Raw genomic sequence first — 125,020 nt, 5'->3', positions numbered from 1 at the left:
TCCTCTGCCCTTACATTATATAATCAAGCCAAAATCGGTGTGATCAGATACTTTCCCAATTTACAAATGGTGCTGTTTATATCCTGCGAAACTGAAGTGATGAAATGCTCGTAGCTTCCAAATTCTTAGACTATAGGGATGATTGGCACCACTCTGGTCTCCAATCAGTTCTATGGTCAGCTGGCAGAAACACTGGCTGCATTCTCAGGTTCCCCTGATGGCACGGGACTGCCCAAGAAGGCCGTGGAAGGCAGCGGGGGAGGGGGGCATCATATCCCGCTGCTTGTAAAAGCAATCCTGCAGCTAATTAGCCACTAGGATTTCTTTTACATGAAAGCCGATTGCCGCCTGATGCCTGCAGCTGTAGGCATCATCCTGGTATAACCATTCAAAGTCCAGTGATGTACCAGTACGTCACTGGTCCTTGTTGGGTATACATGCTATTGTTCTTTTTTTTGTATGCAGCCTGTGGACTGAATGAAAAAATAAGAAGAAATCTCTGCCAGAAAGTGTGTGGTATGCCCACCATTAGAATATACCGCCCTGCATCCACCCACTTCTAATGGTTGGCACACATTAGGTCACACTTTTCCACATGAGCCAGTTTCAAGATTGTACAAATGTCTAAATAGTGTCATGCTTGAATAAAAATTGTCCACGTATAAGTAGAACCCCATATGGAAAAGGATGACACCAAGTCCCAAACTCTTGTCACTGCTCTCCATGTAGTCTGGGCATCCGGGCGGGCTCCACGTGACTATCTTTTCCCTCGTAAATCCAAAACTTATAAGTATAGCCTGTTGCTCTCTCACAGGTCTTCTACATCTTGACCCCATATCTGGCACGCTTGCTGGGGAGAAATTGTTTGAATGGAAGGCGGCCAGAAAAATTAATGAGGGACTCATCAATGCAGATGTTTTGCTGGGGAGAATAGACATCTGCAAATTTTTGGTTAAGGTGATTTGTGAGGGGCTGAATTTTGTGGAGTCGGTCAAATTCAGGGTCACCCCAAGGATGACAGAGTGTATTTATTGTCCTTGAAATGCATAAAACACATTATACTCTCATATCTATGCCTGGCCATGGCAGCAGAGAACACGGGCATATGATGAATCGGGTCTGCGGACTAATACAACCGCAATTCATTTTTTTTTAAGTAACGCCCATGTCAAGGGTTAGGCCCCAAAAAACTTTAAATTCAGAAACTGTAATGAGTTTCCATGCAAGTGGTCTGGCAAGGTTTGAATATAGGTTGGTGGCAATATACTGTTGTGCATATAAATTACTGGAGCACGGCATATGATGAATCGGGTCTGTGGACCAATACAACCGCAATTCATTTCTTTTAGTAATGCCAATGTTGAGGGTTAGGCACCAATAAAAATGTAAACTCGAAAACCGTAATGAGTTTCCATGCGACTGGTCTGGCAAGGTTTGAATTTGGGTTGGTGGCGATAAATTGTTGTGCATATAAACTGATTTGATCCACAATCAATGCATACAGATCTTCCATGAAAAACCGCTCCCAAAAATCAAGCTAAGGAGTTAAATTTGCTATTTTCACCTGAATTTCGGGTTGGGCAGTGAATGGGGGAAGTACAGGTGCTGCAGAATTTGTGGAATGTCAATCAGGATTTGCAAGCACATCCGGAAGGATTCCAGGAGCTCTATGGGCCTGTGTGCAAATTCTTGGTGGCTGCGGGACAGTACTTGTGCTCGCCACCGCACCGACTTGTACTGGACTTATGGGACTCACCATGTCACTAAGTCATACTGCGGTGCTGGTATTATTATTATTATTATACAGGATTTATATAGCACCAACAGTTTGCTCAGCGCTTTACAGTATAACGGGAGACAATACAGCAACAATACAGTTCAATACAAGAGGGTTAGGAGGGCCTGATCCTGGGAGCTTACAATCTAAGAGATATGTGAAAGATGTACTAAGCCACTAGTACTCGCCAGTTCACCAATACGTAGGCTGATCCCACTAACACTGCATTTTTGAGGATGCTATATTAATGTGAACGCTGGTATAGTGCTGATCTGATCAAAGATATTGATCCGTTCAGACACTATACTAGAAATGGAGGTTTATTGTGTATGAGCGTCTTCTTGGCAGTCAAGGGGTTAAGTGTGATGCCCGGTGTACTGATGGGCAATCTGAAGCTATCTGGGAGGGGCGTGAAAACCATGGGAGCGCAAAATATATGTGCATATGTATATGTGATTTTGTGCACCCATGCCACCCTGTAGCAGTATTTCTGCTTTAGGGCAGTCAGGAAGCGGTTACAGAAGCGGTTTGTGTTACGTTGCTGCGTTACTTTAACTGACTGATGCGCGGTCATGCAACACTGCACCCAAATTAAATTTACATCCTTTTTTTCTTATGAATTGTGCTTTCTTTTGGTGGTATTTGATTGCCTGTGCGGTTTTTATTTTTTGCGCTATAAAAAAAAGGCTGACAATTTTGAGAGAAAAAAACAATATTTTGGACTTTTTGCCATAAAACATGTCCAGTAAAAAAATGTAAAAATCAAATTTTGGCCAAAATGTATTCTGCGACATGTCTTTGCTAAAAAAAATCCCAATACGTGTAAATTAATTGGTTTGCCTGAAAGTTATAACATCTACAAATGGCGGGAAAGATACTGGGATTTTTTTTCTATATACTAATAATGGTGGCGATCAGCGACTTATGGCGGTGATCAGCGATTTATGACAGTGATCACTTATGGCGGGACTGTGGCGGACATTTTGACACTGGGGGGAACTGACTTGGGGTCTCTGACATCCCCAGTGACACCAATACAGTGATCAGTGCAAAAAAAACAGACACTGTACTAATGGCACTGGGGAGGAAGGGGTTAACATTTTTAGGTAATCAAAGGGTTAACTGTGTGTGGGGAGTGTTTTACTAGTGGGCGGGGGTGTGTACTTCACAGGAACACACTGATCCCAAGAGCTAAACTCCGCTCTCAGAAACAGTGTGTTGGGAACTGACAGGGAGCAGAGCTGCTTTATAAACAATGCAGCTGTGCTCTGTGTCACTGTTTGCCGGCAATCGCTCGGACTCAGCAGGTAATGACCGGCTGGGACCGGGTGATTGACACCCGCAGCTGCGATCAGCGGTGTGGGTAGGGCGGGTGTGCCCCCTACCTGACTTGCAAAATGATGTTTTAAAATGTGATTTTGCTTAGCGGTGCCGCCCTGTGGCCGTTTTTATACAGCGGCTGGTGGGCAAGTGGTTAAACACAATAATAATAATATAATTCCAACATTTAAACCCCACATTGTTGGAGACTGAAGAATTGAAGTGGTATAATTGTGGCATAAATAATAGAATTGTACATTGTAAAAGATTTTTTGGTGCAATTGTTAAAAAAAGTAATATTTTTATATCTTTGCTGAGCTTTCCATAAAATGTATCTTAGAAAAAAGTGTTCATTCTTATCAAAGAGCAAAAGTAGATACAGATGAAGAATCTTATTCAGAACAATGAGAAATCTATTACACTGAAATGTATAAAGAGAGAGGAGAGATGATGACATTGTCAGTAACTTACTGAGGGCATGTCACTGATCAATGTTCAGTATCATCTCCATATCCATGATATTGATACCAGAGATCGCTTTATGTTCTATGAAGATCAGAATCTTAGTTTCATGTAATCTCTATAAAGGTCTGCTTTTCTGGATTGTCCTGTGGATGACATTATTTATCACCAAGATTCACAATTTACCACCATTCTTTAAAGTCCAGTTGGGGTATGAGGAAGATGAGACTGGATATTATCAAGATGGTGACCTTATTATTGGAGGAGTGTTAACAATATCTACAGGGTCTAAACCAATGGTGGAAAACAATACACTAATCATTTACACTACTGAGTAAGTAGCATTTTACAGAATTGTTTTACATTGTTCTCTTTTTTTTTTGTCGAATGCAGTTGATGAAACGTCCAGGAATTACCATAACCAGTGAAACAAATTAAAGGGATTCTGTGAAGATAGAAATATAGGAGTTTCATCTGATGACTTGATTGAAAACCTGTACTGAAGTGTATGAGACTGTCTGTGGTGACCTTCCTAAAAAAAATTAGTTCTTTGGCCAACATGCTGATCCTTCAGGTTCAGTCCTTCCTTGGTCACAGACCTGGGACAAAATGAGGCTCCAGAATTCTGACTTTCCTAATCTGAAGGATTGTTTTTGTCTCAGGATGTATTGGACCAGAGGAATACAGTTTTCCTTTAGGGCAGAAGTTTCGTAATTTTGATATTGATCTTCTATTGATTGGCTAGACGGTCCTTGACTTCGATTAATTATGCAGGATGCACATAGTAATATTACGCAGCTCTTTCTATATCCACTTCAACTTTGGAAGGTTTTACCCCCTTCATGACCAGGCCATTTTTTCCTATTCAGCAAAAAGCTACTTTTTTGGTAATTGCACGGTCATGCAACACTTTAGGGGGCATGTTTACTAAGCAAAAAAGGCATTTGGCCCCTAGAAGAATACACTAACGTGGCAGGGGACAGATGATGGGGACTAAGTGAGACACTGCCTGAGCTCTGCCATGGGATCCGAGAGAGGCTGCGGGTTTCTGGAGGGTGTAGATAGAGACCAACTCTCATTCCCACACAAGGGCGACACTGGGGATGGCTGGCTGCTTTCATTCTGGAGAGGTGCAGCTGAGTGCTGGAAGAATGCTTCTCTCTGTCTGTGGCCCCGGGGATGGCTAGCTGTTTTTTCTTTCTCTCCCTTTTTTTATTTGGGGGGCGCATGATTTTTGTGTTGCCTAGAGCAGCACTATAGCAAAATAGACCACTGAACAATGTACCCAAACTAAATGTATATACATTTTTTCACATAAACATAGCTTTCTTTTGGTGGCATTTGACCAACACTGGGTTTTTATTTTTTATTATATGAATTAAAAAAGGCTACAAATTTTGAAAATATAATATATTCTATTTTCTGCTATAGAACATACCCAATAAAAAAAAATGAGAAAAATCAAATTTCTTCAGAAATGTAGGCCAAAATGTATTTGCTACATGTCTTTGGCAAAAATTCCCAATACGTGTATATTGATTGCTTTGCATGAAAGTCACAGTGTCTACAAACTATGGTATATATACTGGATTTTTCCTTTTTTTATACTGCTAATGGCGGTCATCAACGACATATAGTGGAACTGTGATACTACTGAGGGAAATCTGACACTAACTGATACTGACATCTCCAGTGACACTAATACAGTGATCAGTGATAATACTATACTATACACTGTCACTGTACTAATGACACCGGCTTTGAAGGAGTTAGCATCTTGGATAATCAAGAGGTAAAGTGTGTGCCTAATACATGTTAATTTGTGTAATGTGTGCTGCTTTTTACAAACAATTTCTTTGATTCTCCTCCCTGCTTTGTAGGGAGTAGAAACAGAGAGATCGTTCCCTCTGTACAGAGCCCTGTGTTGATTGTCAAGCAGGTCCCACCTATGAATCATTGTCTGGGACCTGCTGACAAACTTCCACTGTGTACAATCGGTGGGCGGGGGTGCGCACATTCACCTTGTAGGTGGAAGAGTCCAGCGGTGTACAGGTACGTTGCATTGCCTGTATGGGCCGCCCATCCGCAGTACATTGCTGGTGATCCGCAAGTGGATATAAATCCAAAGACATGCTGGGAGGTGAATTGGCTTCTGTCTAAATTGTCCCTAGTATGTATGAATGTGAGTTAGGGACCTTAGATTGTACGCCCCTTGAGGGTTAGGGACTGATGTGAATGTACAATATATATGTAAAGTGCTGCATAAATTGACAGCGCTATATAAGTACCTGAAATAAATAAATACAATTAGTACCAACCACCCAGTTTTAAACAATCACTTATAAAATGAATTATAAAGTAAAGAATCATTAATGACAAAACAAGCCTGTATCCTAATCCTTCACATACATAATCTGGGAAATAGAGGAATAAAAGTTCTTCTTTCAAGTGTTTTTTCAGCAGCCTGAGATATATCAATAGAGCAAACCCAAAAGCTCCGTCTTTCTCTTTTAAACCACTGATGGCACGACCAGGAGCCTGAGAAGAAGAGCTCACCTGAGATATATCTCAGACTCCTGGTTGTATCATCAGTGGTTTCTAAGAGTCAGAGACGGAGGTTCCGGGTATATTGTATCACAAACTGATACCCAGCAAGCCTTCTGGTGAGGAGCAAAGTGGTGGAGGATTCCGCACAGAAGAGTTTCACTTTTTGGATTAAGCACTGATATTCTTTCTTGAACTGTCACATGAAGGACTTTGACTATATTATTGCACGGGCACCTTAACCGTGGCACATCCACAGCCGCAGCTGTCAATCACTGGATTACTCGCTGGTACCCAGTGATTGCGGAGCATCTCCAGCGGGGGGGAGGCGGGAAAAACTGTTTATAAGCAAACAGTTCTACACAGCCATGAACAGCAGTGTGAAGCGCTAACACACAGCCCCACAGTAGAACAGCATACAGTTAACCCTTTTATCACTCCACATGTTAACTCAGTCCTGCCCAATGCCATTAGTACAGTGTCAGTGCTTTTTATTAGCACTGATCACTGTATTGGTGTCACTGGGGATGTCAGTGACACCAAGTCAGTTCCACCCAGTGTCAGAATGCCCACCGCAGTGCCGCTATAAGTCGCTGATCACCGCCATTACTAGTAAAAACAAAAAAAAATTCCTGTATATATATACCGCCATTTGTAAATGCTATAACTTTCACATAAACCAATTAACCACTTGAGCTTCTGAGGATTTACCCCCCCTTAATGACCAGGCCTCTTTTTGCTACTCGGCGCTGCACTAATTCAACTGATAATTGCGCGGTCATGCAATGCTGCACCCAAACAAAATTTACGTCCTTTTTTTCACACAAATAGAGCTTTCTTTCGGTGTAATTTGATCACCTGTGCGCTTTTTATTTTTCACGCTATAAACAAAAAAACGCCAAAAATTTTGAAGAAAAACAATATTTTTTATTTTCAGCTATAAAAATATATAGTAAACTCAAAGTTGGTTATAAATTTAGGCCAAAATGTATTCTGCTCCATGATTTTGGTAAAAAAAATCCCAATAAGTGTATATTGATTGCTTTTTGTGAAAGTTATAGCGTCTACAAACTATGGTATAAATAGTGCAATTCACTCCATTTTTCTGCTATGTAGCGCTGCGCTAGTTTAACGGACAATTGCGCGGTCAATATGGTACATAAATGAAATTTACATCCTTTTTTTCCCTACAAATTGAGCTTTCTTTTGGTGGTATTTGATCGCCTGTGTGGTTTTTATTTTTTGCGCTATAAAAAAAAAGGCTGACAATTTTGAGGGAAAAAAAACTATATTTTGGGCTTTTTGCTATAAAACATGACCAGTAAAAAAAAATGCAAAAATAAAATTTAGTCATAAATTTCTGCCAAAATGCATTCTGCGACATGTCTTTGCTAAAAAAAAAACCCCAATACGTGTAAATTAATTAGTTTACGTGAAAGTTATAGCGTTTACAAATGGCGGGAAAGATACTGGGATTTTTAGGGTTTTTTTTATACTAATAATGGCGGCAATCAGGGACTTATGGCAGCGACCAGCGACTTATGGCGGGACTGCGGCGGACATTCTGACATTGGGGGGTACTGACTTGGGGTCACTGACATCCCCAAAAACACTAATACAGTGATCAGTGCAAAAAAAAAAAAAACTGACACTGTACTAATGGCAATGGGGAGGAAGGGGTTAACTTTATTTAGCAGGGAAGGGTTATAGGAGTGAGGGGAGTGTTTTACTAGGGGGTGGGGTGTGTACTGGACGGGACAAGGCTGATCGAGAAACTGAAACTATTCTTTCTCGATCAGCTCATCCTCGAGCTGTCAGGGAAGTGACAGACAGCACAGCTACTGCAGCTGTGCTCTCTGTCACCGTTTACCGCCGATCGCTGGGACATAGCCGCTAATGAGCGGCTGTAACCCGGCAACTGACATCTGCGGCGGTGATCCACAGGACAAATATGGCGGCAGCGCGCCTCGTGCGCGCCCCCTATTTGTTTACAAAACATACGTTTTAAAACGTGGTTTTGCCTGTGAGTGCCGCCCTGCCGCCGTATATGTACAGTGGCTGGGCGGCATGCGGTTAATTTACACGTATTGGGATTTTTGTTTAGCAAAGACATGGCGCCAAATACATTTTGGCCTAAATTTGTAACCAAATTTGATATTTAAATTTTTTTACTGGACATGTTTAATAGAAAAAAGTCAAAAATATTGTTTTTTTTTCTCAAAATTATCGGTCTTTCTTTTTTATAACACAAAAAATAAAAAAACCCACAGGTGATCAAATACCACCAAAAGAAAGCTCAATGCATGGGAAAAAAGGACATAAATTCCATTTGGGTGCAGCGTTCCATGATCGTGCAATCGTCAGTTAAAATAACACAGCGCAGTATCACAAAAAAATGGCCTCGTCAGGAAGGAGAGGAAGGGGGGGGGGATCCTCTGGAGGGCAAGTGGTTAATAAGCACTGTTTTATATATATATATAGCACTGCACCATCTTGATTTATTTGTTCTCTGGGTATTGTCACTTACCTTTGTTGCAAGCAGCTCCAAGACTCTAGCGCTCGCCATTTTTATTTGATTGCTATCAATGACCACTGATTGATCAGATCTCTGTCTTTAGTGAGCAGACAGTAGGTGACTGTCAGTCACTGGCTCTCTGCTCTTCCCGTCCAGCACTCCCTGGAATGCCAGGCCATGCAGGGGGCTGGAGTAGTTGGCTCAGGATATCATCAGCATGCTGAGAATCTGAACCAGCTGTCAATCCAGGCATCTGGGTGGATCTCAGCACTAACGTGGGGGATCTCTCCAGAGTCTGGATCAGCTGAATGATGCCAGCCAATAGTAGACTTTAGCCCTGGGCACAACAAAGTGAACTCCTGTGATCTGTAGGGAAAGAAAGGCCAAATGAACTTTGGTCCTACTTCTCCTTTAAAGCAGAACTTGTAAAAAAAACTCTGCACATTTTTGCTGTTTACTTTTTCTGTGGATAAAGTACTATATTCCCAATACTCATTTACATTAGAAGTGGTATATGAGACCACCTTATTGTTGAAGGAATTTCCAAATTTCAATAGCACCCCTGCCTGCAGACCTCAAAAACCACTGGGCCATGGTTGTGGAAACAAGGTCCTTGTCCTCATCAATACGGGACTAGGTGCTCCCTCCTTTATGGTAAGGGCATGTGGCCTGATATGGTTCAGGATCAGGAGGGGGGTACATATTCCTGGCCAATATTTATATCAGGCATATAAGATGCGGGTCTGGTATAGGTGAATGGAATCTTTAGCTGTTTGTTTACAGACAGACAAATCAGCTGAGAGCTGTCATTTCTTTGGCAGTTGACAGCCATCAGCCCTCTATGTAGGTGTTGCTATTGTAGGTTGATACCTCACAATGATATGCCATTTCAGAGGCAGGGTCAGGATATCTCCAAGCCATGGTATTTAATGGAGTTTTGCAATTTTAATATTTCACTTTATGTATTGCTACAATTGATGTTGTCTACTAAAGAGAATTTATTATTATTTATTAATTATTATTTTTTTAAATACCCTCAAGGGCAGTGTCCAGTCCCCCATGCCATTTTTTTGATAATTTATTGTCTATTAGTCTAGTCTGTTTTTAACATTCAGCACATATTGACTTCAATGGGGTTTCAGATTTAGCACACAAACTTTATTTATGTTCATTAAACCCAGATGTGTTCTGCACATTACAATAAAGAAATTAACTGTTTCCCAGCACTGTAGGCCATTGTATCAGGAGTACTGGGACAGACACTAAGAGGCCTGTTGTCCTTTCCTCTCAAAGATTTGTGAGAGCTCAGATTCCAATACTTCTACGGAAGATGGCTTAATTGAGAAGAGATTGTTGTTGATGATACGGTAGAAAAAAGGAGATGTCCTTGCGTTTGTGAGATGCATTGTACATGTACAAGATTCGCTGGGATGGACCAGAGGCTAATATTTGTAGAAGGTGGTGATTGTTGCCCTTATGGTGAACTAATGAAAATCGACGAGGTCATAGGCCTAGTAATATAGCACTTAATGTGCCCTGCGAGGATGATCCCAATAATGAACGCTCAATGAAAGTGAAAATATGGTCTGCAGTCGGTGACCACCAATATTGGAGTTGATCTAGGATCACTGCTTTGTGATAAGCCTTGAGATCCAGGAGCTTTTTTAAAAATCAACCAGATATCAGCAGCTTTTTTAATCTTTATAGAATCATGGATTTAAATCTGTTTTTTTTTTTTTTACCAGTTCTGAATAGATATAATATGGTAGGTAGAAGAGACATCTAAAGATGAAACAATCACTTCAAAGCCATTATGTGAAATAATAAAATAAAATGTAAAAAAAATAAAAAAAATTCAATGTTTAATAGAACTAATGCACTTACAGACAAACAGTAGAAAGAGCATATGGGTTTTCTACTGTTTCCAGCTGACAAAATGGCCGCAGTACATGGCGTGATGACATCAGAAGACATAGCTCCACCCTACACGTTTCATCATAGATGGCGTCATCAGAGCGTCTACAGCATCCCTCACTCCATATTGAAAGGAACCGCCTGGCGGCACCTCTAGCAGCCCACTGGTTAGGCTTCCCCAGAGCGCTTGAGTCTAAGTCCCGGTACGCTTGTTCACCAGGGCCCCTGATGGTGGAGATGGATTTGGAGCGAACCAAGACCAGGTTGCGGCTCCTGAGTACACCCTCCCATGGTAGAGGGATCCGCCAGAGGTTTCTGCAGGGGGAGAGCCTGATATGAGACGGATATGCCAGAGTGAGGTGGATGGATGGATGAGCAGGAGCATGGTCAGACAAGCCAAGTCTGTAGCCGTGGGAGCAGTGTGGTACAAAGCAGCGGGCAGAGAATGGTTGGGTCACACGCCAGGTCAGCAACAGAATATCAGGTCCAATAGGGGGCATCCAGGAGGGAGGTCAGGCAAGGGGTCAGAGCAGGAGAATACAGCAAGGTCAGGAACAATCCGGGTCAGCAACAATCAGGAATCACGAACAGCAAATCAGGAACACAGGGAGACCAAACAGAAACTCCTGTCAGCGCAGGGCGGTTTAAATACCGCGCCCTGTGCTGTCATTGGTGCCAGGCGCGCACCCGCGGCTTCGTGCGCTCATGCGCTGATTCCGTCTCCGCCGCAGACGGCCAGGACCTAGTGCCCGTACACTAGCATGAACGGGCACAGTACGCATGCGTCAAGCCGCGGATCGTGGCGGCTCCTGACATTGCCCCCCCCCTACTGGCAACCTCCGGGTGCCCAACTGAACTCTCCACTGTGGGTGACTACGATAGAACTCCCGGATAAGCCTGGGGGCGTGAACATTTTGAGCCAGTTCCCATGAGTTTTCCTCGGGACCATAACCCTTCCACTTGATCAAGAACTGGGTCTGACCTCCCCTTTTCCGGCAGTTCAGGATTGCTTCCACCTCAAATTCCTCATGCTCCTCAATGGTTATAGCCTCTGGAGGTCTGGACTCCCGATCTGGAAATGGATCTGGCACAGTTGGCTTCAGAAGTGATACATGGAAAACTGGGTGGATTTTAAAAGTCTCCGGAAGAACGAGTTCATACGCCACTTTGTTAATCATTCGCTTCACTCGGAATGGACCCACAAACTTTGGTCCCAGTTTCTGCGAAGGACACAACATCTTCAGTTTGTTGTTGCCAACTAGACGTGATCCCACGGCTGCAACACTAGTTCTCCCCTTCGCTTCCTATCGAAGGCTTTTTTGTTGTCTTCTTGAGCTCTTGAAATAGCTTCCTGAAGCAACTTGTTATTGGTAGAAAAAAAAAGTGAGTGTGCTTTGAGTGGCAGGAACTGAACTTTTGGCAACCAGATCGGGTAGGAATGTGGGATGGAACCCATAGTTTGCAAAAAACGGAGATTGCCCCGTGGCTGAATGGTTCACGTTATTGTAGGCTAATTCTGCCAGTGGTAGGAATGCCAGCCAATCATCCCGCAGGAAGGACATGTAGCATTTCAAATACTGTTCCAGTGTTTGGTTTGTCCTCTCCGTCTGCCCATTGGTCTGTGGGTGGTAAGAGGAGGAGAGGGACAATTTGATACCCAATGCTTCGCATAAGGCTCTCCAGAACTTGGAGGTAAACTGGACTCCTTGATCCTTGACGATGTCTTCCGGGACTCCGTGCAGCCTCACTACTTCTCGTATGAAGATTTGTGCAGTCTCAAGAGCTGATGGCGTATTCTTCAAGGGTAGGAAGTGAGCCATTTTTGACAAACGGTCCACGATCACGAAGATCGCGGTGTGGCCCTGGGACGGAGGAAGCTTGACTATAAAGTCAATCGCAATCATTTGCCACGGTCGATCGGGTATAGGCAGTGGGCGTAGCAAACCCCAGGCCTTGCTTCTGGATGGTTTGTTCCTCTGACAAATGGCACAGGATTTAATGTAGCGTTCGCAGTCCTTGGTCATGCTTGGCCACCAGAACGTGCGCTGGAGCAATTCGAGAGTCTTCGCCAGCCCGAAATGACCTGCCATCGGGTGATCGTGGCAGTGTCACAGGACCAATGTTCGGACTTCTTCTGGTACCATGATTAGTCCCTCCTTGCATACGAGTCCTCCCTTGCTCTGGAAGGACACCCCAGGTAGGGTTGGCATACCCAGGGATGCATCTTGCAGCCTAGAACATAGTTCCATCTGGAGAGCAAGGAAGTTCCCTGAGGACAAGATGGTATCTGGCCTGGGCACTTCCTCAGGATCCTCAAACATGCGTGAGAGGGCTTCGTGTTTTTGGAGCCTGGTCGGTACATATGGAAGGAGAATCGAGAGAAGTAGAATGCCCGCCTCGCTTGGCGGGGTCGTAAGCGCTTTGCTGTTCTCAAATACTCTAGGTTTTTATGGTCGGTAAAGATCAGAATGGGATGCGTGGCTCCTTCCAGCAAATATCTCCACTCCTCTAATGCGGTCTTTATAGCCAACAGTTCTCGATCTCCACTGTCATAGTTTCTTTCTGCCGGAGAACGTTTCCTCGAAAAAAACGCAACTGGGTGCAGAAGTTCCTTAGTGCCCTTTCGCTGGGACAGGATGGCCCCTACTGCATTTTCTGAGGCATCTACTTTGAGGACATAAGGCAGAGAGGAATCAGGATGACTGAGGATGGGAGCGGTGGTAAATAACTTCTTTAAAGACTCGAATGCTGCCTGAGCCTCGGGCATCCATTTGAAGTGGACCCCTTGTTTGGTCAACTGGGTAATGGGGGAGTCCAGACCAGAGAAGTTCCTGATAAACTTTCTATAAAAGTTAGCAAACCCAATAAAGCATTGTATGCCTTTCTTATCCATGGGTACTGGCCAATCCAAGATCGCCGAGACCTTCTGAGGATCCATCGCAATCCCCGTGGTGGAGATGATCAGCCCCAGAAATGCAATACTGTGTTGCTCGAAGCTGCACTTGTCAGCTTTGGCATACAGACCGTGTTGGCGCAAACATTCCAATACACTTGTCACATGACACCTATGAGCTTCGAGTGAGGAAGAGAATATTAGTATGTCGTCCAAATAGACAATCACAAAAATATCAAGATAGGGGCGGACGTGCAGCAGAGAGCTCCTGCTCCCCTGGCCCCAATCCGCTGCCATCTGGGTGGCAGCGGACCCTGATGGGGGCCCACGACTCTCCGGTCCCTGCTCATCATCCAGGAAAGGCTACTGGACCTTTTCCCAGAGCTCCCGGACTTGCAGCCTACCCCGTACCCAAAGCCGTGGCCTCGATTTTTGCCCACGGCTGACCCAGATCGCCGGGCATCGGCCCAGACCACCGCCGCTCCATTCCCCGGTCCCTGCCGATCTGCCAGCCTCCCCAGGGCCCTCCCCTCCGGACCTGGGTCCATCACTGACCACCGGGAACCAGCTCTGGCCCACTGTGAATCGCTGCTCCACCACCCAGCCCGTTGGCCTGCCTGTCTCCCCAGAGCCCTCCCCATCGGCTCTGGGTCCACCTCAGGCCACCCTGCACCCAGCTACCGGCATCCTACCACCACCCTCGGACACCCTGCACCCGGCTACCACCTCTGGACACCCAGCCACCGGGCACCCAGCTACCTGCACCCGGCACCTAGGGGCTGCCTCAGACCACCCAGCGCCCTGCATCAGCCGACACCCAGCCTCAGAACAGGGACCTCTCCAGGCCACCCAGCGAACTGAGATGTCGCCGCACCTCCACCACCCGCACCGAGAGGGTAAGCCCCCACCACCACCGAAAAGGTCAGCCTCCTCCACCAGCAGCCTCCCTGCAAACCACTAGGGACCCCAGGCTACTATCCCACTGGGGACCGCAAGCCCACCACCCCACCAGGGACCGCCACTATCCCTCCAGGGATCGCAAGCCCGCCATCCCACCAGGGACTCAAACAGGGGCACCCACTACCCACCAGGAACTGCAAACCACCAAGGACCCTAGGCTACTATCCCACCTGGGATTGCAAGCCCACCACCCCACCAGGGACCACCATCCCACCATCCCACCGGGGACTCAAACAGGGGCACCCACTACCCACCAGGGACTGCAAACCTCCACCCCGCCCTCTGGCACGCTGGCCCTCTGTCGAAACTCTGGCGACCCAACACCTCCCGTTGCCGGGCCCTCACCACCTCCTGACGCCGGGCCCTCATCACCTCCCGAAGCTGTGCACTCAACGGCTCTCGATGCCGGGCCTCCAGCAACCCTGACGCCGGGCCTACGACACCTCCAATCACCGCGTCCCACGGCTCGTCCTCGATTGGACACTGATGAACTCCGCCATGGCATAACGGACTCTCCCCATCCTCACGTCCTGACTGCAACCTCCCCCCTCTCCGACCCGATCAGCATTCTGCCCACCCTAGCATGCCACCTGCACTCCTCCTCTTCGTTCTCCTCTCTTCCATCCCTAAACTTGCCTCCCTCTACCCCCCTACTCCCCTGAAACAGCTCTACATCGCACCCTCACTTCTTCCCTACCCCCTCTACGGCTCTCACCACATCCTCCTAATATTCCACGCCCCTGCCGACCCACATGCCACCACCAACAGACCCACGCACTCCTGCACCTCCCGTTCCCATGCCACCTTCCTGACCCTCCTCCTTCTCCTAACCGCCGGCCAATCCCTCCGAACCCTGGCCCTCCATCTCCCCACTCCCCCTCCGGCACCCCCCTACTCACGCCAACCACCGCAACCCCCTCAATCTCATATCTGTCCCCCTCCTCCCCACATCCACCCCTCCCCTCTTTGTTGCACTCCTGAACGCCCGTTCGGTTTGCAACAAGCTCACTGCCATCCGCGACCTCTTTGTCTCCCACTCCCTCAACCTCCTAGCGGTCACTGAAACCTGGATCCAAGCCACTGACTCCACCTCCCCTGCTGCCCTCTCCTATGGAGGCCTCGTCTGGACCCATTCACCCAGACCAAGCGGACGCAGAGGCGGAGGAGTCGATATGCTCCTACCACCGCTGAGCACCTTCCAGGTCCTCCCTAACCCCCCCTATCCTTTTTCTCCTTCGAGGCCCACTGCATCCGGCTCTTCTCTCCCACCCCCCTAAGGATTGCGGTAATCTATTGGCATCCTGGTTCCGCATCCCCCTTCCTCTCCACCTGTCCTCGTCGGCTCTTCTCCACTTTCAAATCCCTGCTCTGTCCCCCACCTCCACCCAGCACCTCATTCACCGCCCACGAGATTGCAACCACTTCCATCATTCGCTCCCTCACCCACATCTTCAATCTGTCCTCTCCACTGGCACCTTCCCCTCCCCTCTAAAGCACGCACACATCACCCCCATACTCAAAAACCCTCCCTTGACCCCACCAACCTTAACAACCTTAGACCCATCTCCTTGTTGCCCTTCACTTCCAAGCTCCTTGAGCGCCTGGCCTACAATCGCCTGAGCGCCCACCTCACTGATAACAACCTCCTTGACCCCCTACAGTCTAGCTTCCATCCCCTGCACTCCACCGAAACCGCCCTACTTAAAATCACCAACGACCTGCTAACCGCCAAAGCCAATGGCCACTATTCTATCCTCCTGCTCCTCGACCTCTCCGCGGCCTTCGACACTGTTGACCACCCTCTCCTCCTTGCCAAACTGAAGTCCCTTCGCATCAAGGACGCTGCTCTCTCCTTGTTCTCCTCCTACCTTTCCCAATGCTCCTTCAGCGTACCTACAACACTGCCGCCTCCCCCCCTCCCCCTCTCTGTCGGGGTCCCCCAAAGGCTCTGTCCTCGGGCCCCTCCTCTTCTCCATCTATACCTCCTCCCTTGGCAAACTTATTCACTCCCACGGCTTCAATTACCACCTCGATGCCGACGACACACAAATTTACCTCTCCACCCCCCACCTCACCCCCTCATTCTCTGCTCGCATCACCCACCTCCTAAACGACATATCAGACTGGATTTCGCTCCATTTCCTTAAACTAAACCTGTCCAAAACCGAGCTCCTTGCCTTCCCCCCAAACCGCGCCCCCCCCTCCCATCCTCTCCATCACTACTAACAACGCCACCATCTCTCCCACCCCACACGCCCTGGACTCACCCTGGACTCCCACCTCTCTTTCCTACCCCACATCCAACTGCTATCTAGATCTTGCAGGCCCCACCTCCGCAACATCTCCAAGATACACACATTCCTCACCCCAGACACCACCAAACAACTCATACACTCCCTCATCATCTCATGCCTGGACTATTGCAATTCCCTTCTCACTGGCCTACCCAAACGACCGCTATCCCCACTCCAGTCGATCCTAAACTCAGCGGCTAGACTCATCCACCTCACCAACCGCTCCACATCTGCCTCCCCCCTCTGCCAATCCCTTTATTGGCTCCCGATTGCCCAACGCATCAAATTAAAAATGCTAACTCTGACCTACAAAGCCATTCACAATGCTGCCCCAAACTACATAACTGACCTGATACCCAAATACTACCCTACCCGTGCCCTCTGCTTCTCACAGGACCTCCTACTCTCTAGCTCCCTGGTATTCCTCCTCCCACGCCCGATTGCAGGACTTCTCCAGGATTTCCCCCATCCTCTAGAACTCCCTACCCCAATCCATCAGACTGTCGCCTACCCTCCTCACCTTCAGGCGCACCCTGAAAACCCTCTTCTTCAGGGATGCCTACTCCAACCTCACCTAACACCCGACCTCACCTAACAACTAACCTCCTCCACTCCTCCCACCACTCCAACCCCCACAACCATCTCCTCCTGTGCAACCTTCCCCTCCATCCTAGATTGTAAGCTCGAAAGAGCAGGGCCCTCGAACCCCTCGTGTAATGTATTGTTACTGTCTTGTCTCATGTTCTGTCCCCCTTGCTACTGTACAGCGCTGAGCATACTCTTTGGCGCTATATAAATACTGTATAATAATAATAATAATACATCGTTAATGAAATGTTGGAACGAGGCCGGGGCATTGCAGAGTCCGAATGGCATGACCAAATACTCGAAATGGTCAAATCGAGTACAAAATGTCATTATCCATTCATCCCCCTCCCTTATACGGACCAGATTATACGCACCCCTCAAATCTAGTTTTGTAAAAATGGCTGCAGATTTAAGTCTCTGGAAGAGTTTGGGGACCAGGGGCAATGGATAACGATTCTTTATCGTGACTTTGTTTAGTTCACGATAGTCAATGCAGGGTCTTAGGGACTTTTCCTTCTTTTCTACAAAGAAGATTCCGGCACCTGCTGGAGAAGTGGAGGGGCGGATGAACTTCTTTTGGAGATTCTCGTCAATGTACTCCTTGAGAGCTCCTAATTCTAACTCGGACAGGGGAAAAGTTTGACCGAACAGGATCTCTGAGCCCGGTAGAAGATCAGTGGGGCAGTCATATGTTCGGTGTGGAGGTAGGACGTCTGCCCCTCGTTTGCTGAAGACGTCCAAGAAACTGTGGTAGGCCGAAGGGACGACCTGCCTTAGATTGGAGTCTCCATCCGAGCATAGGAGGAATTGGGGAGCTGCGGGGCCCGAGGCATGGCAGTGTTCCTGACAATATGGGGATAAGAACTGAACGGAACCGGTTTCCCAATCAATCTGGGAGTTATGGGCCCGCAACCAAGGAAACCCCAGAATGACTGGGAAAAGAGGGGAGGCTATGAGGTCTAGTTGGAGAAACTCCTGATGAAGACCGTAGTGGAAATAGGAGGAGTCTCCTGATCCACCAACCCCGACTTAATTCGTGATCCGTCGGCCAAAAATATATTAAGGCCTTGTTCTCTAGTCTGGAGGGAAATTTTTTGCTGATGGGCAAAGTTTAGGTCCACAAAGAAACTGCATGCTCCGAAGTCAATTATGGTCGTCACCTCCACGGTTCTTCCTGGGAGCTGGAAGGAAATAGGTAAGGCTAAGTAATTGGACTGTTTACTTTTTTCAGCAGACATAGAAGAAAAAATAGAGGCAGACTTACTCACTTTCAGTGGACAGGAAGGCACCATGTGGCCGGCTTCTCCACAATACAGGCAGAGGTTCTTTGACCGTCTCCTCTGGCGCTCCTCGGGCGATAGAGAAGGCCGAGCCAGTCCCAGCTGCATGGGCTCGTGGGTATCCATAGGTTCTGGAGTCTGGTTCCCCTCTAGCGTAGGTTGGACTGTTTCCCGGAAGGGTGCCTATGTTGTTCTCTGACCCTGGCTGGTTCTTTCAAACCTGCGTTCCCGCAGCCTGTGGTCTATCTGAATGGCCAAGACAATGAGCTCCTCCAAAGACTCGGGTAGACCTACTCGGGCTAGTTCATCCTTAAGAGCTTCGGAGAGCCCTACGCAAAATTGGTGGCGTAGGGCATCGTCGTTCCACCTGGTATCCCCCATCCACCGTCTGAATTCTGACACATATTCCTCTGCTGCCCGGCGGCCCTGTCTAAGGGAGTATAGGGCTGATTCTGCGGAGGCTGCCTGCTGCAGGTCATCATAAAGTATGGCCATCGACTCAAAAAAATCTGTGACTGTTTCCAGGTGGGGGTCGTGGTTCTCCATCAATCGATGAGCCCAATCTTGGGGTTCATCCTGGAGCAGGGATATTATGAATCCCACTTTGACTGATTCCGTGGAGAACATGCGTGGCTGCAATTTGAAATAGTGGAGGCATGCGTTCCGGAAGGCCCTGAAACGTGCTCGGTGCCCGCGGAAGCGTTCTGGTAATGGAACACAGGGTTCAGAAGTAGGCAGTGTGGCTGGAGCCCCTGTGGATGGTCCTGGATATTCCCCAGAAGGGGCAGGGGAGGCTGGGCCCTGGGAGGTGGCGACAGGTGCAGACAATGTCTGGATACGGTTTTCCAGATGGGTATATCCATCTTGCAGCATCTTGACGGCTTGGGTCAGGGCCGCCAGGTGCTGGTATATATCTTCCAATGGGGATGGTCCTCTTCCAGACTCAGTCAAGGAACCGCCTGACGGCACCTCTAGCAGCCCACTGGTTAGGTTTCCCCAGAGCGCGGAGTCTAAGTTCCGGTATGCTTGTTCACCAGGGCCCCTGATGGTGGGGATGGACTTGGAGCGAAGACCAGGTGGCGGCTCCTGAGTACACCCTCCTGTGGTAGAGGGATCCGCCAGAGGTTTCTGCAGGGGGAGAGTCTGATGTGAAGAGGCAGATATGCCAGAGTGAGGTGGATGGATGAGCAGGAGCGTGGTCAGACAAGCCGAGTCGGTAACCGTGGGAGCAGTGCGGTACAAAGCAGTGGGCAGAGAATGGTTGGGTCACACACCAGGTCAGCAACAGAATATCAGGTCCAATAGGGGGCATCCAGGAGGGAGGTCAGGCAAGCCAGGGGTCAGAGCAGGAGAATACAGCAAGGTCAGGAACAATCCGGGTCAGCAACAATCAGGAATCACGAACAGCAAATCAGGAACACAGGGAGACCAAACGGCAACTCCTGTCAGCGCAGGGCGGTTTAAATACTGCACCCTGCGCTGTCATTGGTGCCAGACACGCACCCGTGGCTTCGAGTGCGCATTCGTGGATTTCGTCTCCGCCGCGGCTGGCCAGGACCTAGTGCCCGTACACTAGTGTGAACGAGCACAGTGCGCCTGCACCGAGCCGCGGATCGTGGCGGCTCCTGACACATATATATATATAGCACATATAACAGCAGAGAGGAAATTATCATCTCACAATTGTGCGCCACGGACCGGAACTACAAGCTGGGAAACAAAACCGGAAGCAGCGATAGCCGCACAGGAACCTATGCAGCTTGCGCTCCACCAACAGAACCACAGAAATAAAAAAGAGAGCCAGAAAGAAAATCAAACTGATATTGTAAAAATCCATAACAAGGCGAAGATTATAGACAAAAAGCTGCAATGATAAAAATGCCTTAAATATATAAAATAAAATGAGATAAATATGCACTAAATGTCTTTGTGGAGAAACAAAATTATATAGCAGCTAACAAAAAATTGATGGCAACAATGATAAAATTAAATATAAAACAAAATGTAGCACTTGTTCTCTCACAATTAGCATAAATATTAGAACATTAAATATAAAAATTCCTTAACCCCTAGACGCCGAGCGCACACAAATATGCGTCCTCTCGGCGTCTGGGCCTTGTTGCTGAGCGGCCGCATATTTGCATACCATTTGAAAATACATATGTGCTGAGAGCACGCGCCCTGCACGCTCCCAGCACATATGTCTGTGACTCACTGAAAGGTTCCGATCTCCCCTTGCGATCTGGACCTTTTCTGATCATGTGACCGCTGTGACAGTGAAGCACGGTGGTCACATGACCCTATAACCCCGTCCCATCTTTCGGCTTCTGAAACCTCTTAAAGGGCCAGGAGGCACTGGCACAAAGGGGTTAAAGAAAAAGTCCTTCAATTGTGACTCAATCTTCCGTAAAAAGGGTGATGAATTGCCCAAAATTGGGAAAGAAGAGACCCTCCACCAACACCATATACAGCCTCTTACCAGAGGATAAGACCACAGGTATATCTTCTCCTCCTAGAGGTACCTCCACAGCTCACACCACAGAAGTTATACTCCAAAATAATAGCCACAGAATGGTGATGGAAATGTAAGACCATAAGGCTTCTCCTCAAAAAAGCAACACATAGGTTTATAACTCAAACGTTATAATTCAATAAACCACCTCAGGATGTTAAGTTGCATGAAAAAGAGAAAACAAGCTACTCATGGCATAGAGTGGAAAAGATCATGGACATAGGCAGGTAGTTTGTCCCATTGAGTTGTCTCAGGAATGCCTCTTATTTTAAATTGACTGTAGTGGGATCATTCCTTCAGATCCACCACTTTAGATCGTAACCAGGACAATTTGTCAGCATGTTCATTATGGAAGTCTAGGAGATTGATGAAGGATGAGGCAGACTCCCTCACAAAGCATTCAGTCCGACCCACTCTCTCTCCTAGATCGCTGATATCCTCCTTAAATTGTTGCATACATGTCAAAATGTCTGTCTGCAGAGAGGATCTAATGGATAATAACCTATTCTTCAATGTGGTGTACAGAATGGGTTAGGTGGACAAAGGGAACTCAGAAATAGGATCTGGAATAGTAACACTGCCCATGTGTTCTTGTCTGTCATTCAACCCCATAGATGCAGAGTTGCAGGCAGCACTTATGTCCTGTGACAACTGAGCCTTAGTTTTCACTGGGCTCTGGATTGAAGTAGTGGAGGAGTCAGAAAATGATAGAACTGGAAGGGACTGAGGGTTGTTAGCACTGCCTGGGAAGTGCCCAGGAGAAGCTGCAGCTGCAGCATGTGTGCCCTGTGTGCGGCCACCTATACCATTTTGTTTTGGGAAGAAAGTGGACAGTTTCTGAGGCTGAGGACACTCTTTTTGCTGAGAAGACATCCTGGAGTGTGTTGGGGGACATACAGTTGTCAGTGGCTGTGTGAGCGGTGGGGAGGGAACCCTTCCTTCTGTTATAGTGTGCAGCCATGAGCTAGAGCCGTCACCACTCCCCTCAAAGCATCTCCATGTTAATGTGTTGAATAACAATAACAAAATGTTTCATTTTTGAGATAGAACTTTCCTCCACAACATGGATCACTTATATGGCCTATTAAGGCCTTTTTTTACATTAAGGGATGTAATTTTAAAGCACATATTGAAATCACATTAGAAGCTTGGAACAACTCAAAAGGGGAGATAGCAATCAACCAGTCATATAGATGTACAGTATAGTCAGTTGTATGGCATCAGAGATAGTAATAACCATAGAGGTAGAACTCCAGTAAATAACAATTCTAGTGTACTCTGTCTTCATAAAAGAAACATAAAAGTAGATAAACAAAAGAAAAATAATCAGCAGGAAATATCCACAAATAAGAACTTTAAATGGTTGCAGAGTGCAAGGATAATGTGAATTGTGCAACTCATAGAAGTGGGGGATATGGAATTCAGTAGAGCTCAGCTTATTGGGATCATGGTTATAAGTAAGATGGGCCATAAGAAACTTAAGAAGCCATGAATGATATTAGGATTGTGTAGTGCAGGAAACACATTACATGGATCCAACAGGGGACCAATCTCTTGAGAATCTTGAGAATTTAGGAGGTATAGAGTGACTGGGTTTGCATATGTTATTGATGATAAGACCTCATTGAGACAGTAATTTTGCTTCATCTTCTGGAGAATGCAGGACGCATGTTTGGCCCTGGTGTGTAATGGTTATTTTGGTAGGAAATCCCCACTGATAGGAAATGTTGCGTTCCTGCAGGTGACCAGTTAAGGAAGTGAATTTTTTACGTTGCTGCATAGTTGCGGCAGACAGGTCAGCAAAGACCTGAAATTTCAAAAAGGAGTCTGGGAGTTTCCCATTTCCTGGCAGCTATAAAGGCCCTTTCTTTAGTATGGAAGAAATGAATTCTGGCAATTACGTCTCTAGGAATCAAGTCAGGTAACACAGCAGGTTTAGCCAATCTATGGTCTCTGTCAATAGCAAAATCTTTAAGATTTTCACAGCAAAGGCTTTTAGCAACTGCTGCAGACATGGAATGAGTTTTGAAGATGTGACAGATTCCTCAGAATTTCAAATTATTTAGTTTTTTAGCCATTGGATATCCATGATGTAATCACGAAAGTCATCTACTAAGCTGTTGTGTGTATCTGCAAATCCCCCTAATTTCCTTTCAACAATATCAACTCTTTCTTCCACTTGATCAGTTTGTGAATTTGTGGAGATCCGTCTGGAGGTTACTTTTTAAGGAGGGCAGCATTTCTTTAATTGTGGATTATGAAGCGGTTTGGTCTGTGGCAGGAAACTCTGCCAAAGGTTGTTGTGCTGTGTGATGTGTGTCTGTAATTGTGTCATCAGCTGAGGTCATCTGTTCTTTACTCACTGGCCCTCTGGAGTCGGGAGAAGCAGCAAGAGAGGCAGCGGGTGCTTTTATCTTCTGTCTACAGAATTTGCAGAGGTATCGATGCTCTGGGTGCTAGGAGTGCACTATGTCAACCTCCTCTCCTCCATCTTGAGCCGCCATCATGTCTTTCCCCTGAAAGAAGTCAGGGAGCCGCTTCAGGTGTTCTGGTCCCTCTGGCTGGTGGGTCAATGTGCCTGTAGACATCCTGCTGCTCGGGAGTGATGTGTGGGCTGAATCTGGAGCTATTAACAGTGTTGCAGATCCCCACTGAAGCTTCTAGATCATGAAACCATGAAGTCCCATGGTCATGCTCCACCCCCCTCCTACCATCTTGACAGGAAATACTGTAAATTAGAAAATACCAAACATGCCTGAAATTATTTTCCTCAAAGTATATATAAACCCTTTCTATGAATGTCTATTGTTGGACACATAGATTATTGAAAGTATTTTGCGTTCAATAAGTGTTTTTATATATATATATAGTGTGTATGTGTGTGTATGTATACACAGTAGTGTATATATATATATGATCTGTGGTCTAGGGGGCTTAGCTGGATCAAACACTTCTTGTCAGGGAGATCACTAAAGGTCATTGCAGGGATACACTCATCTCTGTCACCATTATTGTTTGCCATATATGTGATCTCACTGGGAAATACCATTCAATACCATAGTCTTAGCTACCATTGCTTAATATATGGCACACAAATAAAACTAGACTGGGGGACCCTGTGATCATGTCATCGTAGAGGTCAGGCCCATGATCAGGTGAAATAGATTAGTGGGGTGTGGCTTGGGAGGAGGCAAAACTGAAGGCTAGTTGGTATACTTGGAACCAGGAGGCTTTCTGGTGAGTGCTTCTATTTCATTTATAGATAGTAAGACTGCTAAGCCACCAACCCCATCATTGTCACATCACTTCACTTTTTCACTCTCTAAATCTTGTAAGTCAAAATCTATTTTGAAGTGGTTATTCATCCCATACTGAACATAAAAAATAATCTGAATTTAAATCCAGTTATACTTAAAAGTGTTAGACAACATTTAGTGAACATGTGTGTAGTGGCCTACAATTTCTCCTCCCCACCAGCACCTTTGACAAGCCAGACACTTAAGCTGGGTATACACAAGTAGAATTTTGTTTGAAAATTTTTATTGTAATCCTTTTTTTTATTTTTAATCATTAATGGAGTCAAATCGATGTTTGTTTTTAACCACAATGATGCCTATGTGGTTTTCTTTGGTAAAGTCTATTTGTTCCAAAATAGAATGCTAAAAGCAAAGGAAATTTTGAACTACTTTCGAACAACATTCACCAAGTCAATGAATGTGCTGAGAATTTTTGAACACATTTTTGTTTTCAAACATTGCTTGAAAATCTACTAGCGTATAGCTTAATGTGTCTCTGTGCCACCAAGACGAGTGTTTGTTTTGTCAGAGATGTAGGAGAGGCCATCAGAGGCCGGTTGGTGTACGTCCATTGTAAAATGTATGCTTATTCAATACAAATATGTTTTTCTTTACAGATTTGATAGTGATACAATTATAAATGTTTTTGCTTTTCTTTCTGCTATACGCGATGTTAATGAGAATCCAACAATTTTGCCCAATATTACACTTGGATTTCGTGTGCTAGATTCATTTTTGCATCCTATTTTTGCTGTAAGGAATGTTCTAAGGATTTTATCTGGACCACGGAAGACAGTCCCTAATTATTCATGTTCTAAAGAAGCTGAACTGGTGGGTTTCATTGGAGATCTTTGTTCAGTGACAACAATTCCAATGGCAGAGATACTGGGAATCTATGGATATACACAGGTAGATGCTAAGCCTTTTATCTTTTCATCATCTGCAAAATTCTAATCAAATAAAGCCAATGAGAAAATGCATTTTATTCAATGCAACTGAAATGATTGTGAAAATAACTGCTTCGTACATGGAACTCCTCCTGATATTAAATTTTAAAGAACAATTATATTTAATATCTTGTCGTTAATTAAACCCCCATCCCCCTGATTGCATCCTGCTTGATACAATGCTCCTCCTTGTTCACAGGTTTCACTGTGAGGCCCTGCCCAGAATAGCAAAGCCTTTGCAAGTGTAGCACCTTCCTAGTTAGTACAGGATGTTAGGAAAATGTAGTACAGCTCTTTTGTAATCAGTGGAGCCGGGGGTCATTATTCTGGCTTGCTCAGTGTTTCACAAATTGCTGCTATGGATACTTTCCTCTGTATTCTAGAGGATTCTCTAATTATAGTGGGAGGAAGGATAAGAGAGCAGTCTGAATATTTATGGTGATCCTGCTAATCCCTGGGGAGGTGTGTCCAGTAGGTGGCTGGAGAACCCATAAATAGTCTAAGGCATGGGGCAGGAGTAAGGAGTTCCTGGGCCCAGTCCTGCTGGAGGAGACCTTTGTGCAGAGTCTCTGCCCCTGGGGAAGGATTGCTTGAGGTGCTATTTATAAGACATTGGGGTCCAAGGTGGAGGTTAAGCTGGGGGTCTATTTGCTAAGTCTAGACTTGGAGTTGTTTTGGCTTTCACTGGAGAGTACCAGGAGGAAGTTGAAAGAAAGAGTGTCCAGGTGTCCAGTGATATTGTGAGTCAGTGTTTCCCTCACTGAAAAGTGCCTAGTGGATAACGGAAGGAGGCAACCAACGATCCTGTGAGTAAACGACTTGAGTGCAGGGCCTTAGTCACTCTGTGTAGCTCTTGTTTTCATTTTTGGAAAGAAGACCTAGTCACCTGTTACAAGTACAGAGTTATGTGGGACTTTTTGTGCAGCTTAAAGAGAGAGAAAGAGGGAGAGAGAAGAGTTCTCAAAGAGGTAAGTTCTGCAATTTGGGGTATCCCATGCTCCCTTCACCTCATTCAAGGTTAGATCTTCAATAAAGTAACAAAAGGACACCCCTAGACTGTTCTATTCTATGAAAGTGCAGAACATGCTGTGTTCACTAATCTGGGGAAAAGCATTTGTTTCACCAGTGGCTCCTAGGGGTGTGCTATACAAGTAAAACATCCTGGCCAAAGTTTTTCTACTGTGCACATGCAGCACAACCCCCTGAGCCATAGCCTGCTGTACAGACACTAAGAATACAGTTTAAAGTGGAAATGTATCCATAACAGCTTGAAAAAATAAAGTTCTTTAGCAATGAGCATACATTTAACATTAATACTTATGCTACCAAAATTAGTGTGTGCTCTAAATTGCCTCCAACATTGTTCCTGTTTCTTCTTGCTGGAGACTTACATTTTGCTGAAATCCCTGAGCAGCATTACATTTTTAGGCTGTCAGCAGATCGGCCTCTAGATCTTTGGCAGTGCCAACAAATAGAGCGCGACTAAGCATGTGTAGAGCAGGAGGATAAGAAACCACAGCGGAGTAGGGACAAATGGACGCGCACACCTTAAAAAATCAGTTCACTTTAGTAAAAAGGCAAATACAACAGTCATATTCCAATTCACTGTTGTGATACTAAAACCAAGAACAGTCCCATAAAAGCATCCACTAGTGCAGGCTAATCCTTGGAGCAAGAAGCAAACTAATGATGAAAATAAAAGGAACAGGAGAAGTGCCTCTAAGTGCAGACTTAAGGACACATTTATTATTTAAATCACAAAAATGGCCACTCACATTTTGAAAAAGACAAGAAGGCTCATCACTAAATGCACTTGGACACAATCATTCATCTCTCAAAGGAGAAACGCCACAGGATCTGGTATATCCAGCCACGTGGATGAGGAAGTCAACCACGAATCATGGATGGCCAGCTAATGTTCTGTAACTCTGGGGAGAAAAGGTTAGTCAATTGGGAAGTGGTGGCCAGGATTCAGACAGTGGCTGGGGAATGAGCAGTGTTGGGTGCTCAGTGCTGGTCAGGGGGAGGGGTTGATGGGACAGATGGTCTGTGATTCCCCTCCTCTCCTGGTCCCCCTACCGCCCCAGCTTCCAGCTCAATATCCTCACAAATAATTGATGGACGATGTCTATTGTATTGGAGACCATGACCCTTCATCTCTGCTCAGCTCAGGTGTGTCACTGCCTGCCCCCACCCCATCACAGTGGGCTCTTCCACCCAGAGCGGAGACTGTGGGGGGAGAAGTAGAATGGGGATCGGTGGTGATGACAGGGGAGCAATGTTAGAGGGAGGGTAATGATGATGGACTGGCTTCTTGTTGCAGTGTGGTGAGTGTAGGACAGCCATCGATGGATGCACATGCCAGGGTCCTGTCTGTGTGATGAGTGACATGTGAGGTCAGACCTCGGCTCTAGCAGTGTGTGTGATCCTCCAGTCCTTTGCAATGACCATTCCTTGTCTGTGAGATCACATGACAGTGTATGTGCGCATCAAAGTGAATGTAAAAATCTCACAACTGGTCCAGTGTGAACAGTCTGTGGTGGAGGCTGGATGTCCCACCAGAGGCTCTATGGCCCCTCCTCCAGTACCACTGAATGCAGACTGAAGGGGGAATAGTTCAGTTGGTTCTCTTCTTCCTCCATTAGCTGCTTCCTTTTGGGAATCCCCCAAATTCCTCCTACTAGGGGAGCACTAGGAAGGATGATACAGATTTCCTGGCAGAGGACATTTGATCTGATCCAGTAGTGATCACACTTAGGGGGTGGAATGGCTGTGACCTGTATACTGTGAATAGATCCCATAGACTGGAGGAGCCCAGGGTGACCACTCTATATGCTCTTATGTCCAGCATTCTATGTACTGGGAGGTAAGGCAGACTTCATACACCCCCAGTGCCATCTAGCTGGACGAGATCTGATCACACACTACTATTTCATTCACTGCTCATCCATAGAATACCTAGACTTCCACCTGTCCAGGATTCACCCTGACAGTCTGAGTTTTGAATCATGTGTCCAGATTTCAGTCTGCCTGAACCACGGACACATTAGTCAGATCAGACTGTGGCTCCCCAAGTAACCAAAATATTCACACACAAATGTGTTGCTATTCCAGGAGCTATGGGTGGCTGTGGGCAGTTTTGGCATCACTGGAGGAACGGGGCGATGATGTCAACAAGAGCAATTTGGCCACACTTACTGTTCACCATGGCACGCTATGTACCCTGCATTACGACTTTCCTTGGGACACCCAAAGGTATCCCAGGTCTTTGTGCAGGGAAAAAAAAATTGCTCTGCACCGCTACAGTGTTCAGGTTTGGCTTAAAGAAACGGTGCAACCCTAGGCCAGGGGGCCATGGTTGCAGAGGTCTGTGGTGGCAGAAGGTGATGGTGCTGGGAGGGAGGGGGGTTGGTTCTGTGTTGGCTAGGGCAGCACAAGAACTAAATACACCGCTGAACACATCATGGACCGCAGCGTAGCACAACTTCATAACTCCAGCGCTGCAGTCCTTGGTGCGTTCCAGCTCTCGCTCCAGATGTTTGATTGGTGACCAATTATATAGGGCTACACCGATAGGGCCAGACTGAAAAGTAGGTAAAGTAATAAGATTTATTAGGAATGCACACTTTTTTTTTAAATACAAACACCAACAAAACACAAAACCCCCTATCTAACCTGACAATTAAAGTGACATTAAAGTTTATTTTTTTTTAAATAAACAACAAACATATCATACTTACATGCTCTGTGTAATGGTTTTGCACAGAGAAACCCCAATCCTCCCATTCTCAGGTCCCCTTCCAGCGTTCCCAGCTCCTCCCTCCTCCTTATTGCCCACCATAGGAAGCCGCTTCCTATGGTGGTCACATGTGCATGCTTGCTTCAAAGCTGAGCTTCATGTGTCTATACAGACATACAGCCTGGCTTGGCCTGGCCCCCGCTCTCTACTCACTGGTTTTGAGCCAATGGCTCCCGATGCTGTGGGAGCTGGGAGAGGGAAGAAGAGCTGCTGGAGACGTGCACAGTGCTGGACCAAGATCGAGCTCAGCTGACTATATAGGGGGGCTGTGGGGAGAGCTGCTTCTTTAAAGATTTTTTACAGAGAATGCATTAAGGTCAAATACATTTTACCTTTTCTACCACTTTAATTAAATATGCTATAAACCAATGCAAATTTCCTAAGATATGTACAAGTGTAAACTACCTAAACTAAATGCAAAGCAGCAGGAGGAGTCAGCTAAAGCAGTGTAAGTCAGGAGGTACAAGGAACAGTGGATATGATGGGTCAGGAACAGGACTGGAACAGGAATCACATACACAGGAATCACATACACAGGAATCACATACACAGGAAGCAGGTACAGACAGTAGGAACAGGAGGATGGGGATAAAGGTTCATAGGAAGCAGGATCAGGATAACTGGCAAGGAGAAGCAAGTAAGACAGGTAAGGAACTGGACCAGGACAAGGTTCAGGATCACAGAAAGCAGCAACAGGATGAAAGATAGCAGGGATGAAGTTTGGGATTGGAGGGAGTACCAAGACAAATGTCCCATAATGCATTGCAGTGCCTGGGAAATCTGGTGAGGTACAGAGGTTGCATATCCACATTTAAACATTCTTGTTCTCATCAACATGGGGACAAGGTGCTTTGCCAGGGTTGTCCTTCAAGGCAAGGCCCATATTGAGGCCATGTGGCCTGGTATGGTTCAGGAGAGGGAAAAAGCACCGTCCCCCTATTCCTGGCCATCTAGGCCGCATGCTTGGATAAGGGCCTGGTAGGGATATTGGAGAGAATGATTTTTTTTTTCACTTCTGTGTGGGATTACACCTTAAACTCCACACAAGACTCAACTGGTCAAGTGTAAAATTGAAGAGAATCCATATTGTTCTTTCTGGCAAGTCGCCATAACAATTTTGGGGTTGTCTCCCTGTTTATTTTGGGGGTCACCTCATGCTGTTTACTATCCCCACCATTTTGTTCACATTCACCTTTCAGCTGAATTTCCAATGAAATGGGTTAGGTGGAGATTACTCACTATTAGAAATACTGTTGCACTTCCCACTCCAGCAGGAGGTTTGACTCATTCGCTGAACCTCCAAACAAGCAAAACTCAGTCAGAGCATGGGTTGACGCTGAACTAGAAGCTCATCCCTACTGATAGCCACTGGACCAGCTCTTTCCTGTTGTGTTTTGATTCACTTTCCCCCAGAGATAAACAGACTTTCACATGACTATAATCTTCTTTTGGTGGATCCTCCTAAAGCAAATATTACGGACATGCAGGAACAATTCTACAACTTCTCATGCCCAGTTTTTAGAGTACTTTTGGATTGGCAGAGAAGAAAGAGAGCACATCAGCAACACTGGCGAATAATACTGGCTTCTCTGTGCCTCGTAGGGAGAATATGAGCTTTTTGAGCCAGTCAATCATCATGTGTGCTGTGGATGGATAGGTCTGTCACTCTTCCCAAACAAATGGAGGCATGCCTCTTTTACCCCTTTACTCTGCAAGACTTACTTGTTGAGTCAATTACCCACTACTACCTACATTCCAAGCACACCTACTCCTGCCTTCAGACCAGCCTGGCAATGTTTTTTCAGGTCTATACCTTGCTTTATTTACTATGGGAATAAGGGGTACCATGAATGTGGGTAATAGTGTGAAGTGGTTCTGGTGCACATTGCTTTTGCACTTTTTTGTATTTTTTGCATTTTGTATTTGTTTGACTAACAGCATGCTGTAAACAACAGGCACCTACCACAGCAGATTGCCAGGATATTGAAGGCATGTGCTTTTTTAAAATAAAGAGAAAACAGGTGGCGCACACACCTAGTGCATTATCCAAGGTTTATTGAAAGGAGTGAAAAATAAAAACATACTCACAGACGAAGCCTGTATCTAAAACGCATTGAAAAATGACGATGGCCACAAAGGCAGGCAAGATATTCTCACTATTAGTGCGGTCAAATGGCTGACGTGTTTCAGGGACGAATCCCTTTCCTCAGAGCTAATGACCAGCCTCTGATGCAGATGTGTAATGAATGGATAACCAGCAAGGCTCCCATTATCCATTCATTACACATCTGCATCAGAGGCTGGTCATTAGCTCTGAGGAAAGGGATTCATCCCCGAAACGCGTCAGCATTTGACCGCACTGACAGTGAGAACACCTTGCCTGCCGTTGTGGCCATCATCATTTTTCAATGCTTTTTAGATACAGGCTTCGTCTGTGAGTATGTTTTTATTTTTCACTCCTTTAATAAACCTTGGATAATGCACTAGGTGTGTGCACCACCTGTTTTCTCTTTATCTAGTGGCTGAACTCCCCGTCTGAGGAGGGCTGCACCCCTGAAGCATTTCCTTTGGTTGTCGCTGTCCTTGAACCCCTGGCTTCCCTTTTGGCTGTGCATATCCTGAGGCGCTGGAGAGTACATATGATATCATGTGCTTTTTTTACCCCAAACTCAAAGTCAACACAAAAAAAATTATGATACCCCAGAAAATTAAAACACAAAAAATAGCTCACTTAAAAAAGTTGCTGCAAAAAAAATATTAAAACATTAAGAATGAGTACACAAAATGAAAGAAGGCAGCAAGAGCTAGCAATCGAACATGTTGTTATTACAGATAGTAGTCCTAACAAACAATTTTGGGTTGTGAAGAACTGTGAACATGGTGGTGCTGGAGGTGGGGGTGGGGGGGACAAGAAAATAGATCTTACCACTGCAATTTAGCAAAGTAAAGCACAGTTTTCTTACTGATCCTAACCTTTCTCTATGTAATCAATGATCTCTCCTTATCTCCTCTCTACAGCAATTCATACATGCTGACACTATGGCCTCTCAGAGCATCCCTTTAGAGTGAGGGACCGGGCTATCCAGTCCCTGCCCTCACATTGATTGTTTTGAGTCTGCTGTCTAATTACACTGTTCAACAAATTTTTATTTTTTGCCAGTTTTGGAAACAAAAGGATTCATTTCTTAATGAATTTCACATTCTGAGTTCAAATATAACAATGAAATTTGTCAATTGGCTCTAGTTTTTCTGTAAACGGAAAGTTTTCTACTATAGGCGTAATGACTACATAATGCACAATAATTATATAGATAGATGTCTTTCCACAAATATAAAGCAAGTGATATTGACTACATAAAGCCTAAATGGCATAATATATTGCATAGGATTACCAAGAAAAATTATAGCCATAAGCTAAGTTGAATCATTTTAATACTTAGGATTCTCACTAGTTTTGTCTTCAGTTTGTGTCGGTTTTGCTTCTCTTGGCTTTTCTCTTGTATTCGAGGAAAGGGCTATCTCTTACAACTGCACGTGACTACAGCTTCAGGTTCTTCCTCACTTGACTCAACCACGAAGGATTCTGGTGCTTTAGGAATTGGTAGCCCCTCTCCATGAGGAACTGGACGTATTGCCGATGGAATATTTGGATAGTGCACAGATAACTTTTTCTTCTTATTTAGCCCTTTTACAATTGGAGGCACCATACAAAAGTAACAATTACTAACATGATCTGTTGGCTCTCTCCAAATCATTGGCACAGCGAAAGGCATAGATGCCTTTTTTCCATTCAACCATTGCTCCAGTGCCGTCCCACAAGAATTGCAGCATATATGTGGTGCCCAGCTCTTGTCCTGGTCTCCTATCTTGCAGCCAAAATACAAGTTGTAGGCTTTCCTAATCATTCCTGTTATCCTCCTTTTTTGTGAGATTAAAGTTATTTCACCGCAGATATAGCAGAAATTATCTGCTTTATTCACACAAGTTCGAGGCATTACTGAGTAGCCTATATAAGCATAAAATGAAATGTAAAGACGCTGCGAACTCCAATCAGCTACAGATACTGCAGCTTTTATGCAGTGAAGTGATGCAATTAAAGGCTAATATTGCATCATCTCAGTATACATGCAATTTTCTATTGGTCACCAGTATCAATTGCGCAATATGCAGCTGAAGTTGCATCATAATTTTGAATGGCTTACGTCATTAATGGGTGAATATATCATGGAAACTAGAGCCAATCAACATTTTTTAGGGTCATTTTCGTTTTCAGCACCTCAAAATTATGTAAGATTAGCTAATTTTATGCCCAAAACTTTTTACCTGTTGAACAGTGTTATAAAAGGTTCATAGTAAGGACACACTGATACCGGTCTGAGTATTTTCATGAGTAATTGTACTCGTGAAAATGCTCCTGATACTGGAAACCGATACTTTGCGGTGCAATATGCGTAAATATAAATTGCACCACAAAGATTAGCATGCGATTTGCACAGGAATGTGATTCCTGTCAAAATCACATGTGGTTTCCTCACTGCTCCTGTGTGAACCCAGGATTTTTATAGCTTGAGTTCACACAGATGCGGTGTGGGAAAAATTCTTGTACTCATCCCATGCTGAGCGGAGAGTGGGCGATTGTGGATGCAGACTATGGAAGCAGATGCTCCATATTCTCAGTGGTAGGAGAGGAGAGGAAGTGATGGGGATTTGAAATCGCAGCGATGACAGTATGGGCTACACAGCATCTGACTGGTTAGCACTGTCCATGTGACAGTGCTGACCAATCAAAAGCCCTCTAGCCCAAACTGTCATCTCTGCAAGGAGAGGAGAGAAAGCAATGTGGATTTCAAATCCTCACCACTTCCTCTCCTCTCCCACCACTGAAAATATGGAGCATCTGCCACCATAGTAGATATCCCCACACGCCCACACTCTGCTGCGGGAAACCTCCCTGCACTACTTCTGTATGAACTCAGACTATGACAAGCCTGGATTCACACAGAAGCCATGGGGAAACCACATGTGATTTTGGACAGGAATCACATTCTATTCTTTGCAGTACAATTTGCTTCCATACATTTTGTATAGACGCAAATCGCACCACAAAGTATTGGTAATCGGCATAGGCAAGCACTTGACAGAAAGTATCCATACTTGTCGATAAAGAAAAGGGTATCAGTGCATCCCTAGTTCAGAACGCATTATGGGTGGAAGCCAGAATTCATCCAGTGCAAACTTTACCCAAAATGTACCAGTTTGAGGAGAATTTGAATCCTGGAAAATCATTTCAAATTCATCATCAGGCAAATCTAAATCTCATTCCTATAGTGCACTTGTTGAAGCCATGATATGTGTATGATAGAGGCATCGGCTTATGCGGCTCTTGCTCCTTACTACAGATCCAGCTTTATAAGTAGCATTGCTCTCTGTTTGATGCTCAGGGATGGGGGGGTCAGCAATCCCAGACCACCATCTACCAGTCACCTGGCTGCGATCTACTGGTAGATCACAATCTACAGGTTGCTGCCCCCGGTCTAGACTATAGTAGACTGATTTAATTCCTTTTATCTTGTGGATATATTTCATAAAATCGACTTCAGCATTGAAAATAATGTCTCTTTTTCTGTTCTATAGATCAGTTATGGAGCTACGGACTATTCTCTAACCAACAGGCTTCTCTATCCTCATGTATTCCGGACAGTTCAGAATGACCACGTTCATTATATGGCTGTTATTAAGTTGCTGAAACATTTTAGCTGGACGTGGGTTGGAATAATTGCATCACAAGATGATGCCGGAGACCAAGATAAAGAGATATTAATAAAGTACATGAAAAGTAACAGTATTTGTGTGGAATATACAATATCAATCGGGTCTTATATGTTTGCTGATGACATTGATATAGACCGTGCTATAAAACGTGATATCTCTGTTATTAAAGAGTCTAAAGCTAAAGTAATTGTAATATGTGGATCACTTATCAGTCAGAGTGTATTTTATATGTATTTACATGATGTAAGTACTAGCTTTGAAAAAACATTTATCTTTCCTCCTCTGAGGTATTTGAGCTTTTCTGGATATACTCCAATACTTGCCTTTAATGGTAGCTTGGCTGTGGATTTATACCCTTTATTCATCCCAAATAAACAACATTTTTTTGATGGAATCGACAAGACTTTTAGCTTAACTAATTCATTTGGAGACATCTATATTTTATCAATGGCAAAGTGTATGTCTGCAAACAAAGAAAATGAAAATAGTACCATATCATGTCCACTTAACTATACTGATTGTATAATGGAAGAAATGTGTCCAAATTTATTTCCTTTTGTGCATCAAGGACTCGCTCCACGAATGTATTATGCAGTGAAAGCTATGGCTGAAGTACTGCATTATATGAACCTGATCTATAAAGGAACATTGTATACAAAACAACCTTACAGGCACAAGGTAGAGTACTCTCTTTTTTTGGAAAAGTATAAAATAAAAAAGCGATATGGTCCAATATCAAATATTCAATCCCTCTACCAAAAAAAAATGTTCCTCTAATAAAACAGTTTTGTTGTAGATGCTGACCAGGGGGGCAAACATGACCAATTGGCCCATTCATGGTAGGGACACTTTCAGGGACAAATCACGCTGCAATATGAACAGGGTGAATAAATGTTTTTTGCACTAATGTTTCCTTGCTCTGTCAGGCTTCCCTCTACTAAGTCACTGCTCACACCGCTGAGATTTAAAATTGCGCAATTCGTGTGCAATTTCAGGGTGATTTCTGAAGACTTTATTACTACTTGTGAAGATTTTCAACAATTTCTTGCAATTTGCAGTGCGACTTCCATGATATTCTATGTATGTGAAATCGCAACAAAACTGCAGAAAAAGTAATGCAAGAACTACTTTAGAAATTGCGCTGCAGCAAATCGCACGTGTTAAGACACTGACATTCTTTAAATACGATTTCAGGTGCTATTTCAATTTGCACCAGTATGATCGAGCATTAAAATGTGTTTTCAACTACACCCTATACATATACACCACTAAGTGTCTGCTACGTAGTTTGATGGACCTTTGGACGGGTGTTGTTTCTGTTGTTGTTTGGTGTGTGCTTTATTATTATTATTTTTATTTAATTATTTTATTTAATTATTTATTATTATTTTATTTAAGGAAGCCAGTAAAGAAATGTCATTTTCAGCAAATAAACTGGTTCTAAAGGTTGAAGGTTTTTTCTACCTTTAAGCATTTTATGGATAAAGGTAGAAAAATTTAGTGTGCAGATCCCCCCTCACCCCACCCCCCTTCCCCCAATACTTACCTGAGTCCAATCTCAATCCAGCGATGTGCATGAGAGCAGCTGCTCTGCTAGCTCTCTCCCTCCTCAGTGGCTCAGGCATAGCAGGGGGAGCCATTGGCTCCCACTATTGTCAATCACAGCCAGCGAGGAGGGAGCTGGGGGTGGGGACATGCTGCACTCTGTATGTCTTATGGACTTACAGGGCTGGCTCTGGAGTGAGCACGCATGAGTGCCCTAGAGCAAGTGGCTTGCTCTGAGGACACTCAGCAGGGATTGAGCCACGAGTGGTGGCAAGGGCCCCAAGAAAAGAAGGATTGGGGCTACTCTGTGCAATTATATAGATCAGTTAACTACTTGCCAACTGCAGATAGCCGAATGACGGCTACACTGCGGCCGGCTAGTTCTGGGAGGGTGTCATATGACGTCCTCCCAGAACGCGCTCTCCTGCGTGCCCCCAGGGGCACGCACCCAGTGATCTCCATAACTGCTGTGTCCTACGGACACAGCTGATCACGTGATGTGGTAAAAGGCCAATCACAGCGGCCTTTTACCACGTGATCAGTCATGTCCAATGACACGCTGATTACCGGGAAATGCAATTGCCGGTTCTCGGCTGCACTTTCCTCACGCTGTCAGAGCGTGAGGAAAGTACTGCCGAGAGCCGGCAGTTGTCAGAGCAGGGATCGGCACCGATCACCAGGGCACTGATGATTAGTGCCCTGATAATCGGTGCCCAGCAGTGCCACCCACCAGTTCCGCCCACCTGTGCCCAGCAGTGCGCCCACTAGCTCCGCCCACCTGTGCCAGCAGTGCACCCACCTGTGCCCAGCAGTGCCCACCAGTGCCACCCAGCAGTGCCACCTACCTGTGCCCAGAAGTGCCACCTACCTGTGCCCAGAAGTGCCACCCACCTGTGCCCACCCACCTGTGCCCACCAGTGCCACCCACCAGTGCCCATCAATGCAGCTAGTCAGTGCCACCAGTCAGTGCCTAGCAGTTGTGCCATTCAGTGCCCAGCAGTTGCACCAGTCAATGCCTAGCAGTGCCGCCACTCAGTGCCCAGCAGTGATGCCAGTCAGTGCCACCTATCAGTGCTGTCTATCAGTACCCATTATCAGTGCCGCCTATCCGTGACACCTCATTAGTGCTGCCTATCAGTGCCACCTATCCGTGCCACCTCATTAGTGCTGCCTATCAGTGCCGCCTATCAGTGGCCTTCAGTGCTGCCTATCAGCGCTGCCTATAAGTGCCCATCACTGCTGCCTCATCAACGCACATCAGTGAAGGAGAAAAATTACCTGTTTGAAAAATTTTATAATAGAAACAAAGAAACTTTTTTTTTTTCAAATTTTTTGCACACTTTCTGTTTATAGTGCAAAAAGTAAAGTGCCCAGCAGCGATTAAATACCACCAAAAGAAAGCTCTATTTGCGAGAAAAAAATGATAAAAATTTCATATGGGTACAATGTTGCATGACCGCGCAATTGTCAGTCAAAGTGCGACAGCGCTGAAAGCTGAAAATTGGCCTGGTAAAGAAGGGGGTATAAGTGCCCTGTAGGCAAGTGGTTAAGTATAATATGTTTGTTATTTTAAAAAAGCCATAAACGTACTCTGAATCTGGAATTTTAAGGGGGTTACCCACTAAAAAATAAAGGAACCAAATGTATGAGGTTTCCCAGGAAATCCATAACACACCCTTTGGATCTGGTATAGATTTTCTCATGAAAAAAAAAAAATAGTGTGAAGCCGCCTTAAAAATGCAAAGCAGAGCATTAATCTGATTATGCAGTCTGGATGGCCAGAAGAGTGGGGAACAAATGTGTGCCCCCCCCCCCTTTCCTGGATCCTACCAGCCCACAAGACCTGCTACAGAATTATTATTATTATTATTATACAGGATTTATATAGCGCCAGAAAGGTTTGCTCAGCGCTGTACATTATAGTGGGGGACAGAACATGAGACAATACAGTAACAAAACAATACACGAGGGGTTCGAGGGTCCTGCTCCTTGGAGCTTACAATCTAGGAGGGAGGGGATAGTGGTACAGGAGGAAGTGGCTGTGGGGGATGGAGTGGTAGAAGGAGTGGAGGAGATTGGCTGTTAGGTGAGGGTGGGGTAGGCTTCCCTGAAGAGATGGGTTTTCAGGGTGCGCCTAAAGGTGAGGAGGGTAGGTGACAGTCTGATGGATTGGGGTAGTGAGTTCCAGAGGATGGGGGAAGTCCTGGAGAAGTCCTGCAGTCGGGCATGGGAGGTGGAGACCAGGGAATTCAACAAATGCCTACCAAAACTTTTCTGGAGGTACAACCCTTTCAAATAACCTGTGGCTGCTTCAAAAAGCCCTGCCTTCTGTTTTGATAGCGTTGTCAACATGTGCAGAAGATTCAGGAAGTTATTAATAATGACAGTTTTACAAAGTGGTGCCATTAATGTACCAAATTCAAAAATAATTTCCTTCAGTTTGTAGATAATGAAAGTGGAGGTGTATAAGACTTGTGTCTGTCTCTGTCCTCTGCTGTGTAGCCGAGTGGCAGATTTGTTGCGTCTACTGCCTCCCCTTCTACCTGTCACTGGTTGTTAATGATGCTGTTGACTTTACAGCCGACTAGACATGTGCATTTAGTTTTGTAACAAATCAATTTTCAGACAAAAATTTGATTTTTGGAGATTCCAATGTATTGAAATTTCTGACGAGACATAATAACACGTCAATGAGTCTGAAAAATGTTATCATGATGGTAAAAAATAAAATTTTCTAATTTGTTTGATAATTCAGATTCAAGTAAAGTTGGAATTTAAACTGAATTTGTAATTGTCAGTCAGTCAGTCAGTTCAGTTCCACAGTCTAATGCAATTCTTAGCTTTGAAAATGTATAAATGAATAACGAATCCAACTGAAAACTAATACATATATAGCGATCTTTAGAAAAAACTGATACATTATTTGTATCCACCGGGACCAACTTGTATATGAAATGAATGCCGAAGATATGAAATGATGTCACAGTGGATGGAGCCTGATGGGGACGCTGAGATACTAGTTCCCCCACATGTCCACTTTCTACTTTTGATTGATATCAGGCATCGGGCAGTTTCTATAGCCATAAGAAGGCTGTCTAGTTTCTTAACCACTTGCCTTCCTGTGGATTTACCCCCCTTCCTGACCAGGCTTTTTTTTGCTGTTTGGCTCTGCACTACTTCAACTGATAACTGCGCGGTCATGCAATGCTGCACCCAAACAAAATTAACATCCTTTTTTCACACAAATAGTGCTTTCTTTCAATGGTATTTAATCACCTGTGCGCTTTTTATTTTTTGCGCTATAAACAAAAAAAGACTGAAAATTTTTTAAAAAAACCCAACATTTTCTACTTTCGGCTATAAAAAATATATCGTAAACTCAAAGTTAGTCATAAATTTAAGCCAAAATGTATTCTGCTCCATGTTTTTGGTAAAAAAAAATCCCAATATGTGTATATTGATTGCTTTGTGTGGAAGTTATAGCGTCTACAAACTATGGTATAGATACTACAATTTGCGCCATTTTTTTGCTATACAGCGCTGCGCTAGTTTAACAGACAATTGCGCGGTCATGCAATATGGTACATAAATGAAATTTATGTCCTTTTTTCATACAAATAGAGCTTTCTTTTGGTGGTATTTGATCACCTGTGCACTTTTTATTTTTGGCCCTATAAACAGAAAAATTTGAAGAAAAAAACATTTTTTTGAAAAATACAATATTTTCTCATTTCAGTCATAAAAAATATCCCAAAAAACTAAAATTTCATCATAAATTTAGGCCAAAATGTATTCTGCTACATGTTTTTGGTTAAAAAATCCCAGGAAGTGTATATTGATTGCTTTGTGTGAAAGTTACTGTATAGCCTCTACAAACTATGGTATAGATAATGGAATTTACACAGCTTTTACTTTCTGATGCCCATCACATTTCTTGAGGTGCTAAAATACCAGGATAGTACAAACAACCTCAAATGACCCCTTTTCGGAAAGTATACACCGTAAGCTATCTGCTGAGAGGCATATTGAGTCCATGGAAGATTTATTTTTTTTTACAAGTTTCTGGAAAATGACAAAAACATTTTTTTTTTACACAAAGTTGTCATTTAAATGATTTATTTCTTGCACAAGCCATGGGTATATGTGGAATTACACCCCAAAGTACATTCTGCTACTTCTACCGAGTATGGGGATACCACATGTGTGAGACCACTTTGATAGCCTGAAAGTGCGTAACTTCCTCATTTCATTTCCTCACTACCTATCACAGTTTTGAAGGCCCTAACATGCCAGGATAGCACCAAACCCCCAAAATGACCCCCTTCTGGAAAGTAGACACCCCAAGGAATTTAAAAAGATTCATGGTGAGTATTTTGCAGATCTCATTTTTTCTCACAAGGTTTTGAAATAGAAAAAAAGAATAGAAAAAATGTTTTTGTTTATTTTCTTCATTTTCCAAAAAAATTGTGGCAACAAATGAGATCTGCAAAATACTTGCCATGCTTCTTACTCCTTGGGGTGTCTACTTTCCAAAACGGGGTAATTTAATTTAGGGGGGTTAGGTGCTATCCTGGTATTTCAGGGCCTCCAAAACTATGATAGGTAGTCAGGAAGTGTAATGAGGAAATAAAGCCCTTTAAAAGCCTGAAGGTGCTTATTGGATTTTGGCATTAGAAGTTTATGCCACACATCTCTCACTCTTCTAACCACCTGAAGACCAAGCCTTTTCTGACACTTTTTGTTCACATGAAAAAAAATCAGTATTTTTTGCTAGGAAATTAATTTAAACCCCCAAACATTATATATTTTTTTAAAGCAGACAGCCTAGTGAATAAAATGGTGGGTATAACAATTTTTTATGTCACATAGAACTCGCGCAGCGATTTTTCGAAAACAATTTAAAAAAATAATACACTTTTTAGTTTTAATACACAAAAACACAATATATTGGCCAATAGATACCAAACATGACATGCTTTAAAACTGTGCATCCCCCGTGCAATGGTGACAAACTGCATACATTTTTAATATCCATAGGCAAAATATTAAAAGCCTTTAAAAGCTACCATTTTAGATTTACAGAGGAGGTCTAGTGCTAGAATTACTGACGTTCACGACAACACCTCACATTTAGGATGCAACCACTGTTTACATACCGTCACAGGGTCAATGCTTGTGCACAAAGGTGTGCGCGCATGGGAGGGGCGAGTTTTTTTTTTTTTTTTTTATTATTATTCTTACACTGTACCATTCATTTTTTTTTTTTTTGATCACTTTTAATGCTATCACAGGGAATGCAAATATCCCCGATAACTTCAATGGGCGTTGTCATATATTCTTTTTTGAGAAATCTGGGGTCTATCAGACTCTGGATATCTCCTCTGCCCTTACATTATCTAATCAAACCAAGTTCAGTGTGATCAGATGCTTTCCCAATTTACAAATGGCGCTGTTTATATCCTGCGAAACTGAAGTGATGAAATGCTTGTAGCTTCCGAATTCTTAGGCTATAGAGATGATTGGCACCACTCTGGTCTCCAATCAGCTCTATGGTCAGCCAGCTGCATTCTCAGGTTCCCCTGATGGCACGGGACTGCCCGAGAAGGCAGTGGAAGGCAGCGGGGGAGGGGGTCATCATCTCCTGCTGCTTGTAAAAGCAATCCTGCAGCTAATTAGCCACTAGGATTGCTTTTACATGAAAGCCGATCACCGGCTGAAAAAAATGACACCAGGATGATTCCTGCAGCTTTAGGCATCATCCTGGTATAACCATTCAAAGTCCTGTGATGTACCAGTACATCGCTGATCCTTGTTGGGTATATATGCTATGTTCTATTTTTTTTTTGTATGTAGCCTGTGGACTGAATAAAAAAAAAAAAGAAATCTCTGCCAAAAAAAGTGTGTGGTATGCCCACAATTAGAATATACCGCCATGCATCCACCCACTTCTAATGGTGGGCACACATTAGGTCACACTTTGCCACAAGCGCCAGTTCCAAGATTGTACAAATATCTAAATAGTGGCACACTTGAATAAAAATTGTCCACGTATAAGTGGTACCCCATATGGAAAAAGGATGACATCAAGTCCCAAACTATCTTGCCACTGCTCCCCATGTAGTCGGGCATCCGAGTATAGCCTGTTGCCCTCTCACAGGTCTTCTACATCTTGACCCCATATCTGGCATGCTTGCTGGGGAGAAATTGTTTGAATGCAAGGTGGCCAGTAAAATTAATCAGGGACTCATCAACGCAGATGTTTTGCTGGGGAGTATAGACATCTGCAAATTTTTGATTAAGGTGATACATAAGGGGCTAAATTTTGTGGAGCCGGTCAAATTCAGGGTCACCTCAAGGACAACAGAGTGTATTGTTGTTGAAATGCATAAAACACATTATACTCTCATATCTATGCCTGGCCATGGCAGCAGAGAATACGGCATATGATGAATCAGGTCTGTGAACCAATACAACCGAATTCATTTTTTATTTAGTAATGCCCATGTTGAGGGTTAGGCCCAAAAAAAATGTCAATTTCGAAAACCATAATGAGTTTCCCTGAGACTGGTCTGGCAAGGTTTGAATTTGGGTTGGTGGCGATAAATTGTTGTGCATATAAATTACTTTGATCCACAATCAACGCATACAGATATTCCGTGAAAAACAGCTACAAAAAATCAAGGGGAGGAGTTAACTTTGCTATTTCCACCTGAATTCTGGGTTGGGCAGTGAACGGGGGAAGTACAGATGCTGCAGAATTTGTGGGCTGTCAATCGGGATTTGCAAGCACATTTGGAAGGATACTAGGGGCTCTACGGGCCTGTGTGCAAATTCTTGGTGGTTGCGGAACAATACTTGTGCTCGCCACCACACCAGCTTATACTGCACTTGTGGGACTTGCCACGTCGCCAAGTCATAATGCAGTGCTGGTATCATTATTATTATTATACAGGATTTATATAGCGCCAACAGTTTGCTCAGCGCTACAATATAATGGGAGACAATACAGAACAATACAGTTCAATACAAGAGGGTTAGGAGGGCCTGATCCTAGGAGCTTACAATCTAAGAGATTTGTGAAAGACCAGGATGTACTAGGCCACTAGTACTCGCCAGTTCACCAAAAGGTAGCGTGGCACTAGTACTGGCACTCTGCTGCATATGAGAGTCATCAAAATTTACCGACAAGTGCTAACAGAGATCAGGCCTGATTCTGCCAACACTGCGGTTTTGTGTGCAATGTATCAAGTGACAGGGACCTACTGACACTGCACTTGCTGAGGGAGAAGGGGGGGTAAGCGTAGGGGGCTAAACTCAGGTGCTGGCAGGTGTCGGGGCTGATCCCGCTATTGATTCGTTCAGACACTATACTAGCAATGGAGGTTTATTGTGCATGAATGTCTTCCTGGCAGTCAAGGGTTTAAATGTGATGATTGGTGTACTGACGGGCACTCTGACACTATCTGGGAGATGCGTGAAAACCACGGGAGCGCCAATCACGTATATATATAGGGATTTGTGCACCCATGCCACCCTGTAGCAGTATTTCTGCTATAGGGCGGTCAGGAAGCGGTTACAGAAGCAGTTTGTGTTTCATCGCTGTGTTACTTTATCTGACAATTGCACGGTCATGCAACACTGAACCTAAATTAAATTTATGTCCTTTTTTTTCCCACAAATTGAGCTTTCTTTCGGTAGTATTTGATCGCCTGTGCATTTTTTATTTTTTGCACTATAAAAAAAAGGCTGACAATTTTGAGAAAAAAATTGGACTTGGACTTTTTGCTATAAAACATGTCCAGTAAAAAAATTTAAAAATCAAATTTTGTCATAAATTTCAGCCAAAATGCATTCTGCGACACGTCTTTGCTAAAAAAAAATCCCAATACGTGTAAATTAATTGGTTTACGTGAAAGTTATAGCGTTTACAAATGGTGGTATAGATAGTGGATTTTTAATTTTTTTTTTACTAATAATGGCGGCGATCGGTGACTTATGGCGATGATCAGCGACTAATGGCGGCGATCAGCGACTTATGGCAGGACTGCGGCAGACATTCTGATACTGGGGGGGAATTGACTTGGGGTCACTGACATCCCCAGTGACACCAATACAGTGATCAGTGAAAAAAAAACACTGACACTGTACTAATGGCACTGGGAAGGAAGGGGTTAACTTTTTTAGGCAATCAAAGGGTTAACTGTGTGAGCAGAGTGTTTTACTAGTGGACGGGGGGGGGGGGTACTTCACTGTTGCATGCTGTCATGGAAAGCTAATCTCTGCTCTCCGTGACAGTGTGTTGGGAACTGACAGGGAGCAGAGCTGCATTGAAAACAATGCAGCTGTGCTCTGGGTCACTGTTTGCCGGCAATAAAAGATGCTCCCATAGCGTATCAAAGTTTTAATTGCTCAAATGGTATAAAAGTTACAAATCTCACTCACATTTCTCACATAAATAATAAGCCTCTGTACATATCCACATGCTGTGGGTGTACTTTACATGGATCTGAATAGGAGTTCCAAGTTGGCGTCCACGCCGAAAGTTGCGTCAACATGCCCGAAAGTTGCGTCACCACATGCCCATGCATTACGCCACAATGCCATGTGACTTCATCAGGAACCTGATGAAGGGAGCACTATGGGAGCATCTTTTATTCTCTCTTTGGCCATATGAGGAGCTATTACTTCTAGGACCACTTTGAGGAGGCTGCGCGTAGGACCTTGCCCACCAGTGAGGGAAACTGACATAGCGGTGGACCGTACATCCGTTGGAGAGGGTCCAGGTTCCAGACCTGTGGTGTTTGTTACCGAAAGGCATGCTGACCCTGCAGGATCACCGCATGGAGGTGAGGGGCCATTGCACCTAGTGTGGGATTCACAGTATCCTGTTTCATATTCATGTTAATTACAGGACTACAGAGCACCTCCATCATTTGGACTGTTCTAGACTTTTTGCAATGAATTGGACATTTATTTCACGTTTGCTATTATTATTTAGAACACGTAATCATTTCTTAGGTATGGACTTTTACATTCATATTGGTTTGTGGTTTATCCACTGATTTATGAATGAAGTTTATGGATAAAGTGAGGTGTTGGTGTCACATATTTTCATGTTTATTTAGAACCCCCATTTGGGGTCACGTATTACTTCAATATTTATAGGCAATCCAGTCTATTTTTTCTGTTCACTTATCCCCGATAAAGGGGGTCACACATTTGTTTATTCAGCGATTGTTAGTTGTTCACAGGCGTTTAGCCTGATTCCTCTACTTTTTTCACGTTTACACAATTTGTGGTTTCAGGGATTCACTTTGCGTATATCCCCCATTGGGATCAATGTTATTTTCTTTATTCACTAGTTGGCCTTGGACATGCAGGTTATACATGCGTTTGTGTCACTCTATTGCATCTATTTACTCTTGTTGTTTTTAGGGTTCTATATTCATTATCACGGCAGGCATTGTGTGTATGTGTATATATACATGTTTAGATTTTCTCTGTGTGGCTCATTTTTGCCCAATAAGGGGAGGTGTTGCTGTTGTTTTGTCTTTTGTTATTTTTGGGGTATTTATTTCATATATGCTGTTTATTTAGTCACATAGATACTCAGGTATTGTTTTGTATAGGGGGGTGTATTGTTTATGATTCACATTATTACACAGTGCATTTATTAGCGCAGCATCACATTATTACACAATCAACAGCAGCAACTAGCTCTCCCTGCAAACACTGCTTGATCTGTCCCTAATATGATATATGACTGTCCACCAGTATCTCAGTTTTCTCTCTAGTGTTCTGATCGTCTCTGCTAGTGGTCCCTGCTAGTGGTCCTATCGCTTCTTCCTCCTCAGTCTGCTAGTATCTGGGGAAGCAACCTTAGGAAATAGTCCAAACCTCTGTGAGGGGTCCCTAGTGAATATTGCCCGTTCTTCAGACTCCACTCCTCAGGGAACCCAGACATAGTCAGAGTAGGGTCCAGGTCACTCCACTATGCTCAGTTTGTGACAACTAAGTATATTGAGTATTTTCTACAAGATCAGGAGATAATCTGATGGACACTGAGGGCTGGATATAAATATTGATTTCCCTTTGTCTGGTTGCTTTTCTTTACTTAACACGTTTTATCTTTCTATATTCAAACTGAAGTTGTATCATCTTTTAAAAGAAATTAAATATGAATTTGGATTACTCGAGCCAAGATCATTTTTTAATGAATACGGAGAATTTGTTTATCATTACAAAATACTAAATTGGGTATTTAAGGATAATCGCACTATGATTTATAATGATGTGGGAAATTTTACATCCTGGGCACCAGAAGATCAGCAATTACAAATGAATACTAAAGCCATAACATGGAAGCTTGGCAATGAGGTAAGTCCATGATATACACTCACCGGCCACTTTATTAGGTCCACTTTGCTAGTACCTGTTGGACCCCCTTTTGCCTTCAGAACTGCCTTCATTCTTCATGGCATAGATTCAAAGAGGTGTTGAAAACATTTCTCAGAGATTTTGCTCCATATTAACATTATAGCAGTTGCTGCAGATTTGTTGGCTGCACATCCATTATGCGACTGTCCCGTTCCCCCACATCCGAAAGTCCTCTATTGAATTGACATCTGGTGACTATGGAGGCCATTGGAGTGCAGTGAACTCATTGTCATGTTCTAGAAACTGGTTTGAGATGATTTGAGCTTTGTGACATTATCCTGCTGGAAGTAGCCATCAGAAGATGAGGACACTGTAATCAGAAAGGGATTGACACGGTCACCAAAAATAATCAGGGAGGCTGTGGCATTTAAACAATGCTCAATTAGGACTCAGGGGCCCAAAGTGTGCCAAGAAATACCTCCACACCATTACACCACCACCAGCTTGAATCATTGATACAAGGCAGGATGGATCCATGATTTCATGTTGTTTACACCAAATTCTGACCCTACCATCTGAATGTCACAGTTTAAATCGAGGCTCATCAGACTAGGCAACGTTATTCCAATCTTCTATTGTCCCATTTTGGTGAGCCTGTGTGAATTGTAGCCTCTGTTTCCTGTTCTTAGCTGACAGGAGTGGCACCTGGTGTGGTCTTCTGCTGCTGTAGCCCATCTGCTTCAAGGTTGGATGTGTTGTGCATTCAGAGATGGTATTCTGCATACCTTGGTTGTAATGAGTGGTTATTTGAGTTATTGTTGCCTTTTTATCCTCTTGAACCAATCTGTCCATTTTCCACTGACCTCTGACATCAACAAGGCATTTTTGTCCACACAACTGCCACTCACTGGATATTTTCTCTTTTGCGGACCATTCTCTGTAAACCCTAGAGATGGTTGTGAGTGAAAATCCCAGTAGATTAGCAATTTTTTAAATACTCAGACCAGCCCATCTGGCACCAACAACCATTCCATGTTCAAAGCCACTTAAATTCCCTGTATTCCCCATTCTGATGCTCAGAACTTTAGCAAGTCGTCTTCATCATGTCTAGATGCCTAAATGCAGTTGCTGTCATCTGATTGGCTAAAATGATCAAAATGAAAAACGTATGTGCTGAAGACTGGCCCGTGGGGTGCATGAGGCGCAATCCTGAGAGGATGTCATATGACGTCCACCCAGAATAGAAGTGCTCCCGCTCAGCTGTCATATTGCTATAGACCGGGAGAGAGAGAGTTTATATAGTGCCAACAGTTTACGCAGCAATTTACAATAAAAATATATATATTGTATTTATAGGGTGGACAGCACCAGCAGGAATCTTAGCTTGGAACCAGGTATGCCCCAAAAAAACCCCAAAACAAACAGAATACAAGGAGATTACAGCACAGAGCGCTTAATGCATTGCTCCTATTAGATAAAAAATAATCTGGTCACTTGAGGCATCCCTGCCCTTATAATCACTGACCTGCACAATGCAGTAGAAATAGAGATACACTATATTGCCAAACATATTTGGCCAGCCCTCCAAATCACCGGATCCAGGTTTTCCAATCCCCTCCATGGACACAGGTGTATAAAATCAAGTCCCTAGGCATGCAGACTGCTTCTACAAACATTTGTGAAAGAATGGGTCGCTCTCAGGAGCTCAGTGACTCCAAGCGTGGTCCTGTGATAGGTTGTCACCTGTTCAATAAGTCCATCCATGACATTTCCTGGCTACTAAATATTCCACGGTCAACTGTTAGTGGGATTATAACAAAGTGGAAGCAACTGGGAACAACAGCAACTCAGCCACCAAGTGGTAGGCCACGTAAAATGATAGAGCAGTGTCAGAGCATGCTGAAGCGCACAGTGCACAGAAATTGCCAACTGTCTGCAGAGTCAATAGCTAAAGACCTCCAAACTTCATGTGGCCTTCAGATAAGCACAACAAAAGTGCGTAGAGAGCTTCACGAAATGGCTTTCCATGGCTGAGTAGCTGCATCCAAGCCTTACATTGCCAAGTGCAATGCAAAGAGAAGGATGCAGTGGAGTGAAGCACGCCACCACTGGACTCTAGATCAGTAGATACCTGTTCTCTGGAATGATGAATCATATTTCTCTGATTGGCAATCCAATGCATGTGTCTGCATTTGGTGATTGCCAGGAGAACGGTACTTGCCTGACTGAATTGTGCCAAGTGCAAAGTTTGGTGGAGGGGGGATTATGATGTGGGGTGGTCTTTCAGGTGTTGGGCTTGGCCCATTAGGACCAGTGAAGGGAACTCTTAAGGCATCACCTTACCAGGACATTTTGGACAATTACATGCTCTCAGGTTTGTGGGAAGAGTTTGGGGATGGCCTCTTCCTGTTCCAACATGACTGTGCACCAGTGCACAAAGTAAGGTCCATATAGACATGGAGGAGCAATTTTGGGCTGGAGGAACTTAACTTGACTGACCTCAACCAAAACACCTTTGGGAAGAAGTAGAGTGGAGACTGTGTCAGGTCTTCTTGTCCAACATCAGTGCCTGACCTCACAAATGCGCTTCTGGAAGAATGGTCAAACATTCCCATGGACACCCTCCTAAAATTTATGGACAACCTTCTGAGAAGATTTGAAGCTGTTATAGCTGCAAAGGGTGGGGCCAACTCCATATTGAACCCTACTAACTAAGACTGGGATGTCATTAAAGTTCATGTGCGTGGAAAGGCAGGTGTCCCAATACTTTTGGCAATATAGTGTATGTCTGAGTTCAGATCCTAATGGTTTACAAACATACAACACATGAGATGCTAAAGGAAACCTCAAGAATGAAAATTCTTAGTGATAGCAATCACTTTGATGCAGTTGGCTAACTTTAACATGTATTGCAAAGTACATGAACCAAGAATTCCTGTTTTGTATGGAAACGTTTGCTAGGAATAAATAAGAGTGTATGGTAATTGTGGAGGATTCACTTTAAATGTTAGTGTGCGTGTGTGTACTTGTGAATCCGACTGTCAGCCTTCTGATGGAAGTGAATTGAGTGACTGTATTTATTTCCTATGATCATCAGTGCCATCTAGTGCCGATAATGCTGTATTTCTCTAATTACTTTATTCTAGATTAGGGGTCTCCAAACTTTTTAAAGAAAGGGCCAGTTTACTGCCCTTCAGATTTTAGGGGGGCTGGACTGTATCCAGTGGGACTGGTAAATACCCCGACATCAGTGCTTCAGTGCCTCCATATATCAGTGAGAAGAATAGTGCCCCACTGATGGTGTCAGTAGGGGGGATGGTGATCCATCAATGGTGTCAGCTGGTGGAATAGTACCCCAAGGGCCAGATAATGGTACACAAAGGGCCACATATGGCATATTACAAGCTTTTTTGCTCCAACACAGAACAAATGTAGATGCAGTTTCATAGAATTATGAGCTCTGCATTTTTTATAAATGCACCTTTTAGTCTCATGGGATATGATAGACCTATACAAAATAATAATAATAATAATATCTGAATTTCAGGTCCCAGTATCTCGATGCTCAGAACCCTGCTTACCTGGCAGCAGAAAAAAGGTTGGATCTTCTGTTCACAAATGCTGCTATGAGTGTGTCCCATGTCCAGAAGAAGAGATATCCAACATTTCTGGTAGAGTTTGTGGTTTTTTTTGTCTGGATAGAGATTACCAGTATTGCCCTCCAGAGGATTTACCCCTCTTCCTGATAAGGCCATTTTTTGCGATGCGGCTCTGTGTTACTTTAACTGACAATTGCGCAGTCATGCGACACTGTACATAAATTACATTTATGTCTTTTTCTCACAAATAAAGATTTGTTTTGGTGGTATTTTATCACCTGTGCGTTTTTTATTTTTTGTGCTATCAATAGAAAAACACTGACAATTTTGAAAAAGAACAATATTTTTTACTTTTTAAATTTAAAATATTTCCAGTAAAAAATGTAAAGAATCAAATTTCTTTGTAAATTTAGACCAAAAGATATTCTGCTACATGTCTTTGCTAAAAAAAAATCCCAATAAGTGTAAATTATACACAGCAGCATGTCCTTGCTGGCAGGAGAGAGACCTGTGTAAACAACACAGGTCTCTACCCTGTCAGTTTTACTTGGTGATTGTCTAGTGCTGGCGGGGGATCTCTGGCTGGGACCTGGTGATTGACATCCCTAGCCACCAATGGTGGTGCAGGTAAGGCGGTGCATGCACGCCCCCTACCCAGAAATGTAAATCACATATACAGTATATACGTGATTTTGTGCAGCCCTACCGCCCTGTAACAGCAGTTCTACTATAGGGTGCGGGGAAAGCGGGAAAATACGCAGTACATTACTACAAGTTAAGCTCATTTTCTCAGGAGTTTGTAAACCGAAATAAAAATAAATGGTGTCAGCTCTGCCCAATCATCTTTTGCTACTGCTACTTTACTAAACAACCAAATCCCTCCCCATCTTTTAAATATAGAGAGCAATTGTTCTGTAAAACTGGGAGGGTTTGAGATGACACTGGGATAGGACAGCTCTTTATTTCCTGCGGAATCAAAAGGTATTTTTTGCACTTTTCAAACACATCATTCTTGGCGAGCAGTCATTGGGAATGGATCATGTCGGTGGACTGCGTGCATTGGATGGTGTGATTGGCGATGGATTTATGTGGTTAAGGATGAACGTAACTAGGTTCAGTTTGGGGCAGGATCTAAGAACATAGTTAAAGTTCTGGTGCCGAATCTGAAATTCTGTTTTTTTTTTAAAGAAAATTTATTAGGTTTTAACAAATTACAACCACGGATAAATGATGATGCAGTTATGACACCCATGTTACATCAAATCTGGTCAAGGATATAATATTGCGGCAAATAAACAAAACATGACCTTAGCAAGTAGGAAAAGGCATTGATACAATGCTAAGGTATACCAGTTGTGTTCATGAATAACAGGGAAGATAGATTTGAGGGAGTGGAAGGCGAGAGGTTTGTGTGTAAAGAAGGGAAAAAATAATATCTAGTAGAGATTATGCATAACGGACTTAATCTGGTGAAGATGTAATTTGCCAGTAAATGGTGTTGAATAATGGGGATGTACATAGATGTCATCAGTGTCCCACCAATACTGTGTCCAAAATACAGTACAAAGGAAAATATCTGGAAGTTGGATGATGGGAGTAAATGGTAGTGGTAGTGGCAAAAAGAGGTGAAGGAAGAAAAGATGAATAAATAGAAGAGGGGGGAATTTGTGAACAAATGAAATAATCAGCGGCGATGAGATTATTGAGGCATGATGAGAAGATGGTATGTCATCTGGAGTCAGGAAACAGACAGAAGTAGAAGTAGAGCAGAGTTTACTCGAAGGCGTGGATATAATATAGAGAGATAGGAGACCAAGAGACCGAGGTAAGAAAAGAGCAAGAAGATAAAGATCAGTGAGTCGCATTTAGAAAGTGGCAATGAGAAATTGGAGAGTAGTAATTATTAATTAAATAATTATGTATTAATTATTTATTAAGTATGTATTATGGGTTCCACCATGAGAGATGTGATGTGAAGGAAGTGTCATCCTCCACCTGGCTAATGAAGGTCTATGGTGTGCAGTGTGTAGAAGACCATTAGTTGATAAAATAATTAGGGAGTCAAGATATAGGGGAGATAAGGACAAAGAGGAAATGAGTGAGAAACGAAGAGAAAATAAATAGCAATTAAACAATTAAGCCATGCACATGACCAATTAGAAGATGGAACTATAGCAATGAGTCCGCGTCTTAGAAAAGAAGGCCTGCTCCTGTATGGATAGGGAGCCTGTGATATAGGACTTCCATTTTCTAAAATAATGGGATTCCTTTGAAGTAGTCGGTGATGTAATTAGATGAAACCTGTCCAAACGGAGGAGAGAGTTGAGCTCCTGTTTGATGTCTGTCATAGTTGGAGGGCAGTTGGAGACCCATTTGCGAAGAATGGCCCATCTTGCAATTAGAAGGCATGTGGATATCCAAGATTTATTATTTCTGAAGGATGACGTTTCTGAAGAGAAGAGACCAATGATTGGCTGTTCCAGAAATCCGAAAAGTAATGGTAGAGGGTGGATGGGTAATCGGAAAGCAGTGACGACGGAAATGAAATGAACAACTTGCTTCCAAAATGTAGAGATAGCAGGACAGGTCCAAAATCTGTGTTGTAATGATGGTTTTTGAATTCCACACAGAGGGCAGGTAGACATAGCCGGATTTGTTTTGGAGTAAAGACAGGGCATATAGGCACGGTGAAGAATCTTAAGTTGTTGTTCACGCCAGAATTTGTTACTATTGAAGGCACAAGTGGATTGAAAGCCTGAGAATAATTGGTCAGCTGTGAGTGCATTGTTGAAATCTTTGATCCAGGATTTCGCAGCATTGAATGTCTCGAAAGGTTTAGCAAATAGAAGGTTCAGCGGTCTATATATGTTCGAAATGTTATATTTTCGAGAGTTCACCAAGACATAAATAAATGTCGATTGAAATCTGGTAGATTTAGTAGGTGCCACGGTGTTAACAAAGCTCCTTACTAGGAGCATGTAGAAGAAATGATGTGTTGGAAGTCCATAAGTTTGCAGGATACTGTTAAGAGGTCTTGGGGAACCCATAGAGATGTCATATAATTGATGTACCAGAGTTAGGTGTTGAACTCACCAAGTATCATATGCATCGTGAAATTGAGGAGGAGGAAAGGAGGGGTTATGATGAATAGGAAGAAAATGTGAAAGCCACGGGAGACCCCAATTTACGCCTGACTTCCCTCCATGTGATAAGGGTGTCGTGAATGAGTGAGTTATGTTTTAAGTGGGGTGGCAAAGAGTTAACATTGGAGTGTAATAAGGCAGAGAGATCATAAGGGTATGCTAGTGCAGATTCCAAATGATAATTAGAGAAATTAGAGGATTGGGTGAGCCAGTATAGGCCTATCTGAAGTAAACAGGAAAGATTATAGATGCGAATATTCGGGAGACCGGAGCCTCCCTCGCATCTTGGTAGGAATAATTTATCAAGTGCTGTGCGGGGAGGTTTGCCTTTCCATAAAAAGGTTGATATTGCCATATTTAGCCTCGTTATGTCATTGTGTTTAAGCAAGAGAGGTATGGTTTGGAGCGGGTAGAGAAGTTTTGGAAAGCTGACCATCTTAAAAAGGTGCGATCTGCCCAGGAGTGAAAGTGGTAAGTCCTTCCACATATCCAATTCCCCAATAATTTTGGCAATCGTTGGCGTATAATTTATCGTATATAAGGATGAAGCTGGCTTCCCTATCTTTATACCTAAGTAGGTAATATGTTTGGGAACGATTTGAATGTCGAGTTTGGCTCTAGGGCCAAGTTGAAAAGTAACGGGGATAGAGGGCACCCCTGTCTAGTGCCTTTGTGGAGAGGAATGGGTTAGATATGTGACATCTCGGGCTGTTGGAGTGGAGTACGTGGTTTGGATTAGATGCGTAAATGGGCCTTCAAACCCAAACTTTCTTAACGCTAAGAAAAGTAATTAAAAACTAACATTATCAAAAGCCTTTTCGGCATCTAATGAGATTATTGCCGCTTCTAGGAGTGTGTCATTCGAGGCTTGATTCAGAGCGGATATCACCTTCCGAATATTCGAGGCTGCTGAGCATCCCTGCACAAAACCTGCTTGGGAAGGATGAATAGGAGTGGGTAAAATAGTTGCTAGGCGAGAGGCGATAAATTTTGACAAGAGTTTTGCATCAAGATTCAGCAGGGATATAGGACGATACGAACCAGGTTCTAATGGGTCTTCATCTTTTTTGGCAATCAATTTAATGTGGGCTTGAGAGCCAGAGGGAAGGTAGTCTCCTCCTGTCTGAATGGTTTGAAACACCGATTGTAAAGTAGGGGAAAGGGTTTCAGCCATTAATTTGTAAAATTCGGCTGTATAGCCATCGGGGCACGGGGCTTTACCATTTGCAAGTGACTTAATAGCTAAAGATACATCCGCCAGAGTAATAGGAGCATTTAAGGCTTGAAGTGAGGTGGGGTCTAACCGTGGCGATGAGACATGGTCCAGGAAGGGGGTAGCTTTAGTGATGTCTGTAGGGTCCGAGCCATAGAAACTGCAGTCGAAGTTTTCTAAAACAGATATAATGTCTAGAGGATCGCTTTTCAGTATTCTCTGCGCGCCTCTCAGAGACGTAAGAAGAGTAGGAGTAAATGGCTTTTTACATAGTCTTGCTAACAACTTGCCTGGCTTATTGCCGAATTTATGAAATTGCAGGTCGGTATGTGATTGGTGTATGGCCCCTTGGGCAGCTGCCCATGTGTCAAATTGATGCTTAGCCTCTGACCATGCAGTCCTATTTTCGTGGGAATTAAGAGTTGCTAGATCTTGCTGCGGTTGTCTTATTCGGAGGCTGGCTGCTGAGTAGTTTCGGAGAAGGTTTTTCTTGTAGGTGGAAGTGAATGCTATGATTCTGCCACGTAAAACCACTTTGCCCATCTCCCAAAAGAGGTTGGGGTTTGTTTTATGCTCCGCATTCGTTTCACAGAACTCACTCCAAGCATTATTCAATACTCAGGGGAAGTCCCAATTTTGTGCCAGAAAGGAGGGGAAACGCCAGGTGTGTGAGTGGTGGTTATTTTGCGCGTGACGTATGGAGATGGAAATCGAGGAGTGATCAGAAATCGCTATATCATGTATCTCAGAATCTTTGATGTTTTGCAAGAGTATGTGATTAACAAAGAAATAATCAATTCTGGATAGGGTATGGTGTACAGGAGAGAAGAAAGTGAAATCCCTTTCCTCTGGGTGTGTAAGCTGTAACGACTCTGTCAGGGCTCCGGGTATGACCAGAGGTGTGTGGACTGACACAGGGAAACGCGAGCTTCAGATATGGTATAAATAAGACAATTTATTAAGACTAACAATACAAACATAAATGCAGTGCACCAAACCCCAAGCTAACACAAATACATACAACAAGGTGAAACAAAGCCAAACCTAAACTGATATAGATACAAAGGTACATACACATATAGAGCACAACGTAGTCAGGCAGGCCTGGTCTATAACTATCGGGCAGGTAGGTACAGGAGGAGCAGGCGGAGAGTAATCAGTTCACGAGCCAGGTACAGCAACTAACGTACAGGTAGGTACAAGGGGTCAGGCAGAGAATGGTCAGGGTCAAAAGCCAGGGATCAAACAGGAGAAGTCAGCAGAGGTCAGGATCAGGCAGGGTTGGCAACAAGTCAGGCAGAAACAGGAACAGGAATGCAGGTTACAAGATACAGAGGCCCATGGAAAAACACACACCAAGGCACAGACTGCAGGTCTGGCCATCCCTTAAATACACCACCTGCAATGAGCCAAAGGTAACGGCTAATTGCCGAAGTGAACCTCTGGTTGTTGAGAGCACCCGCTGGCCAGCCCTGGTACTGCAACCCACAAGGCAGGTGAGTCCCTCCACTATTGGCAAGTCCATTCCTGACAGACTCAGTGAAGTTGTTCAATAGCGTGTGTGTGTTGATGGGGAGGTGGGGTTAGCTGGACAATCCGGTGTGAAAGGTTTTTGTCTGTCTTCTCGCATGTTCATACATTGATTGAAGTCTCCTCCCAACAATACAGGGAGGTGCACAAAATTTGACAATTTTGAGGACAGATCTTGAAAGAAAGGTTTGGGCGAGGAGTTTGGTGCGTATATATTGGCCAATACTAAAGGAGAGGAACCTAGCATGACATGGGCCGCAACGTATCGGCCCTCCTCATCTGTGTCTAATGTGACAATGTCGGGTGTGAGGCGTTTATGAAAAAGGATGAGTACACCTGCTTTGCCAGAGAGAGATGGCGACCCCAGCACTTGTCCTACCCATAATATTTTCATACACATAAAGTCCGTTTAGGTTAGGTGAGTTTCTTGGAGGAACGCGATGTCTGTGTTCATGCGTTTTAGATGGCGAAGAATGGCCATGCGTTTATGAGGCGATCTCAGGCCCTTAACATTCCATGAAATCACATGAAGCATAGGAAAGTAAATGCAAGGATGATTAGGAAGGTATCAGTATCGTCCTTGCTGATCAGCAGATCCGCAAACTCAGTCTCATGGTCTGCGCTCCCTTGGCTCTGTGTGAGAAGAAAGGGCGTTGTGGGGTCTCCGGGTAAGAAAGAGATAGAGCAAAGAGAAAGAAGAGAAGAGAAGAGGGGGGAAAACATACAAAAATTAGACCATCCCAACATGGGTCGATCGAAAAACTGAAAAGAACAATAAACTGCATAGTTACTTGGACTTCAAATTATTCCACATGTGATCTCCTTTCTTTAGCCTGCGTTACCGGAAATTATTAGGTGTGGATCCTGTACCAAGGAGTTGCGTTGTCAGGTAGGGGGAAGGAAGAGCCCCCTATGGAGGCATCGGCCATTAGTGAAAAAAGGGATCAACTCACCCTATTATCTGCGGTAGCGCAGCAGCCAAAAGTATGATAAGACATTGCATACATATTGTAAATAAATCATTGTAAATAAGAATGAGAGAGAGCCCATGAATCCAAAGAGAACAGGATTGAGCAGCGTCATTAACCAATAATATTATAACTGAACTAAAAGCTTGAGCATGAGGCGGTGACTACCAGTATATAAGTTTTCCAGTAAGGTGTGTCTCGGCCTTCAGGGTGGTCTTTGCTGACGTGTTATTAATGCGCTGGCATTTTGGTGGGTCCTTTCTTGGACTGCGTTGATCTTGCGGGACGAGATCTCATGGTGGTTGTAAAATCAGGTAAATTATTTTGTAAGAATAGAAGGGCTTCCTCTGGGTGTGCGAATAATTTGCTTTCCCCTGCAGGCGTAGTGAAGCGAAGTGTAGCGGGGTAAGCAAGGGTGAATTTTACCCCTTTCTGAAATAGGGTAGCACAAATTTGTTGGAACGACTTGCATTTGCGGGAGACTTCTGGCGAATAATCAGCAAACAGTAAAAGCTTGTGACCATCCAGTTGCAGGGAACTTAGAAAGTTACGAAATGAATTAAGAATGGCTATTCGGTCAGCGTAGTTAAGATACTTAACAATTGTAGACCGTGGCATGCGTCGATCATTTGAGGGGGCGCCTAATCGGTGTGTCCTTTCGACCTGGCAATGTGTCGTGATTCCCAGTGCTCCAGGTATACGTTTACAGCAGATTTCAGATAATTGACCTGAACTGTAAGATTCTGGGAGGCCCACAACCCGTAGATTATTCCTGCGTGAGCGGTTTTCTAAGTCATCCAATTTTTTTAAAAAACAACAAAATCAGAATGCGCTTATATCATATATCGTGCAAAACTGTGCAAAGATTATAAATATATATTGTAAAAAAGAGACCCCAGTGAATCTCTACATAAATTGTTCATATACAAAAGTCCAAAATCCCAAATTATTTCTTCTTAAATCAAATAAATCCACCGTGCTCAATCCACCACCAGATGAATGGAATAAACTCACCAGAGCTAGATGCTGATCAAATTATAAATCAGCACAAGCGTATTTGCTCTGGGAGCGATGAGAAAATCCAAGGAAGCACCCTCCTGTAATTGGAAATCCAGGCACCAGGAGCAATACTCCGCAACCACTCTACGATATGGCCAGGACTTTTTATACAGCGGTCATCCTCCAACCACATGATAGTATCACTCCAAAATAAAGAAAAGGCATGATGGTGCAGTACGTAAAAACTATGTATGTTTATTTAAAATTCATATTACTCACAAAGCAAGTGTCCACCTGACACTGGTATAACAAGCGATAGAGATGCACAAAAGCATGTAACGAACGAACGAACTCCGTTCACTGCGGACACCTCGCCGACAGTTGCCGGGAACGTCCTGACGTCATCCAATAGGCTCCGCCCTACGCGTTTCGTCACACTGACGTCCTCACGGAGCGGCATGGATTCAGACGTCAATTCCATTCATATATACCGCTCTCACTCTGCACAGCGGTATTTCTTTATCCAATCACAGCGGCGCTATGATGATATACCGCCGCTCAATTGGCAAAGATACAATTATATCACAAATCCTACAATCACATATAACCGATATTTGTTTTAACATATAAACTACATATTAAAAATATATTAAAAAGGAATGAACTACATTTTATATCAAATCATTATCTGAAAATGACTAATCACTTAATCATGAGCTTTATAAAGGGGAACTCTATACCACAAAATTGAAATTCATCACATACCGATACCTACAATATTCCATTCTTAATATATTGTTGTATACATTTTCTAATAAGCGAACTCTCCACACAATTCCACAAGAGATATATATGTACGCATATATTCAAATACTTAGATCATTATTAATCCTTAAGTTGAATCCCCTCACTCCAAAGGACCCAGCCTCAAATCTTTGAAAAGAAACCCCACTCATCATCTATAATCCAATTAAATCAGCATACATATATATCTCTCTTTTTCTCTTTTAACAAAAACTCTCCACTATATATTTCTAATTTTACCAAAGAATATGTTTAAAAATTCGTCAAAAAACAATTCAGATCGATATCTATATTTAAACCATTCGGTTTCAATACATCTAATTCGTATATCCAAAACGTCTCCCTTTTGGATATTTCATTGATCATATCTATTCCTCTCCAGTGTTTTTTTACGCTTTCTATTCCATAAAAGGTTGCTAGACTTGGATCACTGTTATGTTTTAATTTAAAGTGTTTTGACACACTATGTTTATCGTACCCCTTTCTTATGTTGTTAAGATGTTCTCCAATTCTTGTTTTTAATAGTCTCCCTGTCCTCCCCACATACTGTAAGTGACATGGGCACTCTAAAACATAAATTACATGGGATGAATTACATGAAATTAATGAATTTATCTTATATTCTTTTCCCGTGTGTGTTGATGTAAAATTCTTTCTTTTTTTCTTAGTATCTTTTTTTACTGTTTTGCATGCCTTACACTTATTACAGTTAAAGAAACCCTGCATTTCAGGAAAGAACTGTTTTTTCATCGGTGGGTCCAAAACATTGTGAACCAATTTCATCTTCAATGACTTATTTTTCCTATATATAAATTTAGGTTTTTTAGGAATAATCTCTTTTAATATCTCATCTTTAAGCAGTATTGGCCAGTATTTTTTAAAAATTTTCTCCACCTGTCTGTATTGTTTGTTGAAATTGGTAATAAAGGCAATCTCCTGTTTCTTTTCCTTCTTTTTATTATTCATTAACAACCCATCTCTATCTTTATTCCCAATTACTTTTCTTTCGATCTCCAGAAAGGACTTATTGTAGCCCTTATCTACAAATCTCTCTATCAGCAAACTAGTCTGATCTACAAAATCTTCCTGTCGACTACAGTTTCTTTTTATTCTAGTGAACTGGCTCCTTGGTGTATTGAACAACCATCTAGGATGGTGTCCACTGGAAGTAGGAATATAACTATTTTTGTCAACATCCTTAAAAAAGCTTTTAGTGTAAATACCACCTCCATACTTATACAGCGTGAGATCTAAAAAATTCACCTTTTCAGGATCACTGATTGTTGTAAATTTCAACCCATATTGATTGATATTGATACTATTGGTAAACCTACTAAGGTCTTCCTCTGAACCCCTCCAAATCATCACGATATCGTCAATATAACGCCTATATAGAACCATTTCTGGCCATCTATCAAAAATATATTCCTCTTCCCATTTATCCATAACAATGTTTGCTACGCTGGGGGCATACTTGGCTCCCATCGCGACACCTTTGCATTGCTGGTAAAAGGTGTTCTTATACCAAAAAAAGTTATTGGACATAGCAAACTCTAACAATTTGACAATAAATCGTCTCTGAACAGTTTTAATCCTAGATTTTTGTTTTAAAGCCCACCTCACTGCTTCAATTCCATCTTTTTGCTTAATGCTAGTGTACAAAGCTTCTACATCAATGGTCACCAGAATACAATCCTCAATTCCACTCACATCTTTGAGAGTATTAATAAGTTCACTACTATCTCTTAAAAAAGCTTGGTTATTCTTCACTATAGTCTGCAAAAATGAGTCGATATATTCCCCAACACGGGAAAAAATCGAATTAATCCCACTCACAATGGGTCTTCCTGGTGGCTTCTGTTTGTCCTTATGTAATTTTGGTAAATAGTATATTACTGGAATTTTAGGGTTCTTAATATAAAGATATTTTGCCTCCCTTTCATTCAAAACTTCGGACTCTTTTCCTTTTTTGATCAACTGTTTTAATCGGTTCTTTAATTCTTTTGTAGGATTTGATGTCAAAATATTATAAGTATCCTCAACATTTAACAATCTATCCATCTCTACCTCATAGTCCTTTTTGTTCAAGATCACAATACTGCCTCCTTTATCTGCTCCTCTAATAACAATATCTTTTCTTTTTTCCAAATCTATAATTCCTTGTCTAATTTCATTAGGGGTATATTTCTTATTTTTTAAATTTTTTAAATTCATATTCTTGATATCAGTCTCAACCATTTTTTTGAAAACCTCCAAAAATTCATTTCCTATATTCTTTGGATTAAATGTCGAAGAGTTCCTCAAATTACTATGTTGGTGGATTTATTTGATTTAAGAAGAAATAATTTGGGATTTTGGACTTTTGTATATGAACAATTTATGTAGAGATTCACTGGGGTCTCTTTTTTACAATATATATTTATAATCTTTGCACAGTTTTGCACGATATATGATATAAGCGCATTCTGATTTTGTTGTTTTTTATTTTTTCACCAATATTTTTGGGTTAGAAGTTTGCAGCTTTTTATAGAATTATTTTGATGATTGGCGCTTTCTGTTTATTATTATTTTTTGTGATTTGCACTTTTTTGAGAAAGTGATTTAAGAATAGCAGCCATGGATATTTTTGGGTATATGGAAAAAAGACAAGTAGATTTATTAGAAGTATTTAATCCCACTGGCATGAATAAAGGGATTAATTTAGAAGAAAAGTTTAAAAATCTTAAACACTTATTAGAGAAACAAATTAGGATATGGTGGGATGTTAACACTTTAGAGCTATATTTAAAAGATAAGATCACACCAAGGAGACTTAGGTGGGATATTCCAGCTAATGATGGTTTGGATGAGAAAGACCTGATGGAGGAGTGGTTTTGGTTTTTCAATCATTGTGAAAGCAAACTTTTGGAATTGATTATAAAAAGGCGACAATTAAAACTAAAAAAATTGGAAATTAAGATAAAAGATATAAAGGAAATTATGGTACCTTTTATGGAGACCACGGAATATAAAGAAAGATCAAAAACTGTTCAGGAATATATTATGAAAGTGGATAAAGATACCAGGAGCAAAAAAGTAAAGAAATATAATAGAGATACTGATGACTATAAAAACAATAAAGTATATAAATGGCAGGACAATTTAAATATAGAAGATTGTGATTCCAAACAATCTACACCTGAAAAAACACCTAGCAGTAAACCCAAATTGCCCATGAATATGGGAGTGTCTAGCTCCCCTTATAAGAAACAAAATGTTCAGTTTCAAGAGCACACTAAAGAACAAATATCTTTGCTTGAAAGAAATAACCCGATTCAAAGGCCCTACTATGAAGGGAATAGAGGGAGATTTATAAGGGGCAATTTTGGCTATAGAGGACCAGGTGGTCGTAGAGGAAATTGGTTTAGAAGAGGTGGTTTTCAAGGTAATTTTTACAACAGAGGGGGTTTTCAGGACCCCAACAGAAACTGGGGTGCAGAGATGAGATATTATGGACCCAATTACAAGGGATGGAAAGAACCGGACATGAATGGGACAACAAAAAAAGATTCGGTAGATACAGAGGAAAAAGAGGAGGCAAGCGAAAAGAAAAGGAAAAGAGATACATAGATCAGGGTATTTTTAATTTAAGCAATGCGGTTTTAACAGAGAATGAACTGAAAGTATTAGATTTGGGCTTAAAATACATACCTAGTGTGAATATGAATAAATTTGATTTATTCATTGATATTCAGAAATTTGTAAGAAAAGTAAATATTAAAAAGTTTTTTGAGTTAAATAAAAATAAGGAATATAAGAATAATAATATATCAATTAATACTTACCAACATAGTAATTTGAGGAACTCTTCGACATTTAATCCAAAGAATATAGGAAATGAATTTTTGGAGGTTTTCAAAAAAATGGTTGAGACTGATATCAAGAATATGAATTTAAAAAATTTAAAAAATAAGAAATATACCCCTAATGAAATTAGACAAGGAATTATAGATTTGGAAAAAAGAAAAGATATTGTTATTAGAGGAGCAGATAAAGGAGGCAGTATTGTGATCTTGAACAAAAAGGACTATGAGGTAGAGATGGATAGATTGTTAAATGTTGAGGATACTTATAATATTTTGACATCAAATCCTACAAAAGAATTAAAGAACCGATTAAAACAGTTGATCAAAAAAGGAAAAGAGTCCGAAGTTTTGAATGAAAGGGAGGCAAAATATCTTTATATTAAGAACCCTAAAATTCCAGTAATATACTATTTACCAAAATTACATAAGGACAAACAGAAGCCACCAGGAAGACCCATTGTGAGTGGGATTAATTCGATTTTTTCCCGTGTTGGGGAATATATCGACTCATTTTTGCAGACTATAGTGAAGAATAACCGAGCTTTTTTAAGAGATAGTAGTGAACTTATTAATACTCTCAAAGATGTGAGTGGAATTGAGGATTGTATTCTGGTGACCATTGATGTAGAAGCTTTGTACACTAGCATTAAGCAAAAAGATGGAATTGAAGCAGTGAGGTGGGCTTTAAAACAAAAATCTAGGATTAAAACTGTTCAGAGACGATTTATTGTCAAATTGTTAGAGTTTGCTATGTCCAATAACTTTTTTTGGTATAAGAACACCTTTTACCAGCAATGCAAAGGTGTCGCGATGGGAGCCAAGTATGCCCCCAGCGTAGCAAACATTGTTATGGATAAATGGGAAGAGGAATATATTTTTGATAGATGGCCAGAAATGGTTCTATATAGGCGTTATATTGACGATATCGTGATGATTTGGAGGGGTTCAGAGGAAGACCTTAGTAGGTTTACCAATAGTATCAATATCAATCAATATGGGTTGAAATTTACAACAATCAGTGATCCTGAAAAGGTGAATTTTTTAGATCTCACGCTGTATAAGTATGGAGGTGGTATTTACACTAAAAGCTTTTTTAAGGATGTTGACAAAAATAGTTATATTCCTACTTCCAGTGGACACCATCCTAGATGGTTGTTCAATACACCAAGGAGCCAGTTCACTAGAATAAAAAGAAACTGTAGTCGACAGGAAGATTTTGTAGATCAGACTAGTTTGCTGATAGAGAGATTTGTAGATAAGGGCTACAATAAGTCCTTTCTGGAGATCGAAAGAAAAGTAATTGGGAATAAAGATAGAGATGGGTTGTTAATGAATAATAAAAAGAAGGAAAAGAAACAGGAGATTGCCTTTATTACCAATTTCAACAAACAATACAGACAGGTGGAGAAAATTTTTAAAAAATACTGGCCAATACTGCTTAAAGATGAGATATTAAAAGAGATTATTCCTAAAAAACCTAAATTTATATATAGGAAAAATAAGTCATTGAAGATGAAATTGGTTCACAATGTTTTGGACCCACCGATGAAAAAACAGTTCTTTCCTGAAATGCAGGGTTTCTTTAACTGTAATAAGTGTAAGGCATGCAAAACAGTAAAAAAAGATACTAAGAAAAAAAGAAAGAATTTTACATCAACACACACGGGAAAAGAATATAAGATAAATTCATTAATTTCATGTAATTCATCCCATGTAATTTATGTTTTAGAGTGCCCATGTCACTTACAGTATGTGGGGAGGACAGGGAGACTATTAAAAACAAGAATTGGAGAACATCTTAACAACATAAGAAAGGGGTACGATAAACATAGTGTGTCAAAACACTTTAAATTAAAACATAACAGTGATCCAAGTCTAGCAACCTTTTATGGAATAGAAAGCGTAAAAAAACACTGGAGAAGAATAGATATGATCAATGAAATATCCAAAAGGGAGACGTTTTGGATATACGAATTAGATGTATTGAAACCGAATGGTTTAAATATAGATATCGATCTGAATTGTTTTTTGACGAATTTTTAAACATATTCTTTGGTAAAATTAGAAATATATAGTGGAGAGTTTTTGTTAAAAGAGAAAAAGAGAGATATATATGTATGCTGATTTAATTGGATTATAGATGATGAGTGGGGTTTCTTTTCAAAGATTTGAGGCTGGGTCCTTTGGAGTGAGGGGATTCAACTTAAGGATTAATAATGATCTAAGTATTTGAATATATGCGTACATATATATCTCTTGTGGAATTGTGTGGAGAGTTCGCTTATTAGAAAATGTATACAACAATATATTAAGAATGGAATATTGTAGGTATCGGTATGTGATGAATTTCAATTTTGTGGTATAGAGTTCCCCTTTATAAAGCTCATGATTAAGTGATTAGTCATTTTCAGATAATGATTTGATATAAAATGTAGTTCATTCCTTTTTAATATATTTTTAATATGTAGTTTATATGTTAAAACAAATATCGGTTATATGTGATTGTAGGATTTGTGATATAATTGTATCTTTGCCAATTGAGCGGCGGTATATCATCATAGCGCCGCTGTGATTGGATAAAGAAATACCGCTGTGCAGAGTGAGAGCGGTATATATGAATGGAATTGACGTCTGAATCCATGCCGCTCCGTGAGGACGTCAGTGTGACGAAACGCGTAGGGCGGAGCCTATTGGATGACGTCAGGACGTTCCCGGCAACTGTCGGCGAGGTGTCCGCAGTGAACGGAGTTCGTTCGTTCGTTACATGCTTTTGTGCATCTCTATCGCTTGTTATACCAGTGTCAGGTGGACACTTGCTTTGTGAGTAATATGAATTTTAAATAAACATACATAGTTTTTACGTACTGCACCATCATGCCTTTTCTTTATTTTGGAGTGATACTATCATGTGGTTGGAGGATGACCGCTGTATAAAAAGTCCTGGCCATATCGTAGAGTGGTTGCGGAGTATTGCTCCTGGTGCCTGGATTTCCAATTACAGGAGGGTGCTTCCTTGGATTTTCTCATCGCTCCCAGAGCAAATACGCTTGTGCTGATTTATAATTTGATCAGCATCTAGCTCTGGTGAGTTTATTCCATTCATCTGGTGGTGGATTGAGCACGGTGGATTTATTTGATTTAAGAAGAAATAATTTGGGATTTTGGACTTTTGTATATGAACAATTTATGTAGAGATTCACTGGGGTCTCTTTTTTACAATATATATTTATAATCTTTGCACAGTTTTGCACGATATATGATATAAGCGCATTCTGATTTTGTTGTTTTTTATTTTTTCACCAATATTTTTGGGTTAGAAGTTTGCAGCTTTTTATAGAATTATTTTGATGATTGGCGCTTTCTGTTTATTATTATTATCCAATTTTTTTAGGCTGGTCTGTTGCTCACGTTTGGCGTGTAGACCGCGCCTGCATAGCTTGAAGCTCATCCTCTAAGTCTGAGAGGCGGTGTTCAACTTCAGTTATGCGTTTGGTGTTTTTTCCCAAATCTCTTCTAAGCTGCTCTATGTCCTGATGTACTGCTCTGTCTACTGCTTGTGTAATGGTGGGCAGCAACAGCCTGTGCAATTTGCTCATATTGATCCGTGGGACTACTGTGCTCAGCACGCCCTATCAGGAGAGTGTGGGGCGGCTGTGCCTCTCTCCTACCTGGTCCTGACCCTGGATCTGGGTCTGGCTCCCATTCTGTCTCCATGCTGGCCATCAGGGGAGAAGAGCTGGGGCTGCTGTGCTCTGTAGCAGATGCTGTGGAGCTGCTATCAGCAGTGAGGTCAGTGGCGGCCATCTTGGCTGCACGGATGGGAGACCTGTCCCTCTGTGAGCAGGATCCTGGTAGGGTGCCGCCGGCCACAAGTACCGCTCCATAGGTGGTTGGGAGCGGGGGAGGCAGGGGGGCACTGCCGTGCTGTTCAGGTAAGCCCTCCGGTGCAGGAGGCTGTATTTTTATGCAAAATGTTGCGGAGCCGCGGGATGCCTTCAATACCTCATGCGGCGCCGGAACCGGACGTTCTTCAAATTCTGTTATTAAAATACACCTACCATTCGATTTTTAGACTGATCATTTCTTTGTGAGTGGACAAACATTCAAAATCAGCAGGGGAGCAAATACTTATTTCCATCACTGTACATACTTTGTGGAAAACTCGGGATCTGTCTCTTTAACAGTGCCCCTGTGGGAGGCGCATAAAGCCAGGGTGATGGGTCACACTATACAGCTGGCGGCGGCACGGAAGTGGGAACGCCATCTTTTGGATCTTTATTCTCTACTGGCCTCTGCGGATGCTTGTTGATTATCCGAGGCGGTGCAGATGGCCCTCAACGCCGGTGTAACCATATAGAAAGTGCTTCAAGCTATCAAATCTCTACAGTCCCAAAGGTTTTTCCAGTCTCTATTATAATAAATTTGTGACCCTGTTGGCACTCTTCTTTGCTGATTATTTCAATGAGTTACTCCTTCTCCGGATGCGCTCAGGGCTCATATTTCCTAAAACGACAGATTGTGTGCAGGAACCGTGAGCCTTTTGGCCCATTTTTCTTCTTAATGAAGATCTGAAGATATTGGGCAAGATCCTTAGTCTTCACATCAATAAATATTTGCGTAGTCTGATCCACAGGGACCAAGTAGGTTTTGTCCCTGGGAGGCAGGCGGGTGATAACGTTCGTAAAGTGGTCCACCTTAAACACCTTCTACAACAGCAAAAAATCCTGGGATTCTTACTGTCCTTAGACATATATAAAGCCTCTATCCTGTCAATATCTGCACTTTGTGCTGTCTCGTTGGAGTTTTGGGGACTCTATTCTCTCTTGGATTCAAGCCTTGGATTCGCTGGGTATTTCTCAGATTCCTTTCCTAATTGGAGAGGGACGAGACAGGGCTGCCCCCTGTCCTCAGTGCTCTTTTCCTGGCGCTTGAGCCGCTGGCTTCAGCACTTTGGGCTGATTGTAATATATCGGGTGTTCCATATGCGGGACAGGAATTTAAGTTGAACCTTTTTGTGGACGATGCCCTCTTGACTCTCACTATTCCCCTGATGAAGCTTCCAAATTTGCAACAGGTTCTTGTGCGCTTCTCCTTGATTTCGGGTCTCCGAATTAATTTGGATAAGACTGTCGCACTCAATATTACTTTGACCTCAGATTTGGTTTCACGCCTACAATCCCACTTCCCTTACAAATGGGCTTCCTCTTCTCTTGAATACCTAGGCATTCGCTTGACCCCACCTATGTCTTGTTGTTTGCTGTGAATTATTATGCATTGCTTCGGCTCCATATCCTCTCTTATGCACTTCTGGCAATTTTCACACCTGTCTTGGATAGGACGGGTTAATTCAGTGAAAATGACCATCCTGCCGAAATTGTTGTACTATTTTCGCACTCTTCCAGCGAATGTTCCTCCTCATTTCCTTCAGTTGATTCAAGCGAGGATTATGCGCTTTATCTGGGCCTGTAGGCACCCCAGAGTCTCCAGAAATACGCTTTTTGTCCACAAACTCCAGGGTGGTCTTGGGGTGCCTAATGTAATTAAGTATTATCAGGAGAGCCAGATTGCCCCACTGTCTATGTTGCACACTTCCTCTGACGTTCCTCTCTGTGTCCTACTCTATCCCCCCGGCAGAATTTTTTCGTTACCTTCAATTGCGGCACTGGCTGACCTCACTGCAGAGCACTTCTGCTTTCCTGTACCAGAAATCTGCCTTTGAAGAGCTTTGCCAACAGCGTCTGGGTTCCCCAGGCCTTATTTCCCTTCTTTATGCAGCTTTGAACAGATGTTCAACGCATACTTCTCTCTCATATATTCATTTAATACAACCACACTGGAGTCGGCATACAAAGTTTTATTTAATTGGTATTGGGTTCTGGTTTCTTTGGCCCAGGCGAACCCTGCATGCTGTGATCGATGCTTTCAGAGTTGTGGCCATCGTGGAGATGTATTGCATATATGGTGGTCATGCCCGAAACGGATTCGTTTTTGCTCTTGTGTATTTGGCCTCCTTTTCACCTTGTTCCATCTCTCCATACGCTGGGATGCTCTGTATGCTTTGCTTCATTGTCCCATACCGGGCCTCTTGGCCCGGTATTGGACCTGTTGATCTGTTGATCTGTTGAAGCCCTCAGTTCAAAGTTCCTGTTGATCTGACAGAAATGCCCTCAGGTTCTAAGTCCTGTCATGAGCTGACAACACAAAGCATTTTTGTGGACTTCTTCACAACAGAAACCAAGCATTCTACAGTCTTATGATAAAAACTAGGAGGACTAATTAGACTTTTTAAGATAACACAGGAAGTGTACGCAGGACACATCTATATGTCTGACATGATTGATGGGTATTGTTTGCACTTATTGATCAGATAGATTCCAAGATGCTGTTTAGAAGAGAAGAGAAGTACAGCCAAAGATCTTTTGGCTGTACTTCTACTGTGGATCACAGGGTGCAGTTCATTCTGCACTCCTTTGACCAGTTTTCAGCTGACAGCGGGCAGAAGTCCACTGTCAGCTGAAGTCACTCAGCCAGTCCAGACTGGGGAAAGATCCCGACTTTAAAGTCGGGATCCACCCCAGAGTCTGGAGCAACACCTGGCTCAGCCTCTCAGCAATGCACTGAGAGTCTTAACCAGCCACTCCCACCCCTCCACAGCTCAGCGCTCCAGTGAGTGTGGGGGGGGATCGAGCAAACAGCGGTGACTGACAATGCAGCTGTGAGAACTCAACGATCGGCAAGCATGTGGTCGCTGAGTTCTCACACTTGGAGCCGGTGGGGGCCAGATGTAGCTTCGGACTGATGCTGCATCCACCTAGGTAAGTATGAATAAAAAAAAAGCAAGCGCACACTTCTCTTTAATGATATTTTGAGGAGACCAAAAGGTAGCAGATAGGAGAATTTCATTATCAGGTTTACATACACTTTAAATTAAAACTCCACCTTTATTACTTTTTCTGCTTATAACAAATTTCCTCTACATTCTTCTTTGTTTTTTTACATACTTTGCAATTCCTTAAAAGCATCATTCATGTTTTCATATTTTACTACTGGCCATAGCCAGTCTCTACATACAAGGAAGTCCAGCAACCCTATTTTTATGTTACATGATAACTATAGAACCAGAGAAAAAATAAAGCTAAAGATATATCTCTTAATTTATAATACAACATAACTCTAATATATAAATACTATTTACTCTCCCACAATGAACTGATGGAAATCAAATTGCTAGCTGTGAGCTAAAACAGTATATGTGTTTATTTTCTTAGAAACTTTGACACAGATGCTCATTGTGTTTGTATTGATCTTCCTGCAGACAGTGAAAACTGCATGAAATGTCCTGATGATGAATGGCCAAATGAGAAGAAGGATCGGTGTGTTCCAAAATTGGTGGAATTTCTCTCCTACAACGAGGATACAATTGTTGCAGTATTTTCATCTGTCTCCATCTTCTGTTGTCTTCTGACTGGTTTAATATTGGGGATATTTCTACATTACCAGGACACCCCCATTGTTAAAGCGAATAACCGGAACCTGAGCTATCTCCTCCTGGTCTCCATCATGCTGAGCTTCCTCTGTGTCTTCTTGTTCCTCGGCCGTCCAGTAGATGTAACCTGCATGCTGCGTGTAACCTCTTTTGGTGTCATCTTCTCAGTTGCGCTCTCTACTCTACTTGCCAAAAGTATCATGGTGTGTATTGCTTTTAAAGCCACCAAACCTGGAAGTCCCTGGAGGAAATGGATGGGAGCCAAACTGCCAAATTTTATAATCTGTGTGTTCTCACTTGTTCAAGTCATAATCTGTGTCACTTGGTTGTCTATTTCTCACCCCTTCCAGGATGAAGATGCTCACTCTTATCAGGGAAAGATCATCATTCAGTGTAATGAGGGTTCAGTTATCGGCTTCTACTCTGTCCTGGGATATATGGGGCTTCTGGCAGCTGTGAGCTTCATTATAGCTTTTTTAGCCAGGACATTACCGGACAGTTTTAATGAGGCCAAGTACATCACCTTCAGCATGCTGGTGTTCTGCAGTGTCTGGATTGCCATGATCCCGGCCTATCTGAGCACTAAAGGGAAAGACATGGTGGCTGTGGAGATTTTTGCTATAATGGCATCAAGTATTGGACTTCTTGGTTGTATATTTTTCCGAAAATGTTATATAATTCAGTTCAGACCTGACCTGAATACAAAAATAGGTTTGTTTGAAAACAGAGGATAATATATATTTTTAGTGTTTTGCATACAGTAGTTGCTGTGTGTGTGTGTGTATGTGTATATATACACTGCTCAAAAAAATTAAAAGAACACTTTGAAAACACATCTGATCTCAATAGGGAAAAATATCATACGGGATATCTGTACTGATATGGACTGGGTAACCTACAGAGGACTGAATTCAAAGACACCTAGAAAATTAAAATGAAAAAATGATGCAGCAGGCAGGTCCATTTTGCTGAAATTTCATTGCAGGAACTCAAAATGGTACTCAGTAGTTTGTATGGCCCCCACGTGCTTGTATGCAATGTCGGGGGAGGCTCCTAATGAGACGATGGATGGTGTCCTGGGGGATTTCCTCCCAGATCTGGACAAGGGCATCACTGAGCTCCTGAACAGTCTGAGGTGCAACCTGGCGGCATTGCATGGACTGAAACATGATATTCTAGAGGTGCTCTATTGGATTTAGGTCAGGCGAGCGTGGGGGCCACTCAATGGTATCAATTCCTTCATCCTCCAGGAACTGCCTACATACTCTTACCACAAGAGGCCGGGCATTGTCGTGCACCAGAAGGAATCCAGATCCCACTGCACCAGAAGGAACCCAGGACCCACCGCACCAGGAGGAACCCAGGACCCACTGCACCAGCGTAGGGTCTGACAATGGGTCCAAGGAATTCACCTCGATAGCTAATGGCAGTCAGGGCGCCATTGTCTAGCCTGTAGAGGTCTGTGCGTCTCTCCATGGATATGCCTCCCCAGACCATCACTGATCCACCACCAAAACAGTGTAACGGGGTTAGCTCGGCAGCGGGTGTGTGTGACCCCCTGGATGGGTGCACAACACAAAAAGACAGGCACAGCACAACAGTGGAGGTGAAAACAAATTTATGTGCAATTTATTTACAATATTTACAGAAAAATGGTAAACCAAAAAAGAAACATCAAAATAAATTCTGGCCAACTTGGCTACTTACTGCAACAACAGCTTTCCCTAGCTACCCACTAGGTACAGCCTGCTGCTATACCTAGTTGCGAATACTTGGAGGCTAGCCACACAGGCTTTGGTCTCTCTGCACACTGATAAGAGGTCAGCTCCCCAGTCAGTTCAGACACAGATCTGGTTCCAGGTTGGAGCAACTCCCTAAGCACTCTGGGAAGTTTTATACAGGTCTTAATGAGCCCACTACCTTCAGCTGGGCTCATTACCTCCGTGCAGAAGGACTCAGCACTTCCCTCTAGTGGAACAAATCCCCATAAAGCCTGAACCTCGGACAAATGTATCGTCCATCCAGGACGCAACCAGGTGATTTCACCTGTCTACTGTCACATAAGTCATGCTGAACGATGTTACAGGCAGCATAATGTTATCTATGGCTTCTCCAGACCCTTTCACATCTGTCACATGTGCGCAGGGTGAACCTGCTCTCATCTGTGAAAAGCACAGGGTGCCAGTGGTGGACCTGCCAATTCTGGTTTTCAATAGCAAATGCCAATCAAGCTTTATGGTGCTGGGCAGTGAGCACAGGGCCTACTAGAGGATGTTGGGCCCTTAGGCCACCTTTGTGAATTCTGTTTCTGATTGTTTGGTCAGAGATATTCACACCAGTGGCCTGCTGGAGGTCATTTTGTAGGGCTCTGGCAGAATTGGCAGGTCTGACACTGGTGCCCTGTGCTTTTCACAGATGAGAGCAGGTTCACCCTGAGCACATGTGACAGACATGAAAGGGTCTGGAGAAGCTGTTAAGAACATTATGCTGCCTGTAATATCATTCAGCCTGACTGTTTTGGTGGTGGGTCAGTGATGGTCTGGCATCTGATGGATGGGGGGTCTGATGGGGAGGCATATCCATGGAGGGACACACGGACCTCTACAGGCTAGACAATGGTACCCTGACTGCCATTAGGTATTGGGATGAAATCCTTGGGTCCATTGTCAGACCCTATGCTGGTACAGTGGGTCCTGGGTATTTCCTAATGCACAACAATGCCTGGCCTCATATGGCGAGAGTATGCAGGCAGTTCCTGGAGGATGAATGAATTGAAACCATTGAATGGCCCTCAAGCTCCCCTGACCTCAATCCAATAGAACACCTGAGATACCATATTTCGGTAATGGTTGCACCTGTGAATGTCCAGGAGCTCAGTGATGTCCTGGTCCAGATCTGGGAGGAAATACTCCGGGACACCATCCGTAGTCTCATAAGGAGAATGCCCAACGTTGTCAGGCATGCATACAAGCACGTGGGGGCCATACAAACTACTGAGTACCATTTTGAGTTTCTGCAATGAAATTTCAGCAATATGGACTAGCCTGTTGCATACTTTTTTCACTTTGATTTTTGGGGTGTCTTTGAATTCAGTCCTCTGTAGGTTGATCACTTTCATTTCCATCATACGATGGGGCATCCTTATGTTCCTAACACTTTACCCCGTCCATATCAGTATAGAGATCCAGCAGGAGAATTTTCCCCATTGAGATCTGATGTGTTGTCAAAGTGTTCCTTTACTTTATTTGAGCCGTGTATATTGTATGTAGATGTATCTGGCTATATTAACAAATGCATTTTGCTATTGTAGATTCTAAATTTTTAATATTAGTTATAGTTGATGCAATCATGCTCATAATAACTTCACATTTTAAGAGAAATATCTTCATTTTAACCCTTTTGCTACCACATGGCATACGTCAGCAGCAGTGGTGGGATTTACACTCATTCCTGACTGACAAGGCAATTGTTGGCTGTCAGGTGGAAGTGATCAGGAAGCTGTACAACTGTTAAATCTCTTCCATGGACCTCCAGTAGTGTGGTTTCACCCACCTTGTTTCCTGGGCTCTGCTGTCCCACCTGAAAAAAAAAAGTAAAAAACAACAACAGAAAAAAGACTTTGCTTAGAACAGGCTTTCTCAGCTAGGGTTCCTCAAGAAGTTGCTAGGGGTTCGTTGAGCAATGAGCAATTTCTGGCTTTTGGATAAAATCCCAATGACACCATTGATCTTTTTAGCTTTTTGTAAGAGGTACAATGACCCAATGAGCCCATTGAATATAATTCTAATGTATCATGAGTTGTAGATATAGTGATTTCTAGTAGGGGTTCCCTGAGCCTGGAAAGTTGTTTCAAAGCTTCCTCTGTATTAAAAAGGTTGAGAAGGGCTGGGTTAGAAGCTTAGAACAATACAGTACAGCACAAGAAGACATTGAAAGAAGATAAACCCTAACCAAAAAAAAAAATACTGAGAATTTTAAGGTGCCATACCAATAACAATCATAAACATTATGTATAAATGAGCTTTATTATACAAAATACAAGACATGATTGTAGTACAAAAGCTAAGCATAACCATACTCTCTGAAAACATATACAACTACGTCTTGTAACAATAGAGACATTAAGCTGGATGTAAATAACTCCACGATTGTATATTAAGCCAGTGAAGAGATTACATTTTGATGTATAGAACACTGACACGTTTCACTGGGCAAAGCCAGCTTCCTCAGGGAGGTCTAGTATTAATCTCTAGGATCATAAGCAGAACCATAGTAAACAAACTGAAAAAAAAAACCCAGAAAAGATAAAACAGGATACATTGTACATTTTATTAAAGTATATCTATATATCCAAAGAAGTAGTACCTAATTGTTCAAAGTTCACAATGCAAAGAAACTCACTGTGATGGAAAACCACAATCAAACATTCGGGAGGAGGACCAATTCATTAAATAGATTTAAACATATATAGCATAGAGATGAAGCAAATATACAATAGGCCCTATAGAAAAATACATTGAAATGGTCAAAATAAGCAAAGAAAAAAAAAGAAGTACTTAAAAAGGAGGAACAAAGGAAGTAACTTTCTAAACTGAGCTACTTAAATACATGTAATAAATACTCCATCAATAGTGTCTTAAAGGCCCAAACTGTTCCAAACTACACCCCTACTCCCAACACTGATATCAAACAATTCACATGAGGACCCACAAGTCACTTCTATCTTAAGTACTTTTTTTTTCTTTGCTTATTTTGATCTGTTCAATTTATGTTTTCTATAGAACCTATATTTGCTTCCTCTATATGCTATATATTTACATATATTTAATGAATTGGTCCTCCTTCAAAATGGTTGATTGCATTTTTCCATCGCTGTGAGTTTCTTTGCATTGTATTCTTTGAACACACGGGTACTATTTCTTTTGACATATAGATATATCATCATACAATGTAGAATGTATCCTGTTTTGTCCTTTCTGTTTATTTATCATGGTTCTGCTTATGGTCCTAGCGATATATACCAGACCTCCCTGAGGAAGCTGGCTATACAACTCAGAATTGTATGTAATCTCTTCATTGGTGTAATATGTAACCATGGATTTATTTACATCAAGCTGAATGTCTCTATTATTACAATATGTAGTGGTATATGTTTTAGAGAGCATGTTTATACTTAGGTTTTGTACTACAATTATGCATTTTTAATATTGTATAATAAAGATAATCTTTACATAATATTTATGATTGTTATTATTATTACAGGTACTTATATAGTGCTGTCAATTTATGCAGTGCTTTACATATATATTGTACATTCACATCAGTCCCTAACCCTCAAGGGGCGTACAATCTAAGGTCCCTAACTCACAGTCATACATACACATATTAGGGCCAATTTAGACAGGAGAAAATTAACTTACCAGCATGTCTTAGAAGTGTGGGGGAAACTGGAGTACCCGAAGGAAACTCACGCAGGCACAGTGAGAACATGCAATCTCCAGGCAGGTGGTACTGTGGTTTTGATTTAAACTGATGACTGTAGTACTGCCAGGCGGAAGTGCTAACCATTTAGCCACTGTGCTGCCCGGTATGGTACCTTAAAAGTCCCATTAGTTTTCTTGGTTAGAGTTTTGTCTTCTTTTTGTGTCTCTATAATAAAGGATTATAATAAAGGATGTGGTACCAGTAAAACCTATTGACAAGGTAGACACTGGGTTATATATGTCTCCTTCCCCTCTTTTTCATACCGTACTGTACAATCAGGCCATATTAATACTACTGGCAGAGGGCACCTCATCAATGTTGTTGTTATTATTATTAAACTTTACTTTATTGTAAAACTGCTGAGATTATAAACATATAATAATAATAATAATAATAATAATAATAGGCCTACTGAGGAAGCCCAATCACAAGGTGTAACACATAGAGGTGGGAGGAGCCAAGCAGCCAAGTATTGGGCCAGCCCTCCAAATCATTGGATTCAGGCATTCCAATCCCCTCCATGGCCACAGGTGTATACAATCAAGCCCCCAGGCATGCAGACTGCTTCTACAAACATCTGTGAAAGAATGAGTCACTCTCAGGAGCTCAGTGAAATGAAGTGTGGTCCTGTGATAGGTTGCCACCTGTGCAATAAGTCCAGATCCCAGATGGATGGATGGATACATGGAGTTTTTTTCCAGCAGGGGGTCTCACAGTAATCAAGAGATCCTTTTCCTCAGTATGGATGGATGGATGGAGTTATCCCTCTTCTCACTAGGGGGTCTCTTGACTCCTTTCAAACGTTTTCCTCCATATGTGTGTATTCCATGTAATTGAAAGAAAATATATTGTGCCTTATCCTCTTTTTTAAAAAATTTATTAAATATTTATAATGCACTCACATAGGAAACAATAAAAAAAGCCTTTGATACAATTTTGCTTCGTTTAGTAAGTTTTTCTCACTCCCATCTACTTGCTGTGTGTTATGCCTTTAAGCATTCCCCCTGATGAAGCCACGTGACCCGGTGGCGTAACGTGTAGGGGAGGGGCTCTGACATCATGATGCTTAAAGGCATGTGAGTGCATTATATATATTTAATAAATATTTTAAAAAAGAGGATAAGGCTTTATATATTTTCTTTCAATTACATGGAATACACACATATGTGTTTAAAAGGAGCTAAGAGACCCCCTAGTGGGAAGAGGGATAACTCCTTCCATCCATCCGCCTCCAGGAGAAAGATCTATAGAAAACGAGGAGATCTGCTGCTGGGAAAAAGGAAAAACTCCATTCATCCATTCATCAATCTGGGATACGGGATTTATCCATATGTCCAAATCTGGGCCCAATTAAAGGGACACAAGCTTATATGACCTCACTTAATGGTTTTGTCATATGCATCAGGTGAGAGCACAACTGGTGAAGGAGCACAGCATACTGTATATACATTTGGTGGACTATATTTTATTTATTTATAGTTCAATATACTATAGAAGACACTATAAGATCACAAATTGTTTTGAGGATTTTTTCTGAGGACTTGATATGTGAAGATATGTATGCAGCACTAGTGTGACTGTTAATATCATATTATGGAAATGTATTAAGGACTGATTATATGGTTTTGCACTTATTGATTTGTGTATATTGTTAGTGGAGCCCGTCACATATTGATTTTTAAACTCTTATTGGTACGTTACTACTCTGTTAATGCAGATGAAAACTCTCTGGATTATTGGAAGTTTGCAAATCGTATTTTTTCATTCCCTATTTTTTGTTCTTTTCTGTTTCTATTTCCTGTTATTCTGAAACTCCAATAAAGAATTATTCAAAGCAGAGTTTAATATGCAATTTCTGTCATCAGTGTCCAAAAAAATACACTTATTTATTTATTTTTACTGGTGCTAAATGCCTGCTCAAGATCTCAAAAATTGTCACCTTTTCAAAAAGCCTCTCTGGTTGTGGTGTAATCCTGTATGCTCTTTCCATCTTAGGTGTCTATATGATACCTATATTTGTTTATTAGCTGTGGTTTGATTAAAAAGACTTTTTAGCTATAGCACAAACCTAAACACTATTGCCATTGCCGGTGACCAAAGAAAGACACTATATATTTTTTACATATTCTCAGAAATTATGCCTTTTCAAAAAGTCTTTCTAGCTGTGATTGTACAGTTGTATGCTATTTCCATCATGGGTGTTGAAAAAAAATACAGTAATATTTTTTTTACAGATGCTAAATGACTGTGCAGGTTTTCAGAAGTTGTGGCCTGTTCAGCTGTGCTGCAAACCTGTATGCTATTTGCATCTTCGGTGTTCAAAAAAATAATTATTTTTTTTCCTATTGATGCTAAATGTCTGCTCAAGCTCTCAGAAATGTTGCCCTGTCCAAACAGGCTTTTAAGCTGTTATGAACATTTTTTTTGCTAATTCCTTTGTTGGTGTTAAAAAGCTTTATCATTTTTAAATTCTAAATGCATGCCCAAAATTTCATAAATTGTGGCCTGTTCAAAAATGCTTTCTAGCTGTGGTGCAAATCTGTATGTTTTTTCCATTGACAGTAAAAAAAAAAAGACACTAATAATTTTTTTCAGATGTTAAATACCTGCTTCAACTTTTTTTTTCCACAATACATTTTTATTTGGTTTTACAAATATAGTTACAACAAAAAAACAAAACAAAACAAAAATAGGACAGTGAAAAGCTACACAATATCACAGTATAAGTGTTGCGGTAAAGTTTAACAAAGAAAAAAAAGGAAATATTGAATAATTCCTAACAAACCTACTAGTTCCACGAAATAATCATTTTAGAGTATCCAAAAAAGGTTAAACATAATGATATCTGAGGTTACAGTTCTGAACCAGTCGGACCAGGGTTTCCAAGCTTTGTCAAATTTGGTAATTCTATCGTTTAGCTAAGCTAAAGATTTCTCATAGATGAAGTGGGTCTGGACTCGCTCAATGACTTCTTTTAGAGAAGGGGCTAAGTCTTTTTTCCAGTGTCTAGTAATGGTAAGTCTTGATGCTAGAAGAATATGTGTCACTAAGAGTCGATAATGGATTGGATATGTGTAAGGGATTTCCGGCTAAGAGAATCGCGTTTGGGAACGCGCATGCGCAAAAGAGAAGAACGCTGCAGCGCATGAATCTGCGCTGTACAGGCAGGTGGGCACTAGGACCCAGGCGCACCTGTCACCAATGACGACACTGGGCAGGCACTAGGACCCAGGCGTGCCTGTCAGCGCTGGGCGGCTATTTAACCACCTCCCGACCGGCCATTGCATATAAACGGCCGGACGGTGGCAGTGCAGGGTCGGGTGGCCGTTTATGAACGGCCTTCCCGCACCCTGCTTGTGCGCGTTCCCTGGGAGCACGCAGCACCGCGATCCGGTGCCCACTGTGTCCTCCGGACACAGCGAAACACCGATTGTCGGACGGGACCTCTGTACGAGGTCCAGATCATGTGATCACTGATTGGCCAATCAGTGATCACATGCAAAGTAGTAAGCAAGATGTCACTTGTGACATCATTGCTTACTACGTGTGAAATCTGTGAATGATCACAGAGGTCACATGGCACAAGGCTATTCACAACAGCCTTGTACCATGTGACAAGGTGTAACCAATCACAGCTCACTCAGTACTTCTCAATGAGTGCAGGAATGCACACAGAGAGAAAGAGAAATGATTGCTTTTACATCCTATATGGATGTAAAAGCAATCAGTGTAAAAAAAAAAAAAAATCTTCATCACCCCCCACAAGTAGTACAGTGTCACCATGGTGACACTGTACTGCTAGGGTGACAGTATGTAAAAAAATAAATAAATAAAAAATAATAATATAAAAAAATAAAATAAAAATGTAAAAAAAAATGTTTAAAAATGATAATTTTTGGTTATAAACTAATTTGTTTTTGTTTTACTAAAAAGATAACGGAATAAATTTTGGCAAAGATTTATGATGAAATATTATTTATTTGCAAAATTGTATAAAAAAACACTTTTGTTCAAACTTTTTGGACTTTTTCATTTACATAGCAAAAAAAATCCCAGCGGTGAAAAAATACCACCAAAATAAAGCTTTATGTGTCTCAAAAAAATGGTAAAAAATTAATTTGGGTACAGTGTTGCATGACTGCGCAATTGTCATTCAAAGTGTGATAGCGCTGAAAGCTGAAATTGCCCTGGTCAGGAAGGGGGTAAAAGTGTCCGGTCTGGAAGTGGTTAAAGAGCACCTTGGTGCTAATTCAGTGCTGACTGGTCTTCAGCTTCCCCCCTGTGTCCTGCTTGCTTCTGAACATTTCCTTGTTGCTGACCCGGCTTGCTCCTGACCCGACTCCGACTACTCTCCTGCTCTTGGTTCCTGACTCCGGCTCTGTTCTTGACTCTGGCTTCTCTCATGCTGATTTTGTACCTCGCTGCCCGACGGTTGATGACCCTGGCTACTCTATGACCCTGCGCCTGTCCTGGCTACCTACATTTCCCTGCTGCACATCGGGTATTGCACAGAACCTGCTCTGCCTGCTATTCCAGTAACCAAATCAGAGGATATTCTGCCTACCAAAGTCATCATCTGCAAGAGCCGCAAACAACCACCACTGGCGCTCTTGTCCCCCTGGTCCCTAGACTCCCTCTGTTCCAACCTCAGCAAGGTCAGGGCTAGTGACACAAGTGAGGCCGACCTCGTCAATTCAGTCTCTGATCAGGTACGTGACAATATGTATCTATATTTATATTCAGAATGGCTAGGGTAGGATCTGCTTGTTTTAATATCCCAGTAATTTCCGATATCATGTGGAAGACTTTATACCAATAGCTTCTAATATTTTCACATGTCCATAATATATGTAATGGAGTACCAATCTGACCACAGTTTCTCCAGCATTGAGGACTATGTTGTTTTGAGAATTTGACCATTAGGTAAGGAGTTAGATACCATCTTGTGTAAATTTTGTGTATTAGCTCCCAAAGGTTAGCAAATCTAGTAGCTGAAAACACATTCCTGAATGCACATTCCCACTGCTCATTAGAGATTTAAGATCTCTAAGTCTTTTTCCCACTTGATTAAGGGAGTAGTCTTATTAAATTCTGATTTACATTGTAGAAGGTTATAAAATAGGGTTATACCACCTGATTTCGGAGTAGCAGAGCTATGGATCTGTAAATATACTTTGGGTATATATATTGTTTTTACTGGATGTTTCAATAGGCAACTACTGATATGTGTATAGGTTGGTTTTTTAGAAGAGAGGAGGTTAAATTCTTTCATAAGGAATTCTAAATTTTTTATATTGTTTTCAACACAAATATCTTGTATTGTGTGTATGCCATTATGCTTCCGATTTGAGGTATCTATGCTCGGCACTACGACTTCTAAGGCTGTTATAGGTGTAGGAAGAGGACTTATTCAGAGAGGATCTATAGGCATGGAGCTAAGGATTCCCAGGCTTCAATTGAGGCTCGTACAGTTGGTGTTGTTTTACTGTAGAAGTTGAAAACCCAGATACTCCTGCGCTTGGGGATGGACTCAATGTCATTGGGACCACATAACGAAATTCTTGGGATATGCACGCCTTGCTGCCCTCAAAGGACCGAGGAGTCCAAATATACTGAACAGAGAATAACAAACAGAGGGCGCACCGGCCTAGTGCATTACCATAAAAGTAAGTTTATTGAATGTTAAAAAATAAGTATTCTACTCACAATAGTCAATAAATAAAAGGCACATCATGAAGGAACAGCTCTGTCCAATTCGCACTGCGCATCTGTCTTATGATGAAAATTCTGGACATTTAAAAGGCGTACGCATTTCTAGCCTCTTCCCCATAGCCCAGGTGTTGTTTTTCTAGTTGGAATCCTTTTCCACGAGCTCCCTAGTAGTATGGCACTTACATCGGTAGTAGAGGCTAGAGTTTTTTCAATGTCACCCCATTTTGTATCATCTTCCACTATAAACCAATGTTTGAGTTGGTCTAATAATGATGCTTTGTGATAGTCCCTAATGTCAACCAATCCCATTCCTCCTAATTTTTTGTGTTTGATTAATATATTATGTGAGCATCTATGTCTCATATTTCCCCAGATGTATTTTTTAAGCATAGATTGTAGTTTTGCTAGATATGAAGATTTAATTGGGATTGGAATTGATCTGAATAGATATAAAGTCTGTGGCAATATGAACAGTTTAAATGCGGCCAGTCTGCCAGACCAGGATAGTTCATGTTTAGCCATTTGATTGAGGCGGGTTTGAATTTTTGGATTGAATTTAGAATAATTGAGAGTTCCTAGGTCAGAGGTTTTGTTTGTCAACAATATTCCAAGATAAGGAATGGCTTCATTTTCCCAGATGTAGGGAAATTTGTTTTGGAGGTGCATTTTTAGAATGTGATCTACACCCAGATTTAGGATATTAGATTTGGATGCATTTATTTTATAATATGAAATATTACTGAATTGTATGAGAGTTTGTTGAATTGCTGCTAAAAAGTAAAGGGATTAGTTAGCATTAAAATGATGTCATCTGCAAAGAGCGTTATTTTGTGGTGGTTTTTACCTATATAGAAGCCATGTATATCTGGATTGTTTCTTATAGTTGCATCAAAAGGTTCAATTGATAGGTTAAAAATGAGTGGCAACAATGGGCATCTTTGTCTGGTACCATTTATAATTAGGAATGGTTTGGATAGCATGTCAGATACATAGACTTGGCCTGAAGGGTTGAGTAAAGTGCTGAAATGGCATTAATAATTGTTCCTGAAAATCCAAATGTATGCAGTACTTGGAACATGTATGTCCAGTGTATCCTATCAAAAGCCTTTTCGGCATCCAGGGCAAGTAATAAGGAGGGATCTTTATGTGAGTCTGTGTAATAAATTATGTTGATTAGTCCCCGGGTTGCGTCAAATGTTTGTCTACCTTTAGTAAAGCCTAACTGATCAAGCTTGATCCAGTCTGGGAGTATATTGGCCAGTCTGCACTCTATAATTTTAGCGTAAATCTTAATATCAGTATTTAAAAAAGAAAGAGGCCTGAAATGTTGTGGGTTGTCTGGATCTTTACCTGATTTGGGGATTGTTACAATTAATGCTTGTAGCATTTAGGAAGGTAATGAGGTGGAAGAAAACACGTCAGTGTATAGTTGGTTTAGATGAGGATTTTTTAACATTTTATAGTATTCGCTGGAAAATCCATCTGGTCCCGGATTTTTGCCATTGGGTAGTTTTTCTATTATCATATATCTATATTGTACCGCGCTCCAAAATTAATAAATCTAAGTGCTCTAAATAAATAAATAATTATATATAACTAAAAATTCAATAATAATCTATATCCATAATACTTAAATTCATATTTGCATAATACTTGAATCCATGATAGAAGTGAAAAAATTCAATTAATATTGTAAATCAATACATAAAAAACTTCGTGCCTGAAAAACTATTTAAAAAATAATAATAATAAAAATAAATAAATAAATAAAATAAAATAAACTGGAAGAAAATTTTGTATGAATTAATAATAGTTCAGTTCATACGAATTGAGATGGTAATGTGAATCAATCTGACTGGCGTGGTAAGTCTATGTTCATGGCATGAACCTCTCTCTCCTTCCTCCTCTCCTTTCTCCTCAATTCAGCTTTTCTCAATTAGGACTTTCTCCTCTATCTGCTTGGCTTATTCCTCCATAAACGATGCATACATAAAAAAGGGAAAAAGAAACATAGTGTCTTATCCTTAGTAAAATTGTTTAATGAGCTTCTGATCTCCCACTCACATGGTATCAGCAAAAGTAACGCTTTGTGTAAATAAATCCAGGTCCTCCTGCAAACAGCCCTGCAGGTGTGTGTGTGTTCACTCGCTATACTCGCCGTTTCCTCTGTGGATGCGTGATGACGTCACCGCCCCTCCCCTACGCGTTACGCTACAGGGACTCGTAGCTTCCTCTGGGGGATGTAGTTTTCTACATCCCCCAGAGGAAGCTACGAGTCCCTGTAGCGTAACGCGTAGGGGAGGGGCGGTGACGTCATCACGCATCCACAGAGGAAACGGCGAGTATAGCGAGTGAACACACACACACCTGCAGGGCTGTTTGCAGGAGGACCTGGATTTATTTACACAAAGCGTTACTTTTGCTGATACCATGTGAGTGGGAGATCAGAAGCTCATTAAACAATTTTACTAAGGATAAGACACTATGTTTCTTTTTCCCTTTTTTATGTATGCATCGTTTATGGAGGAATAAGCCAAGCAGATAGAGGAGAAAGTCCTAATTGAGAAAAGCTGAATTGAGGAGAAAGGAGAGGAGGAAGGAGAGAGAGGTTCATGCCATGAACATAGACTTACCACGCCAGTCAGATTGATTCACATTACCATCTCAATTCGTATGAACTGAACTATTATTAATTCATACAAAATTTTCTTCCAGTTTATTTTATTTTATTTATTTATTTATTTTTATTATTATTATTTTTTAAATAGTTTTTCAGGCACGAAGTTTTTTATGTATTGATTTACAATATTAATTGAATTTTTTCACTTCTATCATGGATTCAAGTATTATGCAAATATGAATTTAAGTATTATGGATATAGATTATTATTGAATTTTTAGTTATATATAATTATTTATTTATTTAGAGCACTTAGATTTATTAATTTTGGAGCGCGGTACAATATAGATATATGAAATTAACATCCATACACCTGGAGAGGGTGTAAAAAGTACCTGGCGATCTAAATATTTATTATTTAATTAAGCACGGTTATTGATTTATTAGTTGTTCACTTGATTCATAAATTCAATATTATTAGTAATTTCATACACAGAATTTATTGCTCTATAAGTAAGAAAACTTCTAGTGGCTCACAAGTATTTTATTAATTTGTAGTTTTTCTATTGTTCTGTTTATTTCATTTATTGTGATAGAGGAGTTTAAGATACTCAGTTGTAATTTCGAAAGAGTGGGTAAGTGAATGTGTGATAAAAACGCTTGTATGTTTTCTATAGAAGGTTGGAGAGTGGATTTGTCTTGATTTAGGTTATAAAGCGAATCGTAGTAACTAGCAAATTAATTTGCTATTTCTTGAGGATTAGTGATTTTAGTTTTATCTTTTGGGTTGATAAGATACGGTACAGGGGCAGACTGACCATTTGGAAACTTGGGCACTGCCCGAGGGCCCGAGGTCAGTAGGGGGCCCCATGAGATGCCCCTGGTGCCTTTTTCATAGGCTTTTTTTACTTTGGGCAAGGACACAGGGGCCCCATGATCCCCTATTGCCTGGGGGCCCCATGAGTTCTCAGTCCGCCCCTGATATGGTATTTTAGTTCTAGTATGCAGGGATTTCATTTTATTCGCTAGGTATTTCCCTGCTTTGTTTCCATTAGAGTAGTAGCTGAGTTTTAATCTTTGCGTACTTCTATCAAATTGGTACATTAGTAAGGAGCGTAATTCGTTCCTTAGTCTGGAGAGTGTATTCGAGGTGGTTTGATCGATTTGAGCTTTATTTTGCATTTCTAGTTTGCGAATATCCTGTAGTAAGTCATGAAGCTGTTTATTTCTTTGCTTTTTAGCTTTAGCGCACATTTGTAAAATGATACCACGTATATATGCTTGGTGAGCTCACCAAAGGGGGCCAGAGTTTGATGCAGATTGAAAATCTATATGGAAAAACTCCTCAAGATGTTTTTCAAGTATCAAGTTATTGTTGGGGATTTTTATAATAGACTAATTTACGCACCGGAGGTTGTGTGGTTTCAATAAGTGGTTATCCGTAATAGTGATTGAAACCAGCGCGTAGTCTGACCACATTATACTGCCTATGGATGATGTGGTCACATTTTGCAGTAGCCATTTATCTACCAATATAAGGTCAATTCACGAATAAGATTTGTGTCTAGCCGAAAAAAAAGGTGTAATCTCTTTCAGCTGCATGTTGACACCTCCAAACCTCATAGACATCCTCATTTATTAGAAAGGGGTACAGGGTGGGGTAGTCTTTTTTGAGATTTTGTTGAGTTTAGGTTTCTGTCAACTATGAGGTTGAAGTCACTGCATAGTAAAAGGCAGTGTTTCTCAACTCCAGTCCTCATGGACCCCCAACAGGTCATGTTTTCAGGTTTTCCCTCAGATGAAACAGCTGTGGTAATTACTAAGGCAGTGAAACTGATCAAATCACCTGTGCAAAATAATGGAAATCCTGAAAACATGACCTGTTGGGGGTCCATGAGGACTGGAGTTGAGAAACACTGGTATAAGGGAACCAGAAGGATTTTTGGAGATTAGTTTGAAGAGCTTTGTAAAGTATCTTTTTTGATGAGTATTAGGTGCATATGAATTTACTATAGTGTAATCTGTAATATCTATTGTACATATAAGAATCAGGTACCGGCCTTCGGGGTCTGAGATATTTTTATGAAGAACAAAGTTTAGTGTATCTCTAATAGCAATGAGTACTCCTATTTTTTTCAGAGGCACTGGCAGTATAGACATGTGGAAACTTTTTGTTGTAGCATTTCGGAGAGGCCGTATCTAAGAAATGAGTCTCTTGAACTCAGAGTATATCACATTTATCTTTAAATGCCTGTTTCCATATGTTTGTACATTTGGCCAGATGATTCAACCCATTGACATTGATATTTTTTTTTAACATATAAAACAATGATATGATATGATATGATATAATATGTTGAAATATGTTTTATATATTACAAATGATATGAAAAATATTTTTAAAAATATTTTTTTAAACATATTGTTCAGATTTTTTTTAACATATAAAACAATGATATGATATGTTGAAATATGATTTATATATTACAAAATATATGAAAAATATTATGATATGATTTGGTATGATATGTTGAAATGCGTTTTTTATATATTACAAAATATATGAAAAATATTTTTAAAAATATATACTTTTTAAACATATTCTTCAGATTTTTTTAACATATAAAACAATAATATGATATGATATGATATGTTGAAATACATTTATATATTAAAAATTATATGAAAAATATTTTGAAAAATATATATTTTTTAAACATATGCTTAAGATATTTTTCACATATAAAAAAGTAATTTTACCATATACAGTGGAGCAAAAAAGAATTTAGTCAGCCACCAATTGTGCAAGTTCTCCCACTTAAAAAGATGAGAGAGGCCTGTAATTGGCATCATAGGTAGACCTTAACTATGAGAGACAAAATGAGAAAACAAATCCAGACAATCACATTGGCTGATTTGGAAAGAATGTATTTGCAAATTATGGTGGAAAATAAGTATTTGGTCAATATCAAAAGCTCGACTCAATACTTTGTTATATATCCTTTGTTGGCAATGACAGAGGTCAAACATTTCCTGTAAGTCTTCACAAGGTTGGCACACACTGTTGCTGGTATGTTGGCCCATCCTCCATGCAGATCTCCTCTAGAGCAGTGATGTTTTGGGGCTGTCGCTGGGCAACACGGACTTGCAACTCCTCCAAAGGTTTTCTATGGGGTTGAGATCTGGAGACTGGCTAGGCCACTCCAGGACCTTGAAATGCTTCTTACGAAGCCACTCCTTTGTTGCCCGGGCAGTATGTTTGGGATCATTGTCATGTTGGAAGACCCAGCCACGTTTCATCTTCAATGCCCTTGCTGATGGAAGGAGGTTTGCACTCAAAATCTCATTATACATGGCCCCATTCATTTTTTCCTGTACATGGATCAGTCGACCTGGTCCCTTTGCGGAGAAACAGCCGCAAAGCATGATGTTGCCACCCCCATGCTTCACAGTAGGTATGGTGTTCTTTGGATGCAACTCAGCATTCTCTCTCCTCCAAACACGACGAGTTGTGTTTCTACCAAACAGTTCTATTTTGGTTTCATCTGACCATATGACATTCTCCCAATCCTCTTCTGGATCATCCAAATGCTCTCTAGCAAACTTCAGACGGGCCCGGACATGTACTGGCTTAAGCAGGGGGACACGTCCGGCACTGCAGGATCTGAGTCCCTGGCAGCGCAGTGCGTTACTGATGGTAGCCTTTGTTACGTTGGTCCCAGCTCTCTGCAGGTCATTCACTAGGTCCCCCCGTGTGGTCCTGGGATTTTTGCCCACCGTTCTTGTGATCATTTTGATCCCACGGGGTGAGATCTTGCGTGGAGCCCCAGATCGAGGGAGATTATCAGTGGTCTTGTATGTCTTCCATTTTCTAATTATTGGTCCCACAGTTGATTTGTTGACACCAAGCTGCTTGCCTATTGCAGATTCAGTCTTCCCAGCCTGGTGCAGGTCTACAATTTTGTTTCTGGTGTCCTTTGACAGCTCTTTGGTCTTCACCATAGTGGAGTTTGGAGTGTGACTGTTTGAGGTTGTGGACAGGTGTCTTTTATACTGATAACAAGTTCAAACAGGTGCCATTGATACAGGTAATGAGTGCAGGACAGAGGAGCCTCTTAAAGAAGAAGGTACAGGTCTGTGAGAGCCAGAAATCTTGCTTGTTTGTAGGTGACCAAATACTTATTTTCCACCATAATTTGCAAATAAATTCTTTCCAAATCAGCCAATGTGATTGTCTGGATTTGTTTTCTCATTTTGTCTCTCATGGTTGAGGTCTACCTATGATGCCAATTACAGGCCTCTCTCATCTTTTTAAGTGGGAGAACTTGCACAATTGGTGGCTGACTAAATACTTTTTTGCCCCACTGTATTTCTACATATATTTGTAAATGCATTCCAAAGATGTTGATTTGTATTTTTAAAGACATACAGTATATTTGAAATGTATTTTTAAAAATATTTTTCATATATTTTGTAATAAAATGCATTTCAACTTGCTGTATATATATATATACAGTTACTAAATGGTTAGCACTTCAACCTGGCAGTACTCGGGTCGTTGGTTCAAATCCCAACCACGGCACCACCTGCCTGGAGTTTGCATGTTCTCCCTGTGTCTGCGTGGGTTTCCTCCAGATACTCCGGTTTCCTCCCACACTCCAAAGACATGCTGGTAGGTTAATTGGATCCTGTCTAAATTGTCCCTAGTATGTGTATGTATGAATGTAAGTTAGGGACCTTAGATTGTACACCCCTTGAGGGTTAGGGACTGATGTGAATGTACAATATATATGTAAAGCACTGCGTAAATTGACAGCGCTATATAAGTACCTGAAATAAATAAATAAATATATATTGAATATGGCCAAAACTGTAGCATATCAATATATTTGGGAAGAATATTTTTAAAATATATTTCAAATATATTTTAATTCCATAAGGGCTGAAGCATCTGATCGTTAAAATCCACCAACCCCCCATACAGATTACAATTCAGGCTTTTAGATGGGGTCATGTCTTCCATAAATTTCCCCTGAGGTGTCATTGTGGATGGTGGACAGGATGTATACATCTCTCTTATCCCTCCATTTCACGGCCAAAACTTTGTCATTATTCAAACTCAATAATTCCCCCCTTTGTAGCCTTGTAGTCATCTTTTTTCTTTGGGTGGTACAACACGCCAAGGTTTTCTGGGGGCACAGGTGGCAGAAAAGGAGCAGACTTGTATAGAAATTATCCAGATAGATGTAACAACTCTTTTTGAATAGTGGAAATGCCAGGTCCCAGACAATTTTTCCACTTTTGACAATGTAGGTTGGGCACCCATTGGGCTAGAGCTGGAGATCATTGCCTTTGTACCATGAAATGCATACAAATACCCCGAGGCTCTTTCACAGAACTTGTAGGACTTTACTCCATACCTGGCCCTTTTACTGGGAATGTCCTGCTTGATCCCCAGTTGGCCAGTGAAGTGGACAAGGGACTCATCTACACTGATGTTTTTGTCAAGGACATACAAGTCAGTGAATCTCTGGAGAAAAAAATAAGTATTGGGCAAATTTTGTAGAGCTTATCATATCCAGGCTGATCTCGGGGAGGACACTGTGTGATATCACTGAAATGAAGGAAGAACGTGATCATTTCATAGCGTGACGTTGACATTACAGTTGAATAAATGGGCATGTGATGAAAGGGGTGGGTATACCAGTAAGTATGTGCTTCATTTTGCAAGCCAAGGTCAAGGTTAATTGTGAGGCCCAAAAATAATTTGGACTCTTCCACTGTGAGAAGTTTCCATTCAAACGGATGGGCATAGGATGAATTGTGGTTATTTACAATATATTGTTAGACATAAAGATTGGTCTGGTCCAGAATCAACTGGAATTGATTTTCAGAAAAAAAAACCTAATTCTTGGTGTCTGATGGGATATCTCTGTACTAGTAACAGGCCTTTCATCTAGGGGTCAAGGGCCAATTCAGCATTGGAGTGTATGTGGCTACTGGTGGTTGCCTGGACTTCAAAGCATCTTATCCTTTTTGGAGGGACTGTTTCTTCCCCCGATTCAGTCACAGATCCACAACTTTCGATCGTTTCATACTCAGAATTGGAATTGGACAGTGAGAGCTTCTCGCTGCTCTAATCCGTCATACTGAGGATTTGAAAAGCCTCCTCACTAGTATAACTAGGGAAAGGTATACTGATGATGGTGACTGTGTGACGGGTATACTGATGATGGTGACCGTGTGACGGGTATACTGATGATGGTGACCGTGTGACGGGTATACTGATGATGGTGACCGTGTGACGGGTATACTGATGATGGTGACCGTGTGACGGGTATACTGATGATGGTGACTGTGTGACGGGTATACTGATGATGGTGACTGTGTGACGGGTATACTGATGATGGTGACCGTGTGACGGGTATACTGATGATGGTGACCGTGTGACGGGTATACTGATGATGGTGACCGTGTGACGGGTATACTGATGATGGTGACCGTGTGACGGGTATACTGCTGATGGCGACCGTGTGACGGGTATACTGATGATGGGGACCGTGTGACGGGTATACTGATGATGGGGACCGTGTGACGGGTATACTGATGATGGGGACCGTGCGATGGGTATACTGATGATGGTGACTGTGTGACGGGTATACTGATGATGGTGACTGTGTGACGGGTATACTGATGATGGTGACCGTGTGACGGGTATACTGATGATGGTGACCGTGTGACGGGTATACTGATGATGGTGACCGTGTGACGGGTATACTGCTGATGGTGACTGTGTGACGGGTATACTGATGATGGTGACCGTGTGACGGGTATACTGATGATGGTGACTGTGTGACGGGTATACTGATGATGGTGACCGTGTGACGGGTATACTGCTGATGGCGACCGTGTGACGGGTATACTGATGATGGGGACCGTGTGACGGGTATACTGATGATGGGGACCGTGTGACGGGTATACTGATGATGGGGACCGTGTGACGGGTATACTGATGATGGGGACTGTGTGACGGGTATACTGATGATGGTGACTGTGTGACGGGTATACTGATGATGGTGACTGTGTGACGGGAATACTGATGATGGTGGCTGTGTGATGGGTATACTGATGATGCTGACTGTGTGACGGGTATACTGATGATGGCGGCTGTGTGACGGGTATACTGATGATGGTGACTGTGTGACGGGTATACTGATGATGGCGACCGTGTGACGGGTATACTGATGATGGTGACCGTGTGACGGGTATACTGCTGATGGTGACTGTGTGACGGGTATACTGATGATGGTGACCGTGTGACGGGTATACTGATGATGGTGACTGTGTGACGGGTATACTGATGATGGTGACCGTGTGACGGGTATACTGCTGATGGCGACCGTGTGACGGGTATACTGATGATGGGGACCGTGTGACGGGTATACTGATGATGGGGACCGTGTGACGGGTATACTGATGATGGGGACCGTGTGACGGGTATACTGATGATGGGGACTGTGTGACGGGTATACTGATGATGGTGACTGTGTGACGGGTATACTGATGATGGTGACTGTGTGACGGGAATACTGATGATGGTGGCTGTGTGACGGGTATACTGATGATGGCGGCTGTGTGACGGGTATACTGATGATGCTGACTGTGTGACGGGTATACTGATGATGGCGGCTGTGTGACGGGTATACTGATGATGGTGACTGTGTGACGGGTATACTGATGATGGTGACTGTGTGACGGGTATACTGATGATGGTGACTGTGTGACGGGAATACTGATGATGGTGGCTGTGTGACGGGTATACTGATGATGGCGGCTGTGTGACGGGTATACTGATGATGCTGACTGTGTGACGGGTATACTGATGATGGCGGCTGTGTGACGGGTATACTGATGATGGTGACTGTGTGACGGGTATACTGATGATGGTGACTGTGTGACGGGTATACTGATGATGGCGACCGTGTGACGGGTATACTGATGATGGCGACTGCGTGACGGGTATACTGATGATGGCGACTGTGTGACAGGTATACTGATGATGGCTACTGTGTGACAGGTATACTGATGATGGCGACTGTGTGACGGGTATACTGATGATGGCGACTGTGTGACAGGTATACTGATGATGGCGACTGTGTGACGGGTATACTGATGATGGTGACTGTGTGACAGGTATACTGATGATGGTGACTGTGTGACAGGTATACTGATGATGGTGACTGTGTGACAGGTATACTGATGATGGTGGCTCTGATCACTCTGTGTGACAGGTACACTTGATGGGGAACTGAAGGGTCGCTGAATTTTTGGGTCCCCCTAAGCTCTGCATGGCCAGGCAACATGCATTTTCCACATGTTCCAGAGTCAGTAAAACAGTCCTTGAGTCCTTGTTTTTGTTGTTTGTATTGAGGGTAACAACTTGGATGGGGTCTAGGGGTATATGAGATGCTGTAAACTTAAAGGACAACTTATTTACAAAAATGTACAAGATGTGAACCAAAATCAGCGACTGTCTCTTTAAAGAACACTGAGTGCCCTTTGGTGTAGCTCCACAGACCCTAGTTAAACCTCTCCTCATCCATCTGGCTGTCCTGAGGGTATCCCTGGGCAAGGGATTCCAAGATCTACAGTGGGAACTAGTTGGGTATTGCACTTGACCACCCTCTCCCTTCTTTGGTCCAGGGGGTGTTGAAGTATTTGCACTTTTTTTCTGTAGCCTAATGGGTTGAAGATGCTTCCAGGCCTCACAATGGGCTGTGTCCTTCCCTGCTGACAGGCTGTCTTTTCTAGCAGACAGCAGGACAGTAGAGATTCTTATTTCCAGATTCAGCCTGTAGGTAGGCCCCCTGATACTTGGTCCCCCTCCCAGGCTACAAACACCATCACCTTAATTCACTCTTTCTTCCACTCAGCTCCCCTTCTGATCAGGCTCGCCCATATTTAAGGGCCTGTCTGACCACTATTGCCCTGCCTCCGACCAGGGGATTGGTCAGACTCCCTTAAATATGAAAATCTAGGCCTTTTCCCCTCCTCTGCCCCTCTTCTAGAAAGTGCCAGAAGTTTCTAGAAGGGTGAGAAGGCTCCAGAAGCCCTAACTTGTAGAGCCTCCCAGCGTCCCTGAAGTACCCTTGCTGACTCACTCCCAGGCTGACTTATCCCAGGCTTCTAACAAGCTTCTGACTCAAACAAAAAATCATCTACCTGGAGGGCGCTACACCAGTTTTCCATGAGGTTTACACAACACGTCACACAATATGTTATAAAAATGAGGAGGGGATGTTTTTTGTAGTTCTAAAACTTGTCTGACAGTGCTGCTCCCTCACAGATACAGTAAATATGTTACTTGCAGGATTACTTGCTGGATTCTCAAGTGAAAATAAAAGGGAAAAAGCATAAAAAAAAATGCATCCATTCCATCAGTAAGCTGTAATATATTGCATTGTTGCTTTGTCTTTAGTTTAATTAATTAGTAATTTTCTGCATGACAGTAAACAATTTTTTCTGAGCAATTGCTTAAAAAAGATGAATTAGAGGATATGTCATCCAGAACGTGGTCTATAGGTATGAGATTAGAGGAGCAATAAAGCACAGTCATTGTACTGCACGGCCAGTAATAATCAGCGTATGAACATTTGGCTGAATATGGCTACCTACTGTAAATGTACATCATTATTAAAACGTCAAAATGTTATAACGATCATTTACATTACAATCCCGTCTGTCTGCAGCTGGATGTATGCTTCAGGAACTTTTGTGTCTCTTCCATTACAATTCATAGTTTGTATTTTTCAATGGCTTTACCTTCTCAGTAAGATGGAGTTTCAATTCTTCTCATTGTTTTTTTTTTGGCTTCCATTCAAAACAACCGAGCCTGCTGCGTCTGCTACTAAATCCATCCCTGTCCAAGGTTCCCTTAGGTAATGTCGGCTCGGCATATAATTATAGAGGAGAGACCGAAGCTTTTCTGTGATAATTAGCAGACTTGTAACATCAATTAATATGTAATATGATCCATGTGATTAGTGATGGAACCGCAATGAAAGAAGTCATTAAATGATCACATTGAAACACATTAATGATAATGCAGAGACAGTTGTCAAACATCAAGGCTCATCATACAGATCATATTCCATGTTCCTTATATACCTGAGGAGCAAGAAAAGTACCTGATTTACAGCGGAATGTCAGAATAGACCGATACTGGTTTTATGTCAGTAGAAGTATGGAACTAACTGGTATGGATTATGTGTGGGCAATATTATTATTATCAATTATAATAATAGATCCTATATGAGATCACATAAGTATTTTTATACATTCCACAGTATTTCACAAAGTCAGTATTATTATTAGTATTAGTAGTAGTAGTAGTAGTAATAATAATTATTATTATTATTATTATTGTTAATAATAATACTACTACTACTAATACTATTAATAATAATAATAATAACAATAATAATAAAACATTTCACATAGCTGTTACATGAGCATTTTTTTAAACGTTAGCAGTATTTTAGAATAAATTAAGTAATAGTAATATTAATACTAATACTACTAATAATAATAACAACACAATCCAACATAACATAGGAAAATTCATTTTCAGAAATGTATGCACCAAGTTTGATAATAATAAAACAATTTCACATAGCTGTTACATGAGCATTTTTTTTTTAAACGTTAACAGTATTTTAGAATACATTAGTAATACTAATATCAATACTAATACTACTACTAATAATAATTACAACAACATCCAACATAACATAGGAAAATTCATTTTCAGAAATGTTTGTACCATGTTTGATCAGCAATTCCTTTGCTTCTTTGCCCAAACACAACCCTTTGCTTGCGCGTCCTCATTTCCTTTATTGGGTTTCAGCTCGTCTCAATCCAAATTTTATTATAAGTGCCACCAGACTTAAAGGATACGTTCACCTTTTGGACAAAAATAATAAATGCACATTTTTTTGAAGGTAAAAAAAATGTGCATTTATTATTTTTGTCCAAGGGAGCCTGGCAAGCATTGCACCAGTGATCAGTAGATTGCTGATGCCATGACAGTCTCCTGAAGACCTGTCAGAATATCTGCTTGCCTTACGGGATGTACGGGGTGTACAGGGATATACGGGATGTACGGAATATACAGGGGTGTAGGGGATGTACAGGATGTATGGGGTATAATGGATGTACAGGGATGTACGGGGTGTACAGGGATGTACGGGATGTACGGGGTGTACGAGATGTACGGGATGTACGGGGCGTACTGGATGTACGGGATGTACAGGGATGTACGGGATGTATGGGATGTACAGGGTGTATGGGATGTACGGGGTGTACAGGGATGTACGGGATGTACGGGGTGTACGGGATGTATGGGATGTACAGGGTGTATGGGATGTATGGGATGTATGGGATGTACGGGATGTACGGGATGTACGGGATGTACGGAGTGTACAGGGATGTACGGGATGTCGGGGTGTACAGGGATGTACGGGATGTACGGGATGTACGGGATGTATATGTACACCATTATTTGCAAATAAATTCTTTCCAAATCAGCCAATGTGATTGTCTGGATTTGTTTTCTCATTTTGTCTCTCATAGTTGAGGTCTACCTATGACGCCAATGACAGGCCTCTCTCATCTTTTTAAGTGGGAGAACTTGCACAATTGGTGGCTGACTAAATACTTTTTTGCCCCACTGTACTTTCAAGCATCACTGAGGAACTGCAATTTGCGATGGGCGTTGCAGCAGGAATAGATTGGTGGGTTGGCAGGTTGTCAACACACTGAACAATGTGATTGTCATTGGATTTAAATCATATGACATTGGCTGACAGCACTGACATACAGTGATATCAGAGCATTCTTTTTCGTTTTACATACTGTCACCAGAACAGTTCAGTGTCACTGTGGTGACATTGTACTGATGTAGCTATTGATCAGAAACATTGTCTGCTGAACTGGCATGCAGTGTCTTCAGTGCACCAGTCAGTGTCTCTGACCACCATACAGCAGAGCAGAATAATTTCACCGCAGTGACAACCTACCGCTCACTACATTCACTACAGTAAGCAATCGGTTTTCTTTCACAGCCATCAGCTGTGAAACTCTTTGAAAGGCTGCAGGCATGCAGCCTTTACTTACAACTGTGATTGGTCAAAGAGATCACATGGTACAGGGCCAATGAAATTGTCCCTGTACCCACTCTGTGATTCACAGCCATGACAGAGCACACTCTAGGAGCCAAGCACAGGAGGTTGATTCAGAACCAGTAACATACCAGTACACCCTGCATCAATGCTGCTCCTGTCCGGCCATTTATCTACATGGGCTGGACAGGAAGCCATCAAAGGAATAAAGCGTTTCCACTTTCAAAACTTAATTTTCTTTTATCTTACTGAATAGTGAAATTTTGCTGTTCATAGAATATCCAATCATGTGAAATGCAAAAAATACATTAATTTTATTTGTCCTTGATTGGATGGTTGAAGTCACCACCACTTCACCTCATTCACTAAGCGAAATTAAGGACCAATATCTGTCTGCAACAACTAAGTGATAGCTAGTGCTCCATTATCAACACTAGAGATCAGCGAATTATTCAAAAATTCGGTTCGGCTGATTCGCCGAATTCGCCGAATAAATTCGCTTCGAGCCGAATATATTCGCTGCGAATTTAACTTATAAAAAGGGTGTTTCTAGGCTTCAGAGAGCCTTTATATTAGTGCAGAACACTGTACCTTTAATTTAAATGCCCTTGGAGTCTGCTGGGGAAGAGAAATAATACTGTCAGTCAGTATGACATGCAGATGAGTGCCGTCGATCTTAGAATCACCGCACACTTCACTCATTTGGGCAGTCACGGGGCCAAAACCAGAGTGTGGAGCCACAGTGTGGCGGTGGAGGCAGCAGCAATGGGAGGCCATACAGCACCCTATGACAAAATGGAACCCACCAGCAGTGTGAGGAGACCTGAAAGTGGCACATGGCAGAGTGTGGCGATGGAGACAGCAGCAATGGCAGGCCGTACAGGGACCCATGACACACTCTGGACCTGGCAGCAGCATGAGGAGGCGGTACAGGGGCCCATTACAGATTACGGGCCTGGCAGCAGCATGAGGAGTCGGTACGGGGGCCCATGGCAGATTACGGGCCTGGCAGCAGCATGAGGAGGCGGTACAGGGGCCCATGACAGATTACGGGCCTGGCAGCAGCATGAGGAGTCGGTACGGGGGCCCATGGCAGATTACGGGCCTGGCAGCAGCATGAGGAGTCGGTACGGGGGTCCATGGCAGATTACGGGCCTGGCAGCAGCATGAGGAGGCGGTACAGGGGCCCATGGCAGAGTGGTGGAGCGTAAGCAGCTAAAATTGAAGGCCATACAGAGGCCTATGTTAAAAAGTCCCCCCAGCTGCAGCGTGGGGAGACGACTATCAAGAGTCCAATGGCAGAGTGGCGGAGCAGAAGCAGCTTCAATTGAAGGCCATACACAGGCCTAGGTTTAAAAGTCCCTCACAGTTAATTCCAATAACGAACTCTACTCCTCCGTGCAATCTACTTACGAGACCCTGGGCAGGTCTGGGTCCAATTTGTGGTAGAGACTGGTTTTGTTCAGCCATGCTTGAGCGAGTAATAACAGGTCTGTGCTGCCCTTTGGTGTCTGGCTTAATGCGCACAACACTGAACGTCCCAGCGTTTGTCAACGATTTGCCGTTAAGTGATGCAAACCCGCTGAACCACGTTCATGAGGAGCCGGTACAGGGGGCCATGAATCAGTATGGACCTGGCAGCAGCGTGAGCAGACGACAGAGGCACATGGCGCAGGGTGGCGGTGTAGGCAGAATTATTCTGAAGCCATACACAGGCCTAGGTTAAAAAGCGGAAGCCGTCAGCAGCGTGAGCAGACGACAGAGACACATGGCGCAGGGTGGCGGTGGATGCAGCAGTATTCGGAAGCCAAACACAGGCCTCGGTTAAAAAGCGGAAGCCGTCAGCAGCGTGAGCAGACGACAGAGGCACATGGCGCAGGGTGGCGGTGGAGGCAGCAGCAATGGAAGGCCATACAGCACCCTATCACAAAATGGAACCCACCAACAGTGTAAGGAGACCTGAAAGTGGCACATGGCAGAGTCTGGCAATGAAGTCAGCAGCAATGGGAGGCCGTACAGGGACCCATGACACACTCTGGACCTGGCAGCAGCAAGAGGAGGCGGTACAGGGGCCCATGGCAGAGTGGCGAAGCGTAAGCAGCTTAAATTGAAGGCCATACAGAGGCCTATGTTAAAAAGTCCCCCCAGCAGCAGTGTGGGGAGACGACTATCAAGAGTCCAGTGGCAGAGCAGAAGCAGCTTCAATTGAAGGCCATACACAGGCCTAGGTTAAAAAGTCCCCCCAGCAGCAGCGTGGGGAGACGACTATCAAGAGTCCAATGGCAGAGTGGCGGAGCGGAAGCAGCTTCAATTGAAGGCCATACACAGGCCTAGGTTAAAAAGTCCCCCCAGCAGCAGTGTGGGGAGACGACTATCAAGAGTCCAATGGCTGAGTGGCGATCCGGGAAGTCAGCGTTGTGATTGCAGATGCAATGCAGAGATTCTATGAGGTGATGCCGTGGGTGCGAAGAAGATCATATACCGTCGTACTTCCATCCATAAGACGGAACAACCTGCGAACCGGGAGCTTTATTGCCCTGACCCGCTGAGCAGCTTCTGGGATACCCAAGAGGCCCATGGCAGAGTGGCGGAGCATAAGCAGCTTCAATTAAAGGCCATACAGAGGCCTATGTTAAAAAGTCCCCCCAGCAGCAGTGTGGGGAGACGACTATCAAGAGTCCAATGGCAGAGTGGCGGAGCGGAAGCAGCTTCAATTGAAGGCCATACACAGGCCTAGGTTAAAAAGTCCCCCCAGCAGCAGTGTGGGGAGACGACTATCAAGAGTCCAATGGCTGAGTGGCGATCCAGGAAGTCAGAGTTGTGATTGCAGATGCAATGCAGAAATTTTATGAGGTAATGCCATGGGTGCGAAGAAGATCATATACCGTCGTACTTCCATCCATAAGACGGAACAACCTGCGAACCGGGAGCTTTATTGCCCTGACCCGCTGAGCAGCTTCTGGGATACCCAAGAGTTTGGCTTCTGTGGGGAATATGATTGAAAACTGAAACTTAAAGGCATGTTGACGGAAGGGCACCAGTGTCAGTGCTCCGGAGGGAATATAGCTTCAAAGCTGACACTTAAAGGTATATCGACGGTCAGAGACCACAGGAAGTGGAGCGTGCGTCTTAAATCGACTGAATGTGGCAGACGTGAAACGTCTACGGGCCGTATATGAAACGAGTTGTTCTGATAACGGACTCTACACCTCCGTGCAATCTAGTTACGAGACCCTGGGCAGGTCTGGGTCCAATTTGTGGTAGAGACTGGTTTTGCTCAGCTATGCTTGAGCGAGTAATAACAGGTCTGTGCTGCCCTTTGGTGTCTGGCTTAATGCGCACAACACTGAACGTCCCAGCATTTGTCAACGATTTGCCGTTAAGTGATGCAAACCCGCTGAACCACGTTCATGAGGAGCCGGTACAGGGGGCCATGAATCGGTATGGACCTGGCAGCAGTGTGAGGAGACCCAAAAGTGGCACATGGCGCAGGGTGGCGGTGGAGGCAGCAGTATTCGGAAGACATACACAGGCCTAGGTTAAAAAGCGGAAGCCGTCAGCAGCGTGAACAGACGACAGAGGCACATGGCGCAGGGTGGCGGTGGAGGCAGCAGTATTCGGAAGCCATACACAGGCCTAGGTTTAAAACTGGAACCCAGCAGCGTGAGCAGACGACAAAGACGCACATGGCAGAGGATGGATCTGGCAGCAGTATGAGAAGGCGGTACAGGGGCCCGTGGCACAGTGTGGTGATGGGGGCTACAGCAACTGGATGCCAGAAAGTGGCCGATAGGGCTATATACTGCATGGAATTATAAAGTTGTAAAGACAGCGGCCTATAAGGCTATACACACTATAACAATCATGACTTGATTGACCATTGGCCTACAGTTGTGTCCAAAATTATTCAACCCCCAATGCTGTAAAGGGGTTTAGGGACTATAGTGTACATTTGGAATTGTATTCAGAATCAAATCCTACAAGGACGTTGTAACTACCCAAATGCAACTAAAATGACATCAATTGTTTATGTAATACAGTAGTAAATGGTTCTTATGTGGTTTCTTCATTGCCACAATTATTCAACCCCTTAAAGACTACCACTCTGAAGAACAGAGGTTCATACAGGTGCTTTCCATCAGGTATTGAAAACACCTGTGGATGTCACCGAGCAGCAATCAAGCATAATAAGCACCAATTAGGCAGCTTTAAAATGACTGTGATACTCAGCTCCTTCTAGACATTTACTGGTGTGGTTACAAACATGGTGAAGGCAAGAGAATGGTCCAGGAAGACAAGAGAAGAGGTGATTTCTCTTCACAGGAAGGGCAATGGCTATAAGAAGATTGCAAAGATGTTAAACATACCAAGAGACACCTTAGGAAGCATCATTCGCAAATTCAAGGCAAAGGGCACTGTTGAAACGCTACCTGGTCGTGGCAGAAAGAAGATGCTGACTTCGACTGCTGTGCGCTACCTGAAGCGTAGAGTGGAGAGAAGTCCCCGTGTGACTGCTGAGGAACTGAGAAAAGATTTGTCAGATGTGGGTACAGAAGTTTCAGCCCAGACAATAAGACGCACACTGCGTAATGAAGGCCTCCGTGCCAGAACTCCCAGGCGTACCCCCTTGCTGTCTCCAAAGAATAAGAAGAGTCGACTGCAGTATGCCAAAAGCCATGTGGACAAACCACAAAAGTTGTGGGATAGTGTTCTGTGGACTGATGAAACAAAATTAGAACTGTTTGGGCCCATGGATCAACGCTATGTTTGGAGGAGGAAGAACAAGGCCTATGATGAAAAGAACACCTTGCCTACTGTGAAGCATGGTGGAGGGTCAATCATGCTTTGGGGCTGTTTTGCTTCTGCAGGTACAGGGAAGCTTCAGCGTGTGCAAGGTACCATGAATTCTCTTCAGTACCAGGAGATATTGGATGGAAACGTGATGCAGTCCGTCACACACCTGAGGCTTGGGAGACGTTGGACCTTTCAACAGGACAATGATCCCAAGCATACCTCCAAGTCCACTAGAGCATGGTTGCAGAGGAAAGGCTGGAACATTTTGGAGTGGCCATCGCAGTCACCAGACTTAAATCCGATTGAGAACCTCTGGTGGGACTTAAAGAAAGCAGTTGCAGTGCGCAAGCCTAAGAATGTGACTGAACTGGAGGCCTTTGCCCATGAAGAATGGGCGAAGATACCCGTAGATCGCTGCAAGACACTTGTGTCAAGCTATGCTTCACGTTTAAAAGCTGTTATAACTGTAAAAGGATGCTGTACTAAGTACTAAGATTGAATGTCACTTGGGGGTTGAATAAAACTGATAATGCTGTGAGCACAGAAAAGACATTTGTGGTTATTTCATTATAACTGTTATGTTATATTTGTCTGACCTACAAGTGCCTCTTTAATGTAAATGTAAGCAAGATGACTGAATGATCAAAAGCAATGTCAAACTGGCCAAAACACTCAATTTCAGTGGGGGTTGAATAATTTTGGACACAACTGTATAAGGCTATACACAGCATGAATATCATGACTTATTCTGAGAGTGGTTTGGAAGGCTATATACAAAAAGTAAATCATGAGCTGTCCGGACAGCGAACAATAAGTACATATATACAAATCAATTCATCAGCTGTCCAGCCAGCGGCCTCAAATGCGACACATATAAAAAGCAATTCATGAGCTGTTCAGACAGCGGCCTCTAAGGCGACAGATATACAAAGCAATTCCCGAGGTGCAGCTTGCCGTTGGCTGTAAACTGTACGTTTATGTCACTGGAATGCACTAATCACCCAAAAAATATTACCGCCAGCCGGCGTGTAAATGGATTTAACTCTTTGAACGTACAATAGTGGTTGTGAAGCAGAAAGTCAGTTTATTTAGCACAATCAGTCAATTGCAGCTTGCCGTTGGCTGGAAACTGTACGTTTATGTCACTGGAATGCACTAATCACCCAAAAAATATTACCGCCAGCCGGCGTGTAAATGGATTTAACTCTTTGAACGTACAATAGTGGTTGTGAAGCAGAAAGTCAGTTTATTTAGCACAATCGGTCAATTGCAGCTTGCCGTTGGCTGGAAACTGTACGTTTATGTCACTGGAATGCACTAATCACCCAAAAAATATTACCGCCAGCCGGCGTGTAAATGGATTTAACTCTTTGAACGTACAATAGTGGTTGTGAAGCAGAAAGTCAGTTTATTTAGCACAATCGGTCAATTGCAGCTTGCCGTTGGCTGGAAACTGTACGTTTATGTCACTGGAATGCACTAATCACCCATAAAATATTACCGCCAGCCGGCGTGTAAATGGATTTAACTCTTTGAACGTACAATAGTGGTTGTGAAGCAGAAAGTCAGTTTATTTAGCACAATCGGTCAATTGCAGCTTGCCGTTGGCTGGAAACTGTACGTTTATGTCACTGGAATGCACTAATCACCCAAAAAATATTACCGCCAGCCGGCGTGTAAATGGATTTAACTCTTTGAACGTACAATAGTGGTTGTGAAGCAGAAAGTCAGTTTATTTAGCACAATCGGTCAATTGCAGCTTGCCGTTGGCTGGAAACTGTACGTTTATGTCACTGGAATGCACTAATCACCCAAAAAATATTACCGCCACCCGGCGTGTAAATGGATCTAACTCTTTGAACGTACAATAGTGGTTGTGAAGCAGAAAGTCAGTTTATTTAGCACAATCGGTCAATTGCAGCTTGCCGTTGGCTGGAAACTGTACGTTTCTGTCACTGGAATGCACTAATCACCCAAAAAATATTACCGCCACCCGGCGTGTATATGGATTTAACTCTTTGAACGTACAATAGTGGTTGTGAAGCAGAAAGTCAGTTTATTTAGCACAATCGGTCAATTGCAGCTTGCCGTTGGCTGGAAACTGTACGTTTCTGTCACTGGAATGCACTAATCACCCAAAAAATATTACCGCCACCCGGCGTGTAAATGGATCTAACTCTTTGAACGTACAATAGTGGTTGTGAAGCAGAAAGTCAGTTTATTGTACACAATCGGTCAATTGCAGCTTGCCGTTGGCTGGAAACTGTACGTTTCTGTCACTGGAATGCACTAATCACCCAAAAAATATTACCGCCACCCGGCGTGTAAATGGATTTAACTCTTTGAACGTACAATAGTGGTTGTGAAGCAGAAAGTCAGTTTATTGTACACAATCGGTCAATTGCAGCTTGCCGTTGGCTGGAAACTGTACGTTTATGTCACTGGAATGCACTAATCACCCAAAAAATATTACCGCCACCCGGCGTGTAAATGGATCTAACTCTTTGAAAGTACAATAGTGGTTGTGAAGCAGAAAGTCAGTTTATTGTACACAATCGGTCAATTGCAGCTTGCCGTTGGCTGGAAACTGTACGTTTCTGTCACTGGAATGCACTAATCACCCAAAAAATATTACCGCCACCCGGCGTGTAAATGGATTTAACTCTTTGAACGTACAATAGTGGTTGTGAAGCAGAAAGTCAGTTTATTTAGCACAATCGGTCAATTGCAGCTTGCCGTTGGCTGGAAACTGTACGTTTCTGTCACTGGAATGCACTAATCACCCAAAAAATATTACCGCCACCCGGCGTGTAAATGGATTTAACTCTTTGAACGTACAATAGTGGTTGTGAAGCAGAAAGTCAGTTTATTGTACACAATCGGTCAATTGCAGCTTGACGTTGGCTGGAAACTGTACGTTTCTGTCACTGGAATGCACTAATCACCCAAAAAATATTACCGCCAGCCGGCGTGTAAATGGATTTAACTCTTTGAACGTACAATAGTGGTTGTGAAGCAGAAAGTCAGTTTATTTAGCACAATCGGTCAATTTCAGCTTGCCGTTGGCTGGAAACTGTACGTTTATGTCACTGGAATGCACTAATCACCCAAAAAATATTACCGCCACCCGGCGTGTAAATGGATCTAACTCTTTGAACGTACAATAGTGGTTGTGAAGCAGAAAGTCAGTTTATTGTACACAATCGGTCAATTGCAGCTGGCCGTTGGCTGGAAACTGTACGTTTCTGTCACTGGAATGCACTAATCGCCCAAAAAATATTACCGCCACCCGGCGTGTATATGAATTTAACTCTTTGAACGTACAATAGTGGTTGTGAAGCAGAAAGTCAGTTTATTTGGTACAATCGGTCAATTGCAGCTTGCCGTTGGCTGGAAACTGTACGTTTATGTCACTGGAATGCACTAATCACCCAAAAAATATTACCGCCACCCGGCGTGTAAATGGATCTAACTCTTTGAACGTACAATAGTGGTTGTGAAGCAGAAAGTCAGTTTATTTAGCACAATCGGTCAATTGCAGCTTGCCGTTGGCTGGAAACTGTACGTTTATGTCACTGGAATGCACTAATCACCCAAAAAATATTACCGCCAGCCGGCGTGTAAATGGATTTAACTCTTTGAACGTACAATAGTGGTTGCGAAGCAGAAAGTCAGTTTATTGTACACAATCGGTCAATTGCAGCTTGCCGTTGGCTGGAAACTGTACGTTTCTGTCACTGGAATGCACTAATCACCCAAAAAATAGTACCGCCAGCCGGCGTGTAAATGATTTAACTCTTTGAATGTACAATAGTGGTTGTGAAGCAGAAAGTCAGTTTATTGTACACAATCGGTCAATTGCAGCTTGCCGTTGGCTGGAAACTGTACGTTTATGTCACTGGAATGCACTAATCACCCAAAAAATATTACCGCCACCCGGCGTGTAAATGGATTTAACTCTTTGAACGTACAATAGTGGTTGTGAAGCAGAAAGTCAGTTTATTTAGCACAATCGGTCAATTGCAGCTTCCCGTTGGCTGGAAACTGTACGTTTATGTCACTGGAATGCACTAATCACCCAAAAAATATTACCGCCACCCGGCGTGTATATGGATTTAACTCTTTGAACGTACAATAGTGGTTGTGAAGCAGAAAGTCAGTTTATTTAGCACAATCGGTCAATTGCAGCTTGCCGTTGGCTGGAAACTGTACGTTTATGACACTGGAATGCACTAATCACCCAAAAAATATTACCGCCACCCGGCGTGTAAATGGATCTAACTCTTTGAACGTACAATAGTGGTTGTGAAGCAGAAGGTCAGTTTATTGTACACAATCGTTCAATTGCAGCTTGCCGTTGGCTGGAAACTGTACGTTTATGTCACTGGAATGCACTAATCACCCAAAAAATATTACCGCCACCCGGCGTGTAAATGGATCTAACTCTTTGAACGTACAATAGTGGTTGTGAAGCAGAAAGTCAGTTTATTTAGCACAATCGGTCAATTGCAGCTTGCCGTTGGCTGGAAACTGTACGTTTCTGTCACTGGAATGCACTAATCACCCAAAAAATATTACCGCCACCCGGCGTGTATATAGATTTAACTCTTTGAACGTACAATAGTGGTTGTGAAGCAGAAAGTCAGTTTATTTGGCACAATCGGTCAATTGCAGCATGCCGTTGGCTGGAAACTGTACGTTTATGTCACTGGAATGCACTAATCACCCAAAAAATATTACCGCCACCCGGCGTGTAAATGGATCTAACTCTTTGAACGTACAATAGTGGTTGTGAAGCAGAAAGTCAGTTTATTTAGCACAATCGGTCAATTGCAGCTTGCCGTTGGCTGGAAACTGTACGTTTATGTCACTGGAATGCACTAATCACCCAAAAAATATTACCGCCAGCTGGCGTGTAAATGGATTTAACTCTTTGAACGTACAATAGTGGTTGTGAAGCAGAAAGTCAGTTTATTTAGCACAATCGGTCAATTGCAGCTTGCCGTTGGCTGGAAACTGTACGTTTATGTCACTGGAATGCACTAATCACCCAAAAAATATTACCGCCACCCGGCGTGTAAATGGATCTAACTCTTTGAACGTACAATAGTGGTTGTGAAGCAGAAAGTCAGTTTATTTAGCACAATCGGTCAATTGCAGCTTGCCGTTGGCTGGAAACTGTACGTTTATGTCACTGGAATGCACTAATCACCCAAAAAATATTACCGCCACCCGGCGTGTAAATGGATCGAACTCTTTGAACGTACAATAGTGGTTGTGAAGCAGAAAGTCAGTTTATTTAGCACAATCGGTCAATTGCAGCTTGCCGTTGGCTGGAAACTGTACGTTTATGTCACTGGAATGCACTAATCACCCAAAAAATATTACCGCCACCCGGCGTGTATATGGATTTAACTCTTTGAACGTACAATAGTGGTTGTGAAGCAGAAAGTCAGTTTATTTAGCACAATCGGTCAATTGCAGCTTGCCGTTGGCTGGAAACTGTACGTTTATGTCACTGGAATGCACTAATCACCCAAAAAATATTACCGCCACCCGGCGTGTAAATGGATCTAACTCTTTGAACGTACAATAGTGGTTGTGAAGCAGAAAGTCAGTTTATTTAGCACAATCGGTCAATTGCAGCTTGCCGTTGGCTGGAAACTGTACGTTTATGTCACTGGAATGCACTAATCACCCAAAAAATATTACCGCCACCCGGCGTGTATATGGATTTAACTCTTTGAACGTACAATAGTGGTTGTGAAGCAGAAAGTCAGTTTATTTAGCACAATCGGTCAATTGCAGCTTGCCGTTGGCTGGAAACTGTACGTTTATGTCACTGGAATGCACTAATCACCCAAAAAATATTACCGCCACCCGGCGTGTAAATGGATCTAACTCATTGAACGTACAATAGTGGTTGTGAAGCAGAAAGTCAGTTTATTTAGCACAATCGGTCAATTGCAGCTTGCCGTTGGCTGGAAACTGTACGTTTATGTCACTGGAATGCACTAATCACCCAAAAAATATTACCGCCACCCGGCGTGTAAATGGATCTAACTCTTTGAACGTACAATAGAGGTTGTGAAGCAGAAAGTCAGTTTATTTAGCACAATCGGTCAATTGCAGCTTGCCGTTGGCTGGAAACTGTACGTTTCTGTCACTGGAATGCACTAATCACCCAAAAAATATTACCGCCACCCGGCGTGTATATGGATTTAACTCTTTGAACGTACAATAGTGGTTGTGAAGCAGAAAGTCAGTTTATTTAGCACAATCGGTCAATTGCAGCTTGCCGTTGGCTGGAAACTGTACGTTTATGTCACTGGAATGCACTAATCACCGAAAAAATATTACCGCCCCCCGGCGTGTAAATGGATCTAACTCTTTGAACGTACAATAGTGGTTGTGAAGCAGAAAGTCAGTTTATTGTACACAATCGGTCAATTGCAGCTTGCCGTTGGCTGGAAACTGTACGTTTCTGTCACTGGAATGCACTAATCACCCAAAAAATATTACCGCCACCCGGCGTGTAAATGGATTTAACTCTTTGAACGTACAATAGTGGTTGTGAAGCAGAAAGTCAGTTTATTGTACACAATCGGTCAATTGCAGCTTGCCGTTGGCTGGAAACTGTACGTTTATGTCACTGGAATGCACTAATCACCCAAAAAATATTACCGCCACCCGGCGTGTAAATGGATCTAACTCTTTGAAAGTACAATAGTGGTTGTGAAGCAGAAAGTCAGTTTATTGTACACAATCGGTCAATTGCAGCTTGCCGTTGGCTGGAAACTGTACGTTTCTGTCACTGGAATGCACTAATCACCCAAAAAATATTACCGCCACCCGGCGTGTAAATGGATTTAACTCTTTGAACGTACAATAGTGGTTGTGAAGCAGAAAGTCAGTTTATTTAGCACAATCGGTCAATTGCAGCTTGCCGTTGGCTGGAAACTGTACGTTTCTGTCACTGGAATGCACTAATCACCCAAAAAATATTACCGCCACCCGGCGTGTAAATGGATTTAACTCTTTGAACGTACAATAGTGGTTGTGAAGCAGAAAGTCAGTTTATTGTACACAATCGGTCAATTGCAGCTTGACGTTGGCTGGAAACTGTACGTTTCTGTCACTGGAATGCACTAATCACCCAAAAAATATTACCGCCACCCGGCGTGTAAATGGATTTAACTCTTTGAACGTACAATAGTGGTTGTGAAGCAGAAAGTCAGTTTATTGTACACAATCGGTCAATTTCAGCTTGCCGTTGGCTGGAAACTGTACGTTTATGTCACTGGAATGCACTAATCACCCAAAAAATATTACCGCCACCCGGCGTGTAAATGGATCTAACTCTTTGAACGTACAATAGTGGTTGTGAAGCAGAAAGTCAGTTTATTGTACACAATCGGTCAATTGCAGCTGGCCGTTGGCTGGAAACTGTACGTTTCTGTCACTGGAATGCACTAATCGCCCAAAAAATATTACCGCCATTCGGCGTGTATATGAATTTAACTCTTTGAACGTACAATAGTGGTTGTGAAGCAGAAAGTCAGTTTATTTGGCACAATCGGTCAATTGCAGCTTGCCGTTGGCTGGAAACTGTACGTTTATGTCACTGGAATGCACTAATCACCCAAAAAATATTACCGCCACCCGGCGTGTAAATGGATCTAACTCTTTGAACGTACAATAGTGGTTGCGAAGCAGAAAGTCAGTTTATTGTACACAATCGGTCAATTGCAGCTTGCCGTTGGCTGGAAACTGTACGTTTCTGTCACTGGAATGCACTAATCACCCAAAAAATAGTACCGCCAGCCGGCGTGTAAATGATTTAACTCTTTGAACGTACAATAGTGGTTGTGAAGCAGAAAGTCAGTTTATTGTACACAATCGGTCAATTGCAGCTTGCCGTTGGCTGGAAACTGTACGTTTATGTCACTGGAATGCACTAATCACCCAAAAAATATTACCGCCACCCGGCGTGTAAATGGATTTAACTCTTTGAACGTACAATAGTGGTTGTGAAGCAGAAAGTCAGTTTATTTAGCACAATCGGTCAATTGCAGCTTCCCGTTGGCTGGAAACTGTACGTTTATGTCACTGGAATGCACTAATCACCCAAAAAATATTACCGCCACCCGGCGTGTATATGGATTTAACTCTTTGAACGTACAATAGTGGTTGTGAAGCAGAAAGTCAGTTTATTTAGCACAATCGGTCAATTGCAGCTTGCCGTTGGCTGGAAACTGTACGTTTATGACACTGGAATGCACTAATCACCCAAAAAATATTACCGCCACCCGGCGTGTAAATGGATCTAACTCTTTGAACGTACAATAGTGGTTGTGAAGCAGAAGGTCAGTTTATTGTACACAATCGTTCAATTGCAGCTTGCCGTTGGCTGGAAACTGTACGTTTATGTCACTGGAATGCACTAATCACCCAAAAAATATTACCGCCACCCGGCGTGTAAATGGATCTAACTCTTTGAACGTACAATAGTGGTTGTGAAGCAGAAAGTCAGTTTATTTAGCACAATCGGTCAATTGCAGCTTGCCGTTGGCTGGAAACTGTACGTTTCTGTCACTGGAATGCACTAATCACCCAAAAAATATTACCGCCACCCGGCGTGTATATAGATTTAACTCTTTGAACGTACAATAGTGGTTGTGAAGCAGAAAGTCAGTTTATTTGGCACAATCGGTCAATTGCAGCATGCCGTTGGCTGGAAACTGTACGTTTATGTCACTGGAATGCACTAATCACCCAAAAAATATTACCGCCACCCGGCGTGTAAATGGATCTAACTCTTTGAACGTACAATAGTGGTTGTGAAGCAGAAAGTCAGTTTATTTAGCACAATCGGTCAATTGCAGCTTGCCGTTGGCTGGAAACTGTACGTTTATGTCACTGGAATGCACTAATCACCCAAAAAATATTACCGCCAGCTGGCGTGTAAATGGATTTAACTCTTTGAACGTACAATAGTGGTTGTGAAGCAGAAAGTCAGTTTATTTAGCACAATCGGTCAATTGCAGCTTGCCGTTGGCTGGAAACTGTACGTTTATGTCACTGGAATGCACTAATCACCCAAAAAATATTACCGCCACCCGGCGTGTAAATGGATCTAACTCTTTGAACGTACAATAGTGGTTGTGAAGCAGAAAGTCAGTTTATTTAGCACAATCGGTCAATTGCAGCTTGCCGTTGGCTGGAAACTGTACGTTTATGTCACTGGAATGCACTAATCACCCAAAAAATATTACCGCCACCCGGCGTGTAAATGGATCGAACTCTTTGAACGTACAATAGTGGTTGTGAAGCAGAAAGTCAGTTTATTTAGCACAATCGGTCAATTGCAGCTTGCCGTTGGCTGGAAACTGTACGTTTATGTCACTGGAATGCACTAATCACCCAAAAAATATTACCGCCACCCGGCGTGTATATGGATTTAACTCTTTGAACGTACAATAGTGGTTGTGAAGCAGAAAGTCAGTTTATTTAGCACAATCGGTCAATTGCAGCTTGCCGTTGGCTGGAAACTGTACGTTTATGTCACTGGAATGCACTAATCACCCAAAAAATATTACCGCCACCCGGCGTGTAAATGGATCTAACTCTTTGAACGTACAATAGTGGTTGTGAAGCAGAAAGTCAGTTTATTTAGCACAATCGGTCAATTGCAGCTTGCCGTTGGCTGGAAACTGTACGTTTATGTCACTGGAATGCACTAATCACCCAAAAAATATTACCGCCACCCGGCGTGTATATGGATTTAACTCTTTGAACGTACAATAGTGGTTGTGAAGCAGAAAGTCAGTTTATTTAGCACAATCGGTCAATTGCAGCTTGCCGTTGGCTGGAAACTGTACGTTTATGTCACTGGAATGCACTAATCACCCAAAAAATATTACCGCCACCCGGCGTGTAAATGGATCTAACTCATTGAACGTACAATAGTGGTTGTGAAGCAGAAAGTCAGTTTATTTAGCACAATCGGTCAATTGCAGCTTGCCGTTGGCTGGAAACTGTACGTTTATGTCACTGGAATGCACTAATCACCCAAAAAATATTACCGCCACCCGGCGTGTATATGGATTTAACTCTTTGAACGTACAATAGTGTTTGTGAAGCAGAAAGTCAGTTTATTTAGCACAATCGGTCAATTGCAGCTTGCCGTTGGCTGGAAACTGTACGTTTATGTCACTGGAATGCACTAATCACCCAAAAAATATTACCGCCTCCCGGCGTGTAAATGGATCTAACTCTTTGAACGTACAATAGTGGTTGTGAAGCAGAAAGTCAGTTTATTTAGCACAATCGGTCAATTGCAGCTTGCCGTTGGCTGGAAACTGTACGTTTATGTCACTGGAATGCACTAATCACCCAAAAAATATTACCGCCACCCGGCGTGTATATGGATTTAACTCTTTGAACGTACAATAGTGGTTGTGAAGCAGAAAGTCAGTTTGTTTAGCACAATCGGTCAATTGCAGCTTGCCGTTGGCTGGAAACTGTACGTTTATGTCACTGGAATGCACTAATCACCCAAAAAATATTACCGCCACCCGGCGTGTAAATGGATCTAACTCTTTGAACGTACAATAGTGGTTGTGAAGCAGAAAGTCAATTTATTTAGCACAATCGGTCAATTGCAGCTTGCCGTTGGCTGGAAACTGTACGTTTATGTCACTGGAATGCACTAATCACCCAAAAAATATTACCGCCACCCGGCGTGTATATGGATTTAACTCTTTGAACGTACAATAGTGGTTGTGAAGCAGAAAGTCAGTTTATTTAGCACAATCGGTCAATTGCAGCTTGCCGTTGGCTGGAAACTATACGTTTATGTCACTGGAATGCACTAATCACCCAAAAAATATTACCGCCAGCCGGCGTGTAAATGGATTTAACTCTTTGAACGTACAATAGTGGTTGTGAAGCAGAAAGTCAGTTTATTTAGCACAATCGGTCAATTGCAGCTTGCCGTTGGCTGGAAACTGTACGTTTATGTCACTGGAATGCACTAATCACCCAAAAAATATTACCGCCACCCGGCGTGTAAATGGATCTAACTCTTTGAACGTACAATAGTGGTTGTGAAGCAGAAAGTCAGTTTATTTAGCACAATCGGTCAATTGCAGCTTGCCGTTGGCTGGAAACTGTACGTTTATGTCACTGGAATGCACTAATCACCCAAAAAATATTACCGCCAGCTGGCGTGTAAATGGATTTAACTCTTTGAACGTACAATAGTGGTTGTGAAGCAGAAAGTCAGTTTATTTAGCACAATCGGTCAATTGCAGCTTGCCGTTGGCTGGAAACTGTACGTTTATGTCACTGGAATGCACTAATCACCCAAAAAATATTACCGCCACCCGGCGTGTAAATGGATCTAACTCTTTGAACGTACAATAGTGGTTGTGAAGCAGAAAGTCAGTTTATTTAGCACAATCGGTCAATTGCAGCTTGCCGTTGGCTGGAAACTGTACGTTTATGTCACTGGAATGCACTAATCACCCAAAAAATATTACCGCCACCCGGCGTGTAAATGGATCGAACTCTTTGAACGTACAATAGTGGTTGTGAAGCAGAAAGTCAGTTTATTTAGCACAATCGGTCAATTGCAGCTTGCCGTTGGCTGGAAACTGTACGTTTATGTCACTGGAATGCACTAATCACCCAAAAAATATTACCGCCACCCGGCGTGTATATGGATTTAACTCTTTGAACGTACAATAGTGGTTGTGAAGCAGAAAGTCAGTTTATTTAGCACAATCGGTCAATTGCAGCTTGCCGTTGGCTGGAAACTGTACGTTTATGTCACTGGAATGCACTAATCACCCAAAAAATATTACCGCCACCCGGCGTGTAAATGGATTTAACTCTTTGAACGTACAATAGTGGTTGTGAAGCAGAAAGTCAGTTTATTGTACACAATCGGTCAATTGCAGCTTGCCATTGGCAGGAAACTGTACGTTTCTGTCACTGGAATGCACTAATCACCCAAAAAATATTACCGCCACCCGGCGTGTATATGGATTTAACTCTTTGAATGTACAATAGTGGTTGTGAAGCAGAAAGTCAGTTTATTTAGCACAATCGGTCAATTGCAGCTTGCCGTTGGCTGGAAACTGTACGTTTATGTCACTGGAATGCACTAATCACCCAAAAAATATTACCGCCACCCGGCGTGTAAATGGATTTAACTCTTTGAACGTACAATAGTGGTTGTGAAGTAGAAAGTCAGTTTATTTAGCACAATCGGTCAATTGCAGCTTGCCGTTGGCTGGAAACTGTACGTTTATGTCACTGGAATGCACTAATCACCCAAAAAATATTACCGCCAGCCGGCGTGTAAATGGATTTAACTCTTTGAACGTACAATAGTGGTTGTGAAGCAGAAAGTCAGTTTATTTAGCACAATCGGTCAATTGCAGCTTGCCGTTGGCTGGAAACTGTACGTTTATGTCACTGGAATGCACTAATCACCCAAAAAATATTACCGCCACCCAGCGTGTAAATGGATCTAACTCTTTGAACGTACAATAGTGGTTGTGAAGCAGAAAGTCAGTTTATTTAGCACAATCGGTCAATTGCAGCTTGCCGTTGGCTGGAAACTGTACGTTTATGTCACTGGAATGCACTAATCACCCAAAAAATATTACCGCCACCCGGCGTGTATATGGATTTAACTCTTTGAACGTACAATAGTGGTTGTGAAGCAGAAAGTCAGTTTGTTTAGCACAATCGGTCAATTGCAGCTTGCCGTTGGCTGGAAACTGTACGTTTATGTCACTGGAATGCACTAATCACCCAAAAAATATTACCGCCACCCGGCGTGTAAATGGATCTAACTCTTTGAACGTACAATAGTGGTTGCGAAGCAGAAAGTCAGTTTATTGTACACAATCGGTCAATTGCAGCTTGCCGTTGGCTGGAAACTGTACGTTTCTGTCACTGGAATGCACTAATCACCCAAAAAATAGTACCGCCAGCCGGCGTGTAAATGATTTAACTCTTTGAACGTACAATAGTGGTTGTGAAGCAGAAAGTCAGTTTATTGTACACAATCGGTCAATTGCAGCTTGCCGTTGGCTGGAAACTGTACGTTTATGTCACTGGAATGCACTAATCACCCAAAAAATATTACCGCCACCCGGCGTGTATATGGATTTAACTCTTTGAACGTACAATAGTGGTTGTGAAGCAGAAAGTCAGTTTGTTTAGCACAATCGGTCAATTGCAGCTTGCCGTTGGCTGGAAACTGTACGTTTATGTCACTGGAATGCACTAATCACCCAAAAAATATTACCGCCACCCGGCGTGTAAATGGATCTAACTCTTTGAACGTACAATAGTGGTTGTGAAGCAGAAAGTCAATTTATTTAGCACAATCGGTCAATTGCAGCTTGCCGTTGGCTGGAAACTGTACGTTTATGTCACTGGAATGCACTAATCACCCAAAAAATATTACCGCCACCCGGCGTGTATATGGATTTAACTCTTTGAACGTACAATAGTGGTTGTGAAGCAGAAAGTCAGTTTATTTAGCACAATCGGTCAATTGCAGCTTGCCGTTGGCTGGAAACTATACGTTTATGTCACTGGAATGCACTAATCACCCAAAAAATATTACCGCCAGCCGGCGTGTAAATGGATTTAACTCTTTGAACGTACAATAGTGGTTGTGAAGCAGAAAGTCAGTTTATTTAGCACAATCGGTCAATTGCAGCTTGCCGTTGGCTGGAAACTGTACGTTTATGTCACTGGAATGCACTAATCACCCAAAAAATATTACCGCCACCCGGCGTGTAAATGGGTCTAACTCTTTGAACGTACAATAGTGGTTGTGAAGCAGAAAGTCAGTTTATTGTACACAATCGGTCAATTGCAGCTTGCCATTGGCAGGAAACTGTACGTTTCTGTCACTGGAATGCACTAATCACCCAAAAAATATTACCGCCACCCGGCGTGTATATGGATTTAACTCTTTGAATGTACAATAGTGGTTGTGAAGCAGAAAGTCAGTTTATTTAGCACAATCGGTCAATTGCAGCTTGCCGTTGGCTGGAAACTGTACGTTTATGTCACTGGAATGCACTAATCACCCAAAAAATATTACCGCCACCCGGCGTGTAAATGGATTTAACTCTTTGAACGTACAATAGTGGTTGTGAAGTAGAAAGTCAGTTTATTTAGCACAATCGGTCAATTGCAGCTTGCCGTTGGCTGGAAACTGTACGTTTATGTCACTGGAATGCACTAATCACCCAAAAAATATTACCGCCAGCCGGCGTGTAAATGGATTTAACTCTTTGAACGTACAATAGTGGTTGTGAAGCAGAAAGTCAGTTTATTTAGCACAATCGGTCAATTGCAGCTTGCCGTTGGCTGGAAACTGTACGTTTATGTCACTGGAATGCACTAATCACCCAAAAAATATTACCGCCACCCAGCGTGTAAATGGATCTAACTCTTTGAACGTACAATAGTGGTTGTGAAGCAGAAAGTCAGTTTATTTAGCACAATCGGTCAATTGCAGCTTGCCGTTGGCTGGAAACTGTACGTTTATGTCACTGGAATGCACTAATCACCCAAAAAATATTACCGCCACCCGGCGTGTATATGGATTTAACTCTTTGAACGTACAATAGTGGTTGTGAAGCAGAAAGTCAGTTTGTTTAGCACAATCGGTCAATTGCAGCTTGCCGTTGGCTGGAAACTGTACGTTTATGTCACTGGAATGCACTAATCACCCAAAAAATATTACCGCCACCCGGCGTGTAAATGGATCTAACTCTTTGAACGTACAATAGTGGTTGCGAAGCAGAAAGTCAGTTTATTGTACACAATCGGTCAATTGCAGCTTGCCGTTGGCTGGAAACTGTACGTTTCTGTCACTGGAATGCACTAATCACCCAAAAAATAGTACCGCCAGCCGGCGTGTAAATGATTTAACTCTTTGAACGTACAATAGTGGTTGTGAAGCAGAAAGTCAGTTTATTGTACACAATCGGTCAATTGCAGCTTGCCGTTGGCTGGAAACTGTACGTTTATGTCACTGGAATGCACTAATCACCCAAAAAATATTACCGCCACCCGGCGTGTAAATGGATTTAACTCTTTGAACGTACAATAGTGGTTGTGAAGCAGAAAGTCAGTTTATTTAGCACAATCGGTCAATTGCAGCTTCCCGTTGGCTGGAAACTGTACGTTTATGTCACTGGAATGCACTAATCACCCAAAAAATATTACCGCCACCCGGCGTGTATATGGATTTAACTCTTTGAACGTACAATAGTGGTTGTGAAGCAGAAAGTCAGTTTATTTAGCACAATCGGTCAATTGCAGCTTGCCGTTGGCTGGAAACTGTACGTTTATGACACTGGAATGCACTAATCACCCAAAAAATATTACCGCCACCCGGCGTGTAAATGGATCTAACTCTTTGAACGTACAATAGTGGTTGTGAAGCAGAAGGTCAGTTTATTGTACACAATCGTTCAATTGCAGCTTGCCGTTGGCTGGAAACTGTACGTTTATGTCACTGGAATGCACTAATCACCCAAAAAATATTACCGCCACCCGGCGTGTAAATGGATCTAACTCTTTGAACGTACAATAGTGGTTGTGAAGCAGAAAGTCAGTTTATTTAGCACAATCGGTCAATTGCAGCTTGCCGTTGGCTGGAAACTGTACGTTTCTGTCACTGGAATGCACTAATCACCCAAAAAATATTACCGCCACCCGGCGTGTATATAGATTTAACTCTTTGAACGTACAATAGTGGTTGTGAAGCAGAAAGTCAGTTTATTTGGCACAATCGGTCAATTGCAGCATGCCGTTGGCTGGAAACTGTACGTTTATGTCACTGGAATGCACTAATCACCCAAAAAATATTACCGCCACCCGGCGTGTAAATGGATCTAACTCTTTGAACGTACAATAGTGGTTGTGAAGCAGAAAGTCAGTTTATTTAGCACAATCGGTCAATTGCAGCTTGCCGTTGGCTGGAAACTGTACGTTTATGTCACTGGAATGCACTAATCACCCAAAAAATATTACCGCCAGCTGGCGTGTAAATGGATTTAACTCTTTGAACGTACAATAGTGGTTGTGAAGCAGAAAGTCAGTTTATTTAGCACAATCGGTCAATTGCAGCTTGCCGTTGGCTGGAAACTGTACGTTTATGTCACTGGAATGCACTAATCACCCAAAAAATATTACCGCCACCCGGCGTGTAAATGGATCTAACTCTTTGAACGTACAATAGTGGTTGTGAAGCAGAAAGTCAGTTTATTTAGCACAATCGGTCAATTGCAGCTTGCCGTTGGCTGGAAACTGTACGTTTATGTCACTGGAATGCACTAATCACCCAAAAAATATTACCGCCACCCGGCGTGTAAATGGATCGAACTCTTTGAACGTACAATAGTGGTTGTGAAGCAGAAAGTCAGTTTATTTAGCACAATCGGTCAATTGCAGCTTGCCGTTGGCTGGAAACTGTACGTTTATGTCACTGGAATGCACTAATCACCCAAAAAATATTACCGCCACCCGGCGTGTATATGGATTTAACTCTTTGAACGTACAATAGTGGTTGTGAAGCAGAAAGTCAGTTTATTTAGCACAATCGGTCAATTGCAGCTTGCCGTTGGCTGGAAACTGTACGTTTATGTCACTGGAATGCACTAATCACCCAAAAAATATTACCGCCACCCGGCGTGTAAATGGATCTAACTCTTTGAACGTACAATAGTGGTTGTGAAGCAGAAAGTCAGTTTATTTAGCACAATCGGTCAATTGCAGCTTGCCGTTGGCTGGAAACTGTACGTTTATGTCACTGGAATGCACTAATCACCCAAAAAATATTACCGCCACCCGGCGTGTATATGGATTTAACTCTTTGAACGTACAATAGTGGTTGTGAAGCAGAAAGTCAGTTTATTTAGCACAATCGGTCAATTGCAGCTTGCCGTTGGCTGGAAACTGTACGTTTATGTCACTGGAATGCACTAATCACCCAAAAAATATTACCGCCACCCGGCGTGTAAATGGATCTAACTCATTGAACGTACAATAGTGGTTGTGAAGCAGAAAGTCAGTTTATTTAGCACAATCGGTCAATTGCAGCTTGCCGTTGGCTGGAAACTGTACGTTTATGTCACTGGAATGCACTAATCACCCAAAAAATATTACCGCCACCCGGCGTGTATATGGATTTAACTCTTTGAACGTACAATAGTGTTTGTGAAGCAGAAAGTCAGTTTATTTAGCACAATCGGTCAATTGCAGCTTGCCGTTGGCTGGAAACTGTACGTTTATGTCACTGGAATGCACTAATCACCCAAAAAATATTACCGCCTCCCGGCGTGTAAATGGATCTAACTCTTTGAACGTACAATAGTGGTTGTGAAGCAGAAAGTCAGTTTATTTAGCACAATCGGTCAATTGCAGCTTGCCGTTGGCTGGAAACTGTACGTTTATGTCACTGGAATGCACTAATCACCCAAAAAATATTACCGCCACCCGGCGTGTATATGGATTTAACTCTTTGAACGTACAATAGTGGTTGTGAAGCAGAAAGTCAGTTTGTTTAGCACAATCGGTCAATTGCAGCTTGCCGTTGGCTGGAAACTGTACGTTTATGTCACTGGAATGCACTAATCACCCAAAAAATATTACCGCCACCCGGCGTGTAAATGGATCTAACTCTTTGAACGTACAATAGTGGTTGTGAAGCAGAAAGTCAATTTATTTAGCACAATCGGTCAATTGCAGCTTGCCGTTGGCTGGAAACTGTACGTTTATGTCACTGGAATGCACTAATCACCCAAAAAATATTACCGCCACCCGGCGTGTATATGGATTTAACTCTTTGAACGTACAATAGTGGTTGTGAAGCAGAAAGTCAGTTTATTTAGCACAATCGGTCAATTGCAGCTTGCCGTTGGCTGGAAACTATACGTTTATGTCACTGGAATGCACTAATCACCCAAAAAATATTACCGCCAGCCGGCGTGTAAATGGATTTAACTCTTTGAACGTACAATAGTGGTTGTGAAGCAGAAAGTCAGTTTATTTAGCACAATCGGTCAATTGCAGCTTGCCGTTGGCTGGAAACTGTACGTTTATGTCACTGGAATGCACTAATCACCCAAAAAATATTACCGCCACCCGGCGTGTAAATGGATCTAACTCTTTGAACGTACAATAGTGGTTGTGAAGCAGAAAGTCAGTTTATTTAGCACAATCGGTCAATTGCAGCTTGCCGTTGGCTGGAAACTGTACGTTTATGTCACTGGAATGCACTAATCACCCAAAAAATATTACCGCCAGCTGGCGTGTAAATGGATTTAACTCTTTGAACGTACAATAGTGGTTGTGAAGCAGAAAGTCAGTTTATTTAGCACAATCGGTCAATTGCAGCTTGCCGTTGGCTGGAAACTGTACGTTTATGTCACTGGAATGCACTAATCACCCAAAAAATATTACCGCCACCCGGCGTGTAAATGGATCTAACTCTTTGAACGTACAATAGTGGTTGTGAAGCAGAAAGTCAGTTTATTTAGCACAATCGGTCAATTGCAGCTTGCCGTTGGCTGGAAACTGTACGTTTATGTCACTGGAATGCACTAATCACCCAAAAAATATTACCGCCACCCGGCGTGTAAATGGATCGAACTCTTTGAACGTACAATAGTGGTTGTGAAGCAGAAAGTCAGTTTATTTAGCACAATCGGTCAATTGCAGCTTGCCGTTGGCTGGAAACTGTACGTTTATGTCACTGGAATGCACTAATCACCCAAAAAATATTACCGCCACCCGGCGTGTATATGGATTTAACTCTTTGAACGTACAATAGTGGTTGTGAAGCAGAAAGTCAGTTTATTTAGCACAATCGGTCAATTGCAGCTTGCCGTTGGCTGGAAACTGTACGTTTATGTCACTGGAATGCACTAATCACCCAAAAAATATTACCGCCACCCGGCGTGTAAATGGATCTAACTCTTTGAACGTACAATAGTGGTTGTGAAGCAGAAAGTCAGTTTATTTAGCACAATCGGTCAATTGCAGCTTGCCGTTGGCTGGAAACTGTACGTTTATGTCACTGGAATGCACTAATCACCCAAAAAATATTACCGCCACCCGGCGTGTATATGGATTTAACTCTTTGAACGTACAATAGTGGTTGTGAAGCAGAAAGTCAGTTTATTTAGCACAATCGGTCAATTGCAGCTTGCCGTTGGCTGGAAACTGTACGTTTATGTCACTGGAATGCACTAATCACCCAAAAAATATTACCGCCACCCGGCGTGTAAATGGATCTAACTCATTGAACGTACAATAGTGGTTGTGAAGCAGAAAGTCAGTTTATTTAGCACAATCGGTCAATTGCAGCTTGCCGTTGGCTGGAAACTGTACGTTTATGTCACTGGAATGCACTAATCACCCAAAAAATATTACCGCCACCCGGCGTGTATATGGATTTAACTCTTTGAACGTACAATAGTGTTTGTGAAGCAGAAAGTCAGTTTATTTAGCACAATCGGTCAATTGCAGCTTGCCGTTGGCTGGAAACTGTACGTTTATGTCACTGGAATGCACTAATCACCCAAAAAATATTACCGCCTCCCGGCGTGTAAATGGATCTAACTCTTTGAACGTACAATAGTGGTTGTGAAGCAGAAAGTCAGTTTATTTAGCACAATCGGTCAATTGCAGCTTGCCGTTGGCTGGAAACTGTACGTTTATGTCACTGGAATGCACTAATCACCCAAAAAATATTACCGCCACCCGGCGTGTATATGGATTTAACTCTTTGAACGTACAATAGTGGTTGTGAAGCAGAAAGTCAGTTTGTTTAGCACAATCGGTCAATTGCAGCTTGCCGTTGGCTGGAAACTGTACGTTTATGTCACTGGAATGCACTAATCACCCAAAAAATATTACCGCCACCCGGCGTGTAAATGGATCTAACTCTTTGAACGTACAATAGTGGTTGTGAAGCAGAAAGTCAATTTATTTAGCACAATCGGTCAATTGCAGCTTGCCGTTGGCTGGAAACTGTACGTTTATGTCACTGGAATGCACTAATCACCCAAAAAATATTACCGCCACCCGGCGTGTATATGGATTTAACTCTTTGAACGTACAATAGTGGTTGTGAAGCAGAAAGTCAGTTTATTTAGCACAATCGGTCAATTGCAGCTTGCCGTTGGCTGGAAACTATACGTTTATGTCACTGGAATGCACTAATCACCCAAAAAATATTACCGCCAGCCGGCGTGTAAATGGATTTAACTCTTTGAACGTACAATAGTGGTTGTGAAGCAGAAAGTCAGTTTATTTAGCACAATCGGTCAATTGCAGCTTGCCGTTGGCTGGAAACTGTACGTTTATGTCACTGGAATGCACTAATCACCCAAAAAATATTACCGCCACCCGGCGTGTAAATGGGTCTAACTCTTTGAACGTACAATAGTGGTTGTGAAGCAGAAAGTCAGTTTATTGTACACAATCGGTCAATTGCAGCTTGCCATTGGCAGGAAACTGTACGTTTCTGTCACTGGAATGCACTAATCACCCAAAAAATATTACCGCCACCCGGCGTGTATATGGATTTAACTCTTTGAATGTACAATAGTGGTTGTGAAGCAGAAAGTCAGTTTATTTAGCACAATCGGTCAATTGCAGCTTGCCGTTGGCTGGAAACTGTACGTTTATGTCACTGGAATGCACTAATCACCCAAAAAATATTACCGCCACCCGGCGTGTAAATGGATTTAACTCTTTGAACGTACAATAGTGGTTGTGAAGTAGAAAGTCAGTTTATTTAGCACAATCGGTCAATTGCAGCTTGCCGTTGGCTGGAAACTGTACGTTTATGTCACTGGAATGCACTAATCACCCAAAAAATATTACCGCCAGCCGGCGTGTAAATGGATTTAACTCTTTGAACGTACAATAGTGGTTGTGAAGCAGAAAGTCAGTTTATTTAGCACAATCGGTCAATTGCAGCTTGCCGTTGGCTGGAAACTGTACGTTTATGTCACTGGAATGCACTAATCACCCAAAAAATATTACCGCCACCCAGCGTGTAAATGGATCTAACTCTTTGAACGTACAATAGTGGTTGTGAAGCAGAAAGTCAGTTTATTTAGCACAATCGGTCAATTGCAGCTTGCCGTTGGCTGGAAACTGTACGTTTATGTCACTGGAATGCACTAATCACCCAAAAAATATTACCGCCACCCGGCGTGTATATGGATTTAACTCTTTGAACGTACAATAGTGGTTGTGAAGCAGAAAGTCAGTTTGTTTAGCACAATCGGTCAATTGCAGCTTGCCGTTGGCTGGAAACTGTACGTTTATGTCACTGGAATGCACTAATCACCCAAAAAATATTACCGCCACCCGGCGTGTAAATGGATCTAACTCTTTGAACGTACAATAGTGGTTGTGAAGCAGAAAGTCAATTTATTTAGCACAATCGGTCAATTGCAGCTTGCCGTTGGCTGGAAACTGTACGTTTATGTCACTGGAATGCACTAATCACCCAAAAAATATTACCGCCACCCGGCGTGTATATGGATTTAACTCTTTGAACGTACAATAGTGGTTGTGAAGCAGAAAGTCAGTTTATTTAGCACAATCGGTCAATTGCAGCTTGCCGTTGGCTGGAAACTATACGTTTATGTCACTGGAATGCACTAATCACCCAAAAAATATTACCGCCAGCCGGCGTGTAAATGGATTTAACTCTTTGAACGTACAATAGTGGTTGTGAAGCAGAAAGTCAGTTTATTGTACACAATCGGTCAATTGCAGCTTGCCATTGGCAGGAAACTGTACGTTTCTGTCACTGGAATGCACTAATCACCCAAAAAATATTACCGCCACCCGGCGTGTATATGGATTTAACTCTTTGAATGTACAATAGTGGTTGTGAAGCAGAAAGTCAGTTTATTTAGCACAATCGGTCAATTGCAGCTTGCCGTTGGCTGGAAACTGTACGTTTATGTCACTGGAATGCACTAATCACCCAAAAAATATTACCGCCACCCGGCGTGTAAATGGATTTAACTCTTTGAACGTACAATAGTGGTTGTGAAGTAGAAAGTCAGTTTATTTAGCACAATCGGTCAATTGCAGCTTGCCGTTGGCTGGAAACTGTACGTTTATGTCACTGGAATGCACTAATCACCCAAAAAATATTACCGCCAGCCGGCGTGTAAATGGATTTAACTCTTTGAACGTACAATAGTGGTTGTGAAGCAGAAAGTCAGTTTATTTAGCACAATCGGTCAATTGCAGCTTGCCGTTGGCTGGAAACTGTACGTTTATGTCACTGGAATGCACTAATCACCCAAAAAATATTACCGCCACCCAGCGTGTAAATGGATCTAACTCTTTGAACGTACAATAGTGGTTGTGAAGCAGAAAGTCAGTTTATTTAGCACAATCGGTCAATTGCAGCTTGCCGTTGGCTGGAAACTGTACGTTTATGTCACTGGAATGCACTAATCACCCAAAAAATATTACCGCCACCCGGCGTGTAAATGGATCTAACTCTTTGAACGTACAATAGTGGTTGTGAAGCAGAAAGTCAGTTTGTTGTACACAATCGGTCAATTGCAGCTTGCCGTTGGCTGGAAACTGTACGTTTCTGTCACTGGAATGCACTAATCACCCAAAAAATATTACCGCCAGCCGGCGTGTAAATGGATTTAACTCTTTGAATGTACAATAGTGGTTGTGAAGTAGAAAGTCAGTTTATTTAGCACAATCGGTCAATTGCAGCTTGCCGTTGGCTGGAAACTGTACGTTTATGTCACTGGAATGCACTAATCACCCAAAAAATATTACCGCCAGCCGGCGTGTAAATGGATTTAACTCTTTGAACGTACAATAGTGGTTGTGAAGCAGAAAGTCAGTTTATTTAGCACAATCGGTCAATTGCAGCTTGCCGTTGGCTGGAAACTGTACGTTTATGTCACTGGAATGCACATTCACCCAAAAAATATTACCGCCACCCGGCGTGTAAATGGATCTAACTCTTTGAATGTACAATAGTGGTTGTGAAGCAGAAAGTCAGTTTATTGTACACAATCGGTCAATTGCAGCTTGCCGTTGGCTGGAAACTGTACGTTTATGTCACTGGAATGCACTAATCACCCAAAAAATATTACCGCCACCCGGCGTGTATATGGATTTAACTCTTTGAACGTACAATAGTGGTTGTGAAGCAGAAAGTCAGTTCATTTAGCACAATCGGTCAATTGCAGCTTGCCGTTGGCTGGAAACTGTACGTTTATGTCACTGGAATGCACTAATCACCCAAAAAATATTACCGCCACCCGGCGTGTAAATGGATCTAACTCTTTGAACGTACAATAGTGGTTGTGAAGCAGAAAGTCAGTTTATTTAGCACAATCGGTCAATTGCAGCTTGCCGTTGGCTGGAAACTGTACGTTTATGTCACTGGAATGCACTAATCACCCAAAAAATATTACCGCCACCCGGCGTGTATATGGATTTAACTCTTTGAACGTACAATAGTGGTTGTGAAGCAGAAAGTCAGTTTATTTAGCACAATCGGTCAATTGCAGCTTGCCGTTGGCTGGAAACTGTACGTTTATGTCACTGGAATGCACTAATCACCCAAAAAATATTACCGCCACCCGGCATGTAAATGTATCTAACTCTTTGAACGTACAATAGTGGTTGTGAAGCAGAAAGTCAGTTTATTTAGCACAATCGGTCAATTGCAGCTTGCCGTTGGCTGGAAACTGTACGTTTATGTCACTGGAATGCACTAATCACCCAAAAAATATT

The 125,020-nt window shown here is 42.5% G+C and overlaps 1 protein-coding gene across 1 annotated transcript; it reads left to right on the top strand.

Moving 5' to 3' along the window:
* The first annotated feature begins 22,942 nt into the window (after nucleotides 1-22,942).
* LOC149449833 (vomeronasal type-2 receptor 26-like) lies at nucleotides 22,943-71,116 on the top strand. Its single transcript, XM_089692727.1, has 6 exons — nucleotides 22,943-22,980; nucleotides 24,973-25,264; nucleotides 34,736-35,084; nucleotides 46,485-46,795; nucleotides 50,343-50,466; nucleotides 70,212-71,116. Exons 1-6 carry the CDS (start codon nucleotides 22,943-22,945, stop codon nucleotides 71,114-71,116), a joined length of 2,019 nt encoding a protein of 672 aa, XP_089548853.1.
* Nucleotides 71,117-125,020: the final 53,904 nt, after the last annotated feature.

Source organism: Staurois parvus, unplaced genomic scaffold (genome assembly GCF_062004578.1).
Source record: "Staurois parvus isolate SC_StPar_1 unplaced genomic scaffold, SC_StPar_1.0 ptg000602l, whole genome shotgun sequence".
NCBI lineage: Eukaryota > Metazoa > Chordata > Amphibia > Anura > Ranidae > Staurois > Staurois parvus.
The sequence above is the reverse complement of the archived record's forward strand: the minus strand, read 5'-3'. Positions and strand labels throughout refer to the sequence as shown.

Coding starts and splice junctions, on each gene's coding strand:
- LOC149449833 (XM_089692727.1), top strand. CDS start 22,943: ATGAATTCTGGCAATTACGTCTCTAGGAATCAAGTCAG. Junction 35,085..46,484: donor AATATGTGGATCACTTATCA/GTCAGAGTGTAT, acceptor ATGGACACTGAG/GGCTGGATATAAATATTGAT. Junction 46,796..50,342: donor CATGGAAGCTTGGCAATGAG/GTAAGTCCATGA, acceptor TCTGAATTTCAG/GTCCCAGTATCTCGATGCTC.